The 144,179-nt window shown below is 38.1% G+C and overlaps 1 protein-coding gene, 1 long non-coding RNA gene and 1 other non-coding gene across 3 annotated transcripts; 2 read left to right on the top strand and 1 right to left on the bottom strand.

Annotated features, from left to right (window-relative positions):
* Positions 1-13,652: 13,652 nt before the first annotated feature.
* On the top strand, positions 13,653-23,039 carry LOC141608063 (lysine-specific demethylase JMJ13-like). The gene is made up of 11 exons (XM_074427416.1): positions 13,653-14,091; positions 15,875-16,262; positions 17,034-17,190; positions 17,280-17,499; positions 18,261-18,314; positions 18,402-18,481; positions 18,584-18,861; positions 20,277-20,672; positions 20,982-21,385; positions 21,507-21,776; positions 22,255-23,039. Exons 1-11 carry the CDS (start codon positions 14,089-14,091, stop codon positions 22,606-22,608), a joined length of 2,604 nt encoding a protein of 867 aa, XP_074283517.1. The 5' UTR covers positions 13,653-14,088; the 3' UTR covers positions 22,609-23,039.
* Positions 14,722-14,823, top strand: LOC141624062 (U6 spliceosomal RNA). Its single transcript, XR_012533878.1, has one exon. It is a non-coding gene; the product is annotated as a U6 spliceosomal RNA (small nuclear RNA).
* Positions 23,040-51,464: 28,425 nt separating the features above from the next.
* Positions 51,465-117,712, bottom strand: LOC141598585 (uncharacterized). The gene is made up of 4 exons (XR_012523603.1): positions 117,491-117,712; positions 99,373-99,445; positions 51,750-51,824; positions 51,465-51,516 (listed from the first exon to the last, which is right to left on the bottom strand). It is a non-coding gene; the product is annotated as an uncharacterized LOC141598585 (long non-coding RNA).
* Between the last annotated feature and the right edge of the window lie 26,467 nt (positions 117,713-144,179).

Here is a 144,179-nt window from a genome sequence, read left to right as displayed (position 1 = left end):
CGCTCCGGTGTTGACCTTACCTGATGAAGGAGTGGACTTTGATGTTTACTGTGATGCTTCTAAGCATGGTATAGGTTGTGTCTTGATGCAAAAGAGGAAAGTCATTGCTTATGCCTCTCGACAGCTTAGAGTTCATGAAGTTAACTACCCGACTCATGATCTTGAGTTAGCTGCGGTGGTTCATGCTTTGAAGATTTGGAGACACTACCTCATTGGAGTCCATTGCAATATCTACACCGACCACAAGAGCCTGAAATATCTCTTTACCCAAAAAGAGCTGAACATGAGACAAAGAAGATGGTTAGAATTGGTGAATGACTATGATGCTGATCTAATTTACCATGAAGGAAAAGCTAATGTGGTGGCTGATGCTCTTAGCAGAAAATCCTGTCATTCCTTGAATTCTTTTCGGGACTTGCCTCCTGAACTTGCTTTAGAACTTCAAAAACTAGGAATAAGCCTTGTAAAAAGGGGCTCTCATCATCTTGATGCCATGTCAGCTGAACCTGACTTCCACCGGGAGATCCGTACTTGCCTTCCTAATGATCCTACTTTCAAGTCCATTCGAGCTAAAATTCAACTTGGGCAAGCTAAGGATTGTAAGATTGATGATGATGGGTATCTTCGTTATCATGGTAGAATCTATGTTCCGAGTGCAGCCGATTTGAGAAAAAGAATTCTTGATGAAGCACACCTCTCTCCTTACTCCATTCATCCGGGAAGTACCAAAATGTACAAAGATTTGAGATTGCAATTCTGGTGGCCTAGGATGAAGATTGAAGTTATGGAGTATGTCAGTAAATGCCTCACCTGCCAGAAAGTAAAGATTGAGCATCAAAAGCCCGGGGGTTTGCTTCAACCCTTGGATGTTCCTCTTTGGAAATGGGAGTCTATATCCATGGATTTCGTGATGGCTTTACCCAGGACTTCCACTGGGAAGAATGCTATTTGGGTGGTTGTGGACCGATTGACTAAATGTGCTCGGTTTATTCCTATCAAAGAGACCTGGAGTTTAGAAGTTCTAGCTGGTGCCTATGTGAATGAAGTAGTGCGCTATCATGGGGTTCCTAAAGACATAGTTTCAGATCGAGACCCTCGATTTTGTTCTCGTTTCTGGACTGCATTACAAGAGGCCTTGGGTAGTAAACTGTTGATGAGCACTGCTTTTCACGCCGCCACTGATGGTCAAACTGAGAGAACAATTCAAACCTTAGAGGATCTTCTTCGTGCCTGTGCTTTAGATTTCCAAATTTCTTGGGAGAAATGTTTACCTCTGGTTGAGTTTTCTTACAACAACAGCTATCAAGCTTCCATTAAAATGGCACCATATGAAGCTCTGTATGGTAGAAAATGCCGTACTCCAGTCTGTTGGGATCAAACCCAAAATGTTCCGATGTTAGGACCTGATTTGGTGACCGAGTCCATTGAACAAGTTAAGATCATTTGGGAGCGGATGAAGGCCGCTCAGGACCGTCAAAAATCATATGCTGATGTCCGTCGTCGACCACTTTCCTTTGAGGTTGATGATCAAGTATTCCTTAAAGTGTCACCTATGAAAGGGGTGGAACGGTTTGGCGTTAAAGGGAAGTTGAGCCCTAAATATATTGGACCTTTTCGGGTGATTGAAAAGATTGGTCCTGCTGCTTACCGTTTAGAATTGCCCCCAAATCTGAGCAAGGTTCACAATGTCTTCCATGTTTCTCAATTGAGGAAGTACATTAGTGACCCTAGCCATATCATCCAAGAAGAGATTCTTGAATTGGAGCCTAACTTGGTGGTTGAAGAAAGGCCAATTCGGATTCTTGAAAAAGCCAACAAGCAACTTAGGAGCAAAGTTGTACCTTTAGTCCGTGTTCTTTGGCGTTGTGGAAATGTCGAAGAAGAGACTTGGGAAACTGAAGCTTCTATGTTAGCTAAATATCCTGAGTTATTCTCGTAAGGTATTCTTTTTCTTACTCTTTTTCCGAGCTACTAAGCCGTATTTAGTCATAATTAGTAAAGATATTATTCTTATTATAGAATTTTAAACTGAAATTTTGAAAATACTTTTATGATTTTTAATGGTTTTAACATTGGTGAATGTTGAATCTCGTTGTTGGTGACGTCCCAATAATGAGTTTTCTCATTTATTGGTGTAGAAATATTTTTATGTCTTGATATGAATGTGGATGTTCTTGTCTGATCAACGAGAGTATCACCGTTTCATTGAAACGATACCTATATTTTCTTATAATTATATTATTAAGATATTGTATACCATAATTTCTCCTTCTGAGTTTCGAGGACGAAACTTTTTAAAAGGAGGGGTGATTGTAACGCCCCGTAATTTCGGACCGTTAGTATATTTCGGAAATAATTTATTAAGCAAATAAAATTTGATATTTAAGTATTTAAAGTAAAAATAATTCAAAGAAATATAATTTTATTATATTTTGAAGAAAAGTATTTATTTTGATAGTTTCGAAATGTTTAAAAATAGTTTAAACCGTGTAAAAATCTTTTATTTCGAAATAAGGGCTTATCGGGGGGAAATGACAATTCTTTTGAACATTGGGTAAACGAATTTGGAAATGGGTCGTATGAGTATTCAATTTTCTTGTAATCTAGTGTTTAAGAACTTTGGTCTTGTCGGAATTTGCATTTGACCTACGGTTTTAATTATTATCGAAACGAGCCAAAACCGACTCGTAAAAATCCCGACTCAAACCCGCTCCTTCCTTTCTTCCTCTCCTATCCCGCGGCTCCCCTCCCCCTTTCCTTTCTTTTTCTGAATTTTCTTGTGTTCATCTTCTAAAACCTTCCAAAAGATTAAAAAACACCATTTTTATACATTTCAAGCTAAAAATCATCACATCTTTCTCGTTTCTTATCGGATTTTCACGAAATTTACATTTCCGGAATCCCCTCGTCGAGATCTACAACCTAGTATGTTTTAATTTCAGTTTTATTGAAGTTGTTTTAAGACGAATTTTGGGTAATTTCGGTTTTATATACTTATTTTTGTGTTTTTATTGTTTAATTAGGTGAAGAATTGGAAGACGAGTTTGGGGACTCGTATATTGTCGAGGATAGCGGCTAGTGCTTGTTAGGGTTTGGGTTTTAAGGTGCTAATTGCTCATTTTCTAGCTTAAGGTAACATATTTCGAGTTACTCGACGAATAATCGTCACAATCTTTGTTGTTTTTGTATGTTTTGTGATTTTTATTTGAGTAGTAATTTTCACATGATAAAATTTGATGCATGCATGCTTAATTTATGTCTTTTGTTAGTTTAAGTTAACATAGTTGTATTGGGAACGATTAATTAGTGTTCAGACAATATTATAATGAACAAAAATGGAAAAAAAAGAGGAGTAAGGGTGGCGGAGTCGGGCAGCCCATGGCAAAGCCCACGGCTGGCCGGGTCGGCCCGTTACTTGTTTCATGCGGTTTTCCATGCTTTGTTCGTCATTTTAGGTTCAATAATGATATAATTAGACTAAGTAACATATGGTTAAACTTAGGAAATGAATCATAATAGTAGTTAAAAATTATGTTAATGGTAAAAAAAAAATTATGTTATATTGATAGTTATCACATGTTAGGATAGTTTACAAAATGAAATTGTAATTAATAGGCTCAAAATGAATTATATAGCTATAATTGTAATGTTTTGATGATTGTGCCAAAATCGAGCCTTAGTCCCTTTGATCGATTCGATGTCGATAAATTGAGTGATTGGTCACCGCAATTTAACCCGCACTGCCGCAGATCTTTGGGGTTGCGGGTAAAAATTCGGTTGGATGAAGTTTTATATGAATTGGATAATCGGCCTTTTTCTTGTTTTAGGCCATTTATTATATTTATGTTTCACATGTGTAGTTAGTTGATTTGAGTAGCTTCTTATATTGTAAAAAAATGGCCCTAGTTTCCCCTAAAGCCTTTAATATTGTTAAAATTTGCTAGAATTGAAATGGGTATTGAATATCTCTTGCAGGTTGATGTGTTTGTCATAGATAGGTCTTTATAGTCTCTGACGAGTATATGTTCACTGCTTAATAGCCTTTGTGTTCCTGACTAGTGGATTTATATCCAAGTTGGGGCATGACCTCGTTACTTATTTTGATTGTAAGTGGTCAGCTTAAGTACTAGCCAACCCTTTGGTGGACTCCTTAGGGTACTCACTTTGTTTTAGAAAAATTGTGGGTCTTGGGTGCGGTTGTGTGTATCCGCATGTCTAGGTCTGCGCAGATTTTAGGCTAGGGTTGTGTTGTGTATTGGCCATGTTTTATTAATATTAACCGCTGAGCCAAGATACCGGTTCGATTACCTTCCCTACCTCGTGGTATAGACTCGAGTTACAGAGTGACTATTGACGGTACTAAGAACTTATGCCTGTCTTTGATATATTGCCCTTTCTTGTTTGATGATTCTATGAATCATAGAAGGTGAGATGCAAGCCGGCTATGGTTGATAGAGTTTGGATTACTACCTGTTATATTTTTCACATGATAGTTTAAATCAGTCAATTTAGCATTCATATGTTAGGATACTTGGAAATTAGATTAAATTTTCATATAGTTTACATGTTTCATTACATGTTACATTAATTATGACGATTCGTATCGGGAGGACTCGAAGTTACTCCCCACTGAATTGTGGCTTTCGTGTTTGTATAAAATGCGATTGACAGGTTGTTGATGCTTTGTTGGGGTCACAGACGAGCTAGTGAGCATAAGGAACCTTGGACCTAGTTTTGGCTTTTTCTTATAGTAAACCTTTTAACTTTTGGTTTTGTATATAATTTGAAGGGACATATGTCTCCCTTTCCTATTTTGGGTTTGTATCATTATATTTTCTTATCGTTAGCTATGGCACGTAAATTAGTTCGTTAGCATTGCAGGTTTTGGCACCCGCCTCTTGGGAATGTTGAAAATGTTGTGATTGGTTTAGAAAAATTTTTGAAATTACAGGTTTTTATATAGTTGGACCAATTACAAACATATCCTACCAGTTTTTCCGTAGATTTTAGGTGTTAATTTATCGCGTTATTTAAGGGTGTCACACCAATCAAAGGGGTTTTTGTCAAACACAACCTTTAAAAAAAATTCTTCCAAACACCACATTTAAAAGAAAAGTTTGTAAAACACAACTTTTAATAAAATTTTTGTTGTCAAACACGACTTTTTGACTGAAGGACTTAACATTTTGCAATGGGGTAACTTTCAATCGATGTTTGGGATAGCAAATGATGTCGGTTTGAGGTGTTCTTGGACTCTTTGGAAAGGTGGAAATACAAGCTTTCCATGGGTTATCAACACGATGGTCAAAGGTGGCCTTATGTGGGGTCTATTGTTGTGTAAAGTAAGGCTGGTCGGAGAGATTAGCGAGTGGTCGGGGATTTTTAGTGGGTCTTTTAAAGAGGTTATGTTGCTTTGTTTGGTCTGAAATTTGGTATGTAGGTAGCGGGGAGTGCAAGGTAGGTCTTAGTTGTGTTGTTTGTAGTGGTTGTTGGCTACAAGTGGTGGTTCGAGGGGAGTAAATTTGAAGGTAAAAAACATTCAAAAGAATGTCAAAGTAGGATTTTTTTTTTTGGGTCAATTCACTCACCTCAAACCACCACTTACAACAAACAACCATAAAAAACAACACAACTACGGCCTACCTTACACTCCCCGCTACTTACATACCAAATTTCTGACCAAACAAAGCATCATAACCTCTTTAAAAGACCCACTAAAAATCCCCGACCACCCGTTAATCTCTCCGACCAGCCTTACTTTACACATCAATAGACCCCACATAAGGCCACCTTTGACCATCGTATTTATAACCCCTGGAAAGCTTGTATTTCCACCTTTCCAACGAGTCCAAAAACGCCTCAAACCGACATCGTTTGCTATCTCAAATATCGACTGAAAATTACCTCATTGCAAAATGTTAAATTTTTCGGGCAAAAAGTCGTGTTTGACAACAAAAAATTTATTAAAGGTTGTGTTTTACAAACTTTTTTTTTAAAGGCGGTGTTTGGAAGAATTTTTTTTTTAAAAGGTTGTGTTTGACAAAAAAAAATCCAATCAAACATTGAAATGGAGCAAATTCATTCCAATTCATTCTAAAAGAGCCAACCAAACACCCCCTGAATTTATTAAGAAGCCTTGAAATTTCTAATCACTATTTTGTTTCAAGAAATATGAGAAATCGTTGGCATAAGAATTTTTTTTTTTTTGGTGTTAAACAGGAGTATCCCCTACCGACAGCTGGGTCAATCTCCTTTGAGGTACTGAAGACAATTTAATGGATTGACTCCTCCCAAGTTTGGCTTTTTCATTCGCAAGAGTCAGGAATCAAACTCCAAACCACTTATTTAAGAGATAAGAGTCCTTACCACCCATATGAGCCAACTTTGATTCGTTGGCATAAGAAATGGGACAGGCGGACAGTATCTAAGCAGTAAATTCTGGTGTTGCCACATTTATATCCATCATTATTTAAGCCTAGGCTAGGGGCTATATTGGTGGATTTTAATGATGGATAGAAGATATCACCAAGAATCTTTAGTTCAAAGATTGGCCCAAGTACAGTTGCGCTGTTTCCCGGACAATGCAAGTTAGGGAATGACAACTTTATGTGCACTTGTTAGTTGTCACCAATGGGCTGGGTCTTGCTTAAAACGGTACTAACTGAAATATTTTTCTTATGAAAAAATATTTGTGTCTTCTAAAAAGTACTCCCTTCTATTTTATACTTCCTCCATTCCATATTAAGAAAAAAAATTTAGTTTGTTCATATCTTTAGTTACATATTAAGAAAAATTATAAAAAATTGATATTCACAATGTACTCGGTAAGACAATTAAAACAAGATCTCACATGACTAACTTTTATTTTATATATTAAAAGTTGTATCGAAGATTCTCCGCACTTATGAATAGTACTCAAAAAGCAAATGTATATAATTGATTGGAATGGAGGAAGTATGTGCCTTTTTGGTATGAGAGAGAATGTGGGTTACATGTAATATTAACCACAAATGAGAGACAAATAAGGAAAGTGGAAGATCTTTGTGAATTTTCCGATTTAGGAAATGTGGAAGATGTTAGTGAATAGGAGGGAGTATGTACTTATATCTAATTTTTTTATAATATTTTATTAGGTGAATCGGCTTTATGCGTAAAGAGGACACAATAATTTTTCATCTCTCACATTTTCTTTTATTTTCACCTTTATTTTAACCAGTTATAAAAATCATTTTAAATTAAAACCATCTTAAACAAAAATGAGTGTCACCTAAGACATACCGTCTTGTTTACTAATGTTCACTTGAATTTCGTACATTTTTTTTAAAATACTCCGTATTTATTTTTATTGTTGGACATGATGGTTCATTGTGGGAGTCCTCACGAGATTCAAGTTATTCGTCAATAAATTTTTGAAACCAACATAAAATATTATTTTAAATGAGATTAAATGAATTAGGGATCCTTTCAAAAGGGCTTCAAAATAATAATAATAATAATAATAATAATAATAATAATAATAATAATAAAAGGATGGTATCTATCATATTAGGATTTGAGATCCTCAATTTTACAAATAATGGTTTTCATTGTATTTGTTTTTTATGTTACATACATTTTCTAATTACAGTTAGTTTTGCTGAAGACGGGTCGGAGCAAGTGACGGGTAATGTCACTCACAAAACGGATAGGGGGGACAAAGTGGGGGCACCCACATGTGCTTCCCTCTCTCCTCTATTTGGGTCATTTATGAGAGGAAATGGTATCCATCGCTCCAAAGTGACGGATACGTGCCGTTTTCAATGAAATTTTGTGTTCTAAGTATCACATGATCGTTTATTAATAAAATATTTTTTTTCATTCCCCAAAACAAAAATTAATAAATTAAGTCTTTTTCCATTAAAAAATTTGTGTACTTAATTTCAATTACTAATTAGTTCAAGCAATTTGTTGACACGCTTATTTTTTTGGTCTCTTTAACGATACAAGTAGGCCCTGTTTGGTAAACAGGGGATTAATTTCAGCATAAGCAGATTGCAAAAGCAGATTATAAATGGCAGATTTTATCAGAAGGTTTGACTAGCATATTATAATTAGCAGAATTGATTTGAGTGTTTGGTAATTGGCATATTACGATTAGTAGATTGTTAGTTTTCTTTGTAAAATGGAGAAAAATTTCCTATTTTACAATATGCTAACCAATATCTTTGGGTAAGCAAAGATATTATAAAACAAAGATATTGACCCCAAATATGCTGTTTCAATATGTTGTTTACCAAACACTAAAATTAGCATATTGATTAGTCAAACATGCTAAAAGCCTTGAATATGCTAAAATTTGGTCAATATGCTGTTTACCAAACAGCGCCGTAACGTCTTTACACATTTAGCATAGGACTCTCTAAATCAAATTCTAAAATTGAAATTATTATACAAGAAATTAAACTAAAGAGAGTATTTATTCTCGGTTATAAATTGTTTCTTCAAAATGTAGAGGTGATCAAATGTGTGTTTCGGGAGAGATCACGTTAAATTTTCGGTCCACGGACAAATGGGTTAGTAGGTTCGGGATGGGTTAGGGGCTGAGACTTTGTAATTTTCTTGAAATGATTTGTCTATATCCATTATCTCTACTTCAAAGTATTGTTGTAGACTTGTAGTACTACATTTGGAATGACAATTTTATCTTTATATTCGTCATATGTTGACACGAGTTAAAACAAGTAGAGCACTCAACACAAATTCTCATTTGTGACGGCATATATCTGTCACTCTTGAGTGACGGATACCATTTTACCTCATAAAGTACCCACTTTTTCTCTTTCTGCAACACTATTTATGTGGTTCCCTTTCTCCACTAACCCATTTTGTTACCATTTTATCTCACAAAATATCCGGCACAAATGGTAACCCGTCACAAGGGAGACCAATTGAGCACTCAATTGAATTGAGTAGCTATAAAGCCCCAAAAGTGGGTTAGAAATTCAGTAATATATAGCAGCCATGGAAGCAAAATCCGGCATCATAATTTTGGGTATGAAACCTTGTTATTACTTTTTACCAGTAATATGATTGATTTGTCAAGGACAAAAGATAGTTTTTGTTAGTATATTAGTTTTAATAGGTCTCACTTGTGACGGATTTTTGACAGGTAAAGTATCATACACAGAAAAATAAGACAAAAAATAGAATACATAGAGAATAACAAATGATTTGTCTTTATCCTCCCATGTGGGTTTTATTCGACCCGTCATAAAATTGTGACAGATATCGACCATCATATATAAGATTTTGTCTATTAGTTTTTGGGGTTTTTCTAACCTACGTCCATTAGGCATATGATAAGAAAACAAAAAAGGAAACACCAGTTAATTCTTTTCATTTTTGTTTTCTTATCCTATGGCTCTGTTTGGCAAAACTACCTGAAAAGGTAGCTGAAAACTGATAAGGTAGCTGAAAATTAAGAGCTGATAATGTAATTGATTATATAAAAATGTATTTGGCAAACTAGCTGAAAAGGTAAATGATTTTGGTAAAATGACGTAAAAGGATATGAAAATTATTTAATATTATAGAATAAAGGGGTAAAAAATGGAAAATAATTCCTTTCAGGTACCTGATTTCTCAAATGCTACCTAAGGTAGCATTTCATTTCAGGTACCTTATTTGACCAAATAAGCTACTTACCAAACACTTGCAAAATAATCAGGTAGCTGAAATTTTAGTCAAACTAGTATTGGTGTCCGGCTTCGCCCGGGCTACCTCTACTTACCATTAATTTTTTTTTTCATTAAATAAAATTACTTAAAGTTGCATAACCCATAAATTTATCATTAATATATTTTTTATGACATATCCTAAAATTACGGTGAAATAAATTTTGAGACAAATTCACTACTCCCGCTATTAATATTTTACTCTTATTAATGAAACAATAGTAATAACATTTCACTACTTGCTCGTAATCATTGTTACTTTCACTACTTCCGCCGTAATTATTATTACTGTCACTGCTGCCGCATTAATATTAATAATTTCACTACTCCTGCCGTAATTATTATTACTTTCACTATTGCCGCATTAATATTGATTATTTCACTACTCCCGTTGTTGTTTCTACCACTTTCACTAATCTCGATGATAATATTGTTACTTTTACTATTCAAATGAGTGATTTTTATCATATAACTATATCCAATGTTACTACAATTCTTTTATTTAATGACGAACTTACTTTTACTACTTAGGCATGCAATTTTAAGAGGATTATATATTTATATAAATATATTACATATATGCATTAAATCAAATCGAAAGAATTATGCAATATTATATATTATGGAATCTAACTTAAATTATTTATATCCTACTTATATTATATTTTTGTATGTTAAATAATTAACATCTCTATACATCTAATAAACTATAAAATTTAATAAAATAGCATAGATTTTAAATTTAATATATAATTTTATGATGATAATAATTAATACCATAAGTGTGCATGTTTATACCAATTAATTATTTTATTTTAAGGAAATTGACCATCTTCTAGTCTTTTATAAATATTTAGGAAAATTATCAAGCATCTTCTTTCTTTTAGTCTCCTTGAAATTGACTATAGTATTGATTATTTTATTTTTTTAAGGAAATTGACCAAGTTTTAGTGTCTTACAAATGTTTAGAAAAATTACCATGCTTCTATATAATTTAATTTTAACCCAAACTATATAATATTTGCATTGAGATCCCTTAATCGGGTCCATCACACGGTGCTAGTGATTTAAAACTATATAGTATAATTAATTTGTATAACTTTCTTTAATTACATTGAAGTCGATCTCTTGATTTCTGGATTTAATATATAGTATTGATAAGCTACTTTGGTCAAATAAGCTACCTGGAGTGTCGTGCCAAACGGAGCCTATACCTAGTGGACATAAGTTAGAAAAACCGTAATTTTTGTTAGTATATATAATAAGGTGGCAGAAAGGATTTAGTCAACGCGAAAACAAGGGACCAAGGGTCCAAGACTAGAGTGGTCAGATTGAAATGGTCAATTAACCATGTAATGATAACGTGCTAATCTGCCCTTGAGAGCGGATTTGTTGTCCCAATTTTATGTCTTATCTTTTATCTCATTATATTATCATTGTGATACATGATTAATTCAATAAAAAATTTATTTTTATTTATTTTATTTTGTAAATAATCATGTATAGTAAGATAAAGGTAATCAGACAGAAGATAAGACATAATAATGAAACAGATCATCTCATATTACTAATGATTAATTAATAATTAATACGGTATAAATCTATTGTGTTAGCCGTGTGATGATTGTTCAAGGACATAATTATAACTTCTCATCCAAATTATATATTTGATTGTTTATTTTGACCTTATTTGGTACTCAGCAGATTAAAATTAGCAGAAACAGATTAGTCAAGCATATTACAAATGACAGATTTGATTGACATGTTTGACTAGTTTATTACAATTAGCATATTTAGTAGAAGACCTTGTTTGACACTCAGCAGATTATAATTAGCAGAAGCAGTTGGTCAAGCAGATTACAAATGACAGATTTGATTGACATATTTAACTAGTATATTACAATTAGCAATTTAGTAAAAGTGGTTTGTAATTTGGGGGTTTAGGTTAATAGATTGTTGTATACATGTGTAAATTAAAGACAAATTCATTTTTGTAATCTACTAAAGTGAATATGTTGGGGCGAGCAGCATATTGGAAAACAATAGATTGGAGCTCAATCTACTATTTCAATATGTCATTTACCAAACACGTTATCAAACACGTACGTCCCTGTTTGGTATTCAGCAGATTATAATTAGCAGAAGCAGATTGGCAGGCAGATTATAAATGATAGATTTGATTGGCATGTTTGCCTAGTATATAATTAGCGGATTTAGTAGAAGTGTTTGGTAATTAACGGGTTTAGGTTAATAGGTTGTTGTATACATGAGTAAATTATAAACAGTTTCATTTTTTTACAATCTACTAAAGTGAATATGCTAGGGGGAGCAGCATATTGGAAAACCGTAAATTGGAGCTCAATCTACTGTTTCAATATGTCATTTACCAAACACGTAATTTAGTAGATTGTTGAGTCAAACATGCTAAAAGCCTTAAATATGCTGAAATTTCATCAATCTACTGTTTACCAAATACCCATGTATTGTTGAGTCAAACATGCTAAAAGTCTTAAATATGCTGAAATTTTATCAATCTACTGTTTACCAAACACCCATTTTTCTTTTGCATAGTATTGTAGTTACCCGTCTCGATCATTTATTTTGGAAAAGGTAAAAAAGTTAATTACTCCAATCAAAACTCAACTCAAGATTTAGTATTTTGATTTGATTATGTAGATAAATAGAATGTCTAATAAGGTCATATATAGAATATCCTTTTTATAATAGACTTCCTTTTAAGATGTTTAAAGCATATAGCTAAATTTAAAATAGAAAGTAGTAAAATAGCTTAACCCACCACATTAGGGTCAAGATCAATCTAACACTTAACCTAGATAATTTAGCGGAAGATTAATATTTAAAACATATAAGCTAAATTTAAAACAGAAAATATTAGATCATGTTCTTTTCGGTTGAAAAAAGCTGCACTAAACTGGACTTAATGGAGCTGAACTGAAATGAAGTAAGAATTAATTTGTGAAGACATGAGCTCAGCTGAACTGAACTGAAATGAGCTGAAATAAGCCCGAAAGAACTGAACTAATATGATAATATTTTTACAAACTAAAATTTATACTTGATAATTATAACTAAAATACTTACTCTTTATATTGAACTATAAATTTAATTATTAAATTAATAAATGTACAAATACTTCAAATAAAGCATATGAATTAAATTGTGTAATTTTATATTCTATTAATAAAACAATATTTTAATTTTAATGTTTTTTTCATTTTTAAAATAATTAATAACGCAAAACATGTTTTGACATAAAAATTGTTGTAATAAAACATAGTTTTATATTTTGAGGTCTGTTAATTAACGCTCAGAAGATACGGGTTGATGAGTTTTATCTATTTGTACCATTTTAAACTTTTAATAGGAGCTTGTCATATTTACTCCCTCCTATTCCGAATAAGTGTCCCATTTGGACAATGACACGAAAATTAAGGAATATAGTTAAAATAATGAAAATTATTTTATAGAGGTAAAAATATACTTCCTCCATTCAACTCCACTCTACCACTTTCTTTTTTCACGTTTGCCAACGCGTGTTTTACGCGTTAAATATCGTTAGCTACGTATTTGCAAAAAATATAAAAGTTAGTTATTTTTAATATACTCGTAAAGACGAATCAAACAAGATCACACATGAATATATTTCCACTTACGTATCGAGAGAAAATCGAAATTAAACACACAATTGTAAATAGTGTACAAAAGTGAAATAGGTAGAGTGGAGTTGAATGGAGGAAGTAAGAGTTAAATAAAGAAAAGTATTGAATATGATGGGTTAGAGGTGGTAAATAAAGAAAAGAGTTAAGGGTAAAAAAGTAAAAAACCATGTCTAAATATGACAAATGGAATAGTTATGTAAATTGACGGAAATAATGAATGGGACACTTATTTAGAATAAGAGGAAGTATTATTTTTTCCATAAAAGCAGTTGTAGACTTGTAGTAGTACACCAAATGAATAGAGCACATGATATAAACTTATAAATTCACACCTATCCCTCCCTCGCCTCACCTCCTCTTTCTTTCCTTTTCTGTTTTTCCTAACCACCTTTTCCCTCTTTTTCTCTCTCTTCACCAACTAACCCACCTTCCTCGCCGGAATACCGCCTTTCCTCTCTTCTCCATCACTGGAATACCGCTCTTTCTCTCCTCCTACCGTCCTTCCACCTTCCTAAACCACTTCGGATCTTCGAAAATTCCGCTCACTATTGATTTCGCTTTCCTATAATGTCGATCATGTTTACACCTCGGTTTTCGTGAAATGCTGAGATCGTGATCTAGGTTTTTTCGTCATTTCGCGACATTAATTTTCGTTTACAACAACGGATATCTTCGCGCGGAAGCTTCGGGATGAGATGGTGTGAATTTCTCTCTTTTTTTTTTTAGTTGCATTTTGTTATGTAAATATGTAATTATGGTGATTTTTCAGGAATTTTGATCTTTGAATGCACGTTCTATTATTTTTATTTTAGGTTATGTTGATGAAATTGTAAATTAGTCCGTTTTCCGCATAAAATCTCATTTGAGAGTTGAGACCGTGTTAAGCTTTAAGACGGACTATAAATTTACTACATAGTCCGTCTTAAACTTAAACAGTCTCCAATGAGATTTTGTGTGAAACACGAATTGATTCACAATTTAAGTTTAACACGGGCTATGTATAAGTTTAAGACGGTCTTAATAATTGTAGTTTTGTTCAAAGTAATTGATTTTTGGCGGGTATATTATATCGTTTTGTAAAAAAGGTGGGCTTGACTTTTTCAACCACGACTAGTTTGAGAGTTTTACTAGTACAGTAGTACCATATTTTACTTGTTTTTATGATTCGTTGTTGGTCAATTTTGTTGACTTTGTCTATTTTTAGGGTAAATTTAATTCAGGTTTGTGAACCCATTTATTTCTTTAGAGTACTTGAATTGGTAATTAATTATTTACTATTTTAATCTACTGAACAATTAGTATGATGGAATGAACATAGAGAAAAGGTAGTCTCTTCGGGGACATATGATAAAATTGGAAGGATACAGAGAAGATTAGGATAATCCTGCGCAAGGATGACACGCATAGATGGAGAATATAGAGAAAAGGTAAGGTTGATAAGTGAATAAGTGAGAGAAATGACGAAAAACATTAAGATGATGGATGGAAATATTTTATTCATGAAAGGGGATGGTCTAGAGGATGATTTATGTTGGCAGACTCCAAATCATTTTGGAAATAAAGCTATGATGTTGCTGTTGTTGTTGATGATTAGGATGGTCTAAGCACAAAGTGATTGGTAACTGGGCCTATAATGGGTAAGGATGTAGAGCCTAAAATTTAAGGTTCTTTGTGTGCTAAAGAGGAAGAATCAAGATGTGGGTCATAGGGAAGTGATAGATTGAGTCTTTTAGGATTGTAGTGTTTGTTTCCTGGAGTTGAAAGCGGACATTCGTGAAACATGCTGTGAGTGAAATGTGAGCATAATTATGTGGAAGATTGGGTGATTTATGTTAATTTTCTGGACATTATGGAACCTCAGTTGCTACAAGATCTGTTGATGAACTTTGAGTATGCAATGGTGGTATGACTTTTGGACAGGAGATTCATTGTTTTAAGACTGCGTGATTTGTGGATAATGTATAGGGTTTGTGATTAGTTACAGACTTACAGTATTCTTTTGAACTTTGAGATTTTTAATGGTAACTTCGATTATTGATTCTATTCGAGGAAAGAGTTGTCTAAGTGGAGGATTTAGCAAATATGTATTGTTTTTCTATAAGCTTTTCGCAACATATTACTCATGACTGCTGCTTCTGAATCAACATAGTTTTTGTTTTTCGAATACATTTTGAGGGATTTAGCAAAAATGTTAACTTCGAGTATGTTTTGTTTTCCCATCTTTTAATCACCAGCACTTTTCCTGTGGCATAGACGTTTTGCATTTTTTAATAACAGTTTCTTCAAGGTCGTCATCTGATTTTTACATGCCAGTGTCTCTCCATGTTTCTGGTCTTTCATGTTCAATTGTATTTTCGGAACATCTTGACCAGTTTACGTGGAATGAGTGCTGTTAAGCTGTATTATATACATTCTTGTAGCGGCTTGTGTAGTTTTTACCTATTTGTTGCATGCATGTTGACATTGTCATTGTTCTGACAGGTGGAAGGGAGGGTTTGTTTGTCGAAAGAGGCTAAAAACAGCTGCCTAGAGTTTCTGAGGCAGAAGAGGCTTCAGAAGATAAAGTCAGAAGCAGAAGCAGAAGGTATCAGGATGAGTAATGTACTTGCTAGAAGTGGAGGGGATGCTTTGAGAGGTTCTGCTTCATGTGGTTTTGGGTGGCCTGGTGATGCAGCTTCACTTTCTTACTCTGCTTTTGCTTCCAATGGAAACGACTTCCCTCCAAAGCGTAAAGTGAATAAATTCAATATGACTGATGTAGATTGGACAGAGAAAATTTCAGAGTGTCCTGTTTACTGTCCAACAAAAGATGAATTTGAAGACCCTTTAGTTTATCTGCAAAAGATAGCTCCCGAAGCATCGAAGTATGGTGAGCATTCTTTGGGTCAATATGATTGGGTTATGGGTCACAAGTTGAGCTTTAGGGCGTGGATTTTCTAGGCATAGCCTTTTTTAGTTTTGGACATGTATTTTATGGTCCCTTTTGAAGGTTGATGCAGTAACTGAAATTGTAGCACATCGATTCCGGTTGGTCATAAATGTTCGAGGCTATATTTTACTTGGTATAGATTATATGGGTATTTGGATGTATGGTGCTAAGCCGAAAGAAAACACGAGTTAACTTTATTTAGTGCATATGAAATGCTGGTATACTTGTTTGTCTTGCCATGAGTTTTTTTGAGAAACATCGTAATTGGAGAAGTTTTACACCAGCTTTCACGCAGTAATTACAGTAGGTGAACTGTGTGTGTATTTACGTCCAACTAAAATAAAGACTATTTTATTATCCATGCCAATCAGGTTTGAGGGAAATCGAGATGTTGAATTACGCCTTTTATTTTCCTTTTTTTTTTTTACTCTTTTGGGTGTGTCCCTTTAAAAGTTGTTTTGGGAACTTGGAAGGCCAGACCTCACATTCTGGGAGTGAGCTAGAGATACACATTGGTGGAGTTGGGCAAGTGGGTGGGTAAAAATGCAAAATATCTTGATTAGCAATGAAATAACTGATTCCCAGTACGACATACTTGATTGTGGAAACTAGTGAAGGTTCTTTGGTGTGCCAATAGCTTATTAATTTCTGTCTGTTCCCTGTTATAATTGCTCTATGTTCCTAAGGATTTGCTTGTCTTTAACTATTTAGGTATTTGCAAGATTATTTCCCCTATAAGTGCTTCCGTACCTGCTGGCGTTGTTTTGGTGAAGGAGAAAGCAGGTTTTAAGTTTACAACAAGGGTGCAGCCACTTCGTCTTGCTGAATGGGACTCTGATGACAAGGTCACTTTTTTTATGAGTGGCAGGTGAATTTCTAGACTACAGATTGCTGATAATTATGATGTTTGTTCTTTATTATGTTCTTTGGCTTCTGACCAATAATGTTATTTTCCAGACATTATACTTTCTCTGAATTCGAGAAAATGGCAAACAAGGTATTTTCACGTAGATACTACAGCACAGGATGTCTCCCAGCTTCATACTTAGAGAAGGAATTTTGGCAAGAAATAGTTTGCGGGAAGATGGATTCTGTTGAGTATGCTTGCGATGTTGATGGGAGTGCCTTTTCATCTTCTCCCGGGGATCAACTTGGTAGAAGCAAATGGAATTTGAAGGTGTTGCCTTGCACAGCCTTTTTGAACTTTTGTGTTATGTTATGAGCTTATCATTTTTTTTGTTTGATGTAACTTGAATCCATGTTATGTGAAGCTGCAGGGATGTGGCAATATTCGGGTAGTAATTCTAAAAGCTCATTGAACCTTAGAAACCTGAAATGTTTCTTTCAATATTGTATGATCTATTTTATCCGGAACGTAGGTGGCATGGCAAATTCTAATTGTTTTCCAAAGTATTCTTTCCCATTATACGTGGCCTGGTAACAGAGCTACTTAATGCATGGGCTGCACTCTTTATGCAGGTTTAAGAACCTTTCCGGGACATCCAAATATGGCATTTTGGCTTGATTTATTGTTGGTGATACTTTTACTTTCCAAAGGCCATAGTAGGCTGTTGTATGCATGCTCAACCTAACTTGGTTCTTGAACGGTGTGACCAATAAGATTTGATCATTAAGCAGTATATGAGACAAATTACCTGTTTTATTTACCTATTTTCTTAAGCAGTCATCCCTCATATAATGTTATTCAGTTACGCCTATCTCCCCTTGGGTCTTCTAGACATATGCTTCCTCACATTTATCCGCCTTTGTCTCACACTCTCATGATTGGCAATGTTGCAAAAATGCTAAGCATACTTCAGTTACCTTTTTTCTTATTCAGTACTGTTATGTTGTTGTTACTGTTGAATTTGTATCTACCAACTGATTAATGTTTGTTGTATTCAGTTGATATATTTACTTTTACCCTTGTGATTTCAGGAAATTTCTCGTCTTTCCAAATCTGTTTTGCGGCTCTTGGAAACACCAATCCCGGTATGGCTAATAACACTCGGCTAAGCATGAAACTGTCTCTCCTGCTGCTTTATGTTTAGTCATTTCTAAGTTGGTTCTTTTCGACAGGGGATAACAGATCCCATGCTTTACATTGGCATGCTGTTTAGTATGTTTGCCTGGCATGTTGAAGATCATTATTTGTACAGGTATGATTTACCTGTCAATCTGAAATACAAAGTAATAATTTCATTCGAAGGTTTGCTTGACCATGCATTTATTTCTGGATTTTTTTCTCTGCTGTGTTGCAGCATTAATTATCATCATTGTGGTGCTTCGAAAACATGGTACGGTGTACCTGGTGCTTCAGCATTGCAATTTGAAAAAGTGGTGCGGGAACATGTGTATAACAAAGATATTTTATCAACTGAAGGAGAGGATGGAGCTTTTGATGTACTACTAGGAAAAACAACGTTATTTCCTCCAAACATTCTTGTAGAACATGGTGTTCCGGTCTTTAAGGCTGTGCAAAATCCTGGGGAGTATGTAATCACCTTTCCTCGTGCATATCATGCTGGTTTCAGCCATGGTAAGATGGTTTTCTGATTTACCAGTAGGTTGTATTTCTATTTCCAAAATTGCTTATATCGTATATCTGCTATTTTTTTTTCCACGTCAAGAATTACTCAGCTTAAGCATGCATGTCATCATTATAAAGTATCTAGGATCTCAATATAAATTGCAAGCTGTGTTAAACCATCGTTTGAATTTTTAGAATGAGCTAATTTTTTAATGAGATTAGTTTTAGAGATGAGACTGTCCTATACAAACGCTTGGAGTTCATAATTTAGAATGAAACATCTATTTCAGCCAGAATTTCAGAGTGCAGCCTTTGTCGTCGTGTTTCCTTGCTTTTAAAGCTTATGAATAATGACTATTGTTGTGTATGAATCCATATCTTGGTTGGTTTTAGCTACAGGGATGGTGGGTTAGTTCTTGTGTGATGGTTCACTTGATAGTTTGATGTCTAAGCTAGAGGAGCTGATGTCACACACTCATAATCTGGAAAACAGAAGTAAAGAAATTCCCAAATTACCATAATAGGGCGTTAGAAATCCAAATCTAACCTCTAAAAATGACATTCATTGATTTCTAGGCTGTGCGCTCTATTTTCTTTTCATTCTTTTCCAACACCCCACAGAGCATTAGAAGCCTAGAAGGCAACAGAAATAACAGTAGAAAAACCCACATACTAGTCGGGAATCATTGCCTTGGTTGTCGACATGGGGTGTTCAAAGTACCAACATCAGTTAAAAACTCCCATTACCATTGCTGTAAGCTGATAACCTTATGTCAGAATAGCCTTTTGGTGTTTAAAAATCCTATATATGGCTTGTGAACTTGGTTGTTCGTGTTAAAAGGTTGCCCATTTTATCAACATTGGATTGGGCTGGACAAAATTGAGAGGTGAAAAATCGTTAGCTAGAAGTGAGTGCTTTCATGCTGATGATGTATTCCCCCTGTTCCATTAGGACGAGCAGTTACATACCAGGAGTTGACTGCTTGTCCTTTTTATATGATATCATGATATATACCTTTGGCTCTTGGCCCATTATTATTACTATTTTAAAAACTTGTTCTGTTTCAACTAATATGGACACATTTGCCCTTTTTTCTTTTATGGCGATAGTAGTGGCCAGTGTGTTGCTTTTGTCTTGACAACATAATTGTGAGGACTCGTGCTTTCCAGAGTTCAAGTGAAAATCATAGGGGTTCTCTGAAGTTAGTAATGCTGGCTCAGTTTTTGTTGCCAGAGGAACTTGTTAGTTGATAGTCTTGCTACTTATGGACTTTTTTGTTTGGTTGTGTCAGTAAATCTGTAGTGTTCTTGTGGAATGGTAGTTCAACTGATGACATTATTGTTATTAGACTTGGGTCTTGGGTATTTGCTAATCGTTATTCTTTCACCACCATTATCAATGAACTTACATTGTCTATCTTCAGGTTTTAACTGTGGTGAAGCGGTAAATTTTGCAATTGGGGATTGGTTTCCATTGGGAGCTGTTGCAAGCCGGCGTTATGCATTTCTAAATAGGATTCCTCTACTTCCTCACGAGGAACTTCTTTGCAAGGAGGCAATGATTCTGTACAGAAGCTTGGAATCTGGATATCCAGATTATTCAACTTCTGACATGATTTGTCATTTCTCAGTTAAAGCTTCATTTGTCCAACTTATGAGATTCCATCATCGTGTTCGTTGGTCGTTAATGAGATCAAAGCTCTGTTCATCTGTTTCCATGGATGCTTCTGGCACGATTTTATGCAGCCAGTGCAAACGTGATTGTTATCTTGCCTATATCAGTTGCAGCTGCTTGTTGCATCCTGTGTGCCTTCGTCATGGTATACCATTTTTGTTTAGTACTCTCTCCACTCTAAATTTATTGTCCCCCTTGACTTTGATGGTCAACCACGGTTAACTTTGATCTTTAATATCTTCAATTATATGAAGAGTGACAATGTGACATGTCATATAAAGTTAAAAAAAAAAAACGAATATTTTCATATTCAAAAAGTTGCAACTGTGGTTCATTCTCATCAGAAAGTATCGGTCAAAGATGGGAACAATATAAATGACATGGAGGACGTTGTAAATTGGTATTGGCTCCACTTTGATTGTCTTATATCGAATCTGTTTCTGCTTCATCCTAGAGTTGAGTACGGTGAATTTCCCTTGTGGCGACAGCTGTACCCTAGTGGTAAGGCAAGATCTTCCAGAACTTGAAGCTGCTGCAAAGAAGTTTGAGCAGGACGATGCAGTCATGGAAGAGCTCAAACAATTGATTGAAAATGAAGATGCAAAGTTGCTGTCTGCTCTGTTCCCTGTCAAGAAGGATGAATATCTACCGTATTGTGATATAAATATTGAGCTCTATCACAGTGTTAATAACACCCTAGGTCAGTCGCGTTCTGAAGACCACTTAGTTACAACTCCTGACATGAAAATTAGTAGGGGGACACAAATTGCTACCAACATGCCAGATACTTCTTCACTCTCTAGTGCTGCCTCCACCCTCTGTTCTTTCCGAGTCCAGGACTCTTCACCTACTGATAATGTAAGTAATCATTTGTATTGATGCTTAATTTATTTCATATTCCTTCTTCGGTTTTGAAGTAAACTATTCGATATACTGATATACCTTTTAACTTGGTATTTCTTTGGCTCTGTGCTTGCAGGTACACGACCTTACTAACTCTAATTTTGCTGATCATGGCAAACATATATCTCACCGTAGTAGACACCACTCTTCTTTATACTCTTTGTCAAATAATGATTGCTCAAGTTCTAATGAAGGAAATCAGCATCGATCAGAACCTTCTTCTAATGCGGGTTACTGCAGCGATGATTCTGATTCAGAAATATTCAGGGTTAAACGCCGATCTTCTGTTAAGTTGGAAAGGCGGAACATTATTGGTGGTATGAGGTCGGGCCTTGTTCAAGTTCAGGTATTATATCAAATATTTGATTCTGGACTTCTTGTAACTTGTTTATCATCTGTCATTTTGATATGGCTTGCTATACTTCCAAAGTTCCAAGTACCAATTCTATTAGGGTTGACGTATATATTCTTACAAATAAGCCTCTAAATCACTGAAATGCTCAGTTTGTTTTTGGCATAATCAGTAAGAAATTTGACTGAATGGTAGGTCGCACTGAATATGTGGTGCTTTTGTTTTTTGGCCATTTTACAACAAAAAACATGGCCAAAATAGAAATGAGGCAATTATAAGAATGAACAAAAACTGGAAATTGAGGCATTTTCACGGAATAAGAGGGAGTAGGCTTTTTCTCCCTTAATCGTTGTGCAGTCTTTGAAAAGGACTTCTTAGACATCAATTAGTCATTATATATGTTTTATGGTAAATGGCTAAATGCTGTACCTTTACAAATAAATTTATCGGTGAAATTGCTTGTGATTACCAGGGTCTTAAACGGCTAAAGAAAGTGCAGGCAGGAGGACAATGTAGGGAGATGGTAACTCGTGATTATTCAAGTAGTGTACCCATCAAGGATACCAAGGTAGGTGATGCTAGGAACCGGCCTCCTAAAGCCTCTAACATTCGTGGAACCATTGAAGTTAAGAGGACGCTCAATGGCTCAACTTTGAAACACCAAGATTATACTATAAATAGAGGGTTTCTGCGGGATGCCGGAAAGAACAGAAGAGAACTATCTTCAGTAGAGATAGTGCCAAAACGTGTCAAAGTAAAAGGCCCTTCATTCCTAGGGTCAAATAACAGAATACATAACCCTTCAAGCAAAACCCGTATACTTTAGACACATTAGCCCGCCCGCCCAACTTCTAAATTTGTTGGGAGGTCCGACTTTGCCAACTTGTGTGGAAATTACAGAAACTGATATTGTGAAGCATGGAGGAATTAACAGGGCTGATAGCCGACTTGACATTCTTTTGTGCAGGCCTCAAATTGAGGCAAATCGCATCCGATTGATCCGATTCTTTTGCTGGAGCATTTTTCTGTCTTTGGCAGGAGAAGGTTTCCGCAGTTGGGATATTATTAGAAATTCTGTTGGTCACTTTACTGTATATTTTCGTTTTAGGCAGGACTGGAATATTTCCAGTATTCTTAGCTGACAGTAGTCTACTCTCCTTACTTTGCCTTCGGTTCCTTATTCTTTTTGTAGCTACAGGTGATTGTAACCTTTGACTACATAAATAAAATGCAGAGGAAAGCCCTTCTTTTCTCGTACTTCTTTGGCTATTTGATTATTCTGTGTATTCAATGTGACGATGTTCTAATGATTTTTGGGATGCAAATCGTTTTGCTACAAGTTATTGGCAGACTTTTTATGTGTTGCTATGCTATGAGCTTCAAGGAAAAGATCTCTGCTATCGGTGAGGTGGTTGATTTTTATCTCGTTGATAAGCTGGTCTATTATTGTTGGCCAATTCTAGCGGTCTTTTTCAGTTTCGATGACCATCAATTATGTCCTACTTATTGGTTTAGTTTCTGTCTCTATAAAATGACTAGTGAAAAGCCTGAAGACTTTCAGTGTCTTGGTTCTTCTAAGCTTGATTGTTTCTCTCTTGTCTCAACAAGAGAGCCAAATTTGTTTTCAGAATTTGTTTATTTGCTCTTGCAATCAGTCGTTATTCAATTGTGGTAAATATCTTTTGTATTATAGGATGAATTTTATCTCTTTGATAATACTGTGTATTATTGTGTGCAATCTCTACTGATTTTTCTCTCTTTTGAGGAGTTATTATATGACCATAAAATATCCCTTGCTTGTTGGTTTAGACTCTACCTTCATAAATTGAGCAGGGTAGAGTTTCAGCCCTTTGTTTTTGTTTTTCTTAAACTCGACTTGGGTCTTATCGCCTCTATTAGAACCAAATTTAATTTCGAATCATGTATGACTGTTCTTACAATCCATCGTACATGTAGCATAGCTCATGAACTCTGTTGGTTATGGTTGCGTTTAATTTTAATGAGTTTAGCATTCTGTGACGTTTCCAAGTCACCTAAGCATGTTTTCATCTCTATATATTTTTCATGAATATTGCCTTTTGGAATGTTAGAGGCACCAAAAGAAAGAGCTTTGCCGAAAAACTTAATTTCTTTTGCTCGTCAAATGGAGTTAAAATTTTAGCTATTTGTGACACTAAATCGACTTCTAAACCCGAATCTTTTTTGATAGCTAATTTTGGGTTTACTAATTGTGATTTTATTCCTAGTTTTGGGTTATCTTGCGGAATTTGGTTATTTTGGAAAGAAACCATCACCATGACTTTTTCGTTTAAAGTCACTTTTAAATCAAACAGATTCATTGCTTGTGAGGTCTCTGACTTAACGAAAAATGTGAGTTTTTCCCTTATTTTTGTCTATGCTCCGGCACAACCGTCTGACAAGTCGGACTTTTGGAATGAACTGCAGAATTTTATCCTTAATATTGATTTGCCTAATTGTATAGATCTCCCTTTTTCCGGTAATTTTTTTACTTGGAGAAAAAAGAAAAGTGGTTCTGAAAATGTTTTTGAAATACTTGATAGAGCCTTAGCGTCTCCTAATTGGATTAGTAGATATCCAAACATGCAATTTGTGCATCATGCTTTCACTAGCTCCGACCATTGTCCTATCTCTGTGAAGTTTCATGACCGATTTCATAAGAAAGCCTCTCCTTTTCGATTTGAACTCATGTGGACCCTCCAGAATGATTTCAGTAAAATGGTTAAAAGTTGTTGGCAATACAAATTTCAGGGATCTTATATGTTCTGTCTCTCCCAAAAATGCAAATTGCTAAAACAAAAGGCTAAGAAATAGAATCAGTCTACTTTTGGAAATGTTTTTAGACAACTTTCAATTGCTGAAAAAAAGTTAGAAAATATACAAAATCAACTAGGCACATCTTATAGTACCAATTTAGAAGTCGCGCAATTGAGATGGTTGAAAAAGCGCGATGCACTCCTTGACTATAAACGTGTTTACTGGCAACAAAAAACTCGTATAAATAAAGCTAATTTTGGAGATAATAATACCAAGTTTTTTCAAACTCATGCCACGATTAGACGTAGTAGAAATGGTATTAAACAGTTTATAAATAAGAATGGTGCTTGCATTACTGATCAAAACCTTATTAAGCAAGAAATATACGAGGAGTTTAAACTTAGGTTTGCGAAAAATCCTCTTTGTAACTTCGACAAAAATGAGGATTTTAAGTCTATTTGTGGATTAATTACAGACGAAGATAACAGATTTTTTACAGGTAATATTAGTAGGGAAGAGGTTAAACAAATTGTGTTTAGTTTAGCCGCAGATAAATTGCCCAGGTACCGATGGATTTCCTGCAGAGTTTTTTCAAAAATACTGGGATATTGTAGGAAATTCTGTCACTAAAGCAGTTTTAGCATTTTTCCATTATGAGAAATTACTAAAAGAAATAAATCATACTTTCATAGCATTGATTCCTAACATTGAAAATCCTCAAACAGCAAACCATTTTCGCCCAATTAGTCTTTGTTCAACAATTTATAAAATTATTGCAAAAATCTTGACTAATCGTCTTCAAAGTGTCTTGCATAAGATTATAAACCCGTTTCAAGGTGCTTTTACACCTAATCGATTCATTCAAGATAATATTCTTTTAGCACACGAAATTTTCAACCCGTTTAAACGTAAAGAAGGCAAAGGAGGTTGGATTGCAATCAAACTTGATATGGAGAAAACATACGACAGACTAGAATGGAATTTTATCGAGGAAACTTTTAAGCAAATGGGTTTTAATGCTAAGTGGATTTCACGGATTATGGCATGTATAAACACTATTTCTTACTCAGTGTTAGTAAATGGAACACCAGGAGACGTTTTTAGACCCACTCGAGGTATTCGACAAGGAGACTCACTTTCGCCATATATATTTATTATGTGCGCCGAGATTTTAGCAAGATCTCTACAAAAAAAATAGTGATGTTAGCTCTAGTGATATTGGTATTAGAATTGGATCCGGGTTGGAGAAAATTCTTTTTCTCGCTTTTGCGGATGACACTATCATTTTCGTTAAAGCCTCTAACCAGAGTTGTAGAACTATTAAGTCTATTTTAGATAAATTTTGCACGATTTCGGGACAATTTGTTAATTTTGACAAATCCACTTTTCAATGCACTAGAAATATTGAGCGTTCTCTTCGTGAATCCTTTAGAGACATTCTTCATATGAACGAGGAAGCTCATTTGGGTAAGTATTTAGGATGTCCTATAATTGATAGCAGAGTGACTAAAAATACTTTCGAGAACATTATTCAATCTTCTTGCACTCAATTATCGAAATGGAAAGCGAATTCTCTATCCCAAGCAGGTGGACTAGTTCTCGTCAATGCTAATTTAGCCGCGAAGGGAACTTTTCAGATGCAAAGCTTCCTCCTTCCTTCGTCGATCCATAATGGATTAGATAAAATTAATAGAGACTTTCTTTGGAATAAGAATCCTTCCCAGCGTTCTCCTAATTTGATTGGTTGGCATAAAGTTTGTTTACCAAAGCCGGTTGGTGGTTTAGGAATTAAATCTTCTGAAGCAGCTAATAAAGCTCTTCAAATGAAACTTTTATGCAAAATTCTTATGGATAAGGAAAGTATATGGGTCAAAGTGGTAACTAAAAAATACTTGAGAAATTGTTCACTCTTTGATCATAAGCCTAATTCAGTCTCTTCGTGCCAATGGCGTAAACTTATGAGTCTTCGGACTTTATTTAGAAAAGGACTGAGATGGCAGGTAGGTAATGGTAGCAACATTAAGTTTTGGTCTGATAATTGGGTTTTTTCACACCCACTTACAAGCAGTATGGTTGATGATGATAGTAACCGTGATCTTAATCTTTTGGTTAAAGATTTCATAACCTCGGACAAACAATGGGATGTTTGTAAATTATCCAGTTTAGTGAATAACGATATTGTTAATCAGATTACTAACATTCCACTGCCACATAATGATATTCTAGATACCCTCATTTGGGGGTTGTTCGTAGATGGAAATTTCTCTACCAAAACAGCAACTTGGTTAGCGCAAGGTTTGTTCGATCAAGCTTTTGACAAATATGAATTTCAGTGGATTTGGAAATTGAATATTCGTCCAAAATTGAAATTTTTTCTTTGGAAAGCCTGTGTTAACGGCCTTCCAACGAAAAGTAGACTTCTCAAGAGTCATATTGATGTCCCACCTTATTGTGTTCTGTGCAACAATCCTATTGAAAACAAAGATCATTTCTTTTACGAATGTCCCTTGATTGGGTCTGTCATCCAAGACCTGAACATTATTAGTTTCAACGAGTTTTTGTCAAATTATGATAATATTACAAGTCAAAGTTTTGTAACGAAACTTAATTATCTCAAAGAATTAATTCCCAAAGATGATTTCATTAAGATTATTTTTATTTGGTGGAATGCATGGTTTCATAGAAATGATATTATATTTAATAATGTTAATTTAAGTATCAGCAAACTTATTACTTTATGTAATAATAGCATTAAGACCTGGAATGTGATTAGATTTAAGGATCTCAACAATTCCGAGATAGAAGAGTCAGCTAGAACTCTAGTAAAGAAGAAATTAGGTGGGAAAAACCTAGAAACGGTTTCCTAAAGCTATATTTTGGAGGATCAAGAATAGAAGGTAATAAAGCTGCTATAGGATATTTTATAAGATATCACAATGGTAAAATTGTTTTGTTGGGAGCAAAAAAATGCGGATCTAATAGTATCCTTGTTGCGGAAGCTCTCGCTTTAAAAGAAGGTATTTTAGCAGTTAAATGCTTAGGAGTCTCAAAGTTAATTGTGGAGGATGATAATTTATGTGTTATTAACTCAATTCGAGGTATTTGCAAATTCCTTGGGAAATTTCTAGTATTATCAAGGATGTGAAATTATACCTTCATTTTTTCGATGAAGTGATAATTAAACATTGCTTTCGTGAAGCCAACAAGGTTGCTGACTTTATGACTACTATTGGACATTCATGTCCAACTCTTTTGAGGTGGTTTGATGGCCGGTGGCTTCAACTTACCTCCCTCATTCGAAAGGATGAGATAGGTTGGCCCTACCCTAGAGGAGCAACCTAGTTTTCTTACCTATAATCAAAAAAAAAAAAAAGGCCGGGTTGGACAACAAATGTTGTAAAGCTCTCTGTATTCCCACCCGTTAATCTAAATAAGGGGGTGCAAAAGGTTGGATCACCTAACTGATTGCAATTACGATTTCTGTCCCTCGAAGGGAAAAGTGATGTTTTCTCTTTTTGGTTCATATTCGATCTAATTGGATATTTTCATGTATCGATTCATTTCAGAATACAACATATATCTTGTGGAACGTCTTCTGGTAAAATAAACAAAAGATAAAAATACCAACATAAAAACTTAAATTTATTTTTACTGTAGAATCATCATTAAAAAATATTGAGCTGTCAAATAACCGATGACGGATGTGATGATGGTAGGCAGGATGGAGAAATGTGGTGTGTGAGGGGGAGTGAGCACAAGTGAGAGTGGTTCTACGGTAGAACGTCAGTGCAGTGCCCAGAGGTTAGCCTGGTGATGGACGATGGCAGTAGGCAGTTTTGTGGCCAGTGGTTGGTGAATGAGGATGGCTGGAGATTTGATGGCGGTGGTCTGGTTGTTGGGACTTTGATAGGGAGTTTCCGAAAGTTTGGAGCACGTGTGGCCTAATTAGTTAAAAATGAGATTTTATTTCTGAAGCTTAATTTTCTAACGTGCTTTTCAAAAGTTAGAACTTAGAAGCACCAAGTGTTTGTACTTCTTCTATTTTTAAAGGTAAAACTATGGTTATTGAGTTTCTAAAAAACTATTTAAACTTTTAAATAATGGCGTGTTTTGCCAATTTGTGTTTTTTAACCAAAAAAAAAAACACTTTGAAAAGTGAATGTTTTTGTAAAATAATGCTCAAAAGTAAAAAAAAATTGTCATTTTGGGTCTGAACTAAAAATATTTGTTAAAATGGTGTCCACGTAGGATTGGAAAATCCTGAACCTAAGACATGTGGTAAACACGCTACTGACAATGGCGTGTTTGTGATTTACCTAGTATTTTTGAAAAAAAAACATTAAAGTATCAAAGCCGCCATTAGGGATGGCGTCTATAGTAGAGAAGACACGCTAGTGAGATTGGCGTGTTTCTTTGTGGCTTCTGTTGTAAAAATAAATGTTGCCTCCATCATTTATACAAGCTGCATATTCTAGAACCATGCTAAACTCTTTGCCCATCACCAACTCCCACAACACAACCCAGTTCAGCCATCAATCACTACTTCGCTCCTATCTCCACAACAACCCAAACTACTGCACCTCTTCTATCCATATTCCAGAACCATGCCGAACACCAGCAACAACATCAATTGGCGCTACCTCTTGGCAACCCATCGACTAAATCCACCAGACCACCGTTTGTGGTGGTTCGAAATTGGTAAAAGCGATGGGTTAAGTGATTGATTTGTAATCGAAATCGTGTCCGTTGATGCGTAAATGGTAGAGTAAGCGATGGGTAAACATAATAATCACGGACTTGAGATGGGCCATCGCTCATCTTCAAATTTGGATCAAATGATTTTTAGTACTTTACAATATTGTCGCCGGCAATGATACACATCGATATTGCCGCCGACAATAATACACATCGAAAGCCACCTCCTTTTGCTTTGCCCAACCCGTGCTTCGACCACCCATCGTCACCGTAATCAAGCAAAAATCAATCACAAGACTCAAATTCAACCACTTAACCCATTTATATCAATCACCAATTAAGCTTGTTCATGGATGTGATCCTCGTCTAGGTTGCACGAAAACAGACACGGATACGGACACGACACGGACACGGCAGTCCGATTTTTTTAGGACACGGGACACGACAAAAAAAACCCAATATACATATTAAAATAAAGGGAATTTAAAGCCCATTACAACCAACATCTAAACTTTGGTCATTTAAAGGTCACAAAGTCGTAAAACAACCCATACTAATCTTTAAAATACGAGTTATAATACGATCCAAAGTTAATCATTAAAAAAAAAAAAGAATTACAAAATTTGAACGGTTGAGCTTTGAATCTTTGACACCTATGACCATCTACTATTAATTAAAAACAAGTAGACAACCATCATTAACTCTCCTCTTTTTTTTTTTTTTTTTTTTTTTTTTTTGTCGATAAAAATTAAGTATATTAATAAGATCGTAACCATACATCGAGTTGCACGGGATTCCCCATGACCTCGTACAAGACTTAAAAGGCCTAAAAGAGTCGTCTGAAACCGGCCCACTTACAACTCCAAATAAACAACCAAAAACAGATATAACCAGATCAAACGACAACTTTTATCATCTTCATTCTTCACTGATTTCCGTTGATCTCATCTGTTGCATCCTTCAATCGCTAATAAAAATCACAATTTCCCCCAATTCATCTTCTCCTTCTTCACCATCATCTTCATCACCTTCACCTACAACCACTTCTTCTTGCTCCTCCACCACCACCACCGCAACAACCACCGAAAAAACCATCTTCATCACCTTCAACTACAATCATCTTATTTTCTATGTAATCACTTTCTATGGCAATAGGGCAAGTATTATAAATTAAAGTAATTAGCAGTTGGATTGGTCGAATTGAATGAGGCAAGAGCACAAAACCCTAGATCCAATTTGGGGAAAAGTGGAAAACCAAACCTCTCAACTGCCTTGAGGGAGTAGACGGCGACGACATCGAGGCCGGAGGTCGTCTGGGTGGTGGACTTGTCGGAGGTCTGCTGGTCGTCGGCCGTTTGTATGGTCGAAGAGGAGCTTGGAACTTGAAAGAATGCAATGTCGTGATTGAGGGAGTTTAAATTTTGTTTTGAGAATTTCCAATTAGCCGTGTCCAACCTAACACGGACCGTGTCCGTCGTGTCTTGGCCGTGTCGTAATTAAATTTAAACCAAGGACACGGTTCAACGCGTGTCAGACACGTTTTAAGGCGTGTTCCACGCGTGTCTGTGTCTGACACGGAAACGCTCAAAATTAGGCGTGTCCGTGCAACCTAGATCCTCGTTGCGGGCTTGAATGAAAATAGCCAAAGAGGTGTTCTGGTTTGTTGTGGAAGTGACTGGAAAACGAAGGTGCGAAGGCCGGAGGAGGTTGGTTCCGGTTGATTTGTGCGGGCTGGTGGCAGTCTCGGAAACTCGCCGCCGCTAATGGCGGGTCTCCCTCAACATACACGCCAATGCAAGTGGCGGGTTTGTTTCCATTTTTTTTTTCATTTCTGGTTTTACATTAAACACGCCAATCTAAATTGGGTGTCTATTCCATGTTCTATAAGAGTTCCCGAACCTACGTGGACACCATTTTGACAAATACTTTCAAAATCAACCCAAAACGATAAATATTTTATTTTTGAGCATTATTTTAAAAAATCGTTCTTGAAAAGTTAGGGCAAACATACATTTGGTACTTTTTTTCCCTTGTTTCTTATTTTGATGTTGTACATTTTTAAAATACAAGAAAATTACGGTGGAAACTTTTTAGGAATATGCAAATGGAAATTATAAGCTAAGGGCATTAGTAATAGATGAATCTCTAATAGGTTTATTTTCATGTCACATAAGCTAATACAAACTCTATTTAGAGCAATAACAATAGTAGAACTTTAAATAAAGTTTTTCACATGTCATGTCATAATACACCAACTCCAATTTTTAAAAATTTTTGTTCACAATAGAAGAACTTTTTTTTTGAGGGTACAATAGAAGAACTTTATATAAAGTTCTTAGATGGAAAAAACTATAAAATGAATAATGTTAAATGGTTTCTCACATTTTACAAAGTAATATTTATTGGTTGTACATTTTCCAATATTTAAAAACTTGGTTCTTATTTTAGAACTTGGTTCTTAAAAATAAGAACAAATTTTTAAATGCAACAGGAGAACTTTTAAAATAAAGTTCTTGGTAACAACCCAAATTCTAAGAACTAGTCACTCATATTCTATATGATCTTCCACATTAATTTGGATCAATATTTAGTGGAGTAGTGATATGTGAAGGAAAATGAAAGTAGGAGAGAGAATGTGGGGTTGCATGTCATATTAACCACAAATGATAGACAAATAAAAAAGTGGCTGATCTTTGTGAATTTTCCACTTTAGGAAATGGGAAAGATGTTAGTGAATAGGAGAACGTACATTACTATTCCTCTTATCTACAAACCTCTTACCAACAATAAATAAATTTCTTAAAGATTCATACATAGCCCATTAAACTTTTTCTCTTCTCACATTCTCTTTCCACAAACTTGGATACTACTTTATAACCCCTCTTATGTATGAACCTCAACACCTGTAACGCCCCGTAATTTCGGACCGTTAATATATTTCGAAAATAATTAATTAATCAAGTAAAATTTGACATTAATGTATTTAAAGTAAAAATAATTCAAAGAAATATAATTTTATTATATTTTGAAGAAAAGTATTTATTTTGATAATTTCGAAATGTTTAAAAATAGTTTAAACCGTGTAAAAATCTTTTATTTCGAAATAAGGGCATATCGGGGGGAAAATGACAATTCTTTTGAACGTTGGGTAAACGAATTTGGAAATGGGTCGTATGAATACTCAATTTTCTTGTAATCTCGTGTTTAAAAACTTTGGTCTTGTCGGAATTTACATTTGACCTACGGTTTTAATTATTATCGAAACGAGTCAAAACCGACTCGAAAAATCCCGACTCAAACCCGCTCTTTCCTCCTTTCCCCTCCCTTTCACGCGTCACTCCCCCTTCCCCTTCATTTTTTCTGATTTTTTTCTATTCTTCATCTTCTTCAATCACCTAACATTTCCCAAAAACACATTTTTATACATTTCAAGCTAAAATCGTCACATCTTTCTCGTTTCTTATCGGATTTTCACGAAATTTACATTTCCGGAATCCCCTCGTCGAGATCTACAACCTAGTATGTTTTAATTTCAGTTTTCTTGAAGTTGTTTTAAGATGAATTTTCGGTAATTTCGGTATTTATGTACTTATTATGGTGTTTTTATTGTTTAATTAGGTGAAGAATTGGAGGACGAGTTTGGGGACTCGTATATTGTCGAGGATAGCGGCTAGTGCTTGTTAGGGTTTGGGTTTAAGGTGCTAATTGCTCTTTTTCTAGCTTAAGGTAACATATTTCGAGTTACTCGACGAAAGATCGTCACATGCTTTGTTGTTTTTGGATGTTTTGTGATTTTTGGTTTGAGTAGAAATTTTCACATGTTAAAATTTGATGCATGCATGCTTAATTTATGCCTTTTGTTAGTTTAAGTTAACAAAGTTGAATTGGGAATGATTAATTAGTGTTCAGACGATGTTATAATGAACAAAAATGGAAAAAAGAGAGGTGTAGGGGGGGCGGCAAGAGGCAGCAAAAGCCAGCCGGCGGCAGCCCACGGCTGGCCCGGGTCAGTCCGTCGCTTGTTTCGCGGTTTTCCATGCATTGTTCGTCATTTTAGGTTCATCAATGATATAATTATAATAAGTAACATATGGTTAAACTTTTGAATTAAAGCAAATTAGTAGTAAAAGTTATGTTAAAGGTAAAAATTATATTTATATGGTAGTTGACACATGTTAGGATAAATCATAAAATGAAATTGTAAAGATTAGGCTCAGAATGAATTATATAGCGATAATTGTAATGTTTTGTTGATTGTCCAAAACCGAGCCTTAGTCCCTTTGATCGATGCGATGTCGATTAATTGAGTGATTGGTCACCGCAATTTAACCCGTACCTGTCGCAGAGCTGGGGTTGCGGGTAAAAATTCGGTTGGATGAAATTTTATATGAATTGGATAATCGGCCTTTTTCTTGTTTTAGGCCATTTGTTATATCTCTATTTCACATGTGTAGTTAGTTGAATTTAAGTAGTTTCTTATATTGTAAAAACGGCCCTAGATTTCCCGAAGCCTTTAATATGGTTAATATTGTTATAATTGGAAATTGGTATTGAGGATTCTGTTGGTTTATCTGCTGAATAGACATTTATATAGCCTTTCACATGATAGAATGTTAGCATTTAGGTTGGTAAGTTGGACTTTTTGTCCTCTTATGGTTAAGTGAGTGTCTTACTTGTCTTGTGTGGTGTGGGCTAAAGTATTCAAGCTGGGACTAGCTGGGACTAGGTCCTAGGTGAGTATTTCGGCCTTCATCATAGATAGGTCTTTATAGTCTCTGACGAGTATATGTTCACTGCTTAATAGCCTTTGTGTTCCTGACTAGTGGATTTATATCCAAGTTGGGGCATGACCTCGTTACTTATTTTGATAGTAAGTGGTCAGCTTAAGTACTAGCCAACCCTTTGGTGGACTCCTTAGGGTACTCACTTTGTTTTAGAAAAATTGTGGGTCTTGGGTGCGGTGGTGTGTATCCGCATGTCTAGGTCTGCGCAGATTTTAGGCTAGGGTTGTGTTGTGTCTTGGCCATGTTTTATTAATATTAACCGCTGAGCCAAGATACCGGTTCGATTACCTTCCCTACCTCGTGGTATAGACTCGAGTTACAAAGTGACTATTGACCGTACTAAGAACTTATGCCTGTCTTTGATATATTGCCCTTTCTTGTATGGTGATTTTATGAATTGTAATAGGTGAGATGTAAGCCGGTTACAATTGATAAAGTTTGGATTACTGTTTGTTATATGTTTCACATGATAGTTTAGTTTGGTCAGTTTAGGGCTCAAATGTTATAATACTTGATATTTGAATTACTTATCATGTTATTTACATGTTTCATTACATGTTACATTAAATATGACGTTTCGTGGCTGGGAGGACTCGAAGTTACTCCCCACTGAATTGTGGCTTTCGTGTTTGTATAAAATGCGATTGACAGGTTGAAGATTTAGATGGGGTCACAGACGAGCTAGTGAGCATAAGGAACCTTGGACCTAGTTTAGCTATTCTTATAGTAAACCTTTTAATTTTTGGTTTTGTATATAATTTGAAGGGACATATGTCTCCCTTTTCTATTTTGGTTTGTATCATTATAATTCCCCGTCTTTAGCATGGCATGCAGGGGCGGACCGGGGTGTGCGCACAGCACCCCACGTGCGCACCCTCGGTTTTTAATTTTTTTTTTTATATAAAAAACGCCTTAAAACGTATCTATAGCTTTTGCGCTTCATAAGAATCACTATGTTAAGTGTGGCACAGTTGGTAAGACTAGTAGTTGTGAATTGAAGGGCGCGGGTTCGAATCCACGGTCCCCTTTTCCCTTTCTCCTTTTTTTTTATGCCTGCAAATTTTCCCCCTTTCTCCTTTTTTTTTAGCCTTCATTAATCAGGACTCGAAAATTTTGACGCAAATTTAATTTAATGCATTATTATTGATGCATCATTTTCAGAATCTCAATTTTTAATTCTGTAAATTATAATTTGTATTTCAAGTGGAATTTTATCTATTATAATATTTTTGTTTACGCTTTTTGATTAAAAAAAATTGTTCTCGTTGATTACAAAATTTACACTCTTCTACATCAATTAAAATTTGATTCATTTTGTTTCCATATCACTTTGAATTTTCGTTGTATATATTCAAATCAAATTTCCGTTGTAATATATTCCATTTTGACCGATCGGCTCGTTTAGTCGCTTCAATTCTATTGTCTCTATTGAAAAGTGCACCCCCGCCGAATAAATCCTAGGTCCGCCACTGATGGCATGTAAATTAGTTCGTTAGCATTGCAGGTTTGGCACCCTCCTCTTGGGAATGTTGGAAATGTTTGTGGTTGGTGTAGGAAAAAGTTTTAAAAATTACAGGTTTTTGGTTAGTTGAACCAATTACAAACATATCCTGTCAGTTTTTCTGTAGAATTTAAGTAACTAGATAACGCTATTTATAAGGGTGTCACAACACCCATGTCCAACAATGAACAATATAAGGTTTGTAGACAAACTTCTAAAATTGTGGACATGTCATCCTACAAACCTCTTTATAAATCTCGATTGCTAATGCCCTATTGCGTTGAGTATATTGTCTACTGCGAACGTCAATTACGATAAAATAAAGGGTAAACAAGCCCTTCGTATAAGCGCATAAGATTGAACTCTTTGGTATTGGGTTGGGCTTCGTAATAAACAATTTTTTGGGTGAAATAAACACAGTGCTCAACATTCAATTTGACATGTTTATGCTTTGATTTGGATCACTATTATTATGGCCTCCAAAGTTCTCGATATTTATTTCAATGGTTTGTTTAGATGTCTTATACCATTGGGCCGTGTTCCTTAGTTATATGCAGCATAGCAAAAGCAGGTGAATGAAAAACCTAGGTGATCTTAAAAAGGGGAATATAATGTTGACGGGATTTTAACTCAACGTTATAGACTTTTTTTTTCATAACTTTACCAGTTAAGTTAACTAACATCTGTAAGCTGTCACTTCTAATAACTTACTTATTATTTTTATATATCCACTTTGTGTTGTCATGGACATAAGTCAAGCGTATCTTTTTCATGACCTATGTTGTAGGACATGCCTAATAAAAAAAAAGCCTTATAATAAAAACCAACATATTCAGAAATGCTAGTTATTAATTTGAAATATTTTTTTATATCTCTATTTTTTTACGAGTTTATTGTTATTGGATTTGTCTAACCTACAAATAGGTTTTAGCACCAATTTGTGATATAGAAAAAGAATGATAATGTGATTGAACATATATTCGAGTTTCAGTCTAATTTCCAAGATTTCGAATACAACTCAATTTAAAAATATATGTTTTGTGTTGATTAGGTGTATCCTCTACTGATAGTCGGACAATCTGTTTTGGGTATTGAAGGCAACTTAATGGTAGACTCCTCCCAAGTTTGTTTTTTTTTTTTCATTCGCAAGAGTCAGAAATCGAACCCTGCCACTTGATTAAGAAATGAGAGTCTTTACCACTCACACCAACCAACTTTGGTAACTCAATTCAAAAATATTAAGGGCTTGTGTGGAGGGAAATGAAGGGGAGAGGAAGCAATATAAAATCTTTGTTTGGTTAGCAAATCAGGGCGGAAAGATATGAAGGGGGAGTGATCCATTTTCTCTCCTTTAGACAAACCAAAATCCCTCCACTGTGAGAAAGATTTTGAGGGAAATTGATCCAAACACCGATACTCCTTTCCTCAATCCCTCTCCCCTTCATTTCTTTTTATTTGCTATTCCCTCCGGCTTGCTGTTTTCTTCCCATTTCATTATAATACTCCTCACATATATATATTAGAGAAACGGGAAGAAAAATAAAAACCAGAGGGAGTAAAAAAAAAAAATCCTAAGCTCTACTCGCATACAATTGTCTTATAATATAACAAACGATTTTTCTAACGTGTGCCGTAAGGGGCCGGACACACATTAATAGGCTTAATATGGAAAGATTTGCAAGATAATCTCGTCACAAATGCAAGTATAAACTCAATTCTACCATAATTAAGGAGAACATCTTATACATCTTTCCCTATTTGGCTTATTACTGTGTGCCCTAAGAGCACACGTTAGAAAAATCGATTAACAAAATAGAGAGGTAGTAGGTTTTTTCTTATGTTTTTGAATGTGACTTAGGTCCACCCTTTTTATAAATTTAACCGGAAATATGATCGGATTAGATATCCTATTTTACAGATCATCTAAGTGAACATGACTTCAAAACAAAGAATTCTTGTAAGAATAATTTTTGATTTGATTGAATATCGAGACTGTGTACCAAAATGCCATCCAAATGTCATTGTAGATTTGTAACACCTTTATTTGGAATAAAATAGAAGAAATAAAAAATAAAACTACACAAGTCCACAACAAAGTAAGGAATTATTTGAAGGGGACAAATTAAAGTTAAAAAGGAGGTAATATAATTGATGGGTTGCTATCAAAATATATTTATGCATAAAATGTGCTCCACTTTTTTCTTGCTTTCACTAAGCTATTTTTATACACTTTGTTGACATATATCTTCAACTTTGGTCATTTGCAAAGATTCATTATGTCTCATCTATTTTAACTGTCTTTGCATATTTATAGGGAGTGCATATGTATCAATCTTAAAACTCTTAAACCAGAACTAGAAATGCTATACGAATGCAACTTTCTTGGAGTTCATCTCCAATCATTCTTTATGTGTTTGGTTAAGAAATGAGAACGTGCAAATGTCTTATAGATTGTTCCACTTTTTAAGTATGCATCACATTATTTGTGACTAGAATTTTCATGTTTTTCATTACTTGTATCTTTTAGGTTCAGTTTGGTCCGGTCTTGGACTGATAGTGATACTTACCCTGATTAAATACATATCAACTAGTTTAATAGAAACTAAACAACAAATTCAAAGTGAACTTGTTGAGAGTTGGCTCTTTAACCCAATTGAATTCATACTAATATCGAGTGAGTCACTATTTGATAAATCAATGAATTACTCTTTCTAACAGTTGTTGATTTTAAGATAAAACGTCTACTATTTTATAAAATAGGTTATCTCGCATCTTTATAAGTGTAGATATATGTTCCTTTTCACAAATTTAATGGAATTTAATTCAAATCGATCACACATAGAGTAACACATTTGTAGTTTAGTTGGGTGGGATGGACATATAAGTATATCACAAATTCTCATTTGTGACGGCGATATCTGTCACAAACTTGTGACGGATACCGTTTCCTCTCACAAATTTGTGACGCATATTGCCATCACAAATGAGAATTTGTGATACACTAGCTGAGTTATGGGGAAGGTTTGAAAGAGGAAAGTTTATCCCAATAAAGCTAAAGTTAGTCATAAGTTTGAAAGTGCACCTTTGTACTATGTCTCTTGTTGATTGTTCATATACCTAACCATCATCTTTAAGCTACTTCAATTCAATTCTCTGCCTACTATTCCAAATTAAGGTTTCACTTTCAAAATTGTTACAAAGTTCATGGTTGATTGCTTTTGCCAAATTAATTGTACAAACTTCAATTCACCATATCACCAACATTATTAGCAGTAACCCATCTAATATACATTCTTTTAGAAATTTTTATTAACACAAAAAGAATCGAAAAAACGCATGAACAATATCGACAAAAAACACACGAGAGGATACAATTTGTATGTCAAGGTACGTAGCACTCCAGCAAGTATAAGTAGGAAACTAGTTAATAGAATTGAAATAACATGACAATAGTAGTAAATTGATCCCAGACTTTGTTATTAGACGTCTTTAATTTCAGTCGGCGTACATTAACACTACAATTTTTTAAACAAACAATGACGCTACTAAAATATAGCTCATGAACTGGCACATTTCTGTAAGTTAGGTTGTGTTTGCTCTTCGATAATTCGACTATTCCAAGTCTTATTGTTGAATTAGTCATTGTCGATTTATATGCAAGTTTCTAATTCGGTTTTGAGGTTTTTCTCAAAAAAAAAAAAAAATGTAGAGATAAGTAATGAAGAGGATCACGTGAGTGTGAAAATGGGCTAAATCTACGCAAACATATGATGAATACAAAAGATTATTAGCAGTAGTACGTTTGAAGTACTCTAAAAGTCAATATTCTCTCAAAACACTGTATTCCAGGGACCCCATTATTATTATTTCATTGGAGAAAATTTTGGAACAATTTTTCAAGGTACCCCGTTGTCGGGGGAAAACTGCTTGCTTCTAATTTACATCATATTGAACCGTGTTTAAATCTAAGTAATTTTCAGGAAATTTATTTGGTAACATAAAGTATAATGACATATCTAAAAAAAACCTTCCTATATACTAAGGGGTGCTTGGTTGGAGGTCTATAAAAAAGGGAAAGTGAAACAAAGTTATTGATTTCCTTTGTTGGTGTTTGTTAACAAAGAGAATGAAATTCCCTTCCTTACCCCTCAATCCATTTAATTCCTTACCCCCACCTCCAAAGTATGAAATTTCATTACCCTTGTTACCCTTCAACCACCTCATTTACCTACCACCACGCTTGTGACTCCCACCACACCAGTCACCATCAAGACGCCATCGCCGCCACCACCACCACCATAGCCACCCAGCATAAGCCACCACCGCCATAACCACCATGACGCCACCACCACCATCACCACCACCACTACCACGACGCCATCGCCGCCACCACCACCACTACCACGACGCCATCACCACCACCACCAAAACCACCACCACAGCCACCCCACATAAACCACCACCACAACACCAACGCCACAACCACCATGACGCCACCCACCACCACCACAGCCAACCTACTGCCACCACCACCACCGCGACACCACCGCTACCACCACTATCACTACCACCACATCCAACCTACTGCCACCACCACCACCACCACGACGCCACCGCCACCACCGCCATCACTACTACCACAACCACCCCACCGCCACCACCACCCGCACACCAAAACAAACCACAACCTACCACACTTCATTTTCTTGATGTAACCAAACAACTAGTTAAGTTTTATGTAATTCCTTACCTTTTCCCCTCTTACCCTTTTTAATTTCCTTTCCCTTTCTCTAACCAAACGCTCCCACACTTCTCTAAAGTTTTCCCTTCAAAGTGCTTAAGCATATGGAAACAATCAAACAAATTAGATTTTCATTTATTAAACTAATTTTCCATTTAAAATAATCTTTCCATCATTAAACTTAAAAATATAATATTTTAACAAAAATAAAACAAAATTGGTATAAAACTATAATGTATACATATAAACTGTATATCCGACAATTAACTTCGTGACGAAAAATAATTTACTAAAATAATTTGAGTTAGTTAAAATATTTTCATAAAAAACACCCTTCATGGAATTACTCAATTCTCTTGATTAATTTTAAGATTAATTATTTTTTCTAAAAATTCATGAGATATAAATCTCAAATCTATAAGTAATATAGTAAAATTAAAAGGCCTATATTTACCGCGCATTTACGCGGGATCTACACTAGTTAACAAATAATCGGTTAAACTTAGATTAAATGACCCCTCTATAATTGTTAAGTTGATTAATTTAAAAACGGACTATTATTAAGGAAAATAAAAAAAACAAATCTTGACATACGTTCTTCCCGCCTTAGAACTACATTTTAGTCTTGCATTCATGAAATAAAAGATTTAGAAATGTCTATGCTCATTCTTTAGACAGTTGCTAAAATACCTAAAATATAATTTTATGTATGAGTCAAAAATAAGATATGAGTATACGGGTTATTTCTTTTTTATTTTTTTTAGTGAAAAATCAGAATCATTATAAAAGGTTATGCAATATTTCATTATTTAGTGACATACCTTTTTTACAAAGTGGGTCAATAGATTTAACGTAGTTTTCTAAAGTGATGAAATTTTTTTATTTAAACAAACTGTAGATGGAGATTTGATCTCAATTACAACCAGGGGCGGACGCATAAATTTCTTACAAAGGGGGCACCCAACAAAAATTTTCAATACATTATCTTTCAATATTTTTTTAAAAAATATATTCAATTTTTTCCGCTTAAACTAATGTTGTATAATGTAAAAATATAAAAAGAATTAATTCGGGATAATTTTTCTAATATGATTGATAATATTTTATTTTAAATTTAAAATAAACGTATTTTATAGTTAATGAAAAATAAGATCACTTATTAAAAGATATAGTATATTCTAGTGCTAATATAAGCAATAAATATGGGTGATTCAATGGTTAAGATGTTTGTGTATTAACTTTGAGGTCCAAGGTTCAATCCTTTAGCAATCAATTTTTGTTTGCTGATTATAGCTGGGAAATGAGATTGGCCTTAGTCAAAAAATTATTCAGGAAAAAATGAGGCGCCCAAGAATCAATCCTGGCACCTCACGCTTGCATCAACAAAGGTTTACCAACTGAGCCATATAGACATTGTGCATATATTTGATCTTAAAAGAAATTTATTTCTGAACCTCCATGCCCACCCGCCCCTAGATCCGCCCCTGATTACAACACCATATGTCGAACCCTTACAATGCTGATCTTGCACATAATCTAACTAATATTCTTGAACCCTTTACAAAGAGAGAACAAACCCACCAAAAGAGACCTCTCTTCCAATTATATTCTCATGGGTTTCATCTAAAAAGGAACAAGTGTCCTCTTTCCTTTTCAAAGTAGCCTCAGGATCAACCTTAAACTCATATCTAATGTAATTTGAAACATAAACTACTACTTTGTATCATATTAATTCGTACGGAGTAAGATAAAATTCAAGGCTTTTTTTTTGGATGAAAAGGACATATACTTACTATTAAGAGTAAAGAGAATTCAAATATATTGATACGTGCATTTTATATAGTCTTTATAAACCTTTTATGCGCGTATTTCTATGCGATTCTCGTAGTTTTATGCTACGAAATGGCTCGAATATTCTACTTTGGTTTGTTTTGCTTTATTTGCAGGAATGGACCTGAAAGTAGCGGAATTGAGCCTTTTATTGTCCTTTTTGCTTGCATTTAGAGGATGAGTGGATTTGGAGCGGAAATACTACTGTCTTGGATGCGTGAAGGAGTCTCGGAAGCTAACCAAGTGAAGAACACGAGCTGGTGCAGTGGCAAGTCCTCGATCGAAAGGTTTTCTGATCGATCGAGTGGTTTTAAGAGAAGAAGATCTCGATCGAATGGATTCTCTGTTCGATCGAGAGGGGCATATTTGGAGTTCCTTGATCGAGTGGTCTGTTTACTCAATCGAGAGGTTTTGCCATGAATGTGTTCGATCGAGCAGTTCTAAACTGTTCGATCGAGTAACTCGCTAGTGGGCTCGGGCTTTTTAGTTTAATTTTGTATTCTAGGTTTAATAATTATCTTTCCTATAAATAGAAAGATGACATAAGGTACGGTTTTAGGGGCACTTCATATATCGCTTTTCTTTCTTTTACTGTGGAACACTGCTTTTCGCTCCTTTTTCGGATCTTAATTTGTAATTGTTTCTTTACTCTCTTTAATTTGCAATGTTCTTTATCTCTTCATCTTTTGTTTTTGTTATGTTTATTCATTGCAAAATTCTCTTATGTTAGGATTAGGGGAGCCATGGTAGTAAAATAACGATGTTGTAAATAGGCTAAACGATTTATTTGTGAGAATCTGTCACCATAGCAATATAACTGTAATATGTTTAGTTGAATGCATGCTTCTGAATAACTTTAATTTGGTTAACTTTGTTCCTGGATCGAAAGATTGGAATGAATAGACCTGCTATGAACAATAAACTACCTAATGAGGGCGAAAGTTAAGTTAGTAGTAGTTTAGGGTAGATAGCGGAACGAAAGGACCTTTCCCTTGCCCTTCTCACAGTAGACTATCTAGGCTATTTATGACTGAGTTAGTAAACTGCCGCGGTGAACCGAAATCCTGACATACCTCTCTTTATCTGATCACATCTTAGCTTTTCTTGGTTTTATTGCTCTTTGCCTTACTTCTCTTGCCTTAATCACTTTTAGTTAGAAATCATTTAAAAACCCTCAATTGTGACTGTAGACAGACTAGAATTAAGAAGTTGATAGTGACCGCCTCCCTGTGGAGATCGACCATACTTACCGCTGATTTTTGTTAGTAGTACTTAGGTATTTATTTTTGGTACTAGACGACGGTATCATATATCACGGGGCGAGTTTTGGGGGAGTAGCGTGCTAATCAAAACAAAATCAAGCGTACAATAGTGGATTACAAAATAAGGGGCGTAATCCCAACCAAAACAACCATCACAAGAGTCAGCATTATTGACAGAAAAGCTAGTAATTGCATCCGCAACTCTATTTGCCAATCATTTCTCAAATAAAATCTTCTTATGAGGCGAGCCCTTTAATTGTTCCTTACACTCAAGAAGGATGTTAGCATAAGGACCATAAGGGGATTCTTCCTCAATATGACATTAACAACATTAACATAAGTCGAGGCAATCAAAAATTTATTTGTGGACTGTTACAACCCTTTCCAAATGGCGAGCACCTTACTAATAAAAGGGTTATTAAGGGCAAAAAAATTGGTAAACCGTCCCATAACCCAAAAGCCAGCATTGTTTCTAACAACACGCCCACACTAGCAAGGTCCAAATCCTTTAGCAATCAATTTTTGTTTGCCAATTATAGCTAGGAAATGAGATTGGCCTTAGCCAAAAAATTATTCAGGAAAAAATGAGGCGCCCAAGAATCGATCCTGGCACCTCACGCTTGCATCAACAAAGGTTTATCAACTGAGCCATATAGACATTGTGCATATATTTGATCTTAAAAGAAATTTATTTCTGAACTTCCATGCCCACCCGGTCCCCTAGATCCGCCCCTGATTACAACACCATATGCCGAACCCTTACATTGCTGATCTTGCAAATAATCTAACTAATTTTCTTGAACCCTTTACAAAGAGAGAACAAACCCACCAAAAGAGACCTCTCTTCCAATTATATTCTCATGGGTTTCATCTAAAAAGGAATAAGTGTCCTCTTTCCTTTTCAAAATAGCCTCAGGGTCAACCTTAAACTCATATCTAATGTAATTTGAAACATAAACTACTACTTTGTATCATATTAATTCGTACGAAGTAAGATAAAATTCAAGGCTTTTTTTTGGATGAAAAGGACATATACTTACTATTAAGAGTAAAAAGAGTTCAAATATATCATGGGGCGAGTTTTGGGGGAGTGGCGTGCTAGGTAAAACAAAATCAAGCGTACAATAGTGGATTACAAAATAAGGGGCGTAATCCCAACCAAAACAACCATCACAAGAACCAGCATTATTGACATAAAAGCTAGTAATTGCATCCGCAACTCTATTTGCCAATCATTTCTCAAATAAAATCTTCTAATGAGGCGAGCCCTTTAATTGTTCCCTACACTCAAGAAGGATGTTAGCATAAGGACCATAAGGGGATTCTTCCTCAATATGACATTAACAACACTAACATAATTTGAGGCAATCAAAAATTTATTCGTGGACTGTTGCAACCCTTTCCTAATGGCGAGCACCTTACAAATAAAAGGGTTATTAAGGGCAAACAAATGGGTAAACCATCCCATAACCCAAAAGCCAGCACTTTTTCTAACAACACGCCCACACTAGCAAAGGAGGAGGAGGAGGAGAAAGCCGTATCAACATTGACTTTAAGCCAATCATACGCGGAATGGATGTGGCCCAGCTACACGGGTAGTATAAGACACAAGGATGAGTAAGACATCTTATTATTACTTAGTACGAAGTACTTCGTACGTATATCTAATACCTTGAAATATGATAAACTAGAGATACATTTTTTGGCAGCCGATAAGAAAGATTCCTAGGATGTCTTTATGGCCCTCCAAGCAAGGCGGTGAGCCTAAACATTTAAGTTCCTACACACATAGCTAAAACACAAGCAATGAAAAGATGTGGATATGGAAGAGATGTCCTCAAGGATCCCTTTTATTTGGTGATGCTTATCTTACTTTCCTGCCTACTGCAACAGTAGTTGAAGACAATCAGAGGAGACTTCTAGGTGTATTATACCACGCCCACATGCCTATTCTAGAACCTTTTTTTTACCCCAGTGCCTTCGCTTGCAGAGGAGACTCAGCCCGGCTCTTCACGCTTCCTTAAAACCATATATCCCCCGACTCCTCAAAGGTGGCCTATCCAAATGCCGCCGCACATGAGGTCTCCCAACTTGCATCGACCTTCACCCTCACCATCCTACATGATCCAAACCCACCAATAGCAAATATGGGTCTTCCGTCACGTATCATAGTGACTTCATTATCCAATTCTTGGTTTTCTTGACTGGCACCATGTCCCTTTATTGCATTCTCAGCACTCCCTTGTGTAGCGTTAATAGCAGAACTCACCATATGATTATATCGCATAAAAAATACGTTGGGGAGAAATATTATGTTATTTCTCAGATTCCAGATACATGCTATGATTGCCAGGAAATGTAGAATGTGAGACTGACAATCATCTAGTGTCCTCATATCAAGAATCCAGTTAATAAACCAATCACCAACCTCAATGTTTGTGGCATGATAAGAATTAATGCCTAAAGGGAAACCAGCCCAGATCCTAGCACTAAAATCACAATCCTTAAAAAGATGGTCCACAGTCTCAACATTATGACCATTTTGATGGCACATGGGGCAAGACGAGTCCCATCTCATGTTTCGTTTCGCAAATTCTCATCCCACTAGAATGGAATTTGTTAGGATCTTCCATACTAAGATCTTTTAGGATTGTGGTCCAGATAGCCTCCATAATCGAGTGTTGCAGAACTTTTTCCTCCCCTGACTTACTCTAGGTTTATCCGTAGTCGATCCCTTCCTTCTAAAGAAATCACTGAATAAGATCCCGTAACCACTCTTAACTGTGTAATTTCCATTTTTTGAGAATGTCCATACTACCTCATGCTTACCTTGAGTCATTCTCAGCGGAATTGACAGGATCCTATTCACACTTTCCTCATCAAAGATTAACTTAATCAACCTTTTATTCCACCTCCCATCATTAGAGCAAAGGCCCCTTATCCAGAGATCCTTCGGGAAGTTAAATTCCGGTACTAGTATGCTGCCCACTGGGCCCGGCAACCTCCCGTTAATCCATCTTGAACTCCAGATATTAAGATTAGAGGTGGATCCGGGTCGCCAGCAAATGTTATCCAAAATAAATCCTAATCTATGTACTACACTTCTCACCCCCAAGATAGATTACCAGTTGGTCTGGGCACTAAGCCATCCTAAAAGATAGGTCTCCCAAAGATTTTTTTCTCAGAATGTCAAACAAAAAAGTTGAATTTTCTTCTGTTACAAGCCTTGATAGGCCATCGCACACCTAACAGAAATACCCTAGACTTGGCTAACAAATGAATGTAGTAAAGTAATAGGGGTCGAACACAAGGAGATGGGAGTTGCTAAACATGTTGTCATTGAGCAAATTTTATCAATGTCGGTTATGATTGGTGTTTGAATTGATTAGTAAAACAATGATAATATAATGAAAGAAATCAATAATAATAAAGAGCCTAGGGGAATCGGGTCACACATGCGAATTAATAATTGTTCATGTCAAACTAGGAAATTGTAATAACGATAATTGGTTAGGCCTAGTGACAACCACCTCTCGACATTATTGTCAACTATAGAATGGGTTCTAGCGAGCTCTCACTACTAGATCGGTCTACTAAAACATGCTTAGTCTAATTCAATTTCATGCCTCTCGACTTTTAGAAACAAATTAACAAATTTAATTTAGCATTGTGATCAATAATCAAAGATTAACAATACAATACAAGCATGTGATATAAACAATTATTCGATATTATAACATCCTATTTCAATGATTGTAATTACTATTTATGCATGGCTCCCCTAATCCCTAGACTAATGAACTACTCACACATATTAAAAACAAAGCTAATAACATATGATATAATAAACATGATGATAAGGATAATAACGAAATAATGAAATAGGCGGAATAACGATTAACAAATGATGAATTAACGAACTAACTAGTAATGAAAATGACAAGGGAAACTAGCAAAATGAGTACTAGAAATAAGATTACCGAAACAATGGAAATGGAACGTGGAGATGAAGAACAAGATAAAACCCAAATAACTTGAAATGCAACTTGTATTATAACTTCAAATGCTTAAAGAAAATGTTTGTAACAACTAAAGAAAGCTAAAAATGAGATCTCAAACTATTCTAATTACTGAAAATTGTGTTGTGAGGTGTAGAAGTGTATGAAGTGTGTCCTAAATGACGGATTCAACACCCCTTAAATAGGATTTAGAGGTTAAAACGTAAACGTCATAAATAGGGGGTAACCCCTATCGGGGACACCCAACCCCCGATCGGGATCGTGAGAATCCGACTTTTCTCCTTTACCTTGATTAATTAGCATAAGGAATCCAAGAACCCGTCTTAATGCTTCTTAATTTCCTCGACTAATTGCAAAACAGAATCCTAAGCTTATTCTTAACTTTATTTGGGCTTCATTTGGGTTACTTGTACACCAACCCAAGTTGGTTTCTTCATGCTCGGGATTTCCATTTCTTCCCAAAACGCCCCTCCATGGTCAAGCCTTGCTCTTATTAGCCTCGTGAACTTTGGTGATTGCTAATTTGACGGGAAAAAGCTATCAAATGCTTCATTTCCTACAAAATGCAATGAATACAAGCAAAACATCTAGAATACAGAATTATCTCACAAATACACTTATAATAAAAGTGCAATAATCAAATAAAACCGAGCTAAAATGGGGATAAAAATCATATATAAATTAGACACATTAAGCCTCCAGGCATGTTTTGCTAGCAAGGCCTTATTAAGACATTCAATATTACGTATACCAAGCCCCCCATCTCTCTTTGGTAAGCTAGTGAACATCCTACTACACAAGTCCAGAGAATTCCATGATCTACAGCCTGTCCACAAAAAATGTGACAAAAGAGAGTTAATTTTATTAGTCACACTTACCTGTATTTTGAATACCGATAGAAAGTAATTAGAGATATTCGATAGAACAGAAGAGATTAGAGTTAATCTCCCAGCCGGGGAGAGGAAAACTTCATTCCAAGAAGAAATACGCTTCGTGACATTCTCAATTAGACCCTTAAAGATTGCCTTCTTGGTAACTTGGAACTCTGTGGGCATGCCCAAGTACTTTCCTATTCTTTTATTATTTTTTATTTTGAGCACTTTGATATAGGTTTTGACTTTCCCAAGCTTCATGCTCGGGTTAAAGAGAATCCCACATTTCTCATCATTGATGACTTGCCCCGATGCACTACAGTACTTATCGAGCAATTGTTTAAGGCAGTGTATTGACCTGCCCTTATCATGTTGAAAGAAAATCGAGTCGTCAGCAAAGAAGAGATGGGTTAAGGGTTTTACCCCCGGCAAATCCGAATCCCTTTAGTGCGACCTTCCCTTTGAGCATTCACCACCGTTGACGAGAGAACTTCCATACAAAGGAGGAAAAGGTACGGCGATAACGGGTCCCCTTGTCTTAGGCCACACTCGGGCCAAAATTGCTGTAGGGGCCCCCATTGAATAAGACCTCGTATGTAACAGTACTGACGCATCTCATAATTAGACTAATCATCCTTTCCGGGAAACCAAATTTATAGAGTACCGCTTGCAGGAAATCCCACTCACTAATGGAAAAACCCCCTATTGCGTCAGTTGTAGAGGGCCTTTTGCGTCGGTTTTGGATTGACGTATATCGAGGGGACGTTTTTGCTCATGCGTCAGTTGTGGAACCGACACAAAAAGTTCAACATTTGCGTCAGTTGTGTTTTAAAAACCGACGCAAAAAAGCACCATTTGCGTCAGTTGTGTTTTAATAACTGACGCAATTGTATCTACAACTGACGCAAATGCTTCAACATTTGCATCAGTTCTTTATAAAACCGATGCATTTTCTTTATTTTTTACGTCATTTGTTATCATAACTGATGCAATTGATATTTTGTTTTAGGGCCAATTCATTTTTCTCATTTGCATCATTTCTTTCAGGAACCGACGCAATTTATTAATTCTTTTTTTTTATATATAAAAATTTGCTTCCGAAATTACTTAAAACTCACAATCCAAATACCAAAAGTAAAAACCTTTAACAAGAAATCCAACCAACCACTAATACATCACATGTAAAACAACGTTACATCTTATTCAACCCAACACCGTTCCAAATACAATCCAAAGTACAAATAATCCCACAAACGTCTTAGTTACTAAGTTAATCTATACTAAATGTTATCTAAACATCTAGTAAACTTACATAAAACTATATATCAATCCAAACTCGATGGGATACTTCTTCCATATAGCAATAGCAAATCTAGATTGAACTTTTGGGATGGAAACCAGTGCCTTTAACCTGGACAAAATTAAAGTAGAGCCTAATGAGCAGAAAACATAAGTTATTGATTCTGAGTTTCTGACATGTAGAATAACTATTTGAAGTAGAGATAAATTTCAATATTCCGTAAAAGTAGAGAAGTTCCTTAACCATCATGTTTCATAACATATAATCACATCCAAGAATTCATACATTCCAGCAGACATGCACATATAAGATAATAGAGGACAAAGAAAGGTATATTTGGCTATAAAATGGTAGGGCCTTATTAGTGCAATTTACAAACCATCAATATGTAATTAACTTGGGAACTTTTCGCTTCGGAGTTCAGACTAAAATACTTTTCAGAATACATCATATGGTGCCATGGTGGAAGCAAGTGCAGCTTCACCACATCAACATCAATTATAGCTTGGGAAAATACCCGCAGAAAAAAAAGGTTGATGTACCATATGATAATATTACCAGAGAAAAAAAATAACCTCCTACAAATAATGAGAGAATTCCCTAACCTGGATATTTACAAAGTCAGCTAGAGCGTTGCACCGTACCCTATTATTTACATTTCCTCTTTGTGAGTTTGTTCCATAGAGTTCGAATAACTCCTAATAAGCTACATGCAAATAGTGGCCTGCAAAATTGAGACGAGAATATAAAATATTAAAAATCCATCTCCCCCAAAGATGACAGGGTTTACATTGCTGCAAATATATTAATCGAGACCACACTTAAAGTAATTCGTTAAGCAAATAGTAGAATACTGTGTATCATTTCATTCATAGAGTTCCTTACAATTCATTTAATAGTTTCTTACCCAAGAAGAGCTTAATGCTTCAATAGAAAAATCATAGCTCCTTTCGACATGTAAATAAGGCATATATTAAGATCAAAAGGGTGGAATAGTCATATAGGAACCGAGCGCTGGACAAAAATTTATGCTCTCAAGCTGTCATGAGTAACCTTCAAGTCTGAGACCATATAGTACCAAGTACAAGAAAAGGCTATTAAATGGAATAAGTTTTACTCAACAACTACAACATTAACCCGTTTCCTTGAGGGCAAGGGGTTGGATGTACACAACCTTGCCCTTGTGTTAGCAACATAGAGTGGCTTTCAAGATGACCAAAAATGAAATTACGTCGAAATAGCATCCAAGTGCATTGAGAACAGTTATATGCAACTTTACCCTATTCCAACTTCTGATATGAGCAAAAAATAATTCTATTTAGAAGAAAGGAAGTTCAACCAGATTTAAAAAGGAAATTCCACCAGATTTCATAGATATGCAGAGATAACCAATACAATAAACCTTCTAATTCCTTATAATATCAACAAACAATAATATATATCCTTATCTAAATGAATGCATTGCGGATTTAAGCTCCTAAGCATGGTGTTTAGTTCAAACTCAACCTCTAAGTTTCCTAAATTTGTCTCTATCTACAACACACCCAATTCGTTAATTTTTGGCAAATTAACTGGAATTTGAGCAAATCAATTTGTGGTTCGTAGGCTACCCGAGTGAATCTGGTAACCCAATGCAAAAATCAAATGATCATCAGCCCCAATTATAAAGCATAGGCGAAAGAAACTAACCATCCCTACCTCTAAGTAGCTGTAAAACAACAAACTCTGACCTGAGAAGCCTTATTAATACTCTTTCTATAACATAAAAACTTCAGAGAGACGGTCTCTTAATAGAGTTATTGAGAGACCTATCACATGATGGGGTGAGAGAGCCACTTTATTTATTTTTTCCCTATTATGCCCCCCACTAAATTACTGGGAGACGGTCTCATGAGACCTATTGTTTCTATAAATGGACGTCAGATGAATCAGAACATTCGCTCACCAATACCTTTCTGGATCAGAAAAGGATGGTAGTATCGTCAAAATAAGGGTATGAAGTTGTCAAATTTCATTTGCCCGTGTATTACTGTTTCGAGATAGTTTCCATTTTTTAATTCGTAGGGAAAAAAACTTTCACGCTATAAGTGGCCAGCAGTAAGTAATTCAGAAAAGGAAATAGGAAATAAGCTGATAAAAAGGTTCCATTAAAAAACACGTGAATACACAACAATTGAAAGCAATTCACCTTCGGAACTCGTAACGGGTTCTTGGATGCATATTCACATAACTTTCCAATCTTTCGGTCATTAGGCTCGATCTCCTTCAACATAAAACATAAACCAATGCAGAAAATAGTGAGGGAGATAGCTAGTGACACTAAGAAAAAGCCAAAAAGTGTCTGCTCAATCAGCACAAAGTAAACTACTCTGTAAGCTACAAAATCCATAAGTGCCTAACTGTCTGAGTTTGAATTAAATGCGCCATGAATGTACAAAGGAGACAAACTATCACCACAAGAAGACCTTGATTAAAACTCATTATGTCACCATTAGAAACAACTAGCTGCATCATTTTAACTACAAACATAGTTACATAGTGTAGATACCTCATTTCTACACCTCCCACCAACCAGCCAGTGATGATGGGCCGCATGTTTGGTACGCGAAACGATTTATGACAGTCCGTAAGTTTATCGTCAAGTGATAGCTCAAATACTTGTGTCTACCCTTTGGTCGTCATCTACCCGCCTATATGGTCGTTTTGACAGTAATTAGAGTTCATTTGGATTCCGGGTCAAAAACCGCTTCATTTTCTAAGAAACCGTTTAAAATGTCGAGTCGGAATGCTCTAGAATATTCCGAATATTTGTTCCATAATTTAATTTTATATCTTTTGGTAAAATATATCTCGTAAATCTTATTTTAAGGAATAAGGAAGTATAGATCTACCGCAATTCCATAATAAAAAAGCGGAAATCTTTCTTCCGCAGGAGGAAACCACTGGGGAAATGACGCAGCAGATGCTGCGCCTCTTGGAAGGATCGCAGCAGCTGCTGCGCCCTTTCTCCAGCTCGTTTATGTCTGTTTTTAGACTTTTTCCATGATTTCTTTCCAAAGTTTGAGTCATTCCATAACTCTTCACATATTTTAGTATAAATAGAGACCTTCGGTCTCCATATTTTTCACGAAAGTGTCCGTCCATCTCTTCTCCCTTTGCATTCTAAGACCGTGCTCTAAGCTTTCGACGCCTACGTGCTTGATCAATCGACCATGTAAGCTCAGATCATTCTGAGTACCAGTCACGTTGCATGACCGGCCAATTTGACCACTAAACATCAATCAACTTAATCTAAATCCTCTAACGAGGGCACTTTCTACATACATTCGAGTCGAGCAATCACTAAACGTTAACTTATTTAATCTCGTTTCATCAAACATGTAAGTCTGAGGGTGTAAATCCCATCTTTTTTATTGTATTTGATTTTTGTATCAATTAATGTATGATTCACGTCAAAAATACATTCAAAACCGACTTTTAAAACCCTTTTATCAAACCGTTTTTTACGGAATAATAGTAAGCAGACGTCGAGAAGAAACACAGCAGCAGTTGTGCCTCTTTGAAGGGTCGTAGCATCTGCTGCGCCTCTTCCAGAGGCTGCCGCTGCTTCTGCTCTTCTTCTTCTTCCTCGGTTTTTCTGTTGTTTTCGTTTCTTTTCCTTTACTTTGTTATTTTATTTCTTTTCTTTGTACATAAAATAATTTGAACATTTTCCTTTTAATTATCGCATTTTGTTTACGACTTAAATCCCTTATAATCAATATTTGCGGGTTTTCATCACTAAATCAAACCCGGATTTTTAGAAACTCGATTTGTTCATATCAAGTTTCTGAAATTCGTACTTTGTATGTTTCCATTATTTATTTTCAGTTTATTTAGTTCTTTTGAGTTCGTTTCCGCCATCGTAATTAAACCTACTTCGTTTTAATCCGTTTATGATTCGTTCTTAACTCGTTTTAATTAGTTTGGATCCGTGTTTATCGCTTTTATGACGTTTTCACATAATTAATATGTTAAATCACTTTCACTCGAGTAAAATATCGATAATCAATCATAAAACGAACTAACAAACATTAACAAACACACGGTTCTGACTTCACAGCCAGAGCTCAACTCAAGTCTGATTTCACAACCAGAGCTCAACTCAAGAACAGACGCAGTAATAGCTGCGCCTCTTCCAAGGGACGCAGCAGTGCTGCAACTGTTCTGAGGTGAGTTCTGTCCCTGAATTTCCGTTCTCGCTTTGACCTAGCCTTTAATTACGTAATTAATTGACTATTAACCGTAATATCACCCTTAATCTATCCTATTTTGTCACTTTAATTTCAAATTTTTATTTCAAATTTCCGTCTTGAGTGTATTTTTGACGTAAATCAGTTAAATCATTGTAATTTTAATTATCGTTATTTATTTACTGTTATTTATTATTGTATGATTTATTTGCTTGTATTCACATGTAATTAATTCTAACTCCCAATTCGACATAATTGAGTGCAAATTATTTGCTTACCGACACATTTTAATTAACATGCTAGGATTAAAACATTGGATGTTGTAATGCATATAATCGACAACATATCAAATATGAACGATTTTCCCAATAATTAGTAGAGGCCGCTATCGAGGCGGGCGGGATTAGGTTTTCAGTAAAAGGACCTCCTAATACCTACCCTCACCCCCTACTCCAGATCTCTGTGAACATCCGTGTTCATTGGCATCCATTAGAGTCATTCTAGACATAGAATGCTAAGAGTAATGAGTTCTTAGTGTTCATGTTACTACCTTGTGTCTTGACATGACATGAGATATTCGAACGGTTCCAATTTCCCATAAAAATTGGTGGCGACTCGACAAATGCAATGCTTGTCCCAAGCGCCTCCGTGGCCCGTGTCCACAGTTTGGCGACTCCGCTGGGGATAATACACTTACGTGTTACCCTGAATGAAACTTGGACGAGGTTTAGGAATAGTTTATACAAGACAGTTGTCGGTTTTTATTACTCGACCTTCTTAGGTTGTTTTATTCGGCCTTCCTAGGCCCAACCCAACACATTCGACCAATCGTCGCGTCTGGACGGTCCAAATTCTTATCTGGGCCTAAGGATAGATAGCGATTGACGTCAACCATACCGTGGTTTATACTCATGTTTGTATCAAAGGCTTTCACTACTCGAGTAAATGAACTAGGAACCGACCTTACTTATGTTTGGCATGGACTTCTCCACAGACCAGGGTTTGATTGCTTGGTATGATAACCCACCTTTTAAGCCAAAACCCTTTTAAATGCACTCATCATACCGTTATAATGCCTGTATGAATGCTTGTATCATATGTGATCACCATTTTGTAAACAAAACCATGACGAAATTTCTGTAAAATCAAAAACCCTTTTAAAATGTAAATATTTTCGAAAGTGGCCTAAAATAGCGCAAAATGAGTCGAAACTCTGTCCAAATGTCTAGTCAAAATTCGGGCCTCAAAACCCATTTGAAAAACTCACCTCGAGTCGACACTCCTACAACTACACTACAGTTGCCTAGGACAAAACATTTCAAAATTTGTCATTTTCAAACCTCACTTAACACAGTGGCACACCCCCACTTCACAAGTCGAGTCTTTTTTGAGTAAGTGTGCTAAAATGGTCGATCGTGTTTTGATTCGTCATCATTCTCCAATGCTCAGTTTCCAAGATGCCTGGAACTAGTCATGCAAGTGTTAATGGACAACCCGGAAATGGTAATGATATAATCCTAGCTGCGCTCGTTCGTCTCCAAACAAGCCAAGACAAAGCTTATGCTCGCCTCAATGCTATTGAAGGCCGAATTTTTGTTGTAGAAACTAGACTTCCTCCTGCAGAGAATGATGTTCCTGACATGAGCGTGCATGATAACCTTCCACCCTTTGTGGGAAAACCAAAAGTCAACCCCCACTAGGTCCTACTGAAGCTGAAAAACGACTCCAATACTTGGAGGAACAAATAATGTACCTTAAGGGAGATGACATCTACAGGGAGAACAATCGCAAGTATGAGGCGGTAAATGCTCAATTGCCTTCCAACTTCAACATGACTGACATTCCAAAATTCAAGGGGCATGAAACCCTTTGAACCACATTCGTGCTTTCAAAGATTACATGTCCATCAAAGGCATCAAACCCGAGATGTTCCTAAGGATCTTTCCTTCATCTCTCGACACCATTCCTAAGTAATGGTTTTACTCTTTGGAGCACAAGAAGATTGCCACTTGGGATGATGCCGCAATTGAGTTCACTAAACAATACGCGGATAATGCTGAGATCCAAGTCAACATGCGCACTCTAGAGGTTCTTACCCAAAAGGTTCAACGAGTTGTTCTTATGGCTCTACTAGCAAGACTGATGAGGTTAACCTTGTCGAATCATCGAAGAAGAATAACCCGCAAAGGAAATTCACGAACATTGGTTATTCATATTCTAACGCTCTGAAAAGATTGATGAAACAAGGTAAGCTCCAACCTATAGGACCTACACCTGACCCAGAAAAGAAGTCTAAGTTCTGGGATGAGAATGCATACTGTGAATATCATAGAGGCAAGGGACACGATACAGAAAAATGCTTTCAACTGAAAAATGTCCTTCAGGATATGATCGAAGATGGTCGTTTACCTATACCTCCTAGAGATAAGCCTAACAATACTCAGAATCCTCTTGGAGTTCTGATGATGACAGATGAAGAATCCACCTTAGATTGTTCACACCTCATTTCTCCAATCGAGGATGAGATTCATGCACTAGAATAAGAAGGAAGCTATTCCACCATTTCTCCTACCATTGCCGATTTCATCGCATGGGCAAAAAGTGTGAGTAGGCAAGTTTCAGAGTTGGAAGTGGAAGTGGCATCTCTACGCAATCCCGGCACCATACCTAGGGAGAACGTGTCACTAACTCCAAGTCTATCTCAAGAGTCTACGATGCAAGAGGTAATCGCAGTAGTTGACAACCTAGTCGAGCAAAAAATCAGTCTGGAAGCCGAGATCATCAGGTTGAGAGAGCTCAGTATCGTCAACGGAATATGGGCCGATGACGATGAAGATGAATACCTCACAGAACACTATCTAGTCAAGGTTAGTGAGGATATAGCCAAGGCTAGCAAAGATCAAGATATAGACCACCTTACTCGTTCAGGGAGTCCATATCAAAATGTTTTTCAAAATGGCCCTATGGCTAATGGTCCAGTTACAAGCACTAATGCCATCACCCCAAACGATGGCGAAGATACGTCTACTGACCACTTGCTAAAGCAACTGCATAAGACAAAGGATGATCTTTCAGTCTGGAAACTAGTTGCGAGTTCATTTCCCCATCGTCAAGCTTTAATGCAAGCATTGGCTAAATTGAACGTAGTGCACAACTCTACGCCTGACGACATATTCAACTTGGTCTTCCAAGACTCAGTTAAATTAAGTAACCCAATTACTTTTTCAGATGAAGATTTGCCTCCCTTCGGCGCCAGTCATAACCTCGCCCTATACATTACAGTCACATGCTTGAAGAAGAACGTGCCAATGACTTTGGTAGACGATGGCTCTGCAGTCAACGTCATACCACTAAAAACAGCATACAAGTTGGGCATGAAAGAATCAAATTGGACTCCTACAAACCAAGGTGTTCGAGCATACGATGGAACACGACGTAAAGTAGTAGGGCTAATCAATCTCACTATAGCCACATGGCCAATCGATCGAAAGGTTAATTTTCAAATAGTGGATATCGAAGCATCATTCAACATACTTCTAGGAAGGCCTTGGATTCACGCTTCCAAAGCGGTAACATCCACCTTGCACTAGAAGATTAAGATTCCTCTAAATGGCAAAGTAGTGACGATCACTCCGTCACCTATCAAAGCCGTAATAGAGAAAATGTCAAGTAACCAAGTAGTCACAGACCCAGTATATGAGCTTGGGGGATTTCAGAGCATAAATCTTGTGGAAAGCGAACTAGCACCTCTATACTTCAACCCATACTCCAACTTGGTGGTCAACCACATACTCAAATCCCAGGGATACTTCCCAGGAATGCCATTAAACCCTGCCAAGAAGAATACCTTCGTGCCATATAAAGAAGGAAACTCTCAAAGGGTACCATTAGGATTGGGGTACAAGCCCACAAAAGCAGAAGCCTTAGAAATGCTCACTCAATTCCAAAACCGTAAAAACAAAGGGATTCAGATGCGATCCTATCTCCCTATCCTAAATGGATACTTTGTTAGAGAAGGGAGTTATGAATACTTTCACGGGTTTCCATAACCTTAGCATTATAGAGGAATGCAACTAGCTGGAATCAAGGTCTTCCACGATTGCTATTTCATCCCTCCAGAAACGGTTCCTACCGTCAAAACTCGTCAAACACCTTGTTTAGACGAACAAGCCGTTAGCCTTCTATTCGGGGAGGACCGATTTGTAAGAGCAGTGCAAGATGAGATCATTACCATGATACTTCAAGATGACCATTTCAACCCCACCACATTGATCACTGACACCAGTTCAAATCAGCAGAAAGGATGGAGAAAATCAATCAAATGGACTAATAACCAAGGAAAGCTCTTCAAAGTCACCACTGGAGAAGGAGAGATGTTCAAAGGAGAACCTTTAGACGACGAATTCGAGTCAGAGTCGGAGTCGGAGTCAGAGTCTGAGTCTAGAGAAGTTGCTAGAGAGTCTTCTTCTGTCGTCACTCCCCCACCCCATTGTTTCTCCTAGCATAGCATCGAATAGTAACAGTAGCTTGGGAAATGTCCCAGCAGCTGTTCCTTTACCGCTACTGACTATTGAACAGATGACTTCTTTGTTTCAGCTATTTTAAAAATTTAATATGAATAAAGCAGATTCTGTTTACTCTTTGTGTTATTCTGAATGCAATTCTATTTACAATGATAATGAGGATGATCCTGACCCAGACTCAATCGAATTACCTCCCTACATAGTTAAAGAGATACTATAAGAGGGGGAAGGGGGCACCAGTTATAGAAAACACCGAACCCATCAACATAGGAACCGAGCAAGAACCCCAAGAACTTAGGATAAGGACGACCTTAAACCCAACTGAAATGACCAATTTCATCGACGTTCTATATGAGTTCAAGGACGTTTTCGCTTGGTCTTACAAAGACATGCCAGGAATCGACAGGGATATCGTAGAACATCGAATTCCAATCCAACCAGGTTTCAAACCTCTAAAACAGAAGCTTCGTCGGATGAGGACCGAATGGGCTCTTAATATCAAAGAAGAAGTCGATAAAGAATTCAAAGCCGGGTTCATTAAAGTTTCCGAGTATTCAGACTAGGTGGCTAACATAGTCCCCATACCCAAAAAGGATGGGCGAATCCGGGTTTGTGTTGATTTCAGAGACTTGAACAAAGCAAGTCCCATGGACGACTTCCCTCTACCACACATCGATATATTGGTAGATAATACAGTAGATCACGCATTGGTATCCTTCATGGACAGGTATGCCGGGTATAATCAGATCAAAATGGCCATAGAAGACATGCATAAGACAGCCTTCGTCACTCAGTAGGGCACATATTGCTATACAGTCATGCCATTTGGGCTAATCAATGCTGGAGCTACATATCAACGCACCGCGACCACTTTGCTACATGACATGATGCACAAAGAAGTAGAAGTATACGTCGATGATATGATTGTCAAATCCAAGGATCGGAAGGGGCATATTGATAACCTTCGCAAATTCTTCCTAAGACTGCGAAAGTACAATATGAGGTTCAATCCTCAGAAATGTGCATTCAGAGTAACGTCAAGCAAGCTTCTGGGATATGTCGTCAGCCAGAGGGGAATAAAAATCGATCCATCCAAGATCAAAGCTTTAATCGAAATGCCGCAACCCCAAACGGAGAAGGAGGTTAGAGGATTTTTGGGCAAAGTACAGTATATAAGCTGATTCATATCGAAGCTTACCATGATTTGCGAACCCATTTTCAAAAAGCTCAACAAAACAGATCATACCATATGGGACGATGACTGTCAAAAGGCATTTGATAGGATTAAAGAGATATTGGCTAAGCCACCCATGCTATTGCCTCCCCAACGAGATCAACCTCTTGGTTTATATCTCACAGTAACTGAAACAGCCATGGGGGCTATGCTCGCACAAACTGTTGGAAAAGAAGAAAGTGCTATCTACTACCTTAGTAAGAAGTTCTTAGAATATAAATGTAAATACACACCTCTCGAAAAGACATGCCTCGCTCTGGTGTGGGCAACAAAGAAGCTACGCCACTACATGCTTAGCTACTCTGTCAAGGTGTATTCTACAATGGATCTCGTCAAATACCTCTTCGAGAAACCTGTTCTCAATGGACGTTTGGCAAGGTGGACCTTAATGCTCTCAGAGTTCGATCTCAAATACGTACCTCTGAAGGTCATAAAAGGATGCACCGTTGCCGAGTTTTTCGCAGATAATCCTATCAGCGACACCCAAGCAATAGACATGTGGTCGTTTCCAGAAGAGGACATACTACAAACCAGTGTAGACTCTTGGGATCTTTATTTTGATGGAGCATCAAATTTAAGAGGATTTGGAATAGGAGTGTTGCTCATTTCTCCTGAAGGCGAGCATACATCACTTTCTGTCAAACTCGACTTCGAGGTGACAAATGACGCAGCAGAATATAAAGCTTGTCTCATTGGTCTACAAGCAGCAGTAAGTTTAGGCATCAAGAATCTTCGAGTTCACGGAGACTCATCCTTGATCATTAATCAAATTACGGGATCTTGGAAAATTCAAAGTGAAAGTCTAGCACCCTATCAGGCTAGGATAGATCAAGTTGCCCAATTCTTTGATCAGGTCACTTATCTACACCTGCCTCGTGAAGATAATCAATTTGCAGACGCTCTTGCAAAACTAGCATCTTTTATTAATATGCCAAAAAACATGGTTGAAATGCCTTTATGCATCGAACGACAGTCAGAACCAGCCTATGTATACCACCTTACAGATGAGGAAGAAAGCCCAAAGGAACCCTGGTTCCAAGCCATTCTAAACTTCAAACTCAATGGTACATACCCACCAGATATGGATAAGAGGGGACAATGCGCCATACGCTTACTACCCTCTTAATACCTTCTCATGCAAGGAGAATTGTACAAAAGAACACCTCTTGGTGTAGTCTTGCGTTGCCTTGATCATTCACAGGCACAAAAAGTGATGGAAGACGTTTACGATGGAGAATGTTGTCCTCATATGAGTGGACCCATGATGGCAAAGAAAATCACACGTCTAGGATATTACTAGACGACAATGGAGTCAGATTGTATTAAATACGTCAGGCATTGCCATAATTGCCAAATCTTCGGGAATGTGCAACAAGTCCCTCCCTCAATACTTTACACCATGACATCTCCTTGGCCATTTTATGCTTGGGGAATCGACATCATTGGGAAGATCACTCCAGCCAGAACAGGAGGTCACTCTTTCATTTTAGTAGTTATCGACTATTTTACCAAATTGGTCGAAGCAGCATCCTACACTGCTCTTACAGCTAAGCATGTGGCAAAGTTCATACAAACCAATATCATCTGTCGATATGGCTGCCCACATGAGATCATCAGTAACAATGGGTCACATTTCCAAGCCAAAGCTGCACAATTGCTAGCCAAATACAAAATCAAACACCACCACTCCTCGCCTTATAGACCTCAAACTAATGGCGCGGTGGAGGCAGCTAACAAAAATGCCGTCACAATCCTCAAGAAAATGATCGACAATTATCGAGATTAGCCTAGCAAAATACCTTTTGCGTTATGGGGTTATCGCACATCAGTTAGGACACCCACTGGGGCCACTCCATTCTTTCTAACTTATGGCATGGAAGCTGTACAACCAGTTGAACTAGAAATTCCGTCCATACGCATTTTGCTCGAAAGTCAAATTCCAGAAGTTGAATGGAATAGAGATAGATATGAGGAACTCATCCTCTTGGATGAACGAAGTTTACGCGCGCTACATAATGTGCAGACATATCAGGCACGTATGAAACGAGCCTTTAATAAACGGGTTAAGCCTAGGAACATCAAAGAATGAGACTTGGTGCTCAAATCAGTTAGAGCTCTACTACATGTAGATCCACGCGGAAAGTTTAAACCTAACTGGGCAAATACATATAAATGCGAAAATGGTGAAATAAATGCTAGGCTAGGATTCTAAAAACCCCGCCGTTTATTACAACTTAAATAATAATAAATAATACTACAACAAAGGCTATTCTTCCATCTTCCCCTTACCTTTGTCGCCTTTATCATACTTCTTATCTCGACCACGAGCCGGGCGCTCTTGTGCTATCTCCGACCTAATCACCAACGGTCGTTCTCGCGGTCTAGCTTTACCATTTCGATCCATTACCATCTCCATGGCAGAAGCGGTCTTCGGTTTCTTCGACGAATAAATGACTCGGAATCCAGCCTCTTCTTCCTCCTCAGTCAAATACTTTTGACTCTCCTTTGCTACTTCGCAGATTTTGTAATCCACTGGCTTGCGTTTCCTCAACTTCTCACGCTCCTCCGGAGTACCAACCTTTCTCCATTGCAAGTATAAGCCAATAGGAACTGGTATAAACCACATGTTGTTAGGTTTGTATACCTATTATTAGACTCCTCTAATAGTGAACAAATTAACTTGTTAATTATATATGTTCTTTAGATCTAGTGCATGCATAACAAAATGAAAGATTTATAAGAAAAATAATGTCCCTTACATTGCTATATGGTTCGAAATATAGGGCACAAGCAAGGTCACCTTCCTTCACTTGTTCTTGAGCTTAATGTGATGGATGATCCTCCAAGATCCCAAGTATAGAAATCCTCCTTAGATTGCACCCAAGACTTACCCTTAAACTAGTATACTAATTAACTAGATTATTATACTAGTACCCTTAAAACGATTCTAATATTGTTATTATTACTACACTAGTAATGTTATTGTGATATTAGAATGGATGAACAAATGCTTGTGAATCTCCAAAAACTTGTTGGAGAAAACTAGAGAGAAGGATGAGATGTTTGCATGTGTTGTTGTATGAATGAATAATTAGAAGTAGAGAACAAATCTCTTAAGGGAGAAAAGAGGAGAAAACCGGTTGGGGGCAAGGGCTAGGTGCCAAAATTGGCATCTTGCTTTTTTACTTTTGGTCTTCTCAATATCTTAGGTGTGTAAGCTAGTATGCACTAGCTATGATGATGCTTAATTTATCTCATAAAATAATGTCATCCTCACACCTATAATACTCCCTCCATTCGGTCCATATGTCATAAAATGGACTACCATTTTATTTTATCAATTGTCACACAATATGTCACATGTAGCATATTACATGTTATTAATTAATTTTAATGCATATTTATTACATAAATATCATTTTACAAATTAATTAAATTACATACAATAAATTGACTAGTGATACTTGATCATATAAATAAAATGGGTCATAAAATTATAATTCACAACTTCTTGTAATTATAATTAACCATTCATTCTTATCTCTATTGTTTCTCAAACAATAAGCAATTTTAGTAACAAAGCATTTTTATTACTAAAATAAATCTTATTTAATCCCATTACAATAATATATCAATATTCTCTCTCACAAGTAAATTGTTCACTTTTAAGGAATTGATTATCTCGTATCATCATACAATTAATCAATTTATCCATTAAGGGAATTGTCCTTTAGGTGTGACCTTAAGGGATCAACTGACCACCACCGTCACACGACAGTAATGTCAAACTCTAGTCAGCCAATCATTACCGATTAATGACGATCAGTTGATTATATAATAAATCATCCCTCACGTATTCTTTATATGAGATTTAATTATGATATTAAATCATGTGATCGCACTATTGTTGAGGATACATTTTCCGACACATGTTCCTCTGAGCCCACTTAATTACCCACTCTCGACGAGACTCCGTGGTGTGTGCCAATGCAGTTTAAGGAACGGTGTCAAGCTTCGGGATCTTCAGCCTAAGGCCCACTTGCCTCATCAATCTCTCCGAAAAAATGCAAATCATGAATTCCAAGCCAGGGATGCGAACTGATAGCGTCGGGTCCAAAGATGAAACTCCAGTGACTGACCTGAGATGCCACCACGGCACAATCCACCGGATCAGGGGACCTTCTTCACTCTTCAGCTTATTCTCCCAATAGTTGAAACCCGAGTGAAGTCCACGATATAGAGTCTAGTTCTCATTGCAATTGATCGAGCATGGTATCCTGGCACATTAACTGAGGGCTTGATCAACCGCAGGCGTTCCATCTGCCAAACCTGCAAAAGAAGACGGAAATTAATGCCCATATTCCAACCGAAAAAAGAAAAGAAAAAAAGAGACGAAAAAAAAGAAAAGGAAAAAGAAAAAAGCGAAAAAGAAAGAAAAACGGTTGACATAAAAAAAGAAGAAAGTGGGTTCTTACCTGCAGAATGACGGGACTTCCCAAATAAGGAAGCTCGCGGTTGGCCTTTTTGTTATCCAAACCAAGAATGGTCTCCCCTAAGCAAAGGCATGATGGGCTCTTGCGCAGCTCCATTTGTTCCACTAGGCTCAAAAAACGAGGGTCACCTCTCATCTCCTTGTCAACATGCCCTTGAAGGACATAGCAATGAAGTAGACAAAACCCGAAGGCCCTGCGCCTCGCAACATAAGAAATAGTAGGGTCCTCCCTATTTATAAATCGGTCAATAAAGTCAAACATACGGACTCCTTTTGAGTTCACAAGACGGTCCACCTTAGCCTTGGTCAATCCGAGCAAGTCTCTAAACTTACTTTTATATCCTTGAGAGCTAAGGGGTATAGCGGGTGCATTTTTTGAGTCCCATCCTCCAATAGCAGCTATTTCTTCAGGGAAAGGATAAATATCGCTTCTGGGAAAGGCAAACACATTAAAATTTGGGTCCCAATAGTCAAGACAAGCATCCAACAAAGGCTCCACAATTTTCACTAATTTGAGACTCAAGATCGATCCCAAATTAAAAGCACCCATGTCGTGTTTCTCAACACTCGTAAACTCATTTGTCCACTCCTTGAGACGGTTTTCAAAAGCATCCATAATTTTGAAATTTTTTAGAAGATATGAGAGCTTTTATGTGATAGACGGAATAAAGATGAAGGAATTGTGTGAATAAAAGCTTCCCCGAAGTCTCTGTTTATACTAATTGCTATAACCCTATTTTCTGTTGAGGTCTGGCTAGCTGGGGAAATGACGCAGCATCTGCTGCGCCTCTTCGAAGAGTCGCAGCTCTTGCTGCGCCTCTTCCCCAGGCCTTTTTCCGTGATTTTCAGATTTGGATCTTTCCTAATTTGCCTTTTTGCTATAATTTCCTTTTCATATAGGGTACTATTTTGGTAATTCCGTCAAATTACCAAGTTTTATGTTTCCTAATTATTTTCGGGTTCGCTTTTCCAGACAAAGTCGACATTTTCGCCAAACGAGCACACTTACCCATTTTATTTTATTTTCTTTTTTAGGGGAATCATTTCACTCCTCGTTTTCAATACATTTCATACTTATACATTTCTTTTTAAATTTTTTTTGGGGGGTAGCCCTCCCAACCGTCCGGTCATTTTGCTCATTTCTGGGCATTTTTTACGCATTTTTCTATGCATTCTTGGACATTTTGTCATTTTTTGCTCATTTTCGAGCTTTTTTTTTCACTTTTTTTTTTATCATTTTTTGCCAATTTAAGGCACCTATATGTTATGTGTTTTGCGTGTAAATTCTATGTAAATTTCGGCAGCATGACGGCACAAACCGTCACCTACCAAACCTGTTTTTAAGCTAACCTGCAGGAACAACAAACACCCAGCAGCAAAGGCACTCAAGCCATCATATGTACAACCAAAATGTGATATATACATCACACTGGGGGCCCTCGCCCAAAACAAGTTCGAAAAATCCGAAATAAAGTCCAAAATGTGCAAAATATATACAAGACAAAAAAAAAGGAAAAGCAGCTAGTCCTGGTGGCCACTCAACTCAGCTACGGTCGCCTCGAGAGCAGCGATCTCAGCGTCTCTGACCTTCAACTCCCTCAATGGACGAGCTGTCTCCTCCCTGGTCTGTGCCAGCTCGCGCTCCAGGTCACGCTCTCTCTGCAAATGATGAAGAAATGCCTCATTTTCAATCATTTCACTAAAACGCAAGAAGTTGCGATAAAGTTTAAAAATAAAATAAGTAAGAGAATGAGAGGTTCATACCTGCCGTCTCCGGCCACAAACAAGTGCCTCGATGGCCATGGCTCGCAGCCGATTGGCCATCCTCCTGTGGACACGGGGGGCCCACGGGGGCGCTTGGGAAAACAAGAGTTTGCATTTGTGGAGTCGCCACCAATTTATTGTGCAAAATTGGAAACCGTTTGAATACTTCGCGTCATGTCAAGACAAAAAGTAATGACATAGGCATTAAGAACTCGTTACCTAATGCGTGTCATTTATATGATGTTTTACACCCTATTTTACACGCATTTCAGAGCTCATTTATGTATTTTAAGGCTACTATTTGCCCCATTTCGTCTACTTTCGTATTTTTTATGTAATATTGCAGATTTATGCGGAAATAAGTAGATTTTGAGCCAAATTCGTCCCCGAGTATCTTGCATTGCATTTGACGTGAAGTATTCACTTAAGAAACGAGCTTGGTGCGCATTTCAAGGCCCAAAAGACAAATCCACGAGAAGTTAGAAGTCAAGAGTCAGTTAAAGCAGTCGATCGACTGGCCCCCTTAGTTGATCGACCATACCACGGGTTCCAGTAGCTACTGTTCAGCATGGACCAGTCGATCGACCGGTCCCAGCAGTCGATCGACCAAGACGCTAACTCAGACGTGAATTAGAAGATCGAGAATTAGCAAGACCATGATATATTAGGTTTAGAAATAATAGCTGCGTACTTTTCCTTTATAACGCAGCTTGAGTTTGGAGAATATACATTCAGTTTTCAATCAAGTTTTACATTCAGTTTTTATCAGTTTTAGAATATCAAATAATTAGGGTTCGGAATACTGTTTCGCATCGAATTTTCGTTCGTACTTCTAATCATTCCGTTACAATTCCTCTGCAATTTTCGGTATTCCTTCTGTTCTATTTCAGTTCATCTTTATTGCGTTGATAGTATAGAAATTGCTAGTTAGGTTCCAAAAGCCAATTTTATCGTTTTATGTTATTTATTTGCCTAATCGTTTTAAGCATGAATTCCGTAGTTTTAATCCTTAATATTATTGTTGTTTCCACTATAGTCATGAGTAGCTAAATTATTCGTGCTAGGATGTAGGGAATCTGTAGGATTAGGCGGCATTAGAATAGTAGACTGAAATCGCGTGTCAGTCGATCGACTGCCATACCTGGTCGATCGACTGACCACGTGAGGTGTTACCTTCGTTTTAATTGTTTTAATTTCTATATTTGACGAATCGAGTGCACGCGACTAGTTGAATGTTTAGGATTTGACTGACCCATTAGATCGAAAGATAGGGAAGGTTGATTGACCATCAATTAAAATGACTAAACTATGCTCAGATCGAAAGATAGGTAAAGTTTAGGTTTTTAGTCACTTTTCAGGACGAGAGTTAGTACTAGTGATATTAGGGACTTGTAGCAAGATCGAAAGATGTTACTTGTTAAGAGTGGACCGAGAGGACCTCTTGTTTTCCCGCCTCATGTGTTTGATTTAGACCTACTTAGTATGCTGCCGCCGAAACTATAGTGAACCGACCATCCTTGCACCCCTTTTTAATATTTGTTTTATCCGTCTATTTAGTTTATTATCTTTATTGCCTTTAGCTATAGTCCAAATCAATTCAACCCCCACATTCGTTACCTTAGACTAGAATTAGAGAATTATTAATTACATTCGCCTCCTTGTGGTTCGACCCTGTTACCACTAGCCTAGGTTAGTTTTAATAGGAAATATAAATATTATTTTTGGTACTCACAACGACGGGTATCAAATTTTGGCGCCGTTGCCGGGGAGGCAATTGTTCTAATTTTTAGTTGTTTTATTTTAGTCTGTTTCTTAGTTTAAGGGACATTCGTTCCTTAAACTATTCTCATATTCTTTTTGTAGTTTCTTCTTATGCGCAGGGCACAGGGTGGTGAACTACTGCCGATCAATTCTGAGATTGAAAAGACCCTGCGTGAGTTGAGACGATCATCTAGGATATTGCCGACAGAGGAAGAGCTGAGTACTCTGTCTAGTTACTACGAGAACGCCCTATTTGAGGAGGATCCACCTTCATCTCCAGTTTCTAATTCATCTGCTGAGACAGTCACTTCTCCAGACTTTCTAGAAATGGCCGAAGAAGCAACTATTGCCAGTCACTCTGAGCCGACAGCCGCGAATCTCTATAAGGGATTTGCTTTACCTGGGATGGACCGAAAATTCGAGCCGAAGCCATCCTATATCAACTTGGTTGAGAGAAACCAGTTTGGCGGAGCTGCGAATGAAGATGCAGCTAAGCACATGGAGACATTTATCGATTATTGCTGCTTTATACCCCCGCCGACCAGTGTGACCCAGGACCAAATAAAGGAGACCACGTTTATATTCTCACTTCGTGATGCTGCAAGGGAGTGGTATAGAGACCTGGATCGAGCTGCCATTGGGATAACTGACTGGAATTCGTTGGCCTTGGCGTTTTACAAGAAGTACTTTTCTGCCTCGAAGACCAATGCCATTAGAGCTCAGATCACGAGCTTTAAACAGGGGCCAGACGAGAACTTTCATGAGGCATGGGTCCGTTTCAAGAAGCTGGTGCGAACCATTCCGCATCATGGGTTTGAGAAGTGGAGCCTATGCAATCAGTTCTACAATGGACTCTATGACGATCAAAGGGCTATCCTGGATGCGATAGCAAATGGCAGATTCCAGGAGAATACAAGGGAGACTAAGGGGTGGAAGATCATTGATGACTTGGCCACCCACAAAGCTGAGTATGGGAATTCCCGGGGAAATCAAAGGAGAGCTGCTGAATCTCCTTATGTGGCTGCACTTGAAGCCCTCACTGCTAGATTTGACAAGTACGAGTTGGGAGGAGCTTCAAAAGGAGGTATATACCATGTAAATGCCGTGTCAGACGGCCCTTTCGTCTGTAAAAGATGTGGAGCCGAGGGACATGTTTCAGAAAATTGTCCCAGTCCTTTTGAGTCTTGTGCTGCCTTTCAACATTATAGGCAGACAAATACTTACTTTGAGCCGAATGCCCACCCCAACTTGAGGTGGAGTAGCCAAAATGTCTTGAATCCGATTCAACCTCCACCATAGCAGCAGCAACAACAGAATTATGTGCCCCCTCATAAGCAGCAGCAATATCAAAAGCCTCCGTATGTCTCTCAACAGCAACAACAATCCCAAAATTCTGAGTTTGCTGAATTGAAGAATATGTTGCAAAAGGAGTCCCAAGCTAGAGAGGCCGGGATGAAACTGCTAGAGAGCCAAATTGCCCAATTGCCTAGCAAGAACACCACTCGAGCTCCGGGACATCTACCGACTCAAACTGATCAAAAAGAGACCCTTAATGCTATCACTTTGAGGAGTGGGTCCACCCTTGAGGGGCCTGTTATGGTCGAAGATGTCCCTGAAAAAAATGAGGCGGAAACAAGTAAGAACAAAGCTGTAACGAATAAAAGCAAGAAAAAGGCGTCTACCAGGTATATTAGTCGATCGACTGATATACCCAGTCGATCGACCAGTCTGCGAGTTACAAGAGCTTCTGGTACTGTTGAAGTCAGTCGATCGACTGACCAACCTGGTCGATCGACTGGAACCGCTGCTGATGGTGATCAATTTCATCCTCCAATGCCCGATAACCTGAGGGATCACTTATTTCGGGGTACTACTGCCCCGAAAGTATTGAGGACAGACCCGAATGCTGATGGGTCCGTTCCGGTTCCGAAGTTCGACCCAATGTCGGTTAATGGCTCACATTTGAGACGGTCTGAAGATGGTTCAAGCTTCAATAAGGAGAAGGTGGTGGATTTTCAGCCTAAATCCACCGACGCCGGCATGCGAGATTTAGAAGAGAGGGCTAAGTTACTTCTTACAGCCCCATATCCAGAGAGATTAGTGCCGACGAAGGAACAGGTATCTTTTAATAAGTTTGAAAAAGTTATTCGTAGCTTGAATGCACAAGTTCCTTTTCTCGAATTAGTAAACCAAGTGCCTGCTTATACTAAATTCATGAAACAACTTTTGTCCAAGAAACGGTCACTTGAAACTGTGCATACTGTCGCACTTACTAAAGAGTCATGTTCTTATCTGACCCACACTGCACCCCATAAGCTAGAAGACTCAGGTATCTTCTCTGTTCCTTGTAGCATTGGTATCTTTCCTATAGAGAAAACCTTATGTGACCTAGGAGTCAGTATTAGTGTAATGCCCTTGAGTCTTGCTAGAAAGCTCAAATTGACTAGGTTTGCAGTGACCGACATGACAGTACAAATGGCTGATCGCTCTGCGGTCCAGCCAATAGGAGTCTTAGAGGACATCCCCGTGCAAATAGGGAAGTTTTTCTTCCCTGTTGACTTCGTGGTGCTTGATATGCCCGAAGATGCACACGTACCTATCATACTAGGTAGACCATTCCTGCACACTGCTGGTGCAGTTATTGATGTTGGTTCGAGAACTTTGACCTTCAAAGTAGGCAAGCATTCCATTGTCTTTGCCCATACAGCTAGGAAGAAAGACCCCATGTGGCCTGTCACTTGCAATACGGTTTCTAAAAAGAAATCCTATTTTATACTTTCTGATATGCCTGTCTCTATTCCTACTCCTGTTGTAACACCTCCGCCCCAGATTGGGAGCAAAGTGGAGGAAGATTCTTCTATTTTCGACATTGCAGGAGCTGGTTTGGGGAAGGGAGAGATGCCTGTTGCTCCGGCTGTGAAGGAGCAAGTCGTTTCAAGAGGCGGTCTAGGTTGCCTTAGCTATGGCACGGATGAGGAGCTTGAAGATGAGCCAGTCAAAGTGAGAGAGTCCGACCTGGACTTTGACGAGTCCGAAGAGGTCATTGCTTGGGAAGATGTCCGACATGTTGACCCGTTGAGTCTTGCAGACGATGGAAGTGAGAGTGCAGCTGAGAAGATGATCACTATTGAGGCTACTTCTTGTAGCTAGAAGCCGACCAAGTGGGCCATCCCGTGGCCGTTCTTGATCATTTATTAGTTGATTGAGACTTTTTCACAAACTATACATTTTATTTGCTTTCGTTGAACCTTTTTATTTATTGTTTTGTGTGCGCGAAACTTCGCCGTTTACGTTTACTTAGGATATTAAACTCTTTAGATGGTTACTTTGGGTTTTGCGCAATTTTTGGGCGCGTATTATTGTGCACTTGCAGGTTTTTGGACCTCATTAGCTCAAGTTATTGAGCAAATACGAAGAAATCAGAAGTTACAGCAGTATTTTTAGTCGATCGACTGATCTCTATGGTCGATCGACTGGCTGCACAGTTCCAGGAGCTTCTGTTCCTGTTCACTCTGGTCGATCGACTGGGATATGTGGTCGATCGACCACCCTGCACTGCTGTTCCTGTTCACGACCTCTCCCCTGCTGTGTTTGGTCGATTTGCGGAATTAAGGGAGTTTTCTACTCCACTTTATTTTCCGTCATATTTCCGATTTCTTCCATTTTCCAAATTGTGCACATAATTACCGCTTAAAAATTGTTTTCTCGGACTTATGCATGGCTCTTTTGTCTTTTCAGGTACTTATTGGTAGCACTGCTGGCTACTGAAACCTCCTAGCTCACGCTAGTTTGAGGAGGTTTCCTTTTGCTGCGCTTAAAGTCTTGTGAGTTTCCGAGTTCCACTTCTTGTCGTATTTCTTTATTTTATCGCAAATTCCCGTTTCTCTTTTCTTCATTACATGATTTTGCACAATGGGGACTTTGTGCGATTTGGTTTGGGGAAGGGTTTTGCGTCGCATATCATTTGCTTGCATTCACGTTTACATTTTGTTTTGCATTGTTTATTTCATTTCTCATATATACAAAATTCAAAAAAATTGAAAAATTTCATCAAAATTCAAAAATTTGCACGTTTATTTTAGCATTTAGTCGAGTCGGAACGGTAGTATTTCAATGATGACATTGCATTTGCATCTGTTTTATTGCCTAAGCCTTGCTAATTGACATGTTATTAGTAGAATCATTTGCATAGTCTACGAGTTTTCGTTACATTCTTGCTGGACTTGAGACTTGACTTAGATATTTAGCAAACTACTTATATTTCTGAGTTTTAGAGCTTATAACTGGTGACATCTATGACCGGTTTATTTAGGAATGTGAGTAGTACTCCTTATGAGACATGTTACATCAATATGCATAAATATGAATTTAATCTGCTTAATACCTGTATGCATTCGGTTTGTTGTTTGTTGACACATGTGGTAGAGGTTTCCCTTTTCTCATTTTTACCCATAAGCTCCACACTGCCAAAAATAGCCTTTTTTTTCCCGTTTACTACATCCTACATTTAGCCTGCCCTTGTCAAGCTAGTAGTTTAGTTTTTGGGATTGTTACTCGTTTTTGGTAGCATATGCTCTGTTGAGATGATGATTGGAAAATGAAAAAGGAAAGAAAGAAACAAAAAAAAAAAAGAAGAAAATAATATTTCGAAAAAAAAAGAGTGTTGTACTGTTTCAACCGGTCGATCGACTGCTCTACTTGGTCGATCGACCGAAGCCCGAGAAAGAAAAAGAAATCAATTGGCATGATTTAAGTTTTATTCTATGGCGATTTTTGCTCCCATGTTTCATTTATATATTATGGGGAGTTGATTTATTACGGAGAATGTGAGTTTGGTGCTTGCTATAGCACTGCTTCGATTGAATTTGAGCAAGAAGTTGGATGTTGCCATATGGTTCCGTTTTGGTACTAGCTTGATCACCTGTATCTTCACTTTTCCATAAATGTTTTGCCTCTTCTTACCCATACCTCACATATCCATATACACCTCGGCATGTGTCATAGTCATTAGTTCGGTTGGAATGCATATGTACGGTTGTAGAGACTACTTTCATGTTATATTGCAGGCATGTTCTTATAGGTCGTAGTTAAGTGAGAGTCTTTACAAAATGAATTCTTTCTATCCTCTTATATATTCACCTGTGCTTATGTGTGATATGAGCGACCCGCGAGAGTCCAATTTGATAAGTCTCTATAGTCGACGGTTCAGCAGTTTTTAACGACTTCATAATTCGTTTGCATGATTCGCATTGCTAATTAATTGTTAGCTGTTGCATTAAAATGGTTTAGGCTTTACATGTTGCAATTCGCTCTGAGATTGAACTCGTTCCAATAGGTCATTAGATCGAGTCTAGTTCTTGCTTGAGGACAAGCAAGGGTTTGGTTTGGGGAAGTTTGATGCGTGTCATTTATATGATGTTTTACACCCTATTTTACACGCATTTCAGAGCTCATTTATGTAGTTAAAGACTACTATTTGCCCCATTTCGTCTACTTTCGTATTTTTATGTAATATTGCAGATTTATGCGGAAATAAGTAGATTTTGAGCCAAATCCGTCCCCGAGTATCTTGCATTGCATTTGACGTGAAGTATTCACTTAAGGAACGAGCTTGGTGCGCATTTCAAGGTCCAAAAGACAAATCCACGAGAAGTTAGAAGTCAAGAGTCAGTTAAAGTAGTCGATCGACTGGCCCCCTTAGTCGATCGACCATCCCACGGGTTCCAGTAGCTACTGTTCAGCATGGACCAGTCGATCGACCGGTCCCAGCAGTCGATCGACCAAGACGCTAACTCAGACGTGAATTAGAAGATCGAGAATTAGCAAGCCCATGATATATTAGGTTTAGAAATAATAGCTGCGTACTTTTCCTTTATAACGCAGCTTGAGTTTGGAGAATAGACATTCAGTTTTCAATCAAGTTTTACATTCAGTTTTTATCAGTTTTAGAATATCAAATAATTAGGGTTCGGAATACTGTTTCGCATCGGATTTTCGTTCGTACTTCTAATCATTCCGTTACAATTCCTCTGCAATTTGCGGTATTCCTTCTGTTCTATTTCAGTTCATCTTTATTGCGTTGATAGTATAGAAATTGCTAGTTAGGTTCCAAAAGCCAATTTTATCGTTTTATGTTATTTATTTGCCTAATCGTTTTAAGCATGAATTCCGTAGTTTTAATCCTTAATATTATTGTTGTTTCCACTATAGTCATGAGTAGCTAAATTATTCGTGCTAGGATGTAGGGAATCTGTAGGATTAGGCGGCATTAGAATAGTAGACTGAAATCGCGTGTCAGTCGATCGACTGCCATACCTGGTCGATCGACTGACCACGTGAGGTGTTACCTTCGTTTTAATTATTTTAATTTCTATATTTGACGAATCGAGTGCACGCGACTAGTTGAATGTTTAGGATTTGACTGACCCATTAGATCGAAAGATAGGGAAGGTTGATTGACCATCAATTAAAATGACTAAACTATGCTCAGATCGAAAGATAGGTAAAGTTTAGGTTTTTAGTCACTTTTCAGGACGAGAGTTAGTACTAGTGATATTAGGGACTTGTAGCAAGATCGAAAGATGTTACTTGTTAAGAGTGGACCGAGAGGACCTCTTGTTTTCCCGCCTCATGTGTTTGATTTAGACCTACTTAGTATGCTGCCGCCGAAACTATAGTGAACCGACCATCCTTGCACCCCTTTTTAATATTTGTTTTATCCGTCTATTTAGTTTATTATCTTTATTGCCTTTAGCTAGAGGTGGCAAACGGGTCAATCGGATCAGTTTCGGTTCGGGTTATTTCGGATCGGGTTATTTCGGTTTATCCTTTTTTTCGATTTCAGTTCGGTTCAATTCAGGTTGGATTCAGTTTTCACTTTTAATCGGTTGTAGATATTTCGGGTTAGTTCAGGTTCGAGTTGGGTCAATATCGGTACAAATAAGGTTCGAGTCGGGTCAATATCAGAGCAGATGAGATTCGAGTCAGGTCATAATCGGATCGGATATCAAGGGATTAGGTCTTTATTCAAAAGATTGGATATAATACGAATAATTTTTTTAAAAAAGGTAATAAATAATGTTTTTTTGCATAACTACGATATAATATTAATTCATTGATGTCAAATGGGTGACACTCATGTACAAAAAGACACCCTAAATGTTACGCCTAGGAACATTCGGGTCATTTCGGGTTTCAATGTTGGGTTTCTGTCATCAATGTACGGGTTGAAATCGATTCAGGTATATATCGATTCGGATTAAAACAATTCAGGTTGAAACAGTTTAGGTTCATTCGATCTTGGGTCTATTTCGGATATTACAAATTCGGTTCGATTTCGAATCAATTCAGGTCGATTCAGGTTTCGGGGTGAAGTTCAGTTATATCTTTCGGGTGTACGGTCAGATGTCGATTCGGGTATTTTCGATCGGTTTTTCGGGTTCGGTATACTTTTGCCAGGTCTACCTTTAGCTAACGACCAAATCAATTCAACCCCCACATTCGTTACCTTAGACTAGAATTAGACAATTATTAATTACATTCGCCTCCTTGTGGTTCGACCCTATTACCACTAGCCTAGGTTAGTTTTAATAGGAAATATAAATATTATTTTTGGTACTCACAATGACGGGTATCATTACCCTTAGCATTCTATGTCTAGAATAACTCTCGTGGATGCCAATGAACACGGATGTTCACAGAGATCTGGAGTAAGGGGCGAGGGTACGTATTAGGATGCTCTTTTGATCGAACACCTAATCCCGCCCGCCTCGATAGCGGCCTCTACTAATGATTAGGGAAATCATCTATACTTGATATGTTGTCGATTATATGCATGCAATGCAACATCCAATAAATTAATCCTAGCATTTGAGAATTAACTAAGTCGGTGAACATATAATATATTACTTATTAGGTCAAAGTATGGATTTAAGGTTGATTACGTGTGAAAACAAACAAACGATAATAAAGAGTACACCAAAAGACATACGATAATTAAAATTACAATAATTACAATGGTTCAATGATTTACGTCGAAAATACATTTAAAACGATAATTTTAGAAAAGAAAAGGAAAATAAGTAAGGCTAGAAAATAGACAGAATAGTGGTGGTACTACAATTAATAGTCGATTAAGACATAAGCTAACAAACTAGGTCAAAGCAGAAACGGAAGTTCAGGGACAAAAATCACCCCGGAACAGGCGCAACAGTGCTGCGTCCCTTGGAAGAGGCGCAGTGGTCACTGCGTCTGTTCTTGAGGTGAGTTCTAGCTGTGAAGCCGAAACTGCATGTTGTTAACATTCGTTGGTGAATTTAATGATCGATTATTAATGTTCGACTCAAGTAGAAGTGATTTAACGGATTAGTTACATGTGAATTGGTCATAAAAGCGATAAAAAAACGAACTTAAATTAATTAGAATGAATTAAAGTGAATTATAGACTAATCACAAATTAGGTTTATTAATACAAATTATTTAGGTTTGCTATGTTAAACTCTCGATGAGGATGGTGACAAACATATGAAAGATATACAAAAGGCGAATTCCAGAGACTTGATATAAACAAATCTAATCTCTAAAACCCGGGTTTGATTTTAATGACGAAAACCCGCAAATATTGAATACTTGGGATTTAAGTCGGAAATTTAAAGGGTGATAAATTATTAGGAATTATGTATTATAACTATGCGAGTAGAAATATGAAGAAAATAAGACAAAAACGAAACAAAAGAAACGAATCAACAAAGAACAAAGGAAGAAGAAGAAAGGCAGAAACTGCGGCAGCCTCAGGAAGAGGCGCAACAGATGCTGCGACTCTTCCTAGAGGCGCAGCAGTTGCTGCATTTCTTCTCAACGTCTGTCTTCTGTAAATCCGTTAAAATAGGTTTGATAAAAGGTTTTATAAATCTGTTTTAAACATGTTCTCGACGTAAACCTTACATTAATTTATACAATAAAAAGTACAATAATAAAACATGGGATTTACACCCTCAGACTTACATGTTTGACGAAACGAGATTAACTAAGTTAACGATTAGTTATTGCTCGACTCGAATGTATGATGAAAGTGCCCTCGTAAGAGGAATTAAATTGAATTGATTTGATTAATTGAGTGGAGTTGGTCAAATTGGTCGGTCATGGAAAACGAGACTGGTACTCAGAAGGATCCGTGCTTACGTGGTCGAAAGTTCAAGCATGTAGACGTCAATAAGCAAAGAGCGCGGTCTTAGAATGCAAAGGGAGAAGAGAAGGGCGGACACTCGCGTGAGAAATATGAGGAACGAATGTCCCTATTTATACTAATCACACAGAGGAATTAGGGTTACGGTAAAACTTTGGAAACAAATCTCGAAAAGATCTTAAAATACGCGGAAAAAAAGCCGGGGAAGAGGTGCAGAAACCACTGCGACCTTTGGAAGAGGCGCGACAGGTGCTGCGTCCTTTCCCCAGAGGTTTCCTCCTGCGGAAGAAAGATTTTCCGCGTTTCTGTTATGGAATTGCGGTAGATCTCAACTTCCTTATTGTTCAAAATATAATTTCGGGATATATTTTGCCAAAAGATGAAAAGACTAAAATTATGGAATAGAAATATCCGGAATATTCCAGAACATTCCGACTCGGCATTTAAAACGGTTTATTAGAAAATGAAGACGATTTTTGACCCGGACTCCAAATGAACTCTAATTACTGTCAAAACGACCTTAATGGCACGTAGATGACGACCAAGGGGTAGACATAAGTATTTGAGCTATCACTTGATGATAAACTTATAAACTGTCATAAATCGTTCCGTTTACCAAACATGCGGCCCAATCATCACTGCGTGGTTTGCGGGAAGTGCAGAAATGAGGTATTTACAGAGCCCCCACTTGGATCGAGGCTTGGACAAGGCGAAAGTCAAAGTGTAGCCATCAGGTCAATCGAAGATTACAACCTGACGGCTATGGTGACGCGAGGCGGCTCAAGGGGTCTGAGCCAAGGACCTGTCGTCGGTAACATTTTAGAGTCTGTCGACTATCGGGGAGGGTCGTTTAAAGTCCATTAGACTATGTAAGGAAGCTCGCCAGCCATAAGAAGAAACCATACCTGAGACTTATTTATCGAGATGCTTCCGGAGGTGCGTAAGAGCTAAGGGTAAGCGTAAGAGCTAAGGTTAGGACTCAAAGGATATGTAAAGGTTGTGTTAAGGGCATGGGACCCTAAAAGAAAATGTCGGTGAGAAGGCAGCCTAAGGGTATACATGGTTTTGGGAGTATGAACCCGGAAAAGGCGATTTCAAAGGAGTACGATCCTATCGGTGAAGGCTTGGTGTGGGAACATGGGTAGTCTGGGAACCTACGAGATAGTTGTCATGGGAACAAAGTATAATATAATATCAAAAGCAGCAGGATGTCGGTAGAAACTGCTGGGGGAATCTGCTTGCGTCGGTCTCAAACAAACTCCATATCTTGAGAAGTACAATCGGCTGTCATGAACTCACGCTGGGGAAATAATTGAGGCGTGTCGAAACACCGTCAAAGAAAATCCGCTCGTTGTTGCAAGCAAAGTCTTGATAAAGTACTGCGACAATTCACAGTCTGCTCAAAAATACGGGTCCGGACAAAGAATAAATATCAAGCGGACCAAATACACGATATATGATGTTGGAGAAGAGGCGCACCAAAGATGGGCCCACGAATAACGAACTTGTAACGAACTTTTGAAAATTGAATTGGAGGGAAGCCGAGGAAGAGGCACAACACCTGCTGCGTCCTTTCTTGGGTTCGTCCCTGTCTGAGTAAAAACTCGACAGAACCCGTGTTATGTTCATAATAACAAAACACAAATTCTCTAAACTCTCTCAAATTCCAACCATTTTCCGTCAAATTTTGATCAATCCATTCCATTAATCATGACTAATCGAGTTATGTGTCTCATTCTCGCTTTAACATCCGCATTTTGCTTAATTTGAATCGAAACAATTAGGGTTTTCAACCCTAATAACTCGAAAATTTGGGCCTTTTCCCCCAAATGGATTTGTCTTGTGAAATTGATATTAGAAATGGATAATTGGTAGTGTAAAGAACAAAACCATGTGTTCTTTTCGAATTTTCATTGAGTATTGAGCATTTGAGTAGAATTGAGACAGTTTCTCAGTTGTTTTGTAAATTGTTTCGAAATTAGACTTAGGATTGCCCATTTGTGTTGAAATTTTGTATTTGGGATCCTTGTGTGATGGGTAAACTTCCTACCATCTCGGATTTTTGATTTGTGACGGCCTTTTCAGAACACTTTCTAGGGCATAATCACCGTTATAACGAAATGCTGCCAAAATTTTGACTCAAACCCATTACTAGGCTCGAACTTAGACTTGAATCGACCCATTTTACCACATGAGCGATCGGGTTTCAAAATAAATGGCCAAGGATGGTGGGAAAATGCCATATTCGGAGCTTGAAAGGCTTCGAATTCAATTTGACCGAGGCTCGTCGTCATTTGACGCGGCCTAATTTGCTCTAATTTTGCAGGTGACATGGCTTCTACGTCGGGGAGGGCTCCCATGGACGTGGACACTGACTTCGACCCTTCTCTTACTTTTGACGAGGTGTTAGAGGAGGCGTTTGCTGAGGAGGCTACTGAGGACGTCTATGGGTCCAGTGTGGTGTCTGGGCCAACGTTTAACTCGTCAGTGCTCTCGTGATGCCTTCATGGTTTCGATCGATCCTCCTCGGATGATGTTTAAGGAGCCTTATGACGCTGAGAGGGAGGCTGACCTGCCAGACGTTGGTAGCGACGCTCTTCTCCTCCCTGGTGAGGATTACTCTCTGATTGTTCGCCAGAGGCTGGCGTACTGGCCGGTCGTGGTAAGTGCTTCATTTTCCCGTTTCAAGTTGACTTGACAAAATGATGAATGATCAGCGAATAAAGACTTCTTTTGAATTTTGAGGAGGCGGGCGTCGACCCTCCAGCATACCCCGAGACCCTTGAGTACACTGACGCAACGGGGATGACGACGATCTCCGAGCTTCGCGACTTTGGCGAGGTGGTGACAGATGCTGGCCTGGAGGAGTGGCAGCACTTGGTTATGAGGGTAAGCTCCTGATTCAATTTAGCTTTTGTTGTTGTATAAGAACACATTTGTTCGTTTCATCGAAAATCTTTGTTTATTGAAATGCAGGTGGCGCCGTCTCGGTACGTGGCGTTATGGAGCGTGGCCAACCGGCTACGGGCTACAGCCATCGAGACACTTGCTGGCGACCGAGGACGACAGGTATGAACCTTTCATTTACTTTATTTCGAATTCTGTTGTAATTTTCTCGCATCTTGTTTGAAGTGATTGAAATAAGGCATTTCTTTGTCACTTGTAGAGGGAGCGCGATCTGAAGCGGGAGTTGGCATAGTCCCAGGAGGAGACAGCTCGCCTGTTGAGGGAGTTGGAGGTCAGGGACACCGAGATCGCTACCCTCGAGGCTAGGGTCACCGAGCGAGGGGGCGACCAGGAGTAGTTGTCTTTACTTGTGTTGTCGTCGACTGTGTTGTATACATTTTGTACATTTAGGACTTTATTTTGGACTTTTGGACTTGTTCTGGGCAAGAGCCCCCAATTTGATGTACATATAGCATTTTGATTGTATATATGATGGCCTGAGTGCCTTTGCTGCTGGGTTGTTTGTTTGTCCCTGCAGGTTAGCTTAGAACAGGTTTGGTAGATGACGGTTTACACCGTCATGCTGCCTAAATTTACATAGAATTACACGTAAACACATATTGTACATATGGCTTAAACTAGCGCAAAACGAGGAAAAGACCTAAAAATGCAAAAAATTGCCCATAAATGAGTTGAAAAAATGACCGGACGGTAGGGAGGGCTACTCCCTAAAAAAACGAAAAAAGAAATGTATAAGTTTGGAATGAAATGTGAAATGAGGAGTGAAATAATTCTCCCAAAAAAGAAAATAAAATGAAATGGGTAAGTGTGCTTATTTGGCGAAAATGTCGATTTCGTCTCGAAAAGCGTACCCGGAAAATTTGGAAACATAAAATATGACAATTTAACAGAATTACCAAAATAATAATCCTATAAGAATAGGAAATTATAAGCGAAAAGGAATTAGGAAAGATTCAACGTGGAAAAATCACATAAATCTTTCTTCCGTCTATTATATAAAAACTCTCCTATTACATAAAAAAAATTTACAAATCATGGATGCGTTGGAAAACCATCTCAAGGAGTGGACAAATGAATTTACAAACGTTGAGAAGCATGATATGGGTGCTTTCAATTTGGGGTCGATTTTGAGTCTCAAATTGGTGAAGGTTGTGAATCCTTTCTTGGATGCTTGTCTCGAATATTGAGACCCTAACTTCCATGTATTTGCCTTCCCTGGAGTTGATATCAGCCCTTTTCTTGAGGAGATTGCTGCAATTGGAGGATGGGACCCAGAAAATATGCCTGCCATACCCTCTAGCTCTAAAGGGAATAAAAGCAAATTTAGAGATTTGCTTGGACTGACTAAAGCTGAGGTTGACCGTCTTGTGACCTCAAAAGGAGTCCGTATGCTTGACTTTATTAATCGATTTATAAATAGGGAATACCTTTCTATCTTTTATGTAGCGAGGCGTAGGACATTCGGGTTTTGCCTACTGCATGGTTATGTCCTCCAAGGGCATGTTGATAAGGAAATGAGAGGAGATCCTCGTTACTTGAGTTTGGTTGAACAGATGGAGCTGCGCAGGAGCCCAGCTTGTCTGTGTCTAAGAGAGATCATTTTGGGGCTGGATAATAGGAAAGCCAACCGCGAGCTTTCTTACTTGAGAAGTCCTATCATTTTGCAGGTAAGAACCTTCACGTACAATACCAACCATTTTTTTTCGTTCTTTTTTTTGGACATTGACTCCCGTCTTCTTGGTAGGTTTGGTTCATGGAGCGTCTGCGGTTGATCGAGCCCCCAGCTAATGTTCCAGGATATCATACTAGGTCGATTGCAATGAGGATCAGGCTCTATATGGTGGACTTCACTCGGGTTTGCAACTATTGGGAGAACAAGTTGAGAAATGAAGGTGGTCCTTTGATCAGATAAGTCGTGCCATGGTGGCATCTTAAGTCAGTCACTGGAGTGTCATCCTTATATCCTACTCGGTCAGTACGCATTCCTGGCTTGGAATTCATGGTATGCATCTTCCCGGAGAGATTGATGAGGTAGGTGGGCCTTAAACAGAAGATTCCCAAGCTTGATACCATTCCTCAAACTGCAGTGGCACATACTACCCAGAGTCGTAGAGAGTGGGCCCTCAAGTGGGCTTAGAGGAACATGTGGTTCATACATCCTTCTGTTAGTTCATTTTGGGTATCAAATTCATACTTGCAATGGAGGAAGGCTACTACTCCCGAAGAGCGCTAGAAATTGAGGAAGCGAGAGCCCGTTGACTACAAGATTCGTGAGGTAGAAAAAGAGAACCAGAAGTATTTGACTGAGAGGGAGGAAGAAGCGGGATTCTGAGTCGTTCACCCGTCGAAGAAACCAAAGACTTCTCCTGCCGCAGAGATGGTGGTTGATCGAAATGGTAGGGCTAGACCGCGAGAGAGACCTTTGGTGATCAGGTCCGAGATAGCACAGGAGCGCCCGACTCGTTGTCGAGACAAGAAGTATGATAAAAATGACAAAGGCAAGGGAAAGATGGAAGAGTAGCCTAAGTCGTAGCATTATTTATTATTATTATTATTTGTAATAAGTGGTGGGTTTTTTAGAATCCTAGCCTATTTTTTTTCAGCATTTATATATTATGTGGCGTATTATTTTATTTATGGGAAAAATGAATAAAAGATTAATTAGTTATGAAACAATTGTGATTTCCTTTCTTTTATTATTCTTGTCGAATTTCAAATGCAAATGCAAATGTCCTTCTATTTACATTTAGGATAATAGGTTGTATCCTGCGAAGGATTGCCTACGTATTCATTTAAAAAAAAATGAAATCAAACCCTTGCGCGTAGTTCAAGTAAATGTAAAAGAATAATTGTTCCAAGCAAGATCTTGTAGCGAACTAGAAATTGAGCATGAGCTTTACTAATACAATTCAATTTATTTGATGATACGAGGATGACGAATTGTCAAAATGCAAGAGCAAGGTGACATAAGCTTTATTTCAGCGGGATAAGGGCCATTTTTATTTTTTGTCGCATGAGCGGCACATGGGTGTTACGCGAGGCGCGTTTTTGTCCTATTCTAGGCATAATATCGTTTCAGTTGGTCGAGGTTAGTTGGGTTGGCAAATTCGTTCCCATCTAGGTATGTGATTCTAACCGCACCCTTTGGGAGTATGGACTTGACGAAGAATGGTCCGACCCAGTTGGGTTTATACTTTCCTCGTGGATCGACAGGGAGAAGTACTCTAACTGATTTAAGGTCTAAGTCTCCTTCTTTAATGTTTCTAGGCTTAACCCTTTTGTTGAAGGCTCGTTTGATACGTGCCTGATATGTTTGCACATTATGTAATGCGCGCAATCTACGTTCATCCAAGAAGATGAGTTCTTCATACCTATCTCTTTTCCAATCGGCTTCTGGAATTTGGCTTTCTAGTAGAATGCATAAGGATGGAATCTCTAGTTCAACTGGTTGTAAGCTTCTATGCCGTAAGTCAAATAGAAAGGAGTAGCCCCAGTGGGCATCCTAACGGATATGCGATATCCCCATAAAGCGAATGATATCTTATTGGGCCAATCTCGATAATTATCGATCATCGTCTTGAGGATCGTGACGACATTCTTATTGGCTGCCTCTACCGCGCCATTGGTTTGTGGCCTGTATGGCGAAGAATGGTGGTGTTTGATTTTGTACTTGGATAGAAATTGTTCACTCTCAACCTGGAAGTGTGATCCATTTTCACTAATGATCCCATGTGGACAACCATATCGACAGATGATATTGGTTTGTATGAACTTTGCCACGTTCTTGGCTGTGAGACTAGTGTAAGATGCTGCTTCTACCCATTTGGTGAAATAGTCGATTGCCACCAAAATGAAACAGTGACCTCCTGTTCCGGCTGGGGTGATCTTCCCGATGATGTCGATTCCCCAAGTAGAAAATAGCCAAGGAGAGAAGGAGGGACATGTTGCACATTCCCAAAGATTTGGCAGTTATGGTAGTGTCTGACATATTTGATGCAATTGGATTCCATTGTGGTCCAGTAATATCCCTGATGCGTGATTTTCTTTGCCATCATTGGTCCACTCATGTGAGGGCCACATTCTCTATCATGAACTTCTTCCATCACTTTCTATGCCTGTGAATGATCAAGGCAACGTAAAGCTACACTAAGAGGTGTTCTTTTGTACAATTCTCCTTGCATGAGGATATATTGAAAGGCTAGTAGGTGTATAGCACGTTGTCCTCTCTTATCCATATCCGGCGGATATGTACCATTGAGCTTGAAGTTTAGAATGGCTTGAAACCAAGGCTCCCCTGGGTTTTCTTCTTCATCTGTAATTTGGTGCACATAGGCTGGTTCTGACCGTCGTTCGATGCATAAAGACATTTCTACCATATCGTCTGGCATGTTAATCAGTGATGCAAGTTTTGCAAGAGCGTCTGCAAACTGATTTTCTTCTCGAGGTAGATGTAGATAAGTCACTTGATCGAGGAATTAGGCAACTTGGTCTATCCTGGCCTGATAAGGTGCTAGACTTTCACTTTGAATTTTCCAAGATCCCGTAATTTGGTTGATGATCAAGGATGAGTCTCCGTGAACCCGGAGATTTTTGATGCCTAAACTTACTACTGCTTGTAGTCCAATAAGGCAAGCTTCATATTCTGCTACGTTATTTGTCACCTCGAAGTCGAGTTTGACAGATAGTGGTGTATGCTCACCTTCAGGAGAAATGACCAATACTCCTATTCCAAACCCTCTTAGATTCGATGCTCCATCCAAATAAAGGTCCCAAGAGTCTACACTGGTTTGTAGTATGTCCTCGTCTGGGAATGACCATGTGTCTATTGCCTGGTTGTCGTTGATGGGATTATCTGCGAAGAACTCGGCGATGACACGCCCTTTTATAACCTTCAGAGGTACGTATTTGAGATCGAAGTCTGAGAGCATTAATGTCCACCTTGCCAAGTGTCCATTGAGAACGAGTTTTTCGAAGAGGTATTTGACAAGATCCATTTTGGAGTACACCTTGACGGAGTAGCTAAGCATGTAATGGCGTTGCTTCTTTTTTGCCCACACAAGAGCGAGGCATGTCTTTTTGAGTGGTGTGTACTTGCATTCATACTCCAAGAACTTCTTACTAAGGTAGTAGATAGCTCTTTCTTCTTTTCTAACGGTTTGTGCTAGCATAGCCCTCATGGCTGTTTCGGTCACTGTGAGATATAAACCAAGAGATTTATCTCGTTGAGGAGGCATGAGCACTGGCGGTTTGGCTAGTATCTCCTTGATTTTGTCAAACGGCTTTTGACAGTCATCATCCCATATGGTATGATCTGTTTTCTTTAGCTTTTTGAAGATGGGTTCACAGATCATGGTAAGTTTCGATATGAATCGACTTATGTATTGCACCTTGCCTAAAAATCCCCTAACCTCTTTCTCTGTCCGAGGTTGTGGCATTTCGACTAGAGCTTTGATTTTGGAAGGGTCAATTTCTATTCCCCGTTGACTGACGACATATCCCAAAAGCTTGCCTGACGTTACTCCGAATGCGCATTTCTGAGGATTGAGCCTCATGTTGTACTTTCGTAGTCTTAGGAAGAATTTGTGAAGATTATCAATGTGACCCTTCCTATCTTTGGACTTGACAATCATATCATCCACGTACACCTCTACTTCTTTATGCATCATGTCATGTAGGAGTGTGGTTGCAGTGCGTTGATACGTAGCTCCAATATTGGCTAACCCGAATGGCATAACAGTATAGCAATAGGTGCCCCATTAAGTAACAATGGCGGTCTTATGCATGTCTTCTATGGCCATATTGATCTGATTATATCCTGCGTATCGGTCCATGAAGGATAACAACGCTTGATCTGCTGTATTGTCCACCAATATGTCAATATGTGGTAGAGGAAAGTCGTCCTTTGGACTCGCTTTGTTTAAGTCCCTGAAATCACACAAACACGGATTCGCCCATCCTTTTTGGGTACGGATAATATGTTGGCCATCCAGTCTGAATACTCGGAAACTTTGATGAACCCGGCTTTGAATTGTTTATCGACTTCTTCTTTGATCTTAAGAGCCCATTCTGTCCTCATTCGACGAAGCTTCTGCTTTACAAGTTTGAAACCTGGTTTGATTGGAATTATGTGTTCTGCAATATCCCTGTCGATTCCTGGCGTGTCTTTGTAGGACCAAGCAAAAACTTCTTTGAACTCGTGTAGGAGGTCTATGAAACTAAGCCCTTTCGGTTAGGCTTAGGGTTGTCCCTATCCTAATTTCTTGGGGTTCTAGTTTGGTTCCTACATTGATGGGTTCAGTGTTCTCAATAACTAGTGCCCCTTCTCCTTCTTGTAATATTTCTTTAGCTATGTAGGGAGGTAGTTCGATTGAGTCTGGGTCTGGATCATCCTCATTATCATCGTAAATAGAATTGTATTCAGAATAACACAAAGAATAAGCAGAATCTGATTTATTCATATTAAATTTTGAAAATAGTTGAAACAAAGAAGCCATCTGTTCAGTAGTCAGTGGCGGTAGAGGGACAGCTGTTGGGACATTTCCCAAGCTACTGTTACTACTTGATACTATGCTAGGAGAAACTAGGGGATTGGGAGTGACGACAGGAGGAGACTCTCTAGGGACTTCTCCAGACTCCGACTCTGATTCCGACTCCGACTCTGACTCGAATTCGTTATCTTCGGGTTCTCCTTTGAACATCTCTCCTTCTCCAGTGGTGAGTTTGAATAGTCTGACTTCTCTAGACTCCGACTCTGATTCCGATTTCGACTCCGACTCCAACTCTGACTCGAATTCGTTCTCTTCGGGTTCTCCTTTGAACATCTCTCTTTCTCCAGTAGTGAGTTTGAAGAGTCTTCCTTGGTGTTTGTCCATTTCATCGACTTTCTCCATCCTTTTTGCTGATTCGAACTGGTTTCGGTGATTAACGTGGCAGGGTTGAAATGCTCATCTTGAAGTATCATGGTAATGATCTCGTCTTGCGCAGCTCTGAAAAATCGATCTTCTCCAAATAGAAGGCTAACAGCGTATTCGTCTAAGCAACGTTCTTGACGAGTCTTGACGGTAGGAAACGTTTCTGAAGGAATGAAATAGCAATCGTGAAAAATCTCGATTCCAGGTAGTTGCCTTCCTTTGTAGTGCCAAGGTTCGGGAAACCCATGAAAGTATTCGTGATTCCTTTCTCTAACAAAGTATCCATTTAGGGTAGGGAGGTAGGGTCACATTTGGATTCCCACGTTCTTGCGGTTTTGAAACTGTGTGAGCATCTCTAGAGCTTCTTCTTTTGTGGGTTTGTATCCCAATCCTAATGTTATCCTTTAAGAGTTTCCTTCCTTATAAGGTGCAAAGGTATTTCTTCGGACAGGATTCAGTGGCATTCCCGGGAAGTATCCTTGAGACTTGAGTATGTGGTTGACCACTAAATTGGAATATGGATTGAAGTATAAGGGTGCCAGTTTGCTATCTACGAGGTTTTTGCTATGGAAGCCCCCAAGTTCGTATACTGGATCTGTAACCACTTGGTTGCTTGACATCTTTTCTGTTACTGCCTTCATAGGTGATGAAGTGATCGTCACTACTTTGCCATCTAGTGGAATCTTGATTTTCTGGTGGAGGGTGGATGTTACCGCTTTGGAAGCATGAATCCAAGGCCTTCCCAGAAGTATGTTGAATGATGCTTCGATATCCACTACTTGAAAGTTATCCTTTCGCATAATCGGCCATGTGGCTATGGTGAGGTTGACTAGTCCTACTACCTTACGTCGTGTACCATCGTATGCGCGAACACCTTGGTTTGTAGGGGTCCAATACGACTCTTTCATGCCCAACGTATATGCCGTTTTTAGTGGTATGACGTGACTGCGGAGCCATCATCTACCAAAGTCATTGGCACATTCTTTTTTAAGCAAATGACTGTAATGTATAGAGGCAAGTTGTGACTAGAGCTGAAAGATGGTAAATCCTCATCTGAGAAAGTAACCAGGTTACTTAGCTTAGTTGAATCTTGGAAGACCAAGTTGACTACGTCATCAGGTGTAGAGTTATGTGCCACGTTTAATTTAGCCAAGGCTTACAGTAGAGCTTGGCGATGAGGGAATGAGCTTGCAACTAGTTGCCAGATTGAAAGATCAGCCTTTGTCTTCTGTAATTGTTTTAGCAAGTGATCAGTAGATGTATCTTCGCCATCATTTGGCGTGACGACGTTGGTGTTAGTAACTGGACCATTAGCTATGGGACCATTTTGAGAAACATTTTGATATGGACGCCCTGAACGAGTAAGGTGGTCTATATCTTGGTCTTCACTATTTTTGACTATGTCCTCACTAATCTTGACTAGGTAGTGCTCGGTGAGGTATTCGTCTTCATCATCATTGGCCCATATGCCGTTGACTGTAGCAAGTTCTCTCAACCTGATGATTTCAGCTTCTAAGTGGATTATTTGATCGATTAGGCTATAAACCACGGTTACCACTTCTTGCATTGTAGAATTTTGAGAGAGATTTAGTGGTATGCTCTCTTTAGGTATGGTGTTTAAATTGCGGAGGGATTCTACTACACCTTCCAGTTCTGAGACTTGTCTATTCACACTCCTTGCCCATGCAACAAAGTCATCTATGGTAGGAGAAATGATGGAGTAATTCCCCTCATCTTCTAATGCATGTATCTCATCTTCGATTGGAGAAATGAGGTGCGAACAATCTAAGGTAGATTCTTCACTTGTAGTCATCAGAACTCCAAGAGGATTCTGAGTATTATTAGGCTTACCTCCAGGAGGTATGGGTAGGCGGCCGTCTTCGATCATATCTTGAAGGACATGTTTTAGTTTGTAACACTTCTCTGTATCGTGTCCCTTACCTCTATGATATTCGCAGTATGAATTTTCGTCCCAGAACTTGGACTTCTTTTCTGGATCAGGTGTAGGCCCTATGGGTTGGAGCTTACCATGTTTCATCAATCTCTTCAAAGCATTGGAGTATGTATCACCAATGTTTGTGAACTTCCTTTGGGGGTTATTCTTCTTTGACGATTCGAGAAGATTAACCTCATCAGTCTTGCTAGTAGAGCCATAAGAACGACTTGTTGAGCCTTGATATCCACGACCTACCGTTTTGGACAAGAGTCGTTTACGGATGTCATCTTCGATTCTTGTCCCTAGCACAGTTAAATCCTTGAAGGTTTTAATGTTTTGGTACCTTAAGTGATTTGCATAAATGGTCTTAAGTTATCCACGAATTTTTCCACAAGGGTAGCTTCATCCGGACGCTCGACAAGTTGTGTACTAGTCTTCCTCCACCTACTTAGGAAGTTGGTGAAACCTTCTTTCTCATTTTGGGTAAGAACCTCTAAAGTGCGCATATTGACTTGGATTTCAGCATTATTCCGCGTATTGTTTAGCGAACTTGATTGCGGCGTCATCCCAGGTGGCAATCTTATTGTGCTCTAGAGAATAGAACCATTGCTTAGGAATGGTGTCAAGAGATGAAGGAAAGATCCTTAAGAACATCTCGAGTTTGATGCCTTTGATAAACATGTAGTCTTTGAAAGCACGAATGTGGTTCAAAGGGTTTTCATATCCCTTGAACTTTGGGATATCAGTCATGTTGAAGTTGGTTGGTAATTTGGCACTCACGGCCTCATACTTGCGATTGTTTTCCCTATAGATATCGTCCTCTTTGAGGTACATTAGTTGCTCCTCCAAGTATTGGAGTTGCTTCTCGGCTTCAGTAAGACCTACTGGAGGGTTGATTTCTAGTTGTCCAACATAGGGTGGTAGGTTATCATTCACACATTCACTAGGAACTTCATCTTCTGCAGGAGGTAGTCTAGTTTCTACCGCAACAATCCGGCTTTCAATAGCATTAAGGCGTTCATAAGCTTGTTCTTGACTCGTTTGGAGACGAGCGAGCGCGGCTAGGATTAGATCATTACCATTTTGGGGTTGTCCATTGACACTTGCGCGACTAGTTCCAGACATCTTGGAAATTGGATAAAAGATCGACGACGAATCAAAACACAATCGACCACTCTAGCACACTTACTCAAAGAAAAGACTCAAATTGTGAAGTGGGAGTGTGCCACTTGTGTCGAGTGAGGTTTGAAAATGGCAAAGTTTTGAAATCTTTGTCCTAATCAACTGTACTGTAGTTGTAGGAGTGTAGACTCGAAGTGAGGTTTTGAAATGGGTTTTGAGGCCCGAATTTTGACTTGATATTTGGACAGGGTTTCGACTCATTTTGCGCTAATTTGGGCCATTCCTTGAAAATATTTACATTTTGAAAGAGATTTTTTTTATTTTACAAAATTCGTCATGGTTTTGTTTAGAAAATGGAGATCACATATGATACAAGCATTAAAACAGGAATTATAACGGTATGCTGAGTGCATTTAAAGTGTTTTGGCTTAAAAGGGTGGGTTGCCATACCGAGCAATCAAACCCGGGTCTGTGGAGATGTCCGTGCCAAACAAGAGTAAGGCTGGTTCCTAGTCCATTCCCTCGAGTAGTGGAAGCCCTTGATACAAACATGAGTAAGCATCATGGTATGGTTGACGTCAATCGCTATCCATCCTTAGGCCTAGATAAGAATTCGGACCGTCCAGACGGGACAATTGGTCGAATGGGTTGGGTTGGGCCTAGGAGGCCGAATAAAACGATCTAAGAAGATCGAGTAATGAAAACCGACAACTGTCTCATATAAACTATTCCCTAACCTTGTTCAAGTTTCACCCTTGGCAACACGTAAGTGTATTACTCCCCAGCGGAGTCGCCAAACTATGGACACCGGGGGCCCACGGGGGCGCTTGGGAAAACAAGCGTTTGCATTTTTGGAGTCGCCACCAATTTATTGTGGAAAATTGGAAACCGTTCGAATACTTCGCGTCATTTCAAGACACAAAGTAATGACATAGACACTAAGAACTCATTACCCTTAGCATTCTATGTATAGAATGACTCTCGTGGATGCCAATGAACATGGATGTTCACCGAGATCTGGAGTAAGGGGTGAGGGTACGTATTAGGAAGATCTTTTGATCGAACACCTAATCCCGCCCGCCTCGATAGCGGCCTCTAATAATGATTAGGGAAATCATCTATACTTGATATGTTGTCGATTATATGCATGCAATGCAACATCCAATAAATTAATCTTAGCATGTGAGAATTAACTAAGTCGGTGAACATATAATTTATCACTTATTAAGTCAAACTAGGGATTTAAGGTTGATTACATGTGAAAACAAACAAACGATAATAAAGAGTACAATAAACCATTGATTTAAGTCGAAAATAAATTTAAAACGGATAATTTTAGAAAAGAAAAGGAAAATAATTAAGGCTAGAAAACGGACAGATTAGTGGTGGTACTACAATTAATAGTCGATTAATACATAAGCTAACAAACTAGGTCAAAGCAGAAACGAAAGTTCAGGGACAGAAATCACCCAGGAACAGGCGCATCAGTGCTACGTCCCTTGGAAGAGGCGCAGTGGTCACTGCGTCTGTTCTTGAGGTGAGTTCTGGCTGTGAAGCCGAAACTGCATATTGTTAACGTTCGTTGGTGAATTTAATGATCGATTATTAATGTTCGACTCAAGTAGAAGTGATTTAACGGATTAGTTACATGTGAATTGGTCATAAAAGCGATAAAAAAACGAACTTAAATTAATTAGAACGAATTAGAGTGAATTATAAACTAATCACAAATTAGGTTTATTAATACAAATTAATTAGGTTTGCTATGTTAAACTATCGATGAGGATGGTGACAAACATATGAAAGATATACAAAAGGCGAATTCCAGAGACTTGATATGAACAAATCGAATCTCTAAAACCCGGGTTTGATTTTAATGATGAAAACCCGCAAATATTGATTACTTGGGATTTAAGTCGGAAATTTAAAGGGTGATAAATTATTAGGAATTACGTATTATAATTATGCGAGTGGAAATATGAAGAAAATAAGACAAAAACGAAACAAAAGAAACGAATCAACAAAGAAGAAAGGAAGAAGAAGAAAGGCAGAAACTGCGGCAGGCTCCGGAAGAGGCGCAACAGATACTGCGACTCTTCGAAGAGGCGCAACAGTTGCTGCGTTTCTTCTCGACGTCTGTCTTCTGTAAATCCGTGAAAATAGGTTTGATAAAGGTTTTATAAATCGATTTTAAACATGTTCTCGACGTAAACCTTACATTAATTTATACAATAAAAAGTAAAATAATAAAACATGGGATTTACACCCTCAGACTTACATGTTTGACGAAACGAGATTAACTAAGTTAACGATTAGTGATTGCTCGACTCGAATGTATGATGAAAGTGCCCTCGCAAGAGCAATTAAATTGAATTGATTTGATTAATTGAGTGGAGTTGGTCAAATTGGTCGGTCATGCAATACGAGACTGGTACTTAGATGGATCCGAGCTTACGTGGTCGAAAGTTCAAGCACGTAGATGTCAATAAGCAAAGAGAGCGGTCTTAGAATGCAAAGAGAGAAGAGAAGGGCGGACACTCGCGTGAGAAATATGAGGAACGAAGTTCCCTATTTATACTAATCACACGGAGGAATTAGGGTTACGGTAAAACTTTGGAAACAAATCTCGAAAAGATCTTAAAATACGCAAAAAAATGCCGGGGAAGAGGCGCAACAACCACTGCGACCCATGGAAGAGGCGCAGCAAGTGCTGCGTCCTTTCCCCAGAGGTTTCCTCCTGCGGAAGAAAGATTTTCCGGGTTTCTATTTTGGAATTGCGGTAGATCTCAACTTCCTTATTGTTCAAAATATGATTTCGGGATATATTTTGCCAAAAGATGAAAAGATTAAAATTATGGAATAGAAATATTCGGAATATTCCAGAACATTCCGACTCGGCATTTTAAACGTTTTATTAGAAAATGAAGACGATTTTTGACCTAGACTCCAAATGAATTCTAATTACTGTCAAAACGACCGTAATTGGCACGTAGATGACGACCAAGGGGTAGACATAAGTATTTGAGCTATCACTTGATGATAAACTTACGAACTATCATAAATCGTTCCGTGTACCAAACATGCAGCCAATCATCACCGGGTGGTTTGCGGGAGGTGCAGAAATGAGGTATCTACACCTCCACAACGCCACGTACTGAGACGGTGCCACCTGCATTTGAATAACAAAAAGGTTCAAGAAAGAAAGAGGAAAAGGAACAAACGCATTATTATGCAATGAAAACAATAAAGACAGTTAAAGTTGGGGGCTTACCCTCCTCACTAGGTGCTGCCACTCCTCCAAACCAGCGTCCGTCACCTCCTCGCCGAAGTCACGGATCTCCGAGATCATCGTCATCCCCGCCGCATCGGTGTACTCGTGTGTCTCTGGATAAGCTGGGGGCTCGACGCCTGCCACCTCGATCTCCTATAAGGATCAAAGGGCTCTTTACTTGACGATCGTTCGTCGTTTGTCAAATCGAATTCAAAAGCAAAGAAAAGTTAAAGTACGTACCACGATTGGCCAGTACGCCAACCTCTGGTGAACGAACTCGGAGTACTCCTCTCCAGGAAGGAGAAGGGCGTCACCGCTCGCGTCCGCCAAGTCAGCCTCTGTCTCGGCGTCAGAAGGCTCCCTAAACATCGTCCATGGAGGATCGATGGGAACTGTGAAGGTGTCACGAGAGCACTGCCGAGTCAAACGCTCGCCCAGGTACCACACAGGTCCCATAGGCGTTCTCAGCAACAACCGGCTCGAGCTCCTAGGACGAAGGACCTCAGCCACGAAAGCCGGAGCATCAGGGTAGTCCTCCCAAGGTCTGAGCACCCACTAAAATAAGGAAACAAGGGGTCATTCCTATGATCGGCTCTAAGCGGGAAGGGGGTCGTTCCTATGATCACTTCTAAATAAAAGACATAAGTAAAGAAAGGTAATCAAATAAGGATCAAGTGTACTTACGTTCTCCAACTTCAGGGCATTCACGCCCCATCGACAGACATCGTAAGAAGAGCGCTGACTCTTCCTATGGCACACTACCCAGTCTCTCACGACAGGGTACACCCTCGGCTCAGGCTCCGTCCTCTTGGGCGCCGAGCTTGGAAAGTAGGAGTACACCCACGCCCGCAGACAAGACAATCATTTATTGTTCTATGATGATGATCTTTCATAATTCAATAGAAACAAAGAAAGGAAGAAATAACGATCTTTCATAAATTCAAAAGAAAGGTTCATACCTCCAACAAGAGTCTAGGACCGACAGTAGCAGGAGAAGTCCCCTTCTCCATCAGCTCAGGACGTACCATGGCCCTCATCTAGCGAGTGAGGACCGCAAAGTCAGGAGTAACCCAGTCCCACCGACATAGGCTACTCAAGTCAGACAGAAAAGGAAGAACCTTCGTCGACGGCCTCTCCCCCTTGTCTCCGAGGTAAATCGAAGACAAGAACCACCACAACCACAAGCGGGCCCTCTGCTCCGTAGTACAAGGAGGAGGAGCCACCTTCCTTCCGTCCATTGTCACCGTCGCCGGGGTCCTACCCGCAAAGTAGTCCCTGACGTAAGAACTCGGCACCAACCCAGGAACGCTGGCAGAACCCTCGGCCAGGTTCCTGCCGATCAGCCTCCTCGCCTAGGCTGAGTCCACTCTCATGGCCGTCAACGGCCACGCCAAAGCCTCATCTCCACACGGCAAACCCGAGATCATGCTGTAGTCCTCCAGAGTGACCCCGACCTCTCCAAAAGGCATATGGAAAGTCGAGATCGTGTCCCAGTACCGATCAAGGAAAGCTCGAATTAGGCTAAGGTTAGCCCGAATCTTCCTTTCCCTGATCGCTCTCCAAGCTCCCACCAGAGCCCCGAAGGCTCCCAACTCGACAATGGCCATCTCCTCCTCCGACAGTCTCCCAAAGGCGTCCATCATCGTCGAGTAAATAGAAAAGGACCTCATGTTCCCGGTCTCCTGTATCAATTCGAAGCAATGCTATCTTTAGTACAAGACAATTGAGAAATGAAACGATAAACAAATAGGAAGGGCAATAAGGAAATGACAAGTTCGAGATTTACCTGACTCCTCGCAGTCCTGTAAGAGAGGTGGCTCTCTACCGCCTAAATGAGATGTCTACCAACCTATTTCTTGGCCCACTCGGGTGCACCCACTTGCTGGCGACCACCACGTCCCACGTTGGCCTGCCTTGGGACCTCCTCAGCCTCCTCCTCGACCACCTCCTCTCTCTCTCCCTCTACAAGAACAAGATAAGGGTCGAATTCTACGTCCATGGGAGCCGTCACCGGCATAGAAGGAATGTCACCTGTAAGATTAAAGTAAGTCAGGCCGCGTTAAGCCACGACAAGCCTTGGTGAGATCGTTTCAAGCATTCTTCAAGCCTGAAAGTGGCCTTTTCTCGCCAACTTTGGCCATTTATTTCGAAACCCAACCACTTATGTGGAATAGTGGGCCAAGTCAAGTCTAAGTCGAAGCCTAGTCATGGATTTAAGTCGAAATGTCGGCAGCATTTCGCTATAATAGCGATTATGCCCTAGAAAAGTATCCTGAAAAAGTCATCACAAATCAAAAATTCGACATGATAGCAAGTTTACCCATTACACAAGGGTTCCAAAACAACAAATTTCATCAAAAATGGACAATCCTAAAGGCATTTTCAAAGAAGTTTTCGAAACCGTCTCAATTTCGCTCAAATGCTTAATACTTGACGAAAATTCAAAAAGAATACATGGTTATGTTTCTAACATTGTCAATTATCCATTTCTAATATCAATTTTTTCAAACAAATCCATTAGAGGTAAAACCCCAAATTTTCGACATAAAGGGAGGGGAACCCTAGTTTTTTCGGCTCTAATTCGATCAAAAACAAGAATTAAAAGCAAGAATGTGATGCATACCTCGATTATTCATGATTAATGGCACGGATTGATCAAATTTTGACGGATTTTAGTTGGAATTTGAGAGAGTTTAGGATTTATGTTTTGTAAATTATGAATAAAACACGATTTTAATCGCGTTTTACCTAGACAGGGACAAGCCTAGGAAAAGACGCGGCACCTACTGCGCCCTTTCCAAGAGTTGCAGCTCTTGCTGCGCCTGTTCCCCAGCTTCCTTCCAGCTCGATTTTTGAAAATTCGTTACAAGTTCGTTATTTGTGGGCCCAAGTCTTGTGCGACTCTTCTCCAACGCCTTATATCTTATATTTGGTTTGTTGGGCATTTATTGTCGTCCGGACCCGTATATTTTTCTAAACAGACTGCAAAACCGTCATGATGTTTTATCTCCCAGCAAGGATCTTTTATCAGGATTTCACTTGCAACAACGGGCGGTGCTTAGGACGCGCCACTATCAATCAAGCCTCTTCATTTTCTTTGACGGTGTTTTAAGACACACCTTTATTGATACTTTATCCAGCGAGAGTGCATGACAGTCGATTGCACTTCTCGAGAGATAGAGTTTGTTTGGAAGCAGATACAAGTAGATTCCCAGAAATGATTCAATCCAGACAGAATCATCAACATATTCCCCGACGAGAGTTCACTTGAGACCGACGGAAGCAAATTCCCCCAGTAGTTTCTACTGACGTCCTATTGTCCTCAATTTTATTTTTTCTTATACCAACCTTCTCTTAGGTTCCCAAACTACCCCGGTTCATACATCTAGCCTTAACCTATAGGTTCATAATCCTTTAGGATCGCCTTTTCTCAGGGTTCATACACCCAAAACTTGGTTACCCTTAGGCCGCCTTCTCATCGATGTTTTCCTTTAGGGTCCCACACCCTAGCACAATCCTTATATATCTTTTAGGTCTTAACCTCAGCTCCTACGCTTACCTTTAGCTCTATGCACCTCTGGAAGCATCTCGAGAAAAGAAGCCTCAGGTATGGTTTCTTCTTACGTGTGGCGAGCCTCCTTACGTAGTCTAATGGACTTTAAACGACCCTCCCCGGTAGTCGACAGACTCTAAAATGTTCCCGAAGACAGGTCCTTGGTTCAGACCCCTTGAGTCGTCTCGCGTCGCCATAGTCGTCAGGTTGTAATATTTGATTGACCTGATGGCTATACTTTAACTTTTGACTTGTCCAAGCCTCAGTCAAAGTGGGGGCTCTGTAGATACCTCATTTCTACACCTCCCGCCAACCACCCAGTGATCATTGTGCTGTATATTTGGTACACGGAACGATTTATGACAGTCCATAAGTTTCTCATCAAGTGATAGCTCAAATACTTGTGTCTACCCCTTGGTCGTCATCTGCGCGCCTATACGGTCTTTTTGACAGTAATTAGAGTTCATTTGGAGTCTGGGTCAAAAACCGCTTCATTTTCTAAGAAACCGTTTAAAATGCCGAGTCGGAATGCTCTAGAATATTCCGGATATTTGTTCCATAATTTAATTTTATATCTTTTGGTAAAATATATCTCGTAATTCTTATTTTAAGGAATAAGGAAGTATAGATCTACCGCAATTCCATAATAGAAACGCGAAAATCTTTCTTCCGCAGGAGGAAACCTCTGGGGAAATGACGCAGCAGATGCTGCGCCTCTTGGAAGGATCGCAGCAGCTGCTGCGCTCTTTCTCCAGCTCATTTCTGCCTGTTTTCAAATTTTTTTCCGTGATTTCTTTCCAAAGTTTGAGTCATTCCATAACTCTTCACATATTTTAGTATAAATAGAGACCTTCGGTCTCCATATTTTTCACACGGGTGTCCGCCCTTCTCTTCTCCTTTTGCATTCTAAGACCGTGCTCTAAGCTTTCGACGCCTACGTGCTTGATCAATCGACTATGTAAGCTCAGATCATTCTGAGTACCAGTCACGTTGCATGACCGACCAATTTGACCACTACACATCAATCAACTTAATCTAAATCCTCTAACGAGGGCACTTTCTACACACATTCGCGTCGAGCAATCACTAAACATTAACTTAGTTAATCTCGTTTCGTCAAACATGTAAGTCTGAGGGTGTAAATCCCATCTTTTTTATTGTATTTTATATTTGTATCAATTAATATAAGATTCACGTCAAAAATACATTCAAAACCGACTTTTAAAACCCTTTTATAAAACCGTTTTTTACGGAATAGCAGTAACCAGACGTCGAGAAGAAACGCAGCAGCAGCTGCGCCTCTTCGAAGGGTCGCAACATCTACTGCGCCTCTTCCAGAGGCTGCCGCTGCTTCTGCTCTTCTTCTTCTTCCTCGGTTTTTCTGTTGTTTTCGTTTCTTTTCCTTTACTTTCTTATTTTCTTTCTTTTCTTTGTACATAACATAATTTTAACATTTTCCTTTTAATTATTGCGTTTTGTTTACTAAAATCCCTTATAATCAATATTTGTGGGTTTTCGTCACTAAATCAAACCTGGATTTTTAGAAACTCGATTTGTTCATATCAAGTTTCTGGAATTCGTCCTTTGTACTTGTTTCCATTATTTATTTTCAGTTTATTTATTTCTTTTGAGTTCGTTTCCGCCATCGTAATTAAACTTAATTCGTTTTAATCCGTTTATGATTCGTTCTTAACTCGTTTTAATCAGTTTCGATCCGTGTTTATCGCTTTTATGACGTTTTCACATAATTAATATGCTAAATCACTTTCACTCGAGTCAAATATCGATAATCAATCATAAAACGAACCAACAAACATTAACAAACACGCGGTTATGACTTCACTGCCAGAGCTTAACTCAAGTCTGACTTCACAGCCAGAGCTCAACTCAAGAACAGACGCAGTAATAGCTGCGCCTCTTCCAAGGGACGCAGCAGTGCTGCGCCTGTTCTGAGGTGAGTTCTGTCCCTGAATTTCCGTTCTCGCTTTGACCTAGCCTTTAATTACGTAATTAATTGACTATTAACCGTAATATCACCCTTAATATATCCTATTTTGTCACTTTAATTTCAAACTTTTATTTCAAATTTCCAGCTTGAGTGTATTTTGACGTAAATCAGTTAAATCATTGTAATTCATTGTAATTTTAATTATCGTTATTTATTTACTGTTATTTATTATTGTATGATTTATTTGCTTGTATTCACATGTAATTAATTTTAACTCCCAATTCGACATAAATGAGTACTAATTGTTTGTTCACCGACATAGTTTAATTAACATGCTAGGATTAAAACGTTGGATATTGCATTGCATGCATATAATCGACAACATATCAAATATGAACGATTTCCCCAATCATTAGTAGAAGCCGTTATCGAGGCAGGCGGGATTAGGTGTTCATTAAAAGGACTTTCTAATACTTACCCTCATCCCTTACTCCAGATCTTTATGAACATCCGTGTTCATTGACATCCACGAGAGTCATTCTAGACATAGAATGCTCAGGGTAACGAGTTCTTAGTGTTCATGTCACTACTTTGTGTCTTGACATGACACGAGGTATTCGAACGGTTTCAATTTCTCTTAAAAATTGGTGGCGACTCCACAAATGCAATGCTTGTCCCAAGCGCCCCCGTGGCCCGTGTCCACACATAGCAATACAAAAAAAATCAAAAAAATTGAATTACTCGAGAATTCCCAAAAGTAACAAACCCTAACTTACTTAAATCTAAATTGTACATAAAAAAAATCAACTACTAATCATAATAACAACAAATAAGTGGTGATTTAAGCAGACAAGAACAAAATAAACCTTAAACTCCAACAATTAACACATTATAAATTGAACTAGAATCAAACCTTGAAAACTAAGAGAATGGGAAAGAGCAAGAAAGGAGGCATCCCTTAAAGCTCCGGCAGAGGCATATCACGTCTTCATGCCTACAAACAATAGATATTAGTAGAAATTACATTAATTCCACATGTTAATTTAAATTTAGCTTTCAAAACCAATTATTTTCAATCATTTAAATGAGCAAAACAAATTAGATTACATTATCGCCTGCACATTTAAAACACTTATATGCACAAAAAAACAATGGAAGTACTTTTAAAATAAAAAACTGTTAGTTATTTAGACCATGTTAATACTCATCTTATGACATTAAAATTACAAATTAATTTCATATGGTCTAAATCTACAAGCATGCAAATAAAAATATAAAAAAATGGTATTAAACCATCTTAAGACAAAAATCCTTACAATGGTTTAAGGCAAGTAAGGGCACTACAAAGGTCTCCTACCTTTGTAGTTCTTGAGCTATAGGAATATGGATGATCCTCCAAATACACCACAATTACCAAAATAGGTAATCTCCTAAGGTGGCACCCAAAATTAGCCCAAAATACTACTAAAATTAATAACTAGTTAATAGTAGTAGTAACTTTGTAATATGTATATTTGGTGTACTAATTAATATTATTACTTTGATAATATTATTAGTTGATATTTATATGTGTTTTTGTTGAACTATGATGAACAAAATAAGAAGAAAAGTTGGTCTCTTGGTGTTGTGAATGGTCCGGCCAAAGCACACTACAAAGACCAAATTTTCTTCAAATTTTTCAAAACTTATGAAATCGTGTGATTAGGTGGGTATTTATAGGCAAAAATGGAAACAAAACTAAGTGGAAATTGCCACTTAATGGATGTGAGATTTATCTGTATGCATCCCTTTAACTTTAAGGATTATAACGAATTATAGAGATGATTACGAGTCATAAAATAAAATGCGTAAACAAAAGTAGAGAATGAAGAAACAACCTTCGGTCCTAGCAAAATCGGCCTAAGAACAATATCGCAATGATATTCACCTATCAGTTGCACCCAAGACGATATGAGATATGTCCTTTGTGTTCTTGCTAGAATCGATCCCCAATTTCTGTAAATTATTTAGGGTTTTTGTTTTTGTGTTTTGATGATTGTGTGCTAGGTCAGAATTAGGGTAGAAAATGATCTCTCCTTTCTCTTACTAAACCGAAAAAGAGAAGGAAAAAAAGGAGATCTTATTTTTCCCTAATTCGGCCCATAATGCCAAAATAATAAGGAGTATTATTTCCTTATTTTCGGTTTTGGCAACTACCGAAAATGAGGATAAAAATCCTTATTTTCGGTTATTCCAAAAATGTATAAAATGTGTTAAATATAATTTGTCATTTATATTATTCCGCATTAACAAGTCTACACACAACAGCTTGCGGTTGATTTATTAATACGGGTCAATAATAATTTATTATGACAATATCGTATAATTACCATTTGCTAATTAAATATAACCGATTACATTTAATTACGAATTAACATATTAATTCGTCCAAGCTAACATTATATACTTTAATTAAATATAACTTATTATATTCAATTTACGAATTGACAGTTAATTCGTCTCAACTAATATTATTGAATCGACATTAAATAATTGTCTCATCAACACATTGACTAACTATTTAGTCATTTAAGACATCAATGTGATTACATTTCCATAACCACATCTCTCAAACACATCCTTTAGGTGTGACCTTTAGGGACCAATTGATCACCGCCATATGTATGATAATAACGTCAAACTTTCTAGCAAGCCAACCGTTATTAGGTAATCGTTAATCAACTGATTAAATACGAAGTATACCCTTGAGAACCTGTAAGAGATTTACAAATGTTATCACACTAATTTGTGGAGGACACAAGCTCCAACAAACTCCCTCTTGTCCTCACAAGTGTATGTGCGATAACCGATTCTCATATCCTAAAATTTCTCCCACTCAATGTAAAACAATTTGCAAAATCCGTATTCACAAAGGTCGTATTTTACAAGCGATCATTATCAAGAGTGGTTTCCCCGACTAGAGAGTAACTTAACTGATAAACGAATCATCATTCGAGCATGGCCATGCATTTCAGTTACAACTCCTCGAGTGGCCCTGAGAAATAACTGTACCTGATAAAGGTTGGATATTTTCCTTAACTCGAATCCTGCAGATATAAGCACAGTATGAAATGACCCTGAAAAAATATACTTAGCCTCCAGTTACGGCAGACCGTGAGAAAGAAACCAAAGTCACCCAAAAACTACTTTAATCTCAAGAGACAGTCGATAGTCAAAAGAATCGACTCTAGGAACACAATAGATGTCCTATCCACGACCTGGCACCGAATGTTTTTAAACATTTAGGACTCCATTAAGTTGTCACAAAAATTTGTCCTACGAGGTATCGTTATAATCTCGCATTTGTGATCGATCAGTCAACCGTTTAACTTATGGCTCGTTGAACCCACCATCAATCGACTGCACAATATAATAGCCAGAGTTATCAGCTCATATGGGCGATTACGGACCAAACAAAATATAATATAATTCAGTTCACTTTGTGGCGTTCAATGTTGTCAGTACAATCCACATGAAAAACAAAATATTATATTAAAACGATGAAGTTATAAATAGTATATGAAAAAGATAATCTATCAAATCCATAATCAACTACTACAACTCAGGAACACGTTTAATTCCCATGGAAATAACTTTCCCTTCATGCTTATCAAAATTAAATGGTTTAGTGAGAGGATCTGCGATGTTGTCATCCGACGCTATCTTGTCAATCACTATTTCTTCTTGCTCCACGTAATCACGGATCAGGTGAGCTTTCCGATGTACATGTCTAGATTTGTTGCTAGACTTTGGCTCCTTAGCCTGGAAGATGGCACCTCTATTATCACAATAGATGGTGATCAGGTCATTTGAACTTTGAACTATCGTAAGTCCTTGTAAGAATTGACGCATCCATATCGCTTCCTTAGCTGCTTCCGAGGCGGCATAGTACTCGGATTCAGTGGTAGAATCTGCTACAACACTCTGTTTGGAACTTTTCCAGCTGACCGCAGCACCATTAAGAGGGAAGACGAACCCGAACTGAGATTTTGAATCATCTCGATCCGTTTGGAAGCTAGCATCTGCGTAACCGATTGCGCATAGCTTAGTATCGCCTCCATAATTTAATACCCTATCCTTAGTCCTCCGTAGGTACTTGAGGATATTTTTAACAGCTATCCAGTGTGTTTCACCTGGATTCTTTTGGTACCGACTCGTCATACTCAATGCATATGCTACGTCTGGACGTGTGCATATCATGGCATACATGATTGATCCTATTGCAGATACATAAGGAACATGACTCATGCGCTCAATACCTTCAGGCGTCGTGGGTGACTGAGACTTGCTCAACTGCATCCTAGACGTCATTGGAAGGTTCCCCTTCTTGGAGTTGGTCATGCTGAACTTCTCTAGAATATTATCCAAATAAGACTCCTGACTAAGTGATAACGTCCGTCGTGATCTATCTCGGTAGATATGGATTCCCAAAATGCGTTGTTCCTCACCCAGATCTTTCATCTGGAAATGGTTCTTCAACCATTCTTTAACCGAAGATAGGAGAGGAATGTCATTCCCAATCAGGAGTATGTCATCGACATACAATATCAAGAATACAATCTTGCTCCCACTCGACTTGATATATAAGCATGGTTCCTCGACTGATCGTGTGAAACCATACTCTTTTATCACCTGGTCGAAACGATGATTCCAACTCCGAGAAGCTTGCTTAAGTCCATAAATGGAGCGCTTAAGCTTGCATACTTTCTTAGGATGTTCAAGATCCATGAAACCTTCGAGTTGCACCATGTACAACTCTTCCTCCAAATAACCGTTTAAGAAGGCGGTTTTCACATCCATTTGTCAAATTTCATAGTCATGAAATGCGGCAATCACTAAGATTATCCGAATGGAACGTAGCATGACTACAGGTGCAAAAATCTCATCATAATGCAATCCGTGCACTTGAGTGAAACCTTTTGCCACTAGTCGTGCCTTATAGGTATCTGGTTGTGCGTCTACAGAAAGCTTTATTTTGTAAAGCCATTTGCACTCTAGAGGTTTTACCTTATTAGGTAAATCAACAAGATCCCATACGTCGTTCTCATACATGGAGTCCATCTCGGATTGCATGGCTTCGAGCCATAGCTTTGAGTCGGAACAGGCCATAGCATTTTTATAGGTAGCGAGTTCATTACTCTCTAGGAGTAAAACATCATTCTCCTCGACCATACCAATGTATCTGTCCGGAGGATGAGAGACTCTACCCGACCTCCTAGGTTCCTCAGGAATATTAACCGTATCACCAGTTGGAGGAATAACTTCCTCCATCTGTTCCTCGGTTGTTGGTTCTGGAATCTCCGACAGCTCGAAGGTTCTATTACTTGTCTTGTTCTCGAGATATTCTTTCTCTAAGAACGTCGCACTAGCCGCAACAAAAACTCGATGTTCAGTAGGCGAATAGAAGTAATGACCAAATGTTCCTTTTGGATAACCTATAAAGTATGTCTTGACCGATCGCGGGCCAAGCTTATCCTCGTGTCTCCACTTGACATAAGCCTCGCAGCCCCAAACCCGAATAAAGGACAAGTTAGGGACCGTTCCCTTCCACATTTCATATGGAGTCTTGTCGACAGCTTTAGTCGGACTTCGGTTAAGTATAAGAGCAGCTGACAAAAGAGCAAAACCCCATAATGAATCAGGCACTACCGTGTGACTCATCATGGATCAAACCATATAAAGTAAGGTTCGATTTCTCCGTTCGGACACACCATTTAATTGAGGTGTTCCAGGTGGAGTTAACTGCAAAACGATTCCACAGTCTTTAAGGTGTTGATCAAACTCATTTGAAAGATATTCGCCACCCCGATCTGAACGGAGTGCTTTAACCTTTCGACCCAGTTGGTTCTCAACCCTGTTCTGGTATTCCTTGAATTTCTCAAAGGACTCACTTTTATTCTTCATTAAGTAGACATATCTGTATCTACTCAAATCGTCCGTGAAAGTGATAAAATATCTATAGCCATCTCTAGCGGTAATTGACATAGGTCCACAAACACCAGTATGTATGAGTCCAAATAGGTCACTAGCGCGCATTCCAACACCTTTGAAGGAAATTCGAGTCATTTTGCCAATGAGACATGATTCACACGTGCCATATGTAGAAAATTCGAATGCGGGAATGGTCCCATTATCGACGAGTTTCTTTACACGTTTCTCATTTATGTGTCCCATTCGACAATGCCATAGATAGGTTTGATCTTTGTCACCAACCTTTAATTTCTTATTATTCACGTGTAATACTTCCATGGTTTGATCTAAGATGTAAATTCCATTCATGGAAACCGCTTTGCCATAAATCATTTCATTGAAAAAGAAAATATAGCTATTATCCTTTATTAAAAATGAAAATCCGTCTTTATCAAGTACTAAATCGAAATAATGTTCTTAGACAAACTGGGTACATAATGTGATTATTTAAAAATAACTCAAAACCACTAGGGAGTTGGATTACATATGTTCCCTTCGAGACAGCAGCAACTCTAGCTCCATTCCCGACTCGCAGGTCCACATCACCCTTTCCGAGAGGTGTGATGTTTCTTAGGCCCTGCAAATGATTACACAGATGAGAACCACAACCAGTATCAAGTACCCAAGTTCCGAAACTTGCATGGTTAATCTCAATCATATGAATATAAGATGACATACCAACAAGAACGACGCGGCCTGCTTTAATGTCCTCACGGTACACGGGACAGTTCCTCCTCCAATGTGCAGTCTTGTGACAATGGTGACACTCAATGTCACCGCCCTTGCTCTTTGCCTTGCTCTGTGAGCCACTAGTCTCACCAGGCCCACTCTTACCGTTTCCTGGCTTCTTGAATTTCGGCTTACCTACAGTTAGGTCGCCTGGAGCTTTGCCCTTACCTTTACTCTTGTTGGAAATCGTGAGAACATCCTGCTTCATGCTCCCACTCAATTTCATATCCTTCTCGGTCTGTACGAGAAGGGAGTGTAGCTCATGAGGACTCTTTTTCAAGTCATTCATGTAGTAGTTTGCCCTGAAAAGGGTAAAACCATCGTGAAGAGAATGAAGCATTCGGTCAATGACAATGCTCTCACTGATTTTGCAATCAAGTGCCTCCAATTTATCGACATTCTCAATCATGTTAAGAATGTGTGGGCTAACCAGTTGGCCCTTTTGGAGTTTCGCATCAAAGAAGCGACAGGTATGCTCATAAGTAACGATCCTCGGTGCTTTTGAGAACTCGTTAGTGAGCGTGGTGAAAATATTGTTCGCACCTTGGGCAATGAAGCGTCTCTGCAAATTGGTTTCCATTGCAAAGATGAGTGCGTTCTTTATCACACCCGCTTCCATAACGAAATCACTATAAGCAAGTGACTCGTTAACTCCCGCATTGGGCCTGGGTTTACCGGTATTGGCTCAGTTAAGTACTTGAGCTTACCATCAGCAAGGGTAGCATTCCGTAGTGCTGCCTCCCAGTCCGCAAAGTTGGACTCATCATTTTTCAGTCGCGTGTACTGATTCATGTTGTCCATAAAAACTTTCAGCCATGACTCACGTCCAAGTGTGGCACTTGGCATTGGGATTTCGTTATTTCCTGCCATTTGTTGTAACAGTAATATGAACGTGTTCTACACTGTGAAAAGAAGAATAAATAATAAGCATGAGCATCGATTTTAATTTAAGTCTAATGATCTAATGTCATAACGCGAAGACTCAAGCATTTATACAATTGACCTTCCTCAAGAATTATATAAATGATCCCAAGACTCAATTATCTATAAATTGATAAGCCAACCTTTTGGCTAATTCTACTGTTAGAATTCTTGGTCGATAAATTTCTTTAAATTCTATCTTTAGTCCATCATAATCATGAGAAACTCTTCGGACTATGATGTTGAGGTAAACTAAGTCAACACAAACTACTTACCCAACGTAGAAGGGGTCATATTATGTCTACCTACGAAGAAGGGATTCATAGCTGTGTGCACTTATAAAGACTAGTCTCAATTTCCGTTTTAGAGGAAGATCCCATCAACTTTATTTTAATTCATTTTAAGTGAACTAATATCTAGCATGCGTGAATGAATAAACTAAGGTGATGGCTTAATAAACATGTGACATCTATATGTCGATGAACACTAACATACAACCTATATGTGTCAATTTTCATGCATTTTTATAGGTGGTTTGGTTTTAGGCGGAATATGATGCATTAACTAGCATGTGAATGAAAAGCAATAAGAACGGTAAAACGTAAAACAAAAATAAAGTCCTAGTGTGGCCTATTCTATCAAAATGAACATAAATACAACTTTGGAATGCATCCTTGGACCCGAGAAGCTTGTCTTGATGTTCCATCTTGATCCATGTAGCGGGAGTGAGCTCCAATCTCCATCTTTAGTCTTCTCAAAAAATTACAATTTAAAATTACATAATAAACCTATTTACATTCTAATTTCAAAACCGTAATAAATAAAGAAAACCAAACGGAGATACGAGATCTCAAATTAAATTAAAAATTATGTTCCCATCATTACGAAAACATAATTTGACTAAGGTCACACTAAGTATTACAAATTACAACCGATTGCAAAAATACGTAAATAAAACCATTCAACGATTCATTCAACTATAATAAAATGCATCAACTAAAAAAAATTAAACATGCAAGACATAATTCTTTAATTATGTAGATTAATTTTATCCAAACCACCTATTTAATTGATTAAATTAAGTGATAATTCCTCAATTACTCACTATAAATTTAATCTTAATTCATATTAAACTGTTTATATGAATTTAATCCATCAATATTTTAAACTGCTTTAAAATAATTAGGTATCTATGAATTATGAACCACTTCACAATAATTAATTGGCCAAAATCAATTTTTTTTTTTTTTAATTTTCTCGGCAAAAACCGAAACAACCCAATAAAAAAACTCTTCTCGGTTTTACAGCTAAAACCGAATAAAAAAAACAGAGAAACTTTTTTTTTATAACAGTCTCGGCATGTTAGCAAAAAAATAAAAAAACAGTTTTTTTTTTGTTGCTCACGGTTTTAGCCCGAAAAAAAAAACAGAATCCCTTTTTTCTTGGCTCACGGTTTTTCAGCAGAAAACACCAAAAATTTTTTTTTTCTTTTTTTTTTTTTCTTCTCGGCTGAATAAACCCTAAAACAAAAAAACTCAATTTTTTTTCCTTTTTGAAAAAACAGCCGCAAGCATTGAAGAAAAAGAACAATTGTTTTAAAGTTGCTATTAACAAGATTGGCATATACAACTATGCCAAAAACAATATAGCAAAAAACAATTTATCATCAACAACTAGACGATTTTCATTTACATTATGATTTAATCCTCATTAAACCTAACATCTACAAATTTATCATATGATTATTTTAACTGATTAAAACAACAATATGAAAAATAATATGAAAATAAATCATCAAACAAAAGAAAAAAAATGGATGAAAAAAAACTTCTCGGCCAAAAAAAAATTCCAGCCGCACCTTTTTTTTTTCCGAAACCCTAAAATTGTTTGCATCCAATTTTATGAAAATCATCAAAATAAAATTCGTGGCCTTGGCTCTGATACCACTTGTGGGATTTATCTGTATGCATCCCTTTAACTTTAAGGATTATAACGAATTATAGAGATGATTACGAGTCATAAAATAAAATGCGTAAACAAAAGTAGAGAATGAAGAAACAACCTTCGGTCCTAGCAAAATCGGCCTAAGAACAATATCGCAATGATATTCACCTATCAGTTGCACCCAAGACAATATGAGATATGCCCTTTGTGTTCTTGCTAGAATCAATCCCCAATTTCTGTTAATAAACCGAAAAAGAGAAGGAAAAAAAGGAGATCTTATTTTTCCCTAATTCGGCCCATAATGCCGAAATAATAAGGAGTATTATTTCCTTATTTTCGGTTTTGGCAACTACCGAAAATGAGGATACAAATCCTTATTTTCGGTTATTCCAAAAATGTATAAAATGTGTTAAATATAAATTGTCATTTATATTATTCGGCATTAACAAGTCTACATACAACAGCTTGCGGTTGCTTTATTAATACGGGTCAATAATCATTTATTATGACACATCCTTTAGGTGTGACCTTTAGGGATCAGTTAATCACCGCCATCTGTATGATAATAACGTCAAACTTTCTAGCAAGCCAACCGTTATTAGGTAATCGTTAATCAACTGATTAAATACGAAGTATACCCTTGTGAACCTGTAAGAGATTTACAAATATTATCTCACTAATTTGTGGAGGACACAAGCTCCAACAATGGACACTTGTTGTCCTCTCAAAAAACCGGTCATAGTGGACTTATATTGGTCCATTTCGGTTTTCGATATTTGCCCCACAAATGCTTTTATAAGTCTTATATTTAATTATCTTACATAATTAAATATTAAATTAATTATTTAATACTTAAATAATACAAATTAACTACCAATGACTACTTAACCATTAAGTAATCATAAGACCATTTTATCAACGCACAATGTGTCAATATTATCCCACTTAGCTAATATTACAACCTCTTGTAAAATTAAATAGCTAATTAATTCCATCTCAAAACAAATACACATATCGTATAAAATTAATTAATTAACAATTAATTAATAAATTCTAATATATATTTATTATTTAGTATCACATAATTAAATAATAAATCTCCTTGTCCCGAGTTCGTAACCCGTCATCAAATAATACATTTACGTGACTAACTAAAAGTCAAATAATACAAGAAATTAATTATCTCGTATCTCATACAAATAATTAATTTATCCTATTTGGGCGTCATCCTATAGGTGTGACCTAAAGGGATCAGCTGATCACCGCCGTCACACGACAGTAATGTCAAACTCTAGTCAGCCAATCATTACCGATTAACGATGACCAGCTGGCAAATAAATAAATAAATCCCTGATATTCCTTTTACGAGATTTATTATGTAAACGCACTTATTGTGGAGGACACTACTCCAACAATCTCCCACTTGTCCGACACAAGTGTGCGTTACCAATTCTCTTGTCCAATAATATATCCCACTCAATGCAAGATGTCTTTCAGGTCGTTCTTGCACGTGATCATATCATAAAGTGGTTTCCTCGATCAGGAGAATGACTGTCTGACCGGATAATCTACTATAGATCGCATCCGGGCGTGGCCACGCATTCACAGTCATCTCTCCTTGAGTGGCCTTGAGATAAAATATGACTTAAAAGGACAATCCTGTTGACCTATTTTCTTCATTCCATACAAATCACAATGACCCAGTAAATGCTCATCGGCCTTCTTTGACGGTGCGACCTAGAACAATAACCAAAGCCACCGGAAAACCGTACCAACTCAAACAAATAGTCACTAGTCTAAAGAATTGACTCGAAGGAATAAATAGAAATCCTCGCCACGACCTAGCAACAAAAGGACTCTATAAACGGTCACTGTCCGACAAATTGTCTCACAATATGCCTATGTAATCGACCAGTCATCACTATGACCATATGACAGTCGAACCTGTCATCTATCGCCTTACAATCTAGTCACTCCGAGACGTCACCTCATTACGTAACTAGGGACAAAATACAATGTTAATCCAGTTCACTTAATAGGGTTCGACATTGTCTTTACAACCTATTTGGAGAAAACAAAGTATATAAATTCAGACATAAAACTGAATATAACGATAAATGCAACTTATCATATATGAAATAATAAATACAATATTTTGATTATTACATATTAGATAATTTACAACAGTTCTGGCATTCGTCTCAACCCCATCGAAACTACATGACTATCATGTTTAGCTTGAGACAAAGGTTTGGTTAAAGGATTAGCGATGTTGTCAGCTGTCCCAACCTTACAAATTGTAATTTCTTTCCTTTCGATTAAATTTCTAATTACATGAAATTTCCTAAGTACATGTCTAGATTTGTTACTTGACTTGGGCTCTTTTGCTTGAAAAATTGCCCCACTGTTATCACAATACAAAGTGATAGGATTCTCGGCGGTCAGAACTACTTTCAGTCCCTCTAAAAATTGTCTAATCCAAACAGCTTCCTTTGCAGCTTCAGAGGCTGCAATGTACTCAGCTTCCGTTTTAGAATCAGCAGTCAAAGACTCTTTGAAACTTCTCCAACAAACCGCCCCTCCGTTCAACAAAAAGACAAAACCAGCCTGGGATTTTAAATCATCCCTATCGGTTACGAAACTGGCATCCGTATAACCTCTTATACGTAATTCAGATTCTCCTCCAAACACAAAAAATGAATCTTTAGTCCTTCTCAAGTACTTTAGAATATTCTTGACGGCTATCCAGTGACTCTCACCCGGAGTTTTCTGAAAACGATTCGTCATACTCAAAGCATACGAGACGTCAGGACAAGAACACATCATAGCATACATGATCGATCCAACAGCGGAAGCATAGGGAATCGATTTCATGCATTCAATATCCTTAGGCTCAGTAGGACACTGTGCTTACTCAAAATGATCCCACTGCCCATAGGTAGAAAACCTCTCTTGGAGTTTTTCATATTGAATCGGTCAAGAATCTTATCGATATAGGCTTCTTGACTCAATGCTAATATCCTTTTGGATCTATCCCTATAGATCCGGATACCCAAGATGCGCCGAGCTTCTCCCAAATCTTTCATTTGGAAGTGATTTCCCAACCACTTCTTAACAGAAGCAAGCATATCAACATCATTCCCAATGAGTAATATGTCATCCACATAAAGAAGTAAGAAAACAACTTTACTCCCACTAAACTTCATGTACAAACATGGTTCCTCAACACTTCGAAAAAAACCATTCTGTTTAATAACATGATCAAAACGATGATTCCAACTCCTTGACGCTTGCTTAAGACCATAAATGGATCTCTTAAGTTTGCATACTTTGTTAGGATTTTTAGGATCCACAAAACCCTCAGGTTGTGTCATGAACACTTCCTCTTCCAGAAACCCGTTCAAGAAAGCGGTTTTGACATCCATTTGCCATATCTCATAATTATGAAATGCAGCAATCGCTAACATTATCCGAACAGATCTAAGCATAGCAACTGGTGCAAAAGTTTCATTATAGTGTAAACCATGAACCTGAGTGAAACCTTTTGCAACCAATCTAGCTTTGTAGACATCTTTATGTCCATCCATACTGATTTTAATCTTGAATATCCACTTACACTGAAGAGGTCGAACATCTTTAGGTAAGTCAACCAGGTCCCATACCTGATTATCGTACATGGAATCCATTTCGGATTGCATGGCCTCGAGCCATAGCTTAGAGTCAGAACTCAGAATAGCTGCTTTATAGGTCTTGGGTTCGTCACTTTCTAAAAGTAAAACCTCATAGTCACCATCTTCCTCGATAATACCAAGGTATCTATTAGGCTGGCGACTAACCCTTTCTGACCTCCTAGGTTCAGAGGGAACAATAACTGATTCAGACGTAGAAGGAACATCTTCCTGTATTGTCAAATCAGTTTGTGGCTCTTGAACTTCGTCAAATTAAAATTTTCTCCCACTATGTCTTCTAGAAATAAACTCTTTTTCTAGAAAGACAGCTTCACGAGACACAAACACTTTGTTCTCGTTACTATTGTAGAAGTAATATCCACAAGTTTCCTTAGGGTACCCTACAAAAATACACTTTTCAGAACAAGGTGCAAGCTTATCGTCAGACTTGCTCTTGACATAAGCATCACAACCCCATACTTTCATGTATCGCAGATTCAGGACTTTCCCTTTCCATATCTCATATGGAGTTTTGTCAGTTGCTTTAGTGGGACTTTTATTAAGTTATTGCACAACAGATAAAATGGCAAAACCCCAGAATGACTTAGGTAACTCTGTTTGACTCATCATCGATCGAACCATATCTAATAAAGTTCGATTCCTCCTTTCAGCCACACCATTTAATTATGGTGTGCCAGGAGGAGTTAACTGAGATACAATACCACAGTTTTTAAGGTGATCTTTAAAGTCATTGCTTAAATATTCTCTATCACGATCTGATCGTAATGCTTTAATCTTCTTATTTAATTGGTTTTCTACTTCATTCTGAAACTCTTTGAACTTATCAAGAGCTTCACTTTTATACCTCATTAAGTAGATATACCCATATCTACTCATGTCATCGGTAAAAGTAATGAAATAGTCATAATTATCTCTAGCAGTGACTGCCATTGGGCCACATACATTGGTATGTATTAAACCCAATAACTCACTAGCTCGAGATCCTTTTCCTAGAAAAGGTGAACGAGTCATCTTGCCAAGAAGATAAGATTCGCATGTACCAAATGATTCGAAATCAAAAGGTTTAATTACACCAGTCGACACTAGTCTTTTAATGCTTCTCGTTGATGTGTCCTAATCAACAATGCCATAAATAAGATTGACCAGGAACACATGTTTTGAGTCTTTTATTATCTAATGATAAACATCGTTGCAAGTATCTAGAATATAAATACCATTGATTGAAATAGCTTGACTATATACAATCACATTAAGGGAAAAAGTACAACACTTATCTTTAATTACAAAGGAAAACCCTTCTGTGTCTAACACAGATACGGATATTATATTTCTAGATAGCGTTGGTACAAAATAACAATTATTAAGATGTAACTCCAACCCCGAAGCTAAACTAAGTACATAAGTTCCTACTGAGACGACAACTACTTTAGACCCGTTTCCCATTCGAAGATCGACATCACCCTTGTTTAGCTTTCTTATGATTTTTGGGCCCTGCAAATGATTACACAAGTGAGAACCACAACCAGTATCTAATACCCAAGTTGTATTTGAAGCATAATTTATGTCTATCATAAAAGATTCAGTTGAGAAATTACATGTCGGCTTCACAATGCCAGCTTTTATGTCATCCAGGTACTTTGTACACTTACGTCTCCAATGTTCCTTGTTATTACAATAATTACAAGTATCTTTAAGAGGATTACGCTTTATAGGTTTTGGCTTGGTAGAGCAATTCACAATTGCTTTACCTTTGCCCTCCACCTGAACGGGCTTCTTACCTGCGTTCCTCTTAAACCGCTTCTTCCCCTTCACGTTAATCGCAAGCACATCTTTCCTTGTACTCCCACTCAATCCCATGTCCTTCTCTGCTTGTACAAGCAGAGAATGGAGCTCATGTAAACTTTTTATCATTTTTGTCATATTATAATTTACCCTAAATTGGGTAAATCCTTTGACGTGAGAGAGAGAGAGAGAGTGGAGCACTCGGTCCACCACTAGTTTGTCGGAGATTTTACATCCCAACCCCTCTAAAGTTTTCACGTACTCAATCATTTTAAGTACGTGTGAACTTACAGGTTGACCATCTTTGAGGTTAGCCTCAAAGAAACGAACAGTGGTGTCATACTGAATTATTCTCGGGGCTTGAGAAAACATAGTTGAAAGCCTCGAGAATACTTCATGTGCATCGCGAAACTTGACACATTGCCTTTGTAAAGCAGGATCCATTGAAAAAATCAAAACATTTTTTATTGCAGCGGATTCCTTTTGATAATTTGAAAAAGCCTCCCTTACATCGGCAGTGGCCCTAGTACTAGGCGAAGGGGGAGAGGGATAGACAAGGTAGCGTAATTTTCCATCACCTGCGGCAGATAATCGAAGTTGTTCCTCCCAATCTTTAAAATTACTACCGTCGGCTTTTAAAACATATTTGTCCATAAAAGAACGTAGCCATGAATCTCTAGCTATGGTGACAGTTTCACTAGTAGAAGTCATCGTGATTACTACAAAGGAAATAAAGGAAAGATTAACATTTATCGTCTAGAAATATTTAACTTGTGAAACTATTTAACAAGTTCCCATTTATATAATGATCTCCCACTGAATTATATAAATGATTCCAAGATCCAATTTTATATAAACACGGGCACGGTGGACCGATTCAACCCACATTTATATAAATTTGGTGAGTCAACAACTTTGACTGATTCTACTACTAGAACTCTTGGTTGACGGATTTTCTTAAAATCTATCTTTTAGCCCCAGAATAAATATGGGCACGGTGGACCGATTCAACCCATATTTATCCCGTTGAGTCCAACCAATTTTCACGTGTAATAACTTTTATTACCCTAGTTACCCAACGTAAAAAGAGTGTACCTCGGTGATCCGAACCTACCTCTAATGAAGAAGGGATTCATAGGTGCTATTATTTGGAAAGGTTTAATCTCAATTTTAAACAAATGTGAGAGATCTTATCAATTTAATTGTCTATCACTTTTACGTGAACTAAATTGGTGAATGCTAGATAATTAAATCGATAACAACAAAAATAAAACATGTAGTGACGATTTGGCATGAATGCATAAATGAATTAAAACAAACAAGTCCTAATATGGCCACCTAGTTAATCTAATTAACTAAAATTGTTACACTTCGGAAACCAACTCCTTGGTCCCTTGAGTCTTCATAAATTGGCCTCCTTCTTTAGGATTTCGGAACGCCTTTCCGAAAACACCGTCTTCATGAAAACTCCGTCTTTAGATGCTTCATCTAATTACTAATAATTAAATTACATAACAATACCCTATTATACAATTTGTAATAAAATTAAAATAAAACTTCTACCTATGGCCATATTACGGGAAATACCAACTTCTACCTATACCCATATTAGGAAAAATTACATTATTATAATGCAAAAAAAAAAAAAACATTCATCCAAATGAATAATAAAATGCATTATGGAAAATGACATGCCAAATCGTCTAACTTACCAACAACGATCATTTGAGCTTGCTTTGACGGAATTTTTACCAATAAAAATTCATAATCAATTCTTAAAATAATTTTAAGACTTACTCATCATACTAATCTGGTCATATATCAAAATAATTATTCTCAACAATTATCTTGAATTTATATGGGAATTAAAACACAATTATGACAAAAATGATATAATAATTCACAATTATCATACAAAAATTCCATTTAATTTAAAAATTTATGGAAAAATAAATTTCAAAGCCATGAACATTATGGTCTTACACCAAAAAATGCCATGCAAGTGAAAATTTTTGTTTTTAAAATTTATTTAAAATAATTTCACAATTTAATCGGTAAAGCGACAATTTTTACGATTTAATTCTAAATCAAACCATAAAAATTGAAATGACTTGAAATAAAATTTTGTATATTTTGGAACAATTTCCAGGAGCTAAAAATTCAGAAATTTCGAGCCCTAAAATTAAATCAATATTTATTTACAAAATAACCATTATTTACCAGTTTTTATCAAATAAAAATCAATAAACTACCTAAATTAATCACATTAATCTAAAGTATCTACTTATCTCATAAATAGAATATGAATGTGGTTATTTCTAAATAAATATGCATAAAATTAACATGCAATCAATTTTAATTAACTGTTAATAAATTTTAATGCATTTTTACTCACTTTTATGCCATTTTAAGTTATAAAAAGTGGAAAAATTTAACAAAAATCAAATTTTCGCCCCATATTATCCTAAGACCAGATTATTTACATGCAAGACCATATTATGTGATAAAACTAATTTTAGTAACATAATATCAATTTTATTAATTTATCTCATATATTACTAAAATCGTCTTAAGACAACATGCATGTATTTAATAGTGCTCTGATACCACTTGTTAGTTATTTAGACCATGTTAATACTCATCTTATGACATTAAAATTATAAATTAATTTAATATGGTCTAAATCTACATGCATGCAAATAAAAATATAAAAAAATGGTATAAAACCATCTTAAGACAAAAATCCTTACAATGGTTTAAGGCAAGTAAGGGCACTACAAAGGTCTCCTACCTTTGTAGTTCTTGAACTATAGGAATATGGATGATCCTCCAAATACACCACAATTACCAAAATAGGTAATCTCCTAAGGTGGCACCCAAAATTAGCCCAAAATACTACTAAAATTAATAACTAGTTAATAGTAGTAGTAACTTTATAATATGTATATTTGGTGTACTAATTAATATTATTACTTTGATAATATTATTATTTGATATTTATATGTGTTTTTGTTGAACTGTGATGAACAAAATAAGGAGAAAAGTTGGTCTCTTGGTGTTGTGAATGGTCCGGCCAAAGCACACAACGACCAAATTTTCTTCAAATTTTTCAAAACTTATGAAATGATGTGATTAGGTGGGTATTTATGGGCAAAAATGAAAACAAAACTAAGTGGAAATTGCCACTTAATGGACACTTGTTGTCCTCTCAAAAAACCGGTCATAGTGGACTTATATGGGTCCATTTCGGTTTTCGATATTTGCCCCACAAATGCTTGTAAGTCTTATATTTAATTATCTTACATAATTAAATATTAATTTAATTATTTAACACTTAAATAATACAAATTAACTACCAATGACTACTTAACCATTAAGTAATCATAAGACCATTTTATCAACACACAAGGTGTCAATATTATCCCACTTAGCTAATATTACAACCTCTTGTAAAATTAAATAGCTAATTAATTCCATCTCAAAACAAATACACATATCGTATAAAATTAATTAATTAACAATTAATTAATAAATTCTAATATATATATTTATTATTTAATATCACATAATTAAATAATAAATCTCCTTGTCCCGAGTTCGTAACCCGTCATCAAATAATACATTTACGTGACTAACTAAAAGTCAAATAATACAAGGAATTAATTATCTCGTATCTCATACAAATAATTAATTTATCCTATTTGGGCGTCATCATATAGGTGTGACCTAAAGGGATTAGCTGATCATCGCCGTCACACGACAGTAATGTCAAACTCTAGTCAGCCAATCATTACCGATTAAGGATGACCAGCTGACAAATAAATAAATAAATCCCTGATATTCCTTTTACGAGATTTATAATGTAAACGCACTTATTGTGGAGGACACTACTCCAACAAAAACAATATGGTAAGGATTATTAAAAGGCAACCTAGTTAGAAGATAGAGTATGGCAACCGGTGTGAGTTAACTCTTTTGATTAAAATATGAGATGTGAAAACCTTCCTCAATCCAATGTGGCCTGAGATGACAACGAAATTAGTGCATTCTAGAAAGTAGATAACCAAATTCGGAGTACTCCGTAAAAGGAAGAGGTTCAGATTGTGTACAGTGAGGAGATGGTTGTCAAGTTGATGATGCCAAAACTTTTGATTGCTCAAATCACATGCACTCATAATCTGGAAATGTAACACCAATATTCACAAATTATCTTTCTGATCTAATAAATACATAGTGTAACACCCGCGGATTTTCCGTTTTGGCATTTATAATTTAATTAGCCGTTTTATTATTTTATTTGTATTTTAAACCCGTTTTTATAAAAAGTTGGCTTTACATGTACAATAATATTAATGTTGATAAAAATATCCGTCTTAAGTTTGTAGTAGGTTTGTGATGCATTTTAGTATATATCGACTCAATTTTACATTTTGGGCCTAGTATGACTATTTGGCTCACCTACTACTCTTTTCTCCTCATAAAAATCATGAAGGAAACCCTAACTACACCTTCTTCCTCAAAATTTCAGCACACCATCTTCAACAACCATCACCATTTTTACACATTTCTCTTACAAATCTTCAAAACACCATAACTTGCTCAATTCTTATCCGAATCAACTGATTTTCGCGCCTATTTCTTCCTCTCATCGCCCTCCATCTTTCTAGGTAATAAAGGAACCGACTTTCCTCCATATATAGGGCTTCCCTCCCATATTATACACGGTACCCTTTTCTAGTTTCGATTCTTAGGCCCTGTTCTTTCTGGCTTATTTTCGACCTACTTGATTCGATTCGATTCGATTCGATTCGATTCGGCTCGATTCGATTCGATTCAGCTCCATTCGATTCAATTGATTCGATTCGACTCCATTTAGTTCGATTCGGCTCAGCTCGGCTCCATTTAGTTCGATTCGATTCGGCTCGGCTCCATTAAGTTCAGCTCATTTCAGCCTTACTCATCTTAAATTTAATAGTTATTATTAATTTTGTTATCAATAATACTATTTTTTTAATATTATTCTTTATTATTATTATTATTATTATTATTATTATTATTATTATATTTAATAATAGTGTTAATAATAATGTTATTAATAATTTATTTATTATTATTATTATTATGAATATTATTATTAAAATGAATAATATTGTTGTTGTTGTTGTTAAAATGAATAATAATGTTAATAATGTTAATAATAATATTATTTATTATTATTGTTGTTATTATTATTATTATTATTATTAGTATTGTTGTTGTTGTTGTTATAATTATTGGTATTATTATTATTAAAATTAATAACATTTATTATTAATATTATTGATGGGGCACGCCCAACCGACTTGACCCAGTAGCCAATACGGGGTCATACAAGTCAACACGCTTGCCAACATGGTTACGGATTCGCTTGATACTCTATGAATCACGAATTGTTAAAAGCGAATTCTATCAATCGATTCATCGAAAATACATATAACACATTTTCTATAAGCGAATCGCGAATCGATAAGGCGTATTCATAGCGAATATGGTAACTATGCTTGCCAGCCATCATTTGAGGTACACATAGAAATCTATAAATACCTCATTATTCACCCATCAATGGTAAAATACTTCTCACCAACAACTTCCTCTCTCTAGAAGTAAGACTATTCGAGCTACTATGAGAGGGCACGAAAACCTTAGCTTCAAGCAAGGTCCCAACTATCCAACAGTACCGTAAGGCATCAGAGAAGGACCTATTGCGAACCCTCTGAGGCCCTATTTGTTACGCGTGAGCAAGCATAGGTTCGAGGTGCCATCGTCTGAGAGGAGCGCGTTGACCCGACCCGGATTCGAGCAACGCTTACTTGAGTGTTTTTATTCGAAACAATTATTTTTACTAATATCATTATTAATATTGACATTATTATTTATTATTGTTATTAGGAATATTATTAGTAAAAAATTACTATTTTTTCATTATTATAATTTATGATTATTCATATACTCCTCCCTCTATCCCGGTCAATTGTTGTCCTTTGATTTTGGCACAAAGACCAAGGAAAGAGGAGTGGCTAATTATAAAATGACAAGCGGACCAAATTGAGTGTGAATGATCAAATTGTTCATCAAGTTCATTCTTAAAATAGAAAAGACAATAATTGAATGAGACACCCCAAAATGGAATAGGACAACAAATTACCGGGACAGAGGGAGTATAATATTATAATTTTTTTCTTAAAAATATTAATTTTAGTATAAATAGTATTATACTATGAATATTATTATTATTATTATTATTATTATTATTATTATTATTATTATTATTATTATTATTATTATTATTATTATTATTATAGTTGATAATAACAATAATATTAATTATTATTATTATTATTATTATTATTATTATTATTATTATTATTATTATTATTATTATTAATATGATTATTTGATTGATTAATTCAATTGACTTTATTGATTCGATTCGATTCGGCTCAGCTCTACTCGATTCGATTGATCAGCTCGGCTCCATTGATTCGATTGATTGATTCGGCTCCATTCGATTCGATTCGGCTCGATTCGATTGATTCGGCTCCATTGATTCGATTCGATTCGATTCGGCTCTAAAAAGCCAGAAAGAACAGGGCCTTAGTCTTAATTTGTGTTTTCTTATGTTTAGGAGAAGGATTAGTTAACCCGGAAGTGGATTCTTGCAAGTTAGATGATTCTGTTAGAGATTAAGGACTTAATAAGGTAACGGTGATAGGTTACTCGATATTATGTCAAAATTGTGTGTTTATATGTTATGTTTTACTCATATGTTGGATAAAGTGTGAACCTTTAGGGAATTTCCATGTCTATTGTTGAATATGTTTGATTTCTACATAATACCCATGTTTGTGTGAAGAAATTGCGAGTCTTTTGTTTACATTTGTTAATTACAATCCATCTTAAATAAGCCTTGTTAACATGTTTAATTAAGCCATGAATTCATTATTATAATTGGGTTGTTTACATGGGTGAATTTCGTCTTGTTCATGCTTGAGAATTGTTGGGTAATAGCCTCGGAATGGGTTGTCAAATTGTTGCTGGAATTCTGTATGTCTGTTGCAGGTGGTCGATCGACTGGAGATTTAGTCAATCAACTTTTTTATGTGCTGATGATAATTGGTCGATCGACTGGTGCAAGTAGTCGATCGACTAGTTGTTGTTGTCGATCGACTATAGTTACAGCCAAGACCAGGTTTCTTAAAATGGCCATAACTCCTTCGTTACTTGTTTGTTTTGAACTTATGACCTACCATTAGAATTGTAAGAGGATAATCTATCACTCCAATTGGTTTCACCTCATTTGCATGTCTAGAACTTGAGTTATGATCTTTTAAAGTTGACCCTCATTTTAATTGAGTTCTAAACTTGTTATTTTGAATTGGGGTTTTGATTTCTTGATGGGTGTGCTTATTAACCTTGGATCTAATGCTTGTGTATGTGTAGATACCTCATTTCCGCACCTCCCGCAAAACACCTAGTGATGATTGGGCCGCATGTTTGGTACGCGAAATGATTTGTGACAGTTCGTAAGTTTATCGTCAAGTGATTGCTCAAACACTGGTGTCTACCTCTTAATTGTCATCTACGTGCCGATACGGCCGTTTTGACAATAATTAGAGTACATTTGGAGTCCGGACCTAAAACCGTCTTCATTTTCTGATAACCGCTAAAACCCGAGTCAGAATGTTCTGGAATGTTCCGGATATCTCTATTCCATATTTCACAATCTTTTAATATTTGGTAAAGGATTTCCCGTAATATTCATACAAAATATTAAGGAAAATAAGATTAATCCGTTATTCCATAAATTAAACACGGAAATCTTTCTTCCGCAGGAGGAAACCACCTGGGAACAGGCGCAGCAGGTGCTGCGCCTCTTCCAAGGGACGCAGTGACTGCTGCGCCTCTTCCCAAGTCCTTTTCTGCGTATTTTTCGTATCTTTTCATATATTTTCGAGATTCACTTTCAAAGTTTCTCCGAAAACCCTAATTCTTTCACGTGATTAGTATAAATAGGAGCCTTCGCTCCTCATATTTCTCACGCGAGTGTCCGCCCTTCTCTTCTCCCTTTGCATTCTAGACCACGTTCTTACTTTTTGGCGTCTACGTGCTTGAACATTCGACCACGTAAGCTCGGATCCTTCTGAGTACCAGCCTCGTTTGCATGACCGACCAATTTGACCAACTCCTGTTGGAGCTTGTGTCCTCCACAAATTAGTGTGATAACATTTGTAAATCTCTTACAGGTTCACAAGGGTATACTTCGTATTTCAATCAGTTGATTAACGATTACCTAATAACGGTTGGCTTGGTAGAAAGTTTGACGTTATTATCATACAGATGGCGGTGATCAACTGGTCCCTAAAGGTCACACCTATAGGATGTGTTTGAGAGATGTGGTTATAGAAATATAATCACATTGATGCCTTATATGACTAAACAGTTAGTCAATGTGTTGATGAGACAATTATTTAATGAAGATTAAATAATATTAGTTGAGACGAATTAACTGTCAATTCGTAAATTGAATATAATAAGTTATATTTAATTAAATTTATGTAATGTTATCTTGGACGAATTAACCTGTTAATTCGTAATTAAATGTAATCGGTTATATTTAATGTCAACAAGATGAATGTGTCATAGTGGTAATAGTGAGGGTACTCAAACCAAGAGGTCATGGGTTCGATCCTCACTAGATGACAATTTACACATTTTATACATTTTTGGAAACCGAAAATAAGGAATTAAAACTCCTTATTATCTCGGTATATGGGCCGAAATTAGGAGATGAGAAATCTCCCTATGGACTTCTCTTTTTCGGTTATAAGAAGAGGAGAAGGGAGAATTTTTCTGACCTAATATTCTTTTCCCAATTCTTGCCTCCTCTCATCGGAAGAACACACAAAAACCTAAAATTAATCTGTTGATTTAGGGATCGATTCTAGCATAATCAAAGGGCATTTCTTATATCGTCTTGGGTGCAACTGATAGGCGAATATCTACTTTGATATTGTTCTTAGGCCGTTTTTGCTAGGACCGAAGGTTATTTCTTAATCCTTTATGCTTTTGTTTTGCAATTTAGTTTTATGACTTGTAATCATCACTTTATTATTCGTTATAATCCTTGAATTTAAAGGGATGCATACAGTTAAATCCCACAAGTACTATCAGAGTCAAGGCCACGAATTTTAATTTTGATGATTTTCATAAAATTGTTTGTAAACAATAATTAGGGTTTGCGAGAAAAAATTATAATCGGCTGGATTTTTTTGAGCCGTGGAATTTTTTTTCGTTTCCGTTACTGTTCACGGATGAACAGTTATTTTTTTTTTAAAAAAAAAAATTTCTGTTTTTTTCTTTCGGTTTCTCCTGAAAAACCGATTAAAGTTTTTTGCGGCTGTTTTTGTTTATGCCGATTTGAAAAGCATCCGAGAAAAGGAAATTTTTTTTCCTATTACTGTTCACGTAACGTAACTGTTCACAGAGGATTTTTTTTTATTGTTTTTTTGCTGTTTTTGCCGAAAAAAAAGGGCTTGTTTTGTTTTTTTTTCTTGGTTTAGCCGAGACATAAAAAAAATAAAGGATTTTGTTTCTTTTTGTTTGTTTTGGCCAATTAGTTATTGTGAAACGGTTCACAATTTTAAGATACCAAATTATTTTAAAGCAGTTTAAAATATTGATGGATTAAATTCATATTACAAGTTTAATATGAATTAAGATTAAATTTAATGTGATTAATTGAGGAATTGTCACTTAATTTGATTTAAATAGGTGGTTTGGATAAATTAATCAACATAATTAAGGAATTGTGTCATGTATGTTTAATTTATTTTTAGTTGATGCATTTTATTTTTGTTGAATGAATCGTTGAATGAATTTATTTACGTATTTTTTTTTGCAATCGGTTGTAAATTGTAATACTTAGTGTGGCCTTAGTCAAATTATGTTTTTGTAATGATGGGAACTTAATTTTTAATGTAATTATGAGATCTCGTATCTCCTTTTTTCTTTAGTTTTGGGTTTTGAAATTAGAATGTAATAAATAGGTTTATTATGTAATTTATTTATTGTAATTTCAAAGAAGACTAAAGATGGAGATTGGAGCTCACTCCCGCTACATGGATCAAGATGGAACATCAAGACAAGCTTCTCGGGTCCAAGGAGGATTCCAAACTTGTATTTATGTTCATTTTGATAGGATAGGCCACACTAGGACTTTATTTTTGTTTTACGTTTTACCGTTCTTATTGCTTTTCATTCACATGCTAGTTAATGCATCATATTCCGCCTAAAACCAAACCACCTACTAAAATGCATGAAAATTTACACATATAGGTTGTATGTTAGTTTTCATGGACATACAGATGTCACTTTTTATTAAGCCATCACCTTAGTTTATTCATTCACGCATGCTAGATATTAGTTAACTTAAAATGAATTAAAATAAAGTTAAACGGAAATTGAGATTAGTCTTTATAAGGGCAAACAACTATGAATCCCTTCTTCGTCGGTAGGCATAATATGACCCCTTCTACGTTGGGTATGTAGTTGTGTTGACTTAGTTTACCTCAACATCATAGTCCGAAGAGTTTCTCGTGATTATGATGGACTAAAGATAGAATTTACAGAAATTTATCGACCAAGAATTCTAACGGTAGAATTAGCTAAAAGGTTAGCTTATCAATTTACAGAGAATTGAGTCTTGGGATCATTTATATAATTCTTGAGGGAGGTCAATTGTATAAATGTTTTGAGTCTTCGCGTTATGACAGTAGTTCATTAGACTTAAAAATATAAACGATGCACATGCTTATTATTTTTATTCTTCTTCTCGCAGTGTAGAACACATTTATTTTGATAATACTATTACAACAAAATGTTTGCAAATAACGCAATCCAAATGCCTAGTGCCACACTTGGACGCGAGTCCTGGCTGAAAATATTCATGGACAAAATGAATCAGTTCACACGTCTGAAAAACGACGGGTCCAACTTTTGGATCGGGAGGCAAAGCACTACGGAATGTCATTATTGACGGTAAGCTCAAGTACTTAACTGAGCCAATACCGGTCAACCCAGGCCTCAATGCAGGAGTCAACGAGTCACTCGCTTATAGTGACTTCGTTATGGAAGCAGGTGCGATAAAGAACGTACTCATCTTTGCAATGGAAACCAATTTGCAGAGATGCTTCATTGCCCAAGGTGCGAACAAGATTTTCACCACGCTCACTAACGAGTTCTCTAAAACACCGAGAATCGTTACATATGAGCATACCTGTCGCTTCTTTGATGCGAAACTCCAGAAGGGCCAACCGGTTAGCCCACACATTCTTCACATGATTGAGAATGTCGAGAAGCTGGAGGCACTTGATTGCAAAATCAGTGAGAGCATTGTCATTGACCGAATGCTTCATTCTCTTCACGATGGTTTTGCCCTTTTCAGGGCGAACTACTACATGAATGACTTGAAAAAGAGTCCTCATGAGCTACACTCCCTTCTCGTACAGACCGAGAAGGATATGAAATTGAGTGGGAGCATGAAGCAGGATGTACTCACGATTTACAACAAGGGTAAAGGTAAGGGATAGGCTCATGGCGACCTAGCTGTAGGTAAGCCAAAGTTTAAGAAGCCAGGAAACGGTAAGAGTGAGCCTGGTGAGACTAGTGGCTCACAGGGCAAGGCAAAGAGCAAGGGCGGTGACATTGAGTGCCACCATTGTCACAAGACTGGACATTGGAGGAGGAACTGTCCCGTCTACCGTGAGGACATCAAAGCAGGCCGCGTCGTTCCTGTTGGTATGTCATCTTATATTCATATGATTGAGATTAACCATGCAAGTTTCGGAACTTGGGTACTTGATACTGGTTGTGGTTCTCATCTGTGTAATCATTTGCAGGGCCTAAAGAACATCATACCTCTCGAAAAAGGTGATGTGGACCTGCGAGTCGGGTGTGGAGCACGAGTTGCTGCTGTCTCGAAGGGAACATATGTAATCCAACTCCCTAGTGGTTTTGAGTTATTTTTAAATAACTGTTACTATGTACCCAGTTTGTCTAAGAACATTATTTCAGTTTCCGTACTTGCTAAAGACGGTTTTGCATTTTCAATAAAGGATAATAGCTGTATTTTCTCTTTCAATGAAATGATTTATGGCAAAGCAGTTTCCATGAATGGAATTTACATCTTAGACAAAACCACGGAAGTATTACACGTGAATAATAAGAAAATAAAGGTTGGTGACAAAGATCAAACCTATCTATGGCATTGTCGAATGGGACACATAAATAAGAAACGCGTGAAGAAACTCGTCGATAATGGGACTATTCCCGCATTCGATTTTTCTACATATGGCACGTGTGAATCATGTCTCATTGGCATGATGACTCGAATTTCCTTCAAAGGTGTTGGAAGGCACGCTAGTGACCTATTAGGACTCATACATACTGATGTTTGTGGACCTATGTCAATTACTGCTAGAGATGGCTATAGATATTTTATCACTTTCACGGACGATTTGAGTAGATACGGATATGTCTACTTAATGAAGCATAAAAGTGAGTCCTTTGAGAAATTCAAGGAATACTAGAACAGGGTACAGAACCAACTGGGTAGAAAGATTAAAGCACTCCGTTCAGATCAGGGTGGCGAATATCTTTCAAATGAGTTTGATCAACACCTTAAAGACTGTGGAATCGTTTTACAGTTAACTCCACCTGGAACATCTCAATTAAATGGTGTGTCCGAACGGAGAAATCGAACCTTACTTGATATGGTTCGATCCATGATGAGTCACACGGTAGTGGCTGATTCATTATGGAGTTTTGCTCTTTTGTCAGCTGCTCTTATACTTAACCGAAGTCCGACTAAAGCTGTCGACAAGACTCCATATGAAATGTGGAAGGGAATGGTCCCTAACTTGTCCTTTATTCGGGTTTGGGGCTGCGAGGCTTATGTCAAGTGGAGACACGAGGATAAGCTCGGCCCGCGATCGGTCATACTTTATAGGTTATCCAAAAGGAACATTTGGTCATTACTTCTATTCGCCTACCGAACATCGAGTTTTTGTTACGGCTAGTGCAACGTTCTTAGAGAAAGAATTTGTAACAGCCCAAGGTAACCTGCTAGCGTGATATTGTCCGCTCTGGGAGACACAACTCCCTCACGGCTTTAAAACGCGTCACACTAGGAAGAGGTAGCCACATGATTATAAACCATGCTTCGTTCCCCTCTTCTACCGATGTGGGAAGGTCACCTTCCCTCCTCCCCAGAGGAGAAGGCAGCGTCCTCGCTGCCCACCGACACAGGCCCCGGCTCTGATACCATTTGTAACAGCCCAAGGTAACCTGCTAGCGTGATATTGTCCGCTCTGGGAGACACAACTCCCTCACGGCTTTAAAACGCGTCACACTAGGAAGAGGTAGCCACATGATTATAAACCATGCTTCGTTCCCTAGGAAGGTGACCTTCCCACATCGGTAGAAGAGGGGAACGAAGCATGGTTTATAATCATGTGGCTACCTCTTCCTAGTGTGACGCGTTTTAAAGCCGTGAGGGAGTTGTGTCTCCCAGAGCGGACAATATCACGCTAGCAGGTTACCTTGGGCTGTTACAAATGGTATCGAGCCGGGGGCTGTGCCGGTGGGCAGCGAGGGACGCCGCCTTCTCCTCTCGGGGGAGGAGGGAAGGTGACCTTCCCACATCGGTAGAAGAGGGGAACGAAGCATGGTTTATAATCATGTGGCTACCTCTTCCTAGTGTGACGCGTTTTAAAGCCGTGAGGGAGTTGTGTCTCCCAGAGCGGACAATATCACGCTAGCAGGTTACCTTGGGCTGTTACAGAATTTCTCGAGAACAAGACGAGTAATAGAACCTTCGAGCTGTCGGAGATTCCAGAACCAACAACCGAGGAACGGATGGAGGAAGTTGTTCCTCCAACTGATGATACGGTTAATATTCCTGAGGAACCTAGGAGGTCGGGTAGAGTCTCTCATCCTCCGGACAGATACATTGGTATGGTCGAGGAGAATGACGTTTTACTCTTAGAGACTAATGAACCCGCTACCTATAAAGGTGCTATGGCCTGTTCCGACTCAAAGCTATGGCTCGAAGCCATGCAATCCGAGATGGACTCCATGTATGAGAATGATGTATGGGATCTAGTTTATTTACCTAATAAGGTAAAACCTCTACAGTGCAAGTGGCTTTACAAAATAAAGCGTTCTGTAGACGCGCAACCAGATACCTATAAGGCACGACTAGTGGCAAAAGGTTTCACTCAAGTGCACGGATTGCATTATGATGAGATTTTTGCACCTGTAGTCATGCTACGTTCCATTCGGATAATCTTAGCGATTGCCGCTTTTCATGATTATGAAATTTGGCAAATGGATGTGAAAACCGCCTTCTTAAACGGTTATTTGGAGGAAGAGTTGTACATGGTGCAACCCGAAGGTTTCATAGATCCTGAACATCCTAAGAAAGTATGCAAGCTTAAGCGCTCCATTTATGGACTTAAGCAAGCTTCTCGGAGTTGGAATCATCGTTTCGACCAGGTGATAAAAGAGTATGGTTTCACTCGATCGGTCGAAGAACCATGCTTATATATCAAGTCGAGTGGGAGCAAGATTGTATTCTTGATATTGTATGTCGATGACATACTCCTGATTGGGAATGACATTCCTCTTCTATCTTCGGTTAAAGAATGGTTGAAGAACCATTTCCAGATGAAAGATCTGGGTGAGGCACAACGCATTTTGGGAATCCGTATCTACCGAGATAGATCACGACGGACGTTATCACTTAGTCAGGAGTCTTATTTGGATATGATTCTTGAGAAGTTCAGCATGACCAACTCCAAGAAGGGGACCTTTCAATGACGACTGGGATGCAGTTGAGCAAGTCTCAGGCACCCACGACGCCTGAAGGGATTGAGCGCATGAGTCGTGTTCCTTATGCATCTGCAAAAGGATCGATCATGTATGCCTTGATATGCACACGTCCAGACGTGGCATATGCATTGAGTATGACGAGTCGGTACCAAAAGACTCAGGTGAAACACCTTTGGATAATCTGTTAAAAACATCCTCAAGTACCTACGAAGGACTAAGGATTGGGTATTGACTTATGGAGGCGATACTAAGCTATGCGCAATCGGTTACGCAGATGCTAGCTTCCAAACGGATCGAGATGACTCAAAATCTCAGTCCGGGTTCGTCTTCACTCTTAATGGTGCTGCGGTCAGCTGGAAGAGTTCCAAACAGAGTGTTGTAGCAGATTCTACTACTGAATCCGAGTACTATGCCGCTTCGGAGGCAGCAAAGGAAGCGATATGGATGCGTCAATTCTTACAAGGACTTACGATAGTTCCTAGTTCGAATGACCCGATCACCATCTATTGTGACAATAGAGGTGCCATCTTCCAGGCTAAGGAGCCAAAGTCTAGCAACAAATCTAGACATGTACATCGGAAAGCTCACCTGATCCGTGATTACGTGGAGCAAGAGGAGATAGTGATAGACAAGATTGCGACGGATGATAACATCGCGGATCCTCTCACTAAACCGTTGAATTATGATAAGCATGTAGGGCACGTTATTTCCATGGGAATTAAACGTGTTCCTGAGTTGTAGTACTTGATTATGGATTTAATACATTATCTTTTTCATATACTATTTATAACTTCATCGTTCTATTATAATATTTTGTTTTTCATGTGGCTTGTACTGACAACATTGAACGCCACAAAGTGAACTGAATTACATTATATTTGTTTGGTCCGTAATTGCCCATGTGAGCTGATAACTCCGGCTATTATATTGTGCAGTCGGTTGATGGTGGGTTCAACGAGCCATAAGTCAAACTGTTCACTGATCGATCACAAATGCGAGATTATAACGATACCTCGTAGGACAAATTTTTGTGACAACGTAATGGAGTCCTAAATGTTTAAAAACATTCGGTGCCAGGTCGTGGATAGGACATCCATTGTGTTCCTAGAGTCGATTCTTTTGACTATCGACTGTCTCTTGAGATTAAGGCAGTTTTTGGGTGACTTTGGTTTCTTTCTCACGGTCTGCCGTGAATCGGAGGCTAAGTATATTTTTTTCGGGTCATTTCATCTTTGTGCTTATATCTGCAGGATTAGAGTTGAGGAAAATATCCAACCCTTATCAGGTATAGTTATTTCTCAGGGCCACTCGAGGAGTTGTAACTGAAATGCATGGCCATGCTCGAATGTTGATTCGTTTATCAGTTAAGTTACTCTCTAATCGGGGAAACCACTATTTATAATGATCGCTTGTAAAATACGACCTTTGTGAATACGGATTTGCAAATTGTTTTACATTGAGTGGGAGAAATTTTAGGATATATGAATCGGTTATCGCACATACACTTGTGAGGACAAGTGGGAGTTTGTTGGAGCTTGTGTCCTCCACAAATTAGTGCGATAACATTTGTAAATCTCTTACAGGTTCATAAGGGTATACTTCGTATTTCAATCAGTTGATTAACGATTACCTAATAACGGTTGGCTTGCTAGAAAGTTTGACGTTATTATCATACAGATGGCGGTGATCAACTGGTCCCTAAAGGTCACACCTATAGGATGTGTTTGGGAGATGTGGTTATAGAAATATAATCACATTGAAGACTTATATGACTAAATAGTTAGTCAATGTGTTGATGAGACAATTATTTAATGAAGATTAAATAATATTAGTTGAGACGAATTAACTGTCAATTCGTAAATTGAATATAATAAGTTATATTTAATTAAATGTAATTCGTAATTAAATGTAATCAGTTATATTTAATGTCAACAAGATGAATGTGTCATAGTGGTAATAGTGAGGGTACTCAAACCAAGAGGTCATGGGTTCGATCCTCACTAGATGACAATTTACACATTTTATACATTTTTGGAAACCGAAAATAAGGAATTAAAACTCCTTATTATCTCGGTATATGGGCCGAAATTAGGAGATGAGAAATCTCCTTATGGACTTCTCTTTTTCGGTTATAAGAAGAGGAGAAGGGAGAATTTTTATGACCTAATATTCTTTTCCCAATTCTTGCCTCCTTTCATCGGAAGAACACACAAAAACCTAAAATTAATCTGTTGATTTAGGGATCGATTCTAGCATAATCAAAGGGCGTTTCTCATATCGTCTTTGGTGCAACTGATAGGCGAATATCTACTTTGATATTGTTCTTAGGCCGTTTTTGCTAGGACCGAAGGTTATTTCTTAATCCTTTATGCTTTTGTTTTGCAATTTAGTTTTATGACTTGTAATCATCACTTTATTATTCGTTATAATCCTTGAATTTAAAGGGATGCATACAAATAAATCCCACAACTCCACCATAATCAACTTAATAAATCTTAATTGTTTTCCTCTTACGAGGGCACTTTCGCTACATTCGAGTCGATCATCACTAAACATAAACTTAGTTCATCTCGTTTCGTCAAACATGTAAGTCTGAGGGTGTAAATCCTTCTTTATTTTTTGTTATTTAATTTTTGTATCATTAATGTAAGATTTATGTCGAAAGTATTCTTAAAACTGATTTATAAAACCATGTTTAAAACCCTTTTTACGGATTATCAGAAGACAGACGTCGAGAAAGGACACAGCAACCGCTGCGCCTCTTCGAAGGGACGCAGCACCTGCTGCGCCTCTTCGTGAGGCTGCCGCAGTTCCTGCTTTCTTTCTTCTTCCTTCGTCTTGTGTTAATTCGTTTGTTTTTACTTTGTTTTCATTCATTCTTCGATTCTTTGATATAACGATTTAAACATAACAATTTAACATATTATTTATCATCGTTAGTTTTGAATTCGTCATTAAATCGCGACTTAAATCCGTTATAACCAATATTTGCGGGTTTTTCGTCATTAAAATCAATCCGGGTTGTAGTGATTCGATTCATTCATATTGAGTCTCTGGAATTCTATCTTTGGTATATTTCCATCTGTCTATTGTCATATCCATCATTAGTTCTTCATTATTCGTCATATTTAACCTATTTAGTTCACCCATGTCACTAATCAATCTTTCATTCATGTAATTAATTCATCTACATTCGCTTCATCCATGTTTTATCGTTCTCATGACTCATTCACATGTAATTAATGTATTAAATCACTTTCATCCGAGTCGATTATCATAATCAATCATTAAATTCACTCACGAATATTAGCGATTTGCAGTTCCGGCTTCACAGCCAGAACTCAGCCTTGGAACAGACGTAGCAATTGTTGCGCCTCTTCCAAAGGGCGCAGTCCTGCTGCGCCTGTTCCAGGTTGATTTCTGTCTCTGAACTTCCGTTCTGCTTTGACCTAGTTTAATTAGTTTGCGTATTTAATTAACTATTATTCGTATTATCGCCTGATTCCGGTTTGTTAATTTGTTTGTTTATTCTTTCTCAAATTATCCGTTTTGAAAGTATTATCGACATAAATCATTGAATCCGATGTAATTATTGTAATTTTCATTATTGCATTATTGTATTTCTTTTATTGTACCATTTGTATGCCTTCACATGTAATTGAACTTAAATTCCTACTTCGACCTAATTGTTTGCTAAATTAATTGTTCACCGACTTAGTCTAATTCTCACATGTTAGGATTAAAACGTTGGATGTTGCATTGCATGCTTATAATCGACAATATATCGAGTATGAATATCTTTCCTAATCATTAGTATAGGCCGCTATCGAGGCGGGCGGGATTAGGTGTTCGATTAAAAGAACTTCCTAATACGTACCCTCACCCCTTACTCCAGATCTCTGTGAACATCCGTGTTCATTGGCATCCACGAGAGTCATTCTAGACATAGAATGCTAAGGGTAACGAGTTCTTGGTGTTCATGTCACTACTTTGTGTCTTGACATTGCACGAGGTATTCGAACGGTTTCCAATTTTCCACAATAAATTGGTGGCGACTCCACAAATGCAAACGCTTGTTCTCCTCCCAAGCGCCCCCGTGGGCCCGCGTCCACAGTTTAGCGACTCCGCTGGGGATAAAACACTTACGTGTAGCCAAGGGTGAAACTTGAACAAGGTTAGGGAATAGTTTGTACAAGACAATTGTCGGTTTTCATAACTCGGTCTTCCTAGATCATTTTAATCGGCCTTCCTAGGCCCAACCCAACCCATCCGACCAATCGTCCCGTCTAAACGGTCCTAATTCTTATTTGGGACTAAGGATGGATAGCGATTGACGTCATCCATACCATGGTACTTACTCTTGTTTGTATCAAGGACCTTCACTACTTGAGGAAATGGACTAGGAATCGGCCTTACTCTTGTTTGGTACGAGCCTCTCCACAGACTTCGGGTTTGATTGTTCGTTATGGCAACCCACCCTTTAAACCAAAACCCTTTTAAATGCACTCAGCATCCTGTTATAATGCTTGTATGAATGTTTGCACCTTACGTGATCACCATTTCTAAACGAAACCATCACGATTTTTTGTAAAAATCAAAATCCTTTTAAAGTGTAAATTTCGAAAAGACCAATGATTAGCGCAAAACCGAGTCAAAACTTTGCCCATTTGTCGAGTCAAATTTCGGGCCCAAGCCCATTTCAAAACCTCACTTCGAGTCCACTCCTACAACTACACTAAAGTTGACTGGGACCAACATTTTTCAAATCTTGTCATTTCTTCAAAAGCTCACTGACACAAGTGGCACATACCCACTTCACGAGTCAAATCATTTCTTTCTTAGTAAGTGTGTTAGAATAGTCGATCGTGTTTTGATTCGTCGTCGATCTCTTATCCACTTTCCAAGATGCCTGAAACAAGCGACGTGAACTTCAATCAATTCCAGGATGGTAATGATCGAATCCTAACCGCGCTAGCTCAGCTCCAAGTTACTCAAGACCAAGTGTATGATCGCCTTGACACCATCGAGGGCCGAATCTATACCGTAGAAACGAGGTTGCCTCCTCGGGAAAGTGAAATCGTTGATGACTTCGTGAATGGCTTCGGGGACGAAAACCCTCCCATGGGTATGACTGCAGCTGAGAAACGACTCCAATTGATGTATCTTAAAGGGGATGACATTTATAGGGAGAATAATCGCAAGTATGAGGCCGTGAGTTCCAAGTTGCCAACCAACTTCAATATGACGGATATCCCTAGATTTAAGGGGCACGAAAACCCTTTGAATCACATCCGTGCTTTCAAGGACTACATGTCTATCAAAGGCATCAAACCCAAGATGTTCTTAAGGATCTTTCCTTCATCTCTTGACACCATCCCAAAGCAATGGTTCTACTCTCTAGAACACAAGAAAATCGCTACTTGCGAAGACGCCGCGATTGAGTTTGCTAAGCAATATGCGGATAATGCTGAGATCCAAGTTAACATGCGCACTTTAGAGGTTCTTACCCAAAATGACAAAGAAGGTTTCACCGACTTCCTAAGTAGGTGGAGGAAGACTAGTACCCAACTAGTTGAACGCCCGGATGAGGCTACCCTTGTGGAGAAATTCGTGGACAACCTAAAGCCCATCTATGCAAATCATTTGAGATACCAAAACATCAAAACTTTCAAAGACTTAACCGTACTAGGAACGAGGATCGAAGATGACATCCGTAAAGGGCTCTTGTCCAAAACGGTAGGCCGAGGATATCAAGGCTCAACAAGTCGTTCTTACGGCTCCACTAGCAAGACCGATGAGGTTAACCTCCTCGAGCCATCCAAGAAGAGTACCCCACCAAGGAAATATACAAATCTTGGGGACACTTACTCCAATGCTCTATAAAGGTTAATGAAATAAGGCAAACTCCAACCCATAGGACCTACACCCGAACCGGAAAAGAAATCCAAGTTCTGGGACGAGAACTCATACTGCGAATATCATAGGGGCAAGGGGCATGACACAGAAAAATGCTACAAATTGAAAGATGTGCTTTAAGACATGATTGAGGATGGTCGACTACCAATACCGCCGGGAGGTAAGCCCAACAACACTCAGAATCCTCTTGGAATTCTAGTGATCACAAGTGAAGAATCTACCTTAGATTGTTCACACCTCATTTCTCCAGTCGAAGATGAGATCCACGCGATCGAGAATGAAGGGTTCTACTCTACCATCTCCCCTACCATTACCGACTTCATCGCATGGGCAAGGAGTGTGGATAGGCAAGTTTCGGAATTGGAAAATGTGGTGACAACCTTACATGACCCCAACGCGACACCTAAAGAACATGCGCCACTAATCTTTTCCCAAAATGCTACTATGTAAGAAATAGTCGCCGTGGTTGATAAACTAGTCGACCAAATCACACAATTAGAGGACGAGATCATGAGAATGAGGGAACTAGCTACAGTCAATAGAGTATAGATCGATGATGATGAAGACGAGTATCTCATTCAACACTCCCTAGTCAAGGAAATAGTCCAAAATGGTGAAGACCAAGATGTGGACCACCTAACTCGTTCGGGGTGTCCATATCAATGTACTACTCAAAATGGTCCAACCAACGTTATCACACCAAATGATAACGAAGATGACTCTACTGATCATTTGCTAAAGCAATTACAGAAAACAAAGGCTGATCTTTCAGTCTGGCAATTAGTAGCAAGCTCATTCCCACATCGCCAAGATTTACTGCAAGTTTTGGCCAAATTAAATGTAGCACATGACTCCACACCCGACGATGTAGTCAACTTGGTCTTCCAAGAATCACCGAAGCTAAGTAATCCTATTACTTTCTCAGATGAAGATTTGCCGCCCTTTGGCGCTAGTCATAACTTGGCTCTTTACATCACTGTCATTTGCTTAAAGAAGAATCTGCCAATGACCTTGGCGGATGATGGCTCCGCGGTCAATGTCATACCCCTGAAAACGACATACAAACTAGGCATGAAAGAGTCAGATTGGACCCCTACCAATCAAGGTGTTCGCGCATATGATGGTACACGACGAAAGGTAGTAGGACTCGTTAACCTAACCATAGCCACAGGGCCAATTGAGCGAAAGGTTAACTTCCAAATAGTGGACATTGAAGCTTCCTTCAACATACTTCTGGGAAGACCTTGGATTCACGCTTCCAAAGCGGTAAAATCCACCCTTCACCAAAAGCTCAAAATCCCACTAAATGGCAAAGTGGTGACGATCACTTCATCGCCCATCAAGGAAATAATCGAAAAGAAGTCAAATAATCAAGTCCTTCCGAATCCAGTATATGAACTTGGAGGCTTTCAAAGCGTAAGTGTCATAGAAAGCGAGTTGGCACCCCTATACTACGATCCCTACTCCAACTTGGTGGTCAACCACATACTCAAATCCCAGGGATACTTCCCGGGAATGCCTTTGAACCCTGCCCGAAGAAACACCTTCGCACCCTACAAGGAAGGCAACTCAAAAAGAATACCACTTGGCCTAGGATACAAACCCACTAAAGAGGAAGTTCTCGAGATGCTCGCCCAAGTTCAAAGCTGTAAGCACGTAGGAGTCCAAATGCGACCATATATACTTCCCTAAATGGATACTTTGTTAGGGAAGGAATTCAAGAACTCTTTCACGGATTTCCCAAACCTTGGCACTACCTCTAAAGGAAGCTAGCCGGAATCGAGATATTTCACGATTGCTACTTCATTCCTCGAGAAACGGTTCCTACCGTTAAAGCACATCAAGCACCTTGCTTAGAAGAACAAGCTGTTAGTCTACTGTTCGGAGAAGATCGATTTGTTAGAGCCGCACAGGATGAGATCATTACCATGATACTTCAAGACAACCACTTCAACCCTACCGCGTTAATCACAGAAACAAACGCGAACCAGCAGAAAGGATGGAGAAAAACAATCAAGTGGACCAACAATCAAGGAAGACTCTTCAAGCTCACCACTGGAGAAGGAGAGATGTTCAAGGGAGAACCAGAAGACGATGAATTCGAGTCAGAGTCAGAGTCGGAGTCTAGAGAAGTCACTAAGGAATCTCCTTCTCTCGTCGTCCCCATTCCCTTAGTTTCTCCTAGCTTAGCCTCAAATAGCAACAGTAGTTCGGGAAATGTCCGAACAACTATCCCTTTACCGCCGCTGACCACAGATCAGATGGCTTCTTTGTTTCAACTTTTCTCAAACTTTAATATGAATAAATCAGGTTCTGCTTACTCTTTGTGTTATCTTGAATGCAATTTTGTTTACGATGATACTGAGGATGATCCAGATCCGGACTCAATTGAGATACCTCCCTACATAGCCAAGGAAATACTACAAGAGGGGGAAGGGGGACCAGTAATAGAGAACACTGAACCCATCAATGTAGGAACCGAACTAGAACCCCAAGAACTTAGGATATGGACAACCCTGAGCCCCACCGAAAGGGCCAGTTTCATAAACCTCCTACACGAGTTCAAAGACGTTTTCGCTTGGTCCTACAAAGACATGCCAGGGATCGATAGGGATATCGCCGAACATAGAAATCCCAATTAAGCCAGGTTTCAAGCCCGTGAAACAAAAGCTTCGTCGAATGAGAACAGAATGGGCTCTCAAGATTAAGGAAGAAGTCGATAAGCAATTCAAAGCCGGATTCATCAAAGTTTCCGAGTACTCTGACTAGGTAGACAACATAGTACCCGTACCCAAAAAGGATGGGAGAATCCGTGTTTGTGTTGATTTTAGGGACTTAAACAAAGCAAGTCCTAAAGATGACTTTCCTCTACCACATATCGACATATTGGTGGACAATACCGAAGATCACGCGTTATTGTCCTTCATGGATGGGTACGCAGGTTACAACCAAATCAAGATGGCCATAGAAGACATGCATAAAACCGCCTTTGTCACTCAATGGGGAACCTATTGCTATACGGTCATGCCGTTTAGGTTAATCAACGCCGGAGCTACATATCAACGCACCGCAACTACACTCCTACATGACATGATGCATAAAGAAGTTGAGGTATATGTAGACGACATGATTGTTAAGTCCAGGGATAGAGAGAGGCATATTGCGAAACTTCGCAAATTTTTCTCAAGGCTACGAAAGTACAACATGAGGCTCAATCCTCAGAAGTGCGCATTCGGAGTAACATCTGGCAAACTCCTGGGATACGTCGTTAGCCAACGAGGTATAGAAATAGACCCTTCCAAGATCAAAGCTCTGATCGAAATGCCACAACCCCAAAGGGAAAAAGAAGTCAGAGGATTCCTGGGAAAAGTGCAATATATAAGTCGATTCATATCGAAACTCACCATGATCTGAAAACCTATCTTCAAAAAGCTCAAGAAAACAAATCACACCATGTGGGATGGTGACTGTCAGAAGGCATTCGACCGAATCATGGAGATATTAGCTAAACCACCCGTGCTCATGCCACCTCAACGAGATCAACCTCTTGGTTTATATCTCACAGTAACCGAAACAGCCATAGGCGCCATGCTAGCTCAAACCGTAGGAAAGGAAGAAAGAGCTATCTACTACCTTAGTAAGAAGTTCTTGGAGTACGAGTGCAAATACTCACAACTCGAAAAGACATGCCTTGCTCTTGTGTGGGCAACGAAGAAGCTACGTCATTACATGCTTAGCTACTCCGTCAAAATATACTCCAAAATGGATCCAGTCAAATACCTCTTCGAGAAACCCGTCCTCAACGGATGCCTAGCAAGATGGACTCTGATGCTCTCAGAGTTCGATCTCAAATATGTGCCCCTGAAGGTTATGAAAGGGCGCGCCGTTGCCGAACTCTTTGCAGAAAATCCCATCAATGATGCACAAACAATAGATACTTGGTCATTTCCAGACGAGGATATACTCCAAACCGATGTAGACTCCTAGAACCTTTACTTTGATGGAGCATCAAACTTAAGAGGATTTGGAATAGGAGTGTTGCTCATTTCTCCTGAAGGCGAGCATACACCGATCTCTGTCAAACTCGACTTCGAGGTGAGAAATAATGCTGCGGAATACGAAGCCTGTCTCATTGGACTACAAGCGGCCGTGAGCTTAGGCGTTAAAAACCTCCGAGTGCATGGGGATTCGTCCCTGATCATCAATCAAGTTACGGGATCTTGGAAAATCCGAAGCGAAAGCCTAGCACCTTATCAAGCCAGAATAGACCAAGTTGCCCAATTCTTTGATCACGTGACCTATCTACACCTACCTCGGGAAGAAAATAAATTTTGCAGATGCTCTTGCAAAACTTGCATCTTTGATTAATATGCCAGATGACATAGTGGAAATGCCTTTATGTATCGAACGACGATCAGAGCCAGCTTATGTCCACCAAATCACCGATGAAGAGGAAATAACAGAGGAACCTTGGTTCCAAGCAATCCTAAATTTCAAGCTCAACGATACCTATCCACAGGATATGGACAAAAGGGGACAACATGCTATACGCCTACTAGCTTCTCAATACGTTCTCATGCAAGGAGAGTTATACAAAAGAACACCTCTTGGTGTAATCCTACGTTGCCTTGATCATTCACAGGCGCGAAAAGTGATGGAAGAAGTTCATGATGGAGAAGGCGGTCCTCACATGATTGGGCCCATGATGGCAAATAAAATCACACGTTTGGGGTATTATTGGACCACAATGGAATCCGATTGCATCAAATATGTAAGACATTGCCACAACTGCCAAATCTTCGGGAATGTACAGCATGTCCCTCCTTCATTGCTCTATACGATGACATCTCCTTGGCCATTTTCTGCCTGGGGAATTGATATAATCGGGAAGATAACTCCAGCCGGAACAGGAGGTCACTGTTTCATCCTCGTGGCAATTGGCTATTTTACCAAATGGGTAGAAACGGCTTCCTACACTAGTCTCACGGCTAAAAATGTAGCAAAGTTCATACAAAACAATATCATCTGTCGATACGGTTGCCCACATGAGATCATTAGTGATAATGGATCACATTTCCAAGCCGAGACTGAGCAATTTCTAGCCAAGTACAAAATTAGGCATCACCACTCTTCGCCATATAGACCACAGACTAATGGCGCGGTAGAGGCGGCAAACAAGAACGTTGTCACAATTCTCAAGAAAATGATTGACAACTATCGAGATTGGCCAAGCAAAATACCCTTTGCTTTATGGGGATATCGCACATCTGTTAGGACGCCCACTGAGGCCACCCCTTTCTATTTGACCTATGGCATGGAAGCTGTACAGCCAGTCGAGTTAGAAATACCATCATTGCGTATCTTACTCGAAAGTCAAATCTTGGAAGCCGATTGGAAGAGAGATAGATATGAAGAACTCATCCTCTTGGATGAACGTAGGCTACGCGCACTACATAATGTCCAAACATATCAAGCACGTATCAAACGAGCCTTCAATAAAAGGGTCAAGCCAAGGAACATCAAGGAAGGAGACTTAGTACTCAAGTCGGTTAAAACTCTTTTACCTGTCGATCCATGGGGAAAATTCAAACCTAATTGGGCCGGGCCATTTCTAGTCAAGTCCATACTTCCAGGGGGTGCGGTTAGAATCACAGACCTAGATGGGAATGAATTTGCCAACCCGACAAACCTTGACCAACTAAAGCGGTATTATGCCTAGAATAGGAACAAAAACGCGCCTCGCGTAACCTCAAGTGTCGCTCTTGTGGCACTAAAATAAACGGCCCCCGGCCAAGGTGAAATAAGCTAATGTCACTCTGCTCTTGCATTTTGACAATTTGTCATCCTCATATCGTCAAATAAACTAAATTGCATCTTAAGAGTAAGTAAAAAGCTCATGTTTATCTTCTAAGTTCATTACAAGCTCCTGCTTAGAACAATTATTCTTTTACATTTACTCGAACTATGCGCAAGAGTTTGATTTCATTTTTTAATGAATACGTAGGCAATCCTTCACAGGATACAACCCATTAACTTCAAAATTTAAATAGAAGGACATTTGCAGTTGCATTTGGAATTCGACAAGAATAATAAATAGAAAATCACAACGGTTTCATAACCAATTCACCTCCTTTATTTCATTCATTTTCTGATAATATTAATAATGCGTTACATAATAATAATAATGCTAAAGAAAAAGAAAAATAGGCTAGGATTCTAAAAACCCCACCTTCTTATTACAATAAAAATAATAAATAATAATAAAGACTAGGAACATTCCTCCATTTTCCTTTTTGCCCTTGTCATTTTTGTCATATTTCTTGTCCCGACCTCGAGCCGGACGCTCTTGCGCCACTTCGGACCTAATCACCAACGGTCTTTCTCGCGGCCTAGCCTTCCCATTCTTGTCAATCACTTTGTCCACGACAGGAGAGGTCTTCGGTTTCTTCGAAGGATGAACAACTCTAAACCCGGCTTCCTCCTCTCCCTCAGTCAGATGCTTCTCTTTCTCCTTTTCCACCTCGCGCACCTTGTAGTCAACGGGCTCGCGCTTCCTCAATCTCTCATGCTCCTCCGGAGTAGTAGCTTTCCTCCACCGCAGATAGGAGTCCGACACCCATAAGGCACTAACAGAAGAGTTCAAGAACCATACGTTTCATTGAGCCCATTTAATGGCCCACTCCCTTCGACTCTCAGTAGTAAGCGCCACGACAGTCTGCGGGACAGTGTCAAGCTTCGGGATTGTCTGCTTCAGTCCAACCTGTCTTACAGCCTCTCCAGGAAGATGCATACCATGAATTCCAAGCCAGGAATGCGCACAGATCGGGTAGGATCCAAGGAAGATACTCCAGTGACAGATTTGAGATGCCACCATGGTACAACCCATCTAATCAAGGGGCCATCATCACTCTTCAATTTGTTTTCCCAGTAATTGCACACTCGAGTGAAGTCCACCATGTAAAGCCTGGTCCTCATTGCAATTGAGCGAGCATGATAAGAAAGAACATGAACTGGGGGCTCGATCAATCGAAGACGCTCCATAAGCCAGACCTACCAAAAGCGGGTATTAGAAACGAAACAAAAAAGAAACGGAAAAAAAAAATAAAAAAAGAAGAAACGAAAAAAAAGAAAGAGAAAAGTGTTCTTTTACCTGCAAAATAATGGGACTTCCCAAATAAAGTAGGTCGCGATTGGCTTTCCTGTTATCCAAACCCAATAGGATCTCTCCTAAACATAAACAGGTTGGGCTCTCAAATCCTCATCAACATGCCCTTGAAGGACATATACATGTAACAAGCAAAATCCGAATGCCCTTCGCCTGGCAACATAAGAGATGGTGGGGTCGGCCTTGTTAATGAATCGGTCAATAAAGTCCAACATTCGCACTCCTTTCGAGGTCACTAAACGGTCCACCTCAATTCTTGTCAACCCAAGCAAGTCTCTAAATTTGTTCTTATACTCTTGTGAAGTAGAAGGAATAGCAGGCAAGTGTTCTGGGTCCCACCCACCGATCGCAACAATTTCTTCAGGAAATGGGCAAATGTCACTTCCGGGGAAAGCAAAAACATGATAATTCGGGTCCCAATAATCAAGACAAGAATCTAGGAATGGTTTGACCACCTTGATAAGCTTCAAACTCAACAATGATCCAAGATTATAAGCACCCATGTCGTGTTTCTCCACGTTGGAAAACTCGTTGGTCCACTCTTTTAGACGAATCTCTAAAGTATTCATGATGAATGATTATTTTGAGAATTTTATGTAATAAGACGAAGGAAGAGACGAAAGAATTGTGTGAATAAAACCTCTATCGACGTTTCTATTTATACTAAAATCTGTTTCCTAAAATCCGCCAGGACGGATACACCGGGGAACAGGCGCAGCACCTGCTGCGCCTCTTCAAAGGGACGCAGCTCCTGCTGCGCCTCTTCCTCAGCAATGTCTCTGTGATTTTCCGCGTTGGATCTTTCCTAAATTCCTTGGCAAATAATTTCCTATTCATACGAGTTTTTATTTTGGTAAATATGTCAAAATTACCATAGTCCATGTTTCCTAATTCCGCGGGCACGCATTTCGAGGCAATATCAGCATTTTCGTCATTTTAGCACACTTATATATTTCTTTTTATTTTTCTTTTTTCGGGGAATCATTTCTCCAATTTAATGCAATTTATTTCAAACTTATTTCTTTTTATTATTTCCTTTTTTTCGGGGAATCACTCCACCCCCGTCCTACATTAAATTTCTAACTTATAGATTTCTATCGTTTCATTTTTTTTGGGGGTAACCCCCCTACCGTCCGGTCATTTCCGGCAAATTTTTTGCATTTTTGCATTTTTCGCATTTTTTTGCACTTTTAAGTCATTCGTCTTGCGCTAATTTAGGCCTTACATCATCAAATGTATGTTTTACGTGAATTTCTATGCAAATTTTGGCAGCACGACGACGTAAACCGTCATCTACCAAACCTGTTCAAAGCTAACCTGCAGGTACAAGCAACACAACCCAGCAGCAAAGGCACTCAGCCCATCATATACAACCAAAAGAGGGACATGTACAACAAACTGGGGGCTCGAGCCCCAAGCAAAATCCAAAATGTCCAAAATGTAGGTCCTAAAATGTACAAATGTGCAAGATACAGCCAACAAAAACAAACAACGACAAAAAACTACTGCCGGTCGCCGCCTAACTCCGCAACTCTCGCCTCGAGAGCAGCAACCTCGGCGTCGCGAACCTCGAGCTCCCTCAACAAACGAGCTGTCTCCTCCCGAGACTGGGCCAGCTCTCGCTCTAGCTCACGCTCCCTCTGCAAACAACAACAATTGGCTCATGTCAATCACTTCAAGCAATCATAAGAAAAGTTAGAAAATTAGAAAATGAAGTAGACGAAAGGTTCATACCTAACGACCTCGACCGCCGACAAGTGCCTCGACGGCAGTAGCTCGCAGCCGGTTGGCCACCCTCCATAACGCCACAAACCGGGACGGCGCAACCTGCATTTTCAAAAAGAGGTTCTCAATAATTGGATAAGTTCAATCAAACGTGTTCTTACACAAAAATCATACAAATTAAAGGCTCACCCTCCGAATCAGATGCTGCCAATCGTCCAAGCCAGCATCCGTCACAGCCACGTCAAAGTCACGCAGCTTGGAGATCGTCGTCCTCCCGGTCGCGTCAGTGTACTCAAGGGTCTCGGGGTACTTTGGGGGCTCAATGCCCGCCGCCCCTTCCTCCTGCAAAGACAAAGGATTGCCATTAATCGATGATCATTCATCATACTTTCGAAATGGTCATAAGGAGAGTAAATACTTACCACAACCGGCCAGTACGCCAACCTCCCGTAGAGGAATGCCGAGTAGTCCTCACCAGGAAGCAGAAGGGCGTCACCACCAACGCCAGCCAAGTCAGCCTCCCTCTCAGGCTCAGAAGGCTCCCTAAACATCGTCCTAGGAGGATCAATGGGAACCGTCAAGACATCCCGAGAGCACTGACGAGCCAAACGCTCGCCCAGATACCACACATGACCCATCGACGTCCTCAGCAGCAACCGGCTCGAGCTCCTGGGTCGAAGGACCTCAGTCACGAAAGGAGGAGCGCCAGCGTACTCCGCCCAAGGCCTGGGCACCCACTGGGAAATGACGAGCAAGAAATCATTCTTATGATCGGTTAAAAAGTAATGAAGAAAAACGAATATAAGTGAGATGCTCACGCTGTCCAGCTAAAGAGCGTTCACGTCCCGCCGGTAGACACTGTGAGAGGAACGCTTGCTCCTCGTGCGACACATCACCCAATCCCTCACAACG

Source organism: Silene latifolia, chromosome 1 (assembly GCF_048544455.1).
Source record: "Silene latifolia isolate original U9 population chromosome 1, ASM4854445v1, whole genome shotgun sequence".
Lineage (NCBI taxonomy): Eukaryota > Viridiplantae > Streptophyta > Magnoliopsida > Caryophyllales > Caryophyllaceae > Silene > Silene latifolia.
The sequence above is the reverse complement of the archived record's forward strand: the minus strand, read 5'-3'. Positions and strand labels throughout refer to the sequence as shown.

Excerpts from the sequence above, each read along its gene's own strand:
- LOC141608063 (XM_074427416.1), top strand. Across the intron at positions 17,191-17,279 it reads ACTTTTTTTATGAGTGGCAG|ACATTATACTTTCTCTGAAT; the intron begins GTGAATTTCTAG and ends GTTATTTTCCAG. Across the intron at positions 17,500-18,260 it reads GAAGCAAATGGAATTTGAAG|GAAATTTCTCGTCTTTCCAA; the intron begins GTGTTGCCTTGC and ends TTGTGATTTCAG.